Genomic DNA, 137,537 nt, shown 5'->3' with positions numbered 1-137,537 from the left:
CAGAGACCCTTCTAACCTCTGGATCCAGCAAGTGTTGAAGTGTAAGTAATGCTAGAGAAACAAAAGCCATAAAGAGAAACAAAAGCAAGTGGATCAGTGTGAGATGGTAAATTTGTGCCCCCCCCCAAAAAAAAACCCTGTATGGTAGTTAGAAAAATACAAAGGTGAGAATTGAAAGTGGGAGAGAGTCAGAGCAACATTTAAGAGAAATGTTTGATTTCTGTTTGGATTCAAAGCTGTGGGTATGGGAGAAACAAGACCCTCTTAGGGTGTGAATACTGTAAGCTCCTTCATCGTAGGCTCAGGCTGTATATATGTGTAAAGAAACCATATATCATAAAGATACCACAGTCCCCACTGTGCCTCATTTCCAAAAGGAAACACGAACCCTGGGTAAGCGTCTGGAACTCCTGGAATCCCACACCCTTGGATACTGGGGGGTGCCGTGCAACAGTTATGTGGTATCAGCAATATAAGCATTCAGGACACAATTCTTTGTTTTGTCTAAACTTCTCTTTATGGGTAGGAGTGTTGTGTCTATCACATTGCAGTGCACGTTAATCTCAAATAACACACTGTGACCTGTGATGGGAGTACTCTCTGTACAGCTATTAATAGGACAGAGGACTAGGAGCAGTCTATTCTCCCAGCACAACATCTGAAAGGCATTCTCTGGAGCAGGCTGTGAAAGAGGCAAAACCACCTGGAGAAGCTAGTCCATTGCACCTCAAAGCGTCTCTTCATGGTTGGACTGCAGCAGACCCAAAATATATTTTACTATACTCACCACATTTCTCCTGGTGAGAAGTTATAGGGGCATGGTGCTTACCCGAGTGTGATTTGCTTATGCAAGTCACTGGCCTTACTGGTAATTTGTAATGGTTGCATTTATTCTATGTATATGCAGGGTGAACATAGGCAGAGGCACAACTAAAACATTCTGACCAACAGGAGAAATCCACTGCTCCCACATCAGATCTTGTGAGAGGAAAGCAGCCAGCATCTTAAGATACTTCTGCAGATTCAGCTGTGTGTGTCCTTGTCTTTCTCATTCTCCATTGAACTGCAATCTCTTGTGCCTAGGACTATCAATGTCAATATCCCAAATCTCCCTAAGTACTTCTGTGGAAAGGAGAGAACAAATATATCAGTGTCAAAAGGGGGCGTGGTGGTGGCTAGAATTCCAGGCTTCTCTAAAAGTTGTCATTTCACTGAAACTTACATTTCCTGCCAGTACTGAAAATAAAATGTGGAGGTTTCCATAGTAACTTCATGCTTGTGAGTCAAGATCTTAAGCCCACATTGCATGTGATTGACTTTGAAACCCAAATATAAAATTGTAGATTGAGGCAGAATGATGGAGGAGATAATCTGGAGGAGACTAGAAGCTGGTCTGTAGGCCAGTCTTCAACCACTGTCACTTGATTATGCATGACCAGCTTCTGCTCTTCGGCAGCATATACTGTGTTTTTTTTCCAGCATGGCCTCACTGCCTTACACATTGACAAGCTTTATAATACAGTGGTACCTCAGGTTAAGAACTTAATTTGTTCTGGAGGTCCGTTCTTAACCTGAAACTATTCTTAACCTGAGGTACCACTTTAGCTAATGGGGCCTCCCGCTGCCGCCGCACAATTTCTGTTCTCATCCTGAAGCAAAGTTCTTAAACTGAGGTACAATTTCTGGGTTAGTGGAGTTTGTAACCTGAAGCGTCTGTAACCTGAGGTACCACTGTACTCTGCACAACCTGGGAATGATGACTTCACAGTATGGACCACATGTATCGGGGTGGTATTGTTTCCTATAGAATTGTGAGGGATTGAACCCTTGGTCCAATCAAAACACCAACCAAGTGTCAGGATCGCAACTGCCTATCAGATTCTTGAAGAATATAAACATAAACATTGCATTATTGTTTTCAGTCTCTGGGGTGCAGTGTTCAAACTTTTCAGAGTATTTTAAACGACTGTCTTCTTAACAGGTATGCAGTGGCTCTCATGTACCACGCACTTCTTCTGGTACGTTGTTAACATATAACGCATGAAGAATACTCAAGCAAACCAAAGACTGCTTAAGCAGTCATCTAATTCCTCGACTCTATTCCTATATTATGATTATTTACATCATGGCAGGAAGCAGCTTTGAAGTAACATCAGTGTGTTTTAAAACACACACAAAAGCAATGAAATAACAGCAAGTCATCAAGATCTTCCCCGAAGGATTTCCCTACCAAGCGGACATCCTCTTTGTTCCCTAGCTAGTGGCGCGTACTACTGATCAAGAGGCATTCTTCTCTGCGTCTGGGTCATTTTTATGACCCACCTTTCGGAGTTTCAGCGACCACAACCGCGCGCACGATTCGAGGGCAGCAAAGGGCCTCGTGCTTTGGGCACTTTGACTTTCGCGCCAGCCGGACTCGGCGGCGTCGCTTTGCCCCCCCTCCCGTCCCCCAGCAATGGCTGTGAGGTGGGCGGCGGCGCAACAATGGGGCGCAGAGGGTGTCCGGAGGCAGAAGGATGGCTGCCGCCTCCGCGGCCGCAGCAACCGGCGGCCCGGGGAAGCGAAAGAGCTCTTTCCCCGCCGGCGCGCCCGCGCTCTGCCTGGCGCTGGCTTTGGCTCTGGGCCACGGTGAGGGCTGCCGCTCTTCTCGGTCTCCGAAGGGGGCGCGCGGGAATGGCGAGAGGGCGGGGCGAACACGTGGCCTGGCCCCACCCCCTTTCCTGGGGTCCCTGGCGGGGAGCAAAAGTCGCTTTGGGTGGGAAAAGAGGGGTCGCTTCGACGGGGGGAGCAGAGGATGGATTGCGGGAAACCTTAGTACGAGGGGTTGCTTGGAAGGGGAAATCACTGGATGAGGAATTACGCTGGGAAGAAGGCGGCTTTATGAGCAGTGGCAAAGAGAGGAAGATTAACTAATGCTACGGAGGGATCTCACACTTGGTTGTGTGGTGTTGACGTTGCGGCCTTAGTACCCTCTCAGAAGCTTGTGATCCTAAACAGGGGTGCGGGGTCCATTGTTTCCAACAGGACCTACTTCAGAGAAACTGCTTTGGATTTCAGTCTACACCACTTTTTGTAAAAAGTAAAATATTGGGAACTGGTTACTTCAGCCTTCTGGTTTTCTGTTTTTACTTGTAGTGCTTTCTTCTAAGTTATTCCTGGAGCACGGCAAGGTGAATGACCCCAGAATTACTTTTTTAGATGCATTTGGTGGCTTTGCACCCCAGCGCCTCAGTGATACTGTATTTGTACTTGTAGATCAAGTCAAGGACCTAGGAATTGCAAAGATGGTACTGAGAACCATCTTCGGCCTCATACCTAACTTACCCCTTTTCCTTAAGTGTCTCTTCAGTTGGAGCAGTGAAGCTCTGAGGAGTACAGCTTAGCAGTTCTTATAAAGTCCCAAAGTTTGATCCACTGTTGATGGGCCGGGACATCAGAGGAGCCAGTCGCTCTAGAGAGGAAAGTTCCAACACGGGATTTCCCTGTCTGATGTCTGAGATGCCATTTCAGAGGAGATAATATTGCAGTTTAAATGTACTAGACAGAAAAGTCTACATGTACAGTAAGCTGGAATATGGTGTGGAGAGGACAAATCTGTTTAACATATATGCTGCCATGTTTTTTATACTCACTAATCTCCCAGAGTGTCGTATTTCAAGAGGCAGGAGACCTCATTACTCTGCACAGCTTTGTCTGGCTCTACAGTCTTATTTTATTGCTTTTAAAGGGGCCAGGATGGCATCTTGCTCTGCAGCACCCGAGAAGACAGCAGTTGCAGTAATTTCACCAACAGAAATCCATGTAGAGTCTGGGAAAATTGCAAGGCTTTCATGCTGGTTCAGAACATCATTTATGATTAGTGCTGCTACATCAGTTAGCTGGAGCTATCAAGCACTGGGATCAAACAGTCGTCCCATAACTGTAAGAGAAAATTTCTGCACAAGCATTTGTGGTGCAAGTGGGTTACATGTTTTGAAACTACCACCACCCTTTGTCAGTTGTATGAATGTCTTGTAGAAATTAATTGTATGTCGTGGAATGACAGCACTCAGTATGGACAAAGGGACAGGGGAGGCGTACCCCTTTTCACTGCTTGAGGAGAAATACCACCAGCAGGAAGGGACAACAGCAATGGCAAGTTCCGGTGAAATCTTGCAAGATCTCGTGAGATTTTTCTGGAAATCGGCACCAAGGCTGGTGCCACTTCTCCACCAGTGGTGGAAGTGGTGGGACAGACAGACTGCGCATGGGGCACCACCTTGTTCACACTGGATGGGTAGGCCAGCCCTGCCAAGGGCTTGTCCACAACCCAGAACCTGCCTGTCTCTCCACCACCCCACCTGTATCCCAGTGTTGTCTCAGACCTTTCAATGTGGACATTTTTTAACCCTGGCTGTTCAGGACTTTCCAAGGATAAAAAAAAATAATGCCACATTAAAACGGGAGGTTCCAAGACAACACTGGGAGCTCCTACATGAGCACAGAGACAGGCAGGTTGAAATCCACATTTTTCTCTAGTGTGGACAAGTCCTAGATTTTGCCCATTGGCATAGCCAGAGGGGGAGCAGGGGAAGTGCTGCTCTCCCCTAAACCAAGTAAATAAATAAATAAAACTTAACTAAAAGTAGAAATTGGTAGAAAGATCTTGACAGATTTTTCTGAGCCCTTGGGGGCTCAGAAAGTAATTTAAAACCACTGTTGAGACATTTCATTGCAAATCTGCTACTAAACAGAGCCAGACAAGAGGATGGTGACAGGTGGGTGTCATGTCCCCACAGCACAAATCCTGGCTACGCCCATGATTTTGCCTGTCCTCAGATATCATAAAGTACAGCCTTTCATATGTTTTAGAAGACAACTGAAAGCAGCCCTCTTTAGGGAAGCTTTTAATGTTTAACAGACTACTGTATTTTAATACTTTGTTGGAAGCTGCCCAGAGTGGCTGGGGAAACCCAGCCAAATGGGCGGGGTATGAATGAATGAATGAATAAATAAATAAATAAATAAATAAATAAATATCATTATCATTATTAATCTCTCTTCTCTTGGGCTCTCTCCTTTACTTATCACAATTCTTTACTGTGTCTCTGTAGCCTCTTAATGAATTTGATCTTGCCCCATAAAGCATAAACCATAAACAAGCCCAATCCCATGTAAATTCAAGGGGACTTACTCCCAGGTAAGCATTCATAGGAGTGCAATCTCAGTCTCCAATTTTCCCCACCCACCCTTCCAGTTGTGTTTCTGCTTTGCCTCCTTTCCCTTTCAATTAAGCCTCCTGCAGAATCTTAGGGATGTTTGCTCATCATTTCCCCCCTTTCTCTTTTTAAAGGTGTTATTGGAAGATTTCTATCCCACTTGTAGCACCCGAGCTGGCTCTTCTCCTCCCGGGCATGTGGAATTACTGGATAAATGCAAACCTTTATGTCTTTGTATATGTGTCTGAGATGAGGGATGTTTCAGTCAAAACCAAATCTCTTCTTGAATCTACTGTCTTAGGCTGTGCATAGTACCTGAGAGTAAGCTCCTTTGAACCCCATGGGATTTGTAACGGAAAGGGGAGGCTAGGGGAACCTGCTTATACCCTTCCTTGCACAGCTGCCTTGCCAGGAAGACCTGTTGTGAATTAAACTATGCAGTAACAATGCCACCATACCCACAATTAATCCCAACAACCCCCAGGCAGGATGAAGTCTTGGAGGTCAAAGCAATTTCATCCAGTGTTCTGCTGAGATGATACACCTTGAACTTTTCAGCCAGATGCCTCTCAATATATCCAGAAAAAGCAGAAGTAGTGTCCAGCTGCCTTGGTCACTCATGGGTTTAGTGCAAACTGCTCTTTCTCTCATAAAATGCCACTCTTTCAAACCCAGACAAAAATAATGGCTTGCGTGTCAGGTGGCTACATCTGAGTGTTCTGCTCTCTGTAACTACTGGAAATCATGCGTAGTTCTCCATGGTGTTGGAAATATATCCACTCAATGATATGAAGGAGGATGAAAATTAAAGGTATAAATGCAAAGTTACATGTGTTTATTTCTGTTATTACAGTTTTTCTATTACTCAGATTGGAGGGCATATGATGGGAAGAACACACAATTCAGTGGCCGAAGCATTTGGGCTGGAAATCTTTTTAAGAATGATGCATCCATCAAGATAGCAAATATGCAACCAGCAGACAATGGCACTTATTTCTGTGATGTTAAGAACCCTCCAGATATAGTCACTACAGAAAGGGCAATTGTAGTTAAAGTTCTGGAGAAAGAGAAAATTCCTGCAAGCTCCGGAAATATTTCATCCTGCTGGCTACTTGTACTTCAGTTCTGCTGCGTTCTAGCCTCTTTGACAAACTACTTGTTCTGAAAATAAAACACACCTCTCGTGGCAATTGAAAATGTTCTCCACTATCTTATTTATCTGGACACTTAGCAATGGGGTTGAGAAGGAATTGGGATGAGTTGCAATATGGAAGGCAAATAATATCGGCCCACTGAAATAGCAACTAACTAAAACAGGCATAGGGAAACTCTGGACCTCCAAATGTTTGGGACTACATTTCCCATCATCCCTGACCACTGGTCCTGTTAGCTAGGGATTATGGGAATTGTAGTCCCAAACATCTGGAGGGCCGGAGTTTGCCTATGCTTGAACTAAAATGTACTAAAAGCTCATTCCCCCATGGCAACTTTAATCCTAGTAAGCAAATGAAAATTTTGCAGCACCTCCTTCTCTGCAGGATGGTTGTTTCTTAGTTATGAAGCAACCACTGAGATTGTGTTTGTGTGTGTGTGTGTGTGTGTGTGTGTGTGTGTGTGTTTATACATGACTTTGACAACTAGATGGATGGATAGAATAAAGAGAGCATTTCAAAAATGCCCAACCAATTGCAATGCTGTCCAGGGGCCATTTACCTTTTCCTAGATAAACATAACATCTCATACACTGTTTTCTGAAATCTATAGTTATGTGCAGTGCTCTTTTTTCTAGAAAAAGGGATGCCAAAACTCACCATGAATGGTTCCCTTTTTCTCTTATAATGGCAATAGCACCCACCTGAGAGGTGCCGGAACTGAGTTCCAGTGAAAAAAATGCCCTAATTATGTGGTATCAGCAACATAAGCATGCCAGACATAATTTCTGCATTGTTTCGGTCCAATCTTCTCTTTTGTTTGAAGTGTTGTGTCTTTCACATTGCAGTACATGCTAATCTCTCATAACACACTGTGACTTGTGAAGGGAGCTTTCTGTACAACTATTAATAGGACGGAGAACTAGGAGAGGCCTCTTTTCCCAGCATAACGTCTGAATGGTATTCCCTTCCCCACCCCTAAATTTGCAGTTGGCAAGACACTGCTTTCTGCTGCCACATCCACAGCCTCTCACACCCAGGAAGGGATGAGACAAACTGGCTATAAAGAAATTCTTGTGTTTATTTTCGCAGATGCTCAAAAAGCCAACAGTTGGTTTTTTCGTTGGAACATTGACAAAAAGGCACTTTCTTAAAGTAATACTAACATAGCGACATGATACTATACTAATTGACATTCAAATAATCCTCCCTCTAAACAAAATGCTTACAGTGGATACACAGCAAAGATAAAAGCATGACAGAGAAACCCATGGATTCAAGCTTCACACCACAGTATGGCGTTACACAGCATTAAAGTACAATCTTAAAAAAGAAGGAAATTAATTCAAAAGGCATCAGGTGAAAAACAACAGCAAGCATGGTGAAATGTATTAAGAATGGGGGGGGCGGGCATCAGGCTTGCTGCCACCATTCGTGCAAACCACTAAGCCGTGTTGCGTTCTGAAGGCAAAGGAAGGATTGGACCCTGCTTAATTCAATAGACGCAAGGCTTGACCAGCAAGACTCTGGGAGGAAGTGTGCAATAGCCACTCCCTTGTCTAGGCCGTTTTATTAACGAAAGAACTTTTACACAGCATTTGTAAGAACCAATCAGATTTCCTCTGAGCATTTCAAAAAAAATCCCCACGTTGGAACAAAGTTAGATCAGAGGAAGCCTCTTAACTACAAATAACTAATTTGAGCATGCATACATGTTTAGGCTAAATAAAACAGGAATCAAGGAGGAATGTATTTAGCAAACCTGATAAACAGGAAGTAAACAGGAAAGATAGGCATTTTTATCACCTCCATGTGAAACTCTGTTTCCTGGCCCTAAGATTAACAAAAACAAACAAAAGCTACAACAAAGCTACCTCCTTATCTTTGTGGCTCAGGATGCCTGGTGAAGCAACTGGTCTGTTTACGTGACTTTCAGGCAAGAGAAATGGGGCAGAGATGCAGAGGCTTGGATTGATCAGAAATCATGTCAAATGACCCAAACCCAGTCAAAACGATGCTTTCACCACTGACACAATGGCTTGATTAATTTTTCATAATTCCTCATAGCAATCCTACCCGACCACCACAAGCAGGAGTATAAAAAAAAATAAACCACAAAAGTATAAAAAACAGCAGGTGAACTTGCAAGGCAGGAAGGTAGAGGAGCATTACAAAAACCAAGGAAGGCTCAAAACAAAAGAACCGGGTGTCACGGCTGCATGGGGCGATGTTGCATGACCTGCTCCAGTGCTTCTATTCTGTGGGTGAGGTTGGTCACGCGTTCCTCCATCATGCGCTGTGCTGCACCTGCTGAGAGCTCCAGTGCCTGCAACCGCCGTGCCAGTTGCTCAACCTGCCCCTCAGCATGCTGCAGCCTCGGGACTACTAATGCAGAAGACAGACAAGGAGAGACCACAACATTTTATGAACCAACATGAAACATTTACTAAAAGGCTAACAAAGGTTGCTCTTTGAAGAAAGGTTTTATGTATGGGTAACGTGCATGCAAAGCAATCCCCAAAGGAGCAACTAGAGTATTGCAATATAAAAGAGGCTGAAGGTATCCCACTATCCCTAAACTAAATCAACCTGCTAACGGCTTACATAGGAACATTCGTCATTCTGAGACCCACCATGATCTAATATCTCTTTCAAATCACTCTTTTAGCTATACCTTTGGGCACAGCATGTCTTTCAAATCACTCTTTTAGCTATACCTTTGGGCTACAGCATGTCTCCTATCTGCAAACCCTATCTTCAAATGTTTATTTTATTTGTTTATTTCATTAAATTTATATACGGCTTGATTGCAAAAGAAAACCTTAAAGCGGTTTACAAAAAGATAAACAGAAATACCTGTTTAGCCATACTTTAAAACGTACACAAGTTAAAATACTAAAGCAGATGAACATTCACAACAACTTTCTAAGCTTCTGGGTATGCTTGCCTGAACAGAAATGTTTTTAGCAGGTGCCAAAAGAAGTACAGTGAAGGCACCTGCTTGATCTCAACAGGCAGAAAGTTCCACAGTATAAGTGCAGCCACACTAAAGGATCAGGTTCTTACAAATGGGGATACTGTAGCACATGCAGTAGTGCCCAAACCACTGACTGAAGCAATTGAGAGGGCACATCTAGGGTAAAGCGATCTCGTAAGTAAACTGGTCCCAGGTTGTTATGGGCTTTATATACTACCAATAGTATATAAACACCTTGAACCTGGCTTGGTAGCAAATCACGCAGCCCGTGCAGATCTCTTGAGCACAGGTGTTACACGCTGACAAGGTCTCACTCCTGTCAGCAATTGTGCTGCAGCATCCTGCAAACTCCGGATCAAGCAAAAAGAAATCCCCACATACAGTGCATTGCAGTAACCGAGTCTTGAAATAACCAACACATGAGCTACTGTGGCAAGGCTTTCCTAGTTAAGGAATGGTCATAGCTGTTGAACAGCTGGTGAAAAGCTTTTCTAGCCACTGAGACTAGCTGAGCCTCCAGGGACAGAGCTGGATCCAGAAGCATGCCTAAATTGTGGACCTGATCCTTCAGAGACATCCAATATTATTTCTACTTTTGTGTTCCTCCTGAACACAGTGCAGACTAATTTATTTTTAAAAATTAAATAAATTATTGCTCTCTTCCTCTCCAAAGAGCATCATAAAAGGTTCATCTGCCCACATAATTTTATCCTGACCGCCAACCTGTAAGATAAGAAAGGCTGAAAGATGGTGTCTAGTCAAGTTCCTTCATTAAACTTCATGACTGATCAGGCTTTAAATGCTGATCTCTTAATGTGACATTGTAATCATTGCAGTGATAGCTCTCTAAAAATATGTGGTCAATTTCGAGTATCTGACCTGCCAAATCGTGACCAAAGTTTTAAAAATAAAAACTGGGCTGGAGTCCTTAACAATAAAATTACATTCCAGGAAATCATGAGGTCAATACCCCAGTGAGCTTGCAACTCATCTTCTAATTTAATGATGGTTTATCGCCAACAGTTTGACTTCACTCCCGAGACAGATGAATGCCAACCTATCCATCACAACAAGGAGCCACACGAACACTTGAACAAGTATAAAGGTAAAGGGACCCCTGACCATTAGGTCCAGTCGTGACTGACTCTGGGGTTGTGGCGCTCATCTCGCTTTATTGGCCGAGGGAGCTGGTATACAGCTTCCGGGTCATGTGGCCAGCATGACTGAGCTGCTTCTGGCGAACCAAAGTAGCACACAGAAACGCTGTTTACCTTCCCGCCGGACCAGTACCTATTTATCTACTTGCACTTTGACATACTTCCGAACTGCTAGGTTGGCAGGAGCAGGGACTGAGCAACGGGAGCTCACCCCGTAGCGGGGATTCGAACCGCCGACCTTCTGATCAGCAAGTCCTAGGCTCTGTGGTTTAACCCACAGTGCCACCCGCGTCCCACTGAACAAGTATACATTCAAACAATTCAAGTTATTTTTCTCTTAGGGAGGTTAAGTCTGAAAATTTTGATCTGACTTTACCAAAATTCTAAGTGAAGAAAGGCAGCAGCAAATGAAAAAGTTTCCTAGTAAATTAACCTATTTTGCAGACTACTGAAACTAGCATGACTTACAAAACAAGGATATTTTTGTACACACCTTTTAAAAATTACCTTTCCTTTATTGTCTGTCCCTTGGCATAATATAGTAGCAGTCTGAAGGGTTTTTTTTTTTGGTTTTTTGAGGAAAATAACAGTAGAAAAATTATTTTATTTATTAGCTTTATACCCCAACACTGTCCTCCAAAGGAACCCAGATTTTATATAAATTCTGCCTAACTAAGAAAAAAACAGTTTCACTGCAACGAATTGTATTTTGTAATTAGTTAGTGATTCTTGTCAAGATCTGCATTTTTCTGCCAGAGGCGGACCTAGTATGGATGGAAGTGAGTCAAGAGCAGATTACCCTAACCTAACATGTTTACACCCTTCTGAGTCAAAGAAAAATTATTCCTTATTCAAATGCATAATCAAATACAGAATAATTTTATGTAACAGAGAAATTACTTCTACTTAATGGGATGCTAATGAAATGCAACAGGAAAAACCTTACAAGCATTCCATAGTCACAACTGATGTATGGTGTTGAGTCTTCCAAATAGATTATAAAACTTTTTGATCAAAAATCTTATTTCAAATATACTAATAATTAAAAATAATCAATTGGGAAAATTCATTACCAAAGGAAGACTCTCAATAAAAACCAGTCTCATTAGTTTAGGCAAAGATCCTTCCCTTCTGGATGTACCAATGCTAATATGAGCTCAACAATACAATACGGTCAGCAGTATACAAAGAATCATGTGTCGGACCCCTTCAGCTGTCGGACTACAACTTACATCATCCCTAACCATTGGCTATGTTTATTAAAGCTGATGGGAGACCAACATCTAGAGAGTCACAAATTCCCTATCCCAGACCTATGTGCTCCTAACAATGTCATCAACAAGATGGCATGATAACAAGTTAGAAGATGGATGGTGGTGGATGGTGGTAAATACTACCTATTGCTCTGCTGAGCTAGCATTGCAAAATTTTAGAAGATACCGATATAGACTAGCCTGATATGGCAAATGGAAACACAGAGCACTTTAGGTCATGAGAGTGATTTCCAACAGCTCCACATAAACAAAGTTCACTGACTTTCTTGCTTATGGGTAAATTGTCACCAATCAGCAGTGGCTTCCCCTAACAATTAAGGTGGGGTAAACAGGGAGCAAACAGTTATTTCAGTGGAGCTAAAAACCTCAACAGGTCTGGGGAAAAGCTTTTCCTAGATTAACATACTTTAGAAACAAATATTACCCTTAAAAAAATGCTACTTTCTCAGCCTCAAACTATAATTACTAACAACTACCCAACCAGAAAGTAAACTATCAATCAGTCTGCTTAAGCAAACAGCTCTACAAATGAAGGCAGGAAACCCAAGGCAACACCAATTTCAGACATACAAGGTCTTGGGCGCTTTATCCGGTAGCAGCAGAGAGGAAAGAGAGTGATTCAAGGACTCAGCAATCTCCCCTCTTGCCTGGCTTAACACTTACCCTTATTATTATCTGTGCAGAGCTCAACCTAAAGACCCAAAGAGCGGAGTAGCAGAAGGAGAGAGTTTGGATTTTATATCCCGCCTTTCACTCCCTTTAAGGAGTCTCAAAGCAGCTAACATTCTCCTTTCCCTTCCTCCCCCACAACAAACACTCTGTGAGGTGAGTGGGGCTGAGAGGCTTCACAGAAGTGTGACTGGCCCAAGGTCACCCAGCAGCTGCATGTGGAGGAGCGGAGACACGAACCCGGTTCCCCAGATTACGAGTCTACCGCTCTTAACCACTACACCACACTGGCTCTCCTGAGATCACCTGCTCTTCCTTGGTCTCTGTTCCGCCCTGGGCTCTTAATCACAATAATGATAAACTAGTAACTGTTGCCTCTTGGCAAGCCTGCACTTCAAAATATTGGAGCATACAACTATACTAAGACTCAGGATTCACAGAAGAACAAAAGCAAACTTGGCACATCTAAGAAATATACATACACACACACACACACACATACTCATGCCTAACTGTGGAAACAAGCCACTGCTATCTCTTTGAACTGCTAAGAACACTTTATTCTCTAACTGTGAATGCCATTTGTTTAAAAGTTCTTTTAGTGGCCTATTGAACTTTTAGTCATTTTGAAATCCACCCAGATCAAGTCAATTTCAAATCACTCTTTAGTTATACCCTTGGGCTACATTATCTCTTCTATCTCTAGCTACGAACAACTTCAACCGTAAAATAAGCATACGGTAGCTGACTTAATCCTATCAATAGACTACAATATAAACCAAACTTTTCTTATAAATTTGTAGCACCTTCCAAACTGTTTACCAGACAGCTGATGCTGGCTCTAAGAAGCAAATTAACGACATAATTCCAAAACCTAACTACATACAGGATTTTTAGTTCTTTTAAAACAGTTCAATTTCTTCACAGAAACACTCTGAATAAAATACAAGTTATGCAAGAACATCCAAAATAATACTCCTGTATGTGATGGATTTTTGTAGAGTAATTTAATCAAATATTTCACAAATGCATTCTATCAACCACCATTACTAGTACTTTTGTATCCAGAGACGGCGGTACCTTTTTCCACAACTCTGACTGAGATTTCACTAGGTGTGACAACTATATCTGGAGGGTTCTTGACATCGCAGATGAAAGTGCCATTGTCCCGGAATTGCATGTTGGATATACTGATAGATGCATCTTTCTTGTTAAGGTCACCCGCCCAGCTGCTTCTGTCCTTAAATTGTGTATCCCTCCCAGGATATGATTTGCCATGGGAATAATAGAAGAACTGTAATCAGGAACAGAAAACAGGATACAGTGTTAAAATCCTAGTTTTCTCCACAAAGGGAGGTCTGGGAGTAGATACAATTGCTCAGAGTGAGACCTTATTCTGACTCACTCGCCCCAATTTCCAGCTGCTGTTACAGGATCACTATTGAACCTATTATTGCCACCACCTCGTACACCTTTAAACTTGACATATCCTGCTAACAAAACAGGAACCCATGGTGAAGTGTGGGTAATAAAACAACTCACTAAACAAAATCAGAATACATAGGTAGCTAACAAATGTGTCACTAGTTCAAAACAATCCCTCGCCTTAATAAGACTTTTGCCACTGAAGTATTGTGGAGCAAGCACAGAAGGACAACTATCCATGATACCAAACATAATAGGACCAACTGGCATTCCAAGGCAGCCTAAATATGTACTCTTACCAGCGATAAAAGTGAGCAGGAGCAGACAGGTATGAAATAGCATTGTCGCAGGCTCTTGTTCAATTCTCATCTTACTTCAATCATCATTTCTTACCGGCACAGAAGTAGTTGATCCCTCTGGTTGAAAGCTCCAGCTAACAGTAGCGGCACTGCTGATCACCTCTGAGGATGAAAAGCTGCATGGAAGCTTCGTTTCTGTCCCATTCTCCACAGAGAGTTCTGCTGGTGTGTATACTTCCACAGCTGAAACCTGGGCTGTCAAAAACACCACAAAAATCAGGATGCAGGACCCATTGTAAGCAATGCAGAATGAAATGATAGCATTACACAAGAGAGCTACATTAGAAATCTTATAGCCCAGAATAAAAGCCCCATCAAATATCTGTTGAGTCGCACGTGGTCCATTTGCTCTGGAAACATCCCGCGTTATTTCTGCTTTTGTGTGAGATTGGTCACCGTATAAACTTCATCCTGAATGCAATGCATACCCTCTGAACTTGATCACTGAATATGTACCCAATTGTTGAGTGTTGGTCAAGGGCAACTAACAACAGCTCATCTAAGTAACCGTGCTAGTAAAAACTGGTAAGTTAAAACATCCTCCAATGACTGAAGAGGCATAGAAAGTTCTTGTGTATTGTTTGCTGATCCATCCTTTGGCAAAGGAGGAACTGTTATTTGAACTTGGGTAAGGTTTTGTACCTTTGCAAAGTCCTATTTTGCTCAATAAAATTCAGCATTTTTCCACTAGTGCTCTGTCTTTGCTTCAAGGGTCCTTTAAAAAGAAGCCTTTTGCCTTTGTCAAAACACCACCCAAGCCCTAAGGCCAGTTCACACAAACCTGGTCAACTCCATACCACATCTACCGAAATCTTAGCAGGTTCACTACCAGAATACACATGATGCAGCATGTAATAACAATAAGCAAAGAAGGTTATTTCATATGCTGCACTATCAATGCTGTCCTTCATAGGCTATGCTAAGGATTCCAGATTCCTGACAGTCCAACTCTGTTTTAACACAAAAATGCATTAAAAAAATTAAATAGGTAAATGTCTTTACTGAATGGAAAGAGAAAGGGAATCCTTGGGAAGGCGTCTGTGTGCTACACAGTTTGTCAGGGCTCCCCGTGAATTAAAGAAAAACACCTCAAGACTTACAACTTGTGAAAAGCCATTCAGCTGTTTGTTGGGAACAAGAATACAAATTGGGAGCTTTCCCAAGCTCAACCCACACCAGGTGTAGCTAGCAAGCAAACAAACCAGCAGGGATTGAGGAAACATCGCAATACCAAAACAGGAAATAAAACATTCTCGCAATGGGGAAATGCCTTGGCACTTCCACATTCACTGCATTGCCTTCACGTCCAGCATGCAGTAGAATAGAGCAGAATACCACTTAGGCAGGACACTCACCATTACACCATTGTGCAAGCAATGTCTCCCACCTCACTGCTGCTGTGCTATGATACTCAGACTTAAATGTTTAAATGTGCTTAAGAAAACCCACTCACGTTTCTATGATGCAAAAATCAAGATTTATAGAAGCCTGCATTTATAGAAACGTGCCATGATCTTATAGGCTTTCACCTACAAAGCCTTGTGTGGCTCAGAACTCCAATACCTTAAGGACCACCTCTTCCACACAAGCCAACCCACACCTCACATTCAGCATCTGAAGCCTTTCTCTATTTTCCCCCACCCAAAGAAGATGTGGAGGGTGGCAACATGAGAACAAGCAAGTAAATAAGAAAGTAAGTAAGTAAGTAAGTAAATCTATTTAGAAGAGACAATGGCAGCTGCTGCCCACTTGGCCTGGTAGTGCTAAGAGGCCACAGGTCATGGCCAAGTTGTCTTAGTTTTCTCCCTATCCTACTCCCATGCAAACATACTGTTGACACTTAAGCTTTGCTTTTTATTATTTATTTAGTCCCAACTGGAAATGTCTCAGTTTGGTACCAAAGGAATCTCTGCTGCCAGAGGAGGAGACTGATGGAAGAAACGTTTGTGTGGCTTCCACCTGTCCTGGTTCTCTCCCTATCCTCCTCCTTTGCAAAGAAACAGTGGATACTTAAACACTGTAGTCTTATTAATACATAGCCCCTAAGTGTCTTACCTTGGTTCAGAAGGGGCCCTTGCTGTCACAATTTCTAGTATGCATATTTCCAGACCTTATGGAGAAATATTATTCCTCTGCCCCCTGCAGCTCAGCGATGAAACATTTCCAGACTTCTAAAAACTGAAGGTTTGTTCAAAGTGAAACAATCTTCTACTCTTCCACATCTCAGTTTATTTCTTGATTTGGTGTACTGTGGTATCTCGGTTGTTGAACATAATCCATTCCAGAAGACCTTTAAACTTCCAAAACGTTCAACAACCAAGGTGCAATGAGTGGTCGGCAAATTCCATTCAGAAAATGGAGAAACACACCTCGGAAGCCATTTCACTTCCGAGGCACGTTCGAAAACGGAAACATTCACTTCTGTGTTTTCGACGTTCAGAAACCAAAACATTCGGCTTCCGTAATGTTCGACAACCAAGGTACCACTGTATTTCCAAATAGAGACCAGTCCCCACCCCCCAAATCCTACATGTGATGAAAGTACAGTTATACCCTGTGTTGCATTAGGTTCATGTTCTAACTTTTTGGCTTGTGAACGCAGCAAGCCCGGATGTGTATACTTCCAGGTTTCGCCACGCGCATGTGCGCAGAAGTGTTCTATTGCGCCGTGCGTGTGTCCAGAAGCAGCACTCTAGTTACAGACTTTTCCGGGTGCGAATGGCACCCCGGAATGGATCATGTCCGTAACTAGAGGTACCACTGTATCTGACGTGGCTAAGAAGCAGTTGGTGTCAGAGGCTGTGCTGTGCAAAGGCCTTGACACAATCTTGCAGTAGCGTACGCTTGGCAGAATCCCAGACTACATTCCCTGGCCAAACACCTGAATATGTTCTGTATGTTGCAACATTTAAAAGCACCTTTCCAACAGCAAACAAGCCCTAAGTATACTGCTTGTTTTGTAATCCTGTCCAATGCAGAAGCTGTGATTATATTTCCACCCTTGAATCTTGGATCCAACAGATTTGCAGCAGTGTGAATTGGAGGTAACAAAATTACACTTCTCTGTACTTTCTCCTACTCCCAGTCCTTTGAGGACTGGTCAAGAGGTCAGAAACAGATCCAACAACCATGCCAACAAATTTACGGCCACAAGCAAAGAAGGCATTCAATCCTCCTTCCTTCTCTTGCCTCCTTGGCAAGAGCGTTGCTCTATCTCTAACCTTTGAATCCTTGGCAGAAGCATTTCTAGAAATCCCAATTAATAGGAACATGACTGAAGGAATGACCGCCAGGTGTGGAGCACACTTCCACCCACAGTCAAGCCACAGCTGTCTGAACGCGTGACCTTCGGGTGTGGAGCACACTTCCATCCACAGTCAAGCCACAGCTGTCTGAACGCGTGACCTTCGGGTGTGGAGTACACTTCCACCCGCAGACAAGCCACAGCTGTCTGAACATCCTGCCCTCTATCTAACCTTTGGCTTTCTCAGTAGTCTGCTGTGCCCTGCCTGTGACCTTTGTTTCCTTTGTCATACATTGTTCAAAGGGAAAATGACGCTGTGGAAACAGGTGCCAAAATAACTTTGTACCACCCCCCGATCTCATGATTGGAAGATGTGTAAAGGGCACACTCCCAAATGTATCTGACTGGTTTTGCATATTGTGCTAATAAAAAGAGCCTCCGCAGAGCTAGCTGGCTAACTGTGCCTGTGCACAGCTCACCTGCCTTACCAACTCCTGCCTCATGTCCTTCACTTCACATGACGTGGTGGAATGGGGGGGCTTTGTCTGAATAAACAAGGAAACACCTGGGTCACATAGACAGTTCATGATGGGAAAGTACTGAAGCACAAAGTTTCTTATGTCTCTGAATGTTTTGCATATTGCTGATAAAAGGGCTTTGCGGGGCTTGTAAAGGCAGCTCTTTCCGCACAGCCCGCCTGCATCATCAGCTCTCGTCTCATTTCTTCACTATCTTCTAACAAATTTATTTACGCTATAAGGTTTTGTGGAGTACAAAAAAATGCCCTGAGCATGTGCAGTATTACAACCGTCAGCAAAACGTAACAAAAACATTTTGTAAAACCCGATAAGCAGAAAGCAAAGATAGAGACCTATGACCACAACTTCCTCCCCGCAGTAGGCAAACAAACTTGCAGAAAGTGTCTGGGTGGGACTGGAGGAGATGCACAGACCGCGACCTCCTCCAAACTTTCTAGAGGCCTTGGTGAGCAAACAAGCTTGCAGAAGAGGGGTTTTTAACTGAGCAAATCACCACCTTACACTGTAATCCTAATCTTCTCTACTTACAACCAAGACCTATTGAATTCAGTGGGCACTTCCATGTAAGTGGAGTTTGGGTTGCACCTTTAAGGCGGCAGTGAAAGCTGAGTTGAACAAATGACACGTCTCCTTCAAACTTTCTGACAGAAATCTCATGGGCTTATAAAATGAAAAGACAGATGGGACATTAAACAAGTAGACATTTTCTTCATGCTACCAACTTTCCAAAAGCCTTCGGGAGCAAATACACTTGCGGAACAGGGAAATAAGTACGGCATTGGACTTCATTCACAATGGCCAAGCACATGAAGGGAGGGTATGTGGGGATAAAGGTAAAGGTAAAGGTACCCCTGCCCGTATGGGTCAGTGTTGTCCGACTCTGGGGTTGCGCGCCCATCTCGCTTAAGAGGCCGGGGGCCAGCGCTGTCCAAGGACACTTCCGGGTCACGTGGGCAGCTTGACGAAGCTGCAGCTGGCGAGTCAGCACCAGCGCAGCACACGGAAATGCCGTTTACCTTCCTGCTAGAAAGCGGTACCTATATATCTACTTGCACTTAAGGGTGCTTTCGAACTGTTAGGTGGGCAGGAGCTGGGACCGAACAACGGGAGCTCACCCCACCGCAGGGATTCGAACCGCCGACCATGCAATCGGCAAGTCCTAGGCGCTGAGGTTTTACCCACAGCGCCACCCGCGATCCCGTGATGTGGGGATATTGGGTATTAATTTTCCTTCACCAGCTACCCCACTCCCAACAGTCCATCAAGTGCAGGGATACAGACCACAGTTCAGCATTTATTCTGTTCTTCTCTCTGTGTGTTAGCAGATAATTAAGTACATATCATGGAAGATCTCCCTGTCTTTATTTCGGCTTTGTTGATGTGTTGGTTAACTGTCATGCAGCAGGGTAGGAAAAGTCAGTTTCCCCTCTTGCCTGGCTGTCTTACCCTTATTATTATCTGTGCAGAGCTCAACCTAAAGACCCAAAAGGCGAAGTGGCAGAGGGAGAGAGAGAGGTCACCCGCTCTTCCTTGGTCTCTGTTCCGTCCTGGGCTCTTCTGCAAAGCGATTCACACGTACACCCGCCACCATCATGACACGTACGTTAGCTCACCCCCACCCATTCTTCCTTTTACCGGAGAGAGAGCAGGGAGGGGCTGCGAGGGGGGCTCCGGGAGACCTGGAATCCCCCGCCAACACCCAACAGCACCGAGGAAACAGCGCTCCGCTCCGCCGCAGCGTCGCGTTCACACGCCCCAGACGACTCGCCTCCCGCGCGCGCTCCGCTTCCCCCGCCGCCCGAGTTCTGGCGGAGACGGCGGGGCTCAGCGAAGAGAAAAGGCTTTTCTCCCGCCACGGTCGCCGCTGCCATTTTCCTGCCGGGAAGAGAACTGCGAGAACCAGGTCGAACCAACGTGCGAGTGTCGAGCTCTTTTGCCCGGCTCTGCCCTTCACTTCTCACGTCGCAGGGCGATTGGGAGCTCAGGTTGCCAGCCTCCCAATGGAGGGCCATTTAAAGAGAAATTGCCCGCCCCCTTTGGGGGCGTTCTGTGAGGGATGGGCACATTTGCAGAGCGACTCCATACATTACATGAAATATCAATTAGTCACTTGGGATCTGTGTCACCAGCTGATTGACAACTTTTTCCAGTGACCACAATAATAAATCTTTCCTGTTTCAGAAGTTGATGCATTTTCTGGCTTTACTGGCTGACTCTGTTGATCTGAAGAAGTGTGCATGCACACGAAAGCTCATACTAATAACAAACTTGTTCTCTAAGATGCTACTGAAAGGAATTTGTTTATCCTGTTGATAATGGTATTCTTGGAAATCTGTGTTTTTGGAGAAGCGCTGTCTGTGTTGCAATCTGCAGGACAGTTCTGGAAAACTGTCTTGAACATGTTTGGAACCAAACAAGCCATCTTTAAGTGAATGTTTTCAAATAACCTTTTTCCTATTGGAGCCAACTTGGCCTTTTTAAGCTCTGTGATCCTAATTCTTGGAGCCTGTACAGCTGCAATACGTATATTAGTGACAGATGATAAATCAAGCACAGCCACATTTTCTTCCCATTTTAGAAAGCTGCCATGGCGGCAAAATGTGTGGATACCCTAACACAGTACAGCCCCACTTCCCATTAGCCTTTTTAGTTTGGATCTCTTGTCAAATAAACAAGTTACAGTACAAGTTACAGTGTGGTGTAGTGGTTAAGAGTGGTAGTCTCGTAATCTGAGCAACCGGGTTTGTGTCTCTGCTCCTCCACATGCAGTTGCTGGGTGACCTTGGGCTAGTCACACTTCTTTGAAGTCTCTCAGCCCCACTCACCTCACAGTGTTTGTTGTGGGGGAGGAAGGGAAAGGAGAATGTTAGCCGCTTTGAGACTCCTTAAAGGGAGTGAAAGGCGGGATATCAAATCCAAACTCCTCTTCTTCTTCTTCTTCTATGATTTCCTCTTGTAGAACATTCCTGGGTAAATAAACTTAGAGGACAAATGCGATAACAGAATAGATAGTACTGGCTGGTGTTCAACCAGTAAGCTCAATGGGGACATGTAGAGGAGGCAAGTCTCCATTGCTCAGTTTAACCACTCCATGTGTTTTTGTGTGAAGGTGAGCACACAAAGTTTGTTGGGTTTCCCCCAATGTTGTTCTAGCCCAGTGTTTCCGAAACTTGAGTCGCCAGCTGGTTTTGGACTACAACTCCCATTGCTACCTAGCAGGACCAGTGGTCAGGGATGATGGGAAATGTAGTCCAAAAAGAGCTGGAGACCCAAGTTTGGGAAACACTGTTCTAAGCATTCCTCGTAGGGGAGTTTTATTCCCGCCACAAGGTCAGCTTCCTGAGCCCTTTCCCTGCTGTCTCCCTTCGGAGTGTCAGCGCCCACAACTGCGCGCACGATTCGAGGGCAGCTGCCCCCTTGGTTGGCGAAGGGCCTCGTGCTTTGGGCACTTTGACTTTCGCGCCAGCCGGACTCGGCGGCGTCGCTTTGCCCCCCCTCCCGTCCCCCAGCAATGGCTGTGAGGTGGGCGGCGGCGCAACAATGGGGCGCAGAGGGTGTCCGGAGGCAGAAGGATGGCTGCCGCCTCCGCGGCCGCAGCAACCGGCGGCCCGGGGAAGCGAAAGAGCTCTTTCCCCGCCGGCGCGCCCGCGCTCTGCCTGGCGCTGGCTTTGGCTCTGGGCCACGGTGAGGGCTGCCGCTCTTCTCGGTCTCCGAAGGGGGCGCACGGGAATGGCGAGAGGGCGGGGCGAACACGTGGCCTGGCCCCACCCCCTTTCCTGGGGTCCCTGGCGGGGAGCAAAAGTCGCTTTGGGTGGGAAAAGAGGGGTCGCTTCGAGGGCGGAGCAGAGGTTGGTCCTGTTAAGGTCGATCTCTGGGTCGCGGGCAGTCTTAGTTACTGCAGACCCTCGGCGTTTCCTCTCGGTGCAGTGTGTCCGGCTCACGCCGAGGACTTGTAAATGAAGCTTGCAATCCTGAATAGGTTTACGGAGTCCATTGTATTAATTGGGCCTTACTCCTGAGAAAGTGTGCTTTGGATTCCAAGTTTCTTTGACCATTCTCTAGTCTACGTATTTTTTATATGCAGTATATAATCACCAAAAAGAAAAATCTTGGGAACTTAAGTATAAATTGAGCAGCCAATTCCACAGCTATACTTGTATCTTAATAGTAAACAAAAGAATATGAGCAATGAAACATTTGTGAATGAAAATCCTTATAGTACAATGTGAAATTGGATGTGCTCTGCTTCTGATGGAATGAGCTAATATCAATTACTTTAAAATAAACTTGCTGCATGCTTTTAAAGTCCCAAAGTTTAATCCATCAAAGAAGCTCTCAGTACAGAATGAAAGTGCATCCAATTATCTCTGGAAACTCATATAAATTCATGTGTCCAATTGACAAATATCCCTTTTATTAGAAGTAAATATTTTGTTATGTGAGATTCAGAATCACAAAAGAAGGCTGTCTGTGGGTGAAGAGCCTTCTGGGTAGCTGCGAAATGTGTGTGTTTTTCTATGCACATTAGCTGCGGCAGGAACAGGTTCATTTGGGAACTGATTATACAGGCTAATTCCACTTCATAACAGGATTTGCTTTCCTTAGCTGTTAGAATTGCCATGAAGAAAGTACAAAGCTTTAAAGTGGGTTGCGGCTCAGTAACAAAATAAAACAGAGAGTTTAAAGGATGGTTCAAACCATTTCTTGGTTTGGCTCAGTTATGACCAAACACCTTCTGTTACCAGATACTCATGGGCAGATCATAATGGTTCCTGCCTGTAAGTGATTCTAGACTCTGCTCTTGGCCCCCCAAGATCCCACCAATGTTGGAAGTGTTAAGTTGTGGGTGAACATATCAGACGACACAGCAATTCTTCAAACAGCTCTTGATTATTCACAGGCCAGAACAGAACTGAACTGAAGGGTTCAGTCAGCCTGCTTATATAGGGCTCCAGTACAACGTAACTGTAACAATTTTCTAAAGCTATCCAATCACTGAATGTCACTTTCGACTCGTTATTTGCATACTATCTACAGTATCCCCCTGCTGGCCCAGGGTGAGAACTTCAGTACATAACAGGAAGCAGCAGCAAAAAATAAGGGGGAGGGATTAAAATATAGGTGGTTCTGGGGTGGAGAGGTTGAAATCTCTCTTCCCAGCCCAGTGACCTAATAGGGATGCAGATTGCCTGTTCCCCACTCATCAGATCAATCATTTGATGAGTAGGGAAAGGGTGATAATTCTGCTTCTCAGCTGATCTGCAGGCTGTCCAATATTGCATCTCTCCAATATTGTGGGATAGCTCCACCCACTTCTGGGTGGCTTGGGCCAAAGGCAATGGCACCCCTTTGGCCTAGCTAACCCTTACTCAAACCTTAAACCATTTTTTTCTATTCTAAGTCAATTTTTCCAGAAGTTGTGGTTGTGATCTTTCCAGGGATTTTCTCTCTCAGTTGGCATTTCTGCAGTGACTATGTCTGGAGGGTTCTTGAGATCATGGAAATAAGTGTCATAGTCTGTGGCACAAGAACTTGCAGCTGTGCAGTATGTGGAACTTCTCCTCAGTCCCCTCCCTCAAATCTTCTCCAGAATTTTAGGGGAACCCCCCAAGCAAGTTGCATGGGAAGAGGAGTGCAGCCAAAATCATTGTGCTAATGGAATGATGGTGTTAGATACCATCCATATGTTTTTCATGACTATTTTGTTCTGTCTGTAAATGCAGCTGCATTGATTTTTAGATGTTTTTAATCAATTTTATTATAAACCGCCTCGAAGTCCCCCCCCCATAATGGGCAATATACCAATATTTTAAGCAAAAATAAATAAATATTCAAAGTAGGCTAACTTATGCATGCCTTCGTCTAGCTTTACATTGCTCTAAAGTAAACTGTGTAATTCTGTTGCTTTAAAGGGACCTGGTTGGTATTTTGTTCTGCAACCGCCGATATTGCAGCTGTTATAGTGTCCACACCAGCAGAACTGATTGTGGAGATTGGGACAGTAGCGAAGCTTCCATGCAAGTTCACATCATCAGAGACGATTACTACTGGAGCCTCTGCTACCTGGAGCTATCGAAAACGGGGAACAGATGACCGTCCCATAACTGTAAGAGTTAATGCCTGAAGGAAAGCTAGATTTGCATTAGATTTTGTGGTGAAAGTGGATTACAGGTTTGGAAACCACTACTTTTCTTTTGTCAACTGAATGAATGCCTTATTGAAGCAATGTATTGTTGCACGCCACCCTAATCTCTGAGTGTTACAAGATTCCAGGGGTTCCAGGTGCTTACCATAGGTTTGGTTTCCTCAGAATGAGGGGCAGCAGAGACTGGGGGGTCTTTATGTTATATGGTTTATTTACACATATATGCAACCTGACCCTGTGGTGCAGGGGCTTACAGCATTAACACGCCAGCAGGTCTTGCTTCTCCCACAACCTTGGATTCCAACAGAAACCAAGCATGTCTCCCCCTCACAGGCTCCTGCCTGCAGCCTGCTTCTAGCATCTAGCTCTCACACATACCAACTCTGGCTTTTGTCCTTCTAACCACCAGCCAGTAGGGAGGCACTGGTGGGGAGACACACATTTGCTCAGAGCCATTTCCTTTGTTACCTTAAGGACCCATAATTAGGGGCAGTGTTTGAAACTCCCATTGTTCTAGGCACATTGTGCGCCCTGGAATTTCATTAGTGCAAGCAATTTCTGACCTCTGGGCCCAATACTGCACCTAAAATTTCAGTTTAAAACTGTAGAGTGGAAGGAAAGGAGGACCTTTTTCTGCCTCCCCACTTCCAGCTACTCTCTGAAGACTGGAGAAGACACCCTCTGAATAATATTAGAGGGGTGGGCAGGGGAAGGACTGGACCATGTGAAAAATGAACATAAAATTTTAGCTGAATTTCATTCATTTTCAGCTTTGTATTCTTGTCATTTAAAAATTGTGTCCAGAGATTCTATTGTTGTGCCCATAACCTAGGTTTAAGGTGCCATTTAACTCCTAGCTTTCATATCTCCATTTCTAGCATTGCTTAGGGGGCAATTACCTCACCAAAAAGCTGGTCTGGCTATTTCAGCAATCAAATCCTTGTTGGATCCTGGAATTAGAAGTCTAACCTCCCACCAAACTCACAACTGTATTGTCTGTTGTGTATTGACAGCACTCAATAAGAACCAAATGCGTTTTTTCCACACAGGAACAAAATGTGGATTTGTACCTCCCTGTCCTGCTATTAACATCCTCCCCATCCCAGTGATGTCTCAGACTTTCCTCACTTTCAGTTTGAGGTTTTTCAATCCTGGCTGTTGTAGACTTTCCAATAATTGCAAATCCCACATTAAAAGTACTGTACAAGACAACACTGGGATAGGGAGAGACTTGTTTGGATGCCCTTACATTGATGTGGAAACAGGCAAGTGCAAATCCACATTTTGCTCTAGTGTGGAAAAGCCCCATATTTTTGCCTGTCCTCAAATTGCAGTCTTTGAGATACTTTGCTCACATATTTCTTCTATTGATCTCTCCCCCTTTCATTTAACATAATTACTTATTTGTGTCTCTTTGTGGTCTTTTTATTAATGTGTTCCTGCAAAGTTAATCACGGTTTGATTTAAAATTTGTATCCTGCTTCTTCAACAACTATGTTAAACTCAAAGCAGCTATTAACAAAGTGATTGCGTTTGGTTTTATGCTTACAGTTTTTCTATTACTCAAATGAGAAAGCATATGATGGGAAGAATACACAATTCACTGGCCGCAGCACATGGGCTGGAGATTTTTTTAAGCAAGATGCATCCATCACGATAGAAAACATGCAACCAGCAGACAATGGCACTTATTTCTGTGATGTTAAGAACCCTCCAGATGTAGTCACTGAAGAAAGGCCAATTGAAGTTAAAGTTGTGGAGAAAGAGAATATTCCTCCAAGCTCCGGAAATATTTCATCCTGCTGGCTACTTGTACTTCAGTTCTGCTGCATTCTAGCCTCTTTGCCAAACTACTTGTTCTGAAAATAAAACACACCTCTCGTGGCAATTGAGAATGTTTCTCCAGTATCTTATTTATCTGGACACTTAGCAATGGGGTTGAGAAGGAATTGGGATGAGTTGCAATATGCAAGACAAATAATATTGCCCCGTTGAAATAGCAACTAACTAAAACGTACTAAAAGCTCATTCCCCCATGGCAACCTTAATCCTAGTCAGCAAAGGGAAATTTTGCAGCACCTCCTTCTCTGCAGGAAGGTTGTTTCTTAGTTATGAAACAACCACTGAGATTTTGTTTGTGTGTGTATGTTTTTATATACATGACTTGGATGACTAGATGGATGTTGGATGAATAGATTAAAAAGGGCATTTCAGAAATGTCTAATGAATTGCAATGCCACCTTGCTTTTGCTGTCAAGGTGATATGAATTCAGCTTTATGAAGCACTCAGGATGTTTTATTATGACACGATCAGCAGTTTGTGTTTTTTTGGTTTTACTATAACCTATTAAAAAATGAAATGCATTTGTACTTCCAGTTCTGTGCTTGGGAAGGTCTTGGATAACTTTTCCTAATTATTGGTGCCTGAAGTTCCTAATGTGGCACTCAAGAGGAACCATGGTATCCCGAGACACCAGCATTGTTAACCTTGAAATTCCACTGCTCCTTCCAAATGTTAATTGCTTTAAAAATTAGGGATCCAAGCCCAAAATCTACCGGGATGAGCAGAGTTTGGAATAGGTAGATCTCCAGCTAAGCTGGCTAATCCTGGGCACTGTCAGGGCTACATGTACTGAAGTCTCTCATTTCAACTCAGTGGGGGCTCAGCCAGGGTAACTCCCAGAAAATGAGTGTGGCATGGCAGGGAAGGAAACACTTACCCTTGCTCCAAACTCTGTTTAGTTTGGTCACATGGCTGAAGAACCCAGCAGAAGTTACACTGGCTAAAAGGGGTTTATGGGTTTACGAGACGACACCAGAGCTGAGGATACAGGTGGGCTCTGCGGGGAAAAGCTGCTTCTCCAAGCCCTACAGAGCCCTTTTATTAAAGGTAAAGGGACCCCTCACCGTTAGGTCTAGTCGTGGACAACTCTGGAGTTGCGGCGCTCATGTCACTTTACTGGACGAGGGAGCCAACGTTTGTCCGCAGACAGCTTCCGGGTCATGTGGCCAGCATGACTAAGCCGCTTCTGGCGAACCAGAGCAGCACACGGAAATGCCGTTTACCTTCCTGCCAGGGCAGCGCCTATTTATCTACTTGCACTTTGACATGCTTTCGAACTGCTAGGTTGGCAGGAGCTGGGACCAAGCAACAGGAGCTCACCCCGTCGCGGGGATTCGAACCACCAACCTTCTGATCGACAAGCCCTAGGTTCTGTGGTTTAACCCACAGCGCCACCTGCATCCCTTTTTTTATTGGCAATATGCAAAACCAGTCAGATACATTTGGGAGTGTACCCTTTACACATCTTCCAATCATGAGATCGGGGGGTGGTACAAAGTTATTTTGACACCTGTTTCCACAGCGTCATTTTCCCCTTGAACAATGTATGATGACAAAGGTCACAGACAGGGCACGGTAGACCACTGAGAAAGCCAAAGGTTAGATACAGGGCAGGATGTTCAGACAGCTGTGTCTTGACTGTGGGTGGAAGTGTGCTCCACACCTGGTGGTCATTCCTTCAGTCATGTTCCTATCAAAGGGGATTTTTAGCAATGCTTCTGCCAAGGATTCAAAGGTTAGAGATAGAGCAGGAGTTGGTAAGACTTACTGGGCATGGGCTGGATCACTCCTGTGGAGATCCTCCATGGGCCAGACCGGCGCGGCACCGGAAATCACGTTTGCGCATGTCCCCAGTGGCAGAAATCACTTCTGCGCATGCCCAGACACCGAAAATCGCGCCTGCATAGAAGCGATTTTCGGTGTCTGGGCATGCACAGAAGCAATTTCCAGAGCTGCGGAAGAGAGTCCCCACGCCGCACTACACCGGCTTAGCGCAGCATGCGGGGACTTGCCAAGCAGGCGGCTCAGGTTGGGGGCGGCTCATGGGCTAGTTAAGCAACCCTCATGGGCTGCTTCCAGCCCATGGGCCTTAGGTTGCTGACCTCTGAGATAGAGCAACACTCTTGCCAAGGAGGCAAAAGGGTCAGAGATATAATGTGGCATACTGGACAAGCTGTGGCGTGTCTGTGTCAGGCGAGGTGTGCCTCTCACCATGTGAATGCCATTCCTACAGAGTAGGGTCCTGATTACCTCCCTTCTGTAATCCCCACCCCATGTTTTGCTTTTGGATGTGGTTCTGAGGATCCCCTGGTTTTCTTCTGTGAAATGGTCGTTTCGTGGTGCCCATCACAGTGCCTTAAACCAGGGGTAGGCAACCTAAGGCCCGGGGGCCAGATGCGGCCCAATCCCCTTCTCAATCCAGTCCATGGACAGTCCAGGAATCAGCATGTTTTTACATGAGTAGAATGTGGCCTTTTATTTAAAATGCATCTCTGGGTTATTTGTGGGGCCTGCCTGGTGTTTTTACATGAGTAGAATGTGTTCTTTTATTTAAAATGCATCTCTGGGTTATTAGTGGGGCATAGGAATTCGTTCATTCCCCACCCCCCCAAAAAATAATCTGGCCCACCACATGGTCTGAGGGCTGGTTGACCGGCCCATGGCTGAAAAAGGTTGCTGACCCCTGCCTTAAACTTTTAAATGTGCTCTAGGGTCAGAAAGCTTGGGGTCTGTTTGCTTAAGCACAGTGAATCATATCCAGTAATAGTCATACTTAGAGTTAACCCTCCAAAGCCAGGTTAAAGTGGTTGGGAGCCCTGATGCTGTTCCTAAAATAGGACCCACGCCTTCATCCTGTTAGAGAAATCAGTTTGGGTAGTAGTCTGTGTTTCCATATTGTTTAGGTGCCATAAACTTCAGTATATCCATTTCTGCAATACTTCCTCTGGCATGCCTCACTACGCAGGAGTACAGCATGGGAGAGACAGTAAAAAAAATACTGGGGGAATAGGCAAGCTATCCTTTCATGGCAATTGCCTACATACTGAAAATGGCTGAAAAAGAAAAGACTAGAATGCATGAGGCAGGGACAGAATAATATTCTTCTCTCTGCTTGACCCTACTGATTGCCTTGGTGACCTGTACCAGGCCTTTGACCATCCTCTTCCATGTATGTTTTTTCCCTTGTCAACACAAGCGAGGTGAGGTGGGTGAGTGTTATTATTGAGGGGCTACAGTTCTCCGCAGAGCCAGACCAAAATTTCACCTCGGTTGTAGATAAACATAGCATCTCATACACCCAACTTCTAAAACTATAGTAATATGTGGTAATGGCAGCATAATCATTCAGGAAACAATTCTTGCATTGTTTTCATGCAAGCTTCTCTTTATAATAAGGAGTGTTGTGTCTATCACAACAGGCATGTTACTTTCACATAACACACTGTGACTTGTGAGGGGAGTACTCTGTACAACTATTAATAGGACAAAGGACTAGGAGAAATCTCTTCTCCCAGTACAACATCTGAATGGCATTCTCTGGAACAGACTGTAAAACAGGCAAAACAACTGAAAGAAGCTAGTTGTGACAGACATCTTCGCTTAGGATGGGTGCTGGATAACATAGCCACTATTGGTGTGCTATTGGTTATATCAGTATTAGTTATACTGTACAGTGGTACCTCGGGTTACAGACGCTTCAGGTTACAGACTCCGCTAACCCAGAAATAGTACCTTGGGTTAAGAACTTTGCTTCAGGATGAGAACAGAAATCACGTGGCGGCGCGGCGGCAGCAGGAGGCCCCATTAGCTAAAGTGATGCTTCAGGTTAAGAACAGTTTCAGGTTAAGGATGGACCTCTGGAATGAATTAAGTTCTTAACCCGAGGTACTACTGTATTGGTTATATAGCCAACCTAGCAGTTCGAAAGCATGTCAAAGTGCAAGTAGATAAATAGGTACTGCTCCAGCGGGAAGGTAATGGTGTTTCCGTGCGCTGCTCTGGTTTAGTCATGCTGGCCACATGACCCTGAAGCTGTACACCAGCTCCCTTGGCCAGTAAAGCAAGATGAGCACTGCAACCCCAGAGTCGTCCGTGACTGGACCTAACGGTCAGGGGCTCCTTTACCTTTTATTGGTTACATCCCCCCTTTATTTCTCCAGCAAAGGTTTTAGGATTAACTGTTTGTGGTAATGTGGTTATTTACCAGCAGCAAGATGTTACAAATCAGTAAAGAGTAATCTCTGACCACTCAACCATTACTCAGAAGAACTAGGTAAGGACTAGGCACTTTTAAAACAAAACAGGAATTTAATTTTTTACACTGAAGAAGTCGTTGCTTAGTGATTACTTTTGCAAGGCAAAATACTTTGTTACAAAGAGAACTTTATTAACTGTCTTATTGCTTTCAAACTGTCACTGGACAGAAATATTCTTTTTAGGATGTATATTCTTTTACCCTAGCCATAAAATACTTCCAAACCCTCTAACTTTCCCTCAGATAGATAGAAAAACCTTGTCCAGCCACAGATTAGACCTAACCCTAACTGAAAGCCATTTAGCAATCTGTACCCTCTAACACAGGGGTAGGCAACCTAAGGCCGGATGCGGCCCAATCACCTTCTCAATCCTGCCCACAGACGGTCCAGGAATCAGCATGTTTTTACATGAGTAGAATGTGTCCTTTTATTTGAAATGCAACTCTGTGTTATTTGTGGGCCATAGGAATTCGTTCATATTTTTTTTCAAAATATAGTCCGACCCACAACATGGTCAGAGGGATGGTGGAAACCCTGCTGAAAAAGGTTGCTGACCCCTGCTCTAACAGGTAGCTCCTCTTTGAGCCTATTCATAGAGCCAGAGAACCCTTCTCTCCAGACAAACAGACAGACAGACAGACAGACAGAAAGTCCCTAATTCTAAAATCCAGATCCCTGCCTACCCCACAGACAACCCCTGCCTGTGCTCTCTCAGACATCCCTATCTCTTGACTGTCAACCTCTAACTTAAATTCCATTCTCTCTTTGTCTCTCCTAATTCAGTGATCCACTTGCCAGCTCCCACTGGTTGTTGGGTCACAAAGACGCAGACCCAAAGCTTGTCTGTCACACTAGGCTATTGTACCTCAAAGTACAAGGCTCTCCATGTAAGTCTGGACTGCTGCAGACCCAAAATATATTTCATTACACACCACATTTTCCAAGAGAGAAGTTATAGGGACACAATGTGTAATACAGTGTGGAGGTATTTTATAGGGACACAGTGCGTATGGAAGGACATCACTGGAGGCTTACTGGAAATTTGTAATGATTGCATTTATTTTCCAAACATACAGGGGGAACAAAGGCAGAAACACAACTTAAACACTCTAACAAACAGGCAAAGTCCAACCTGCCACATCAGATATCTAGGAAGAAAGGCAATCAGCATTCTAAGATAGATTTACAGAGCCCCAACTCAGCTTTGTGTGACCCTGTCTTTCTCTTTTTTTCTAAAACTGTTTTGCATTGAGGTCTTGTTAGGACTATCAATATCCCAAAATGCCATAAGTACAGTGGTACCTCGGGTTAAGTACTTAATTCGTTCCGGAGGTCCGTACTTAACCTCAAACTGTTCTTAACCTGAAGCACCACTTTAGCTAATGGGGCCTCCTGTTGCCGCTGTGCTGCCGGAGCACAATTTCTGTTCTCATCCTGAAGCAAAGTTCTTAACCTGAAGCACTATTTCTGGGTTAGCGGAGCCTGTAACCTGAAGCGTATGTAACCTGAAGCATATGTAACCCAAGGTACCACTGTACTTATATGAGAAGGAGAGAACCAAGTTATCAGTGTCAAAAGGAGTGGGGGATGCCAAGTATTCTAGGAGTCACTAAGTGTTGCCTTTCACTGAAATTATGTTTCCTTCCAGTATTGAAAATAAAATGTGGGGGTTTCCATAGTAACTTGGTGCTCATGAATAGGCATTAAATGAATCAGGAACTTGAGCCCACAATGCATGTGTTTGAATTAGAAACCTAAATAGAAATTCGTAGGTTGAGGTAAACACCAATGACCTATAGGCTGGAGGAACATCAGAGCATTTTCAGTAGGCCGGTCCTCTGAACCATCGGTCCTCTGAACCATGAGGATTCGGCATGACCAACTTCCATTCTTCAGCAATGTAGCTCTGGAAGTGTGTTTTGCCATATGGACTAAGCTGTTATGCACTGACAGACATTATAACACTCTGCACAACCCAACAACTTCACTGAATCAAGTATATTTATTGTTTTCTTAGAATTGTGGGAAAGAGAACCATTGGTAGGTCACATTCTAACACAGGAACAACACTCCTACAAACCAAAATGCTTAACCAATACTTGATAATTCCTTAACCCTGTTTATTTATTACAGTAATTTATGCTATACCTTCCAGGACACCAAGGCAGCTTACATGTAACATAAATGACTACATATTGAAATAAACATGCACACAAGCAGTAACATATGGGAAATCATAAGACTCTTCCCACTGGATCTGCCTAGCATGCAAAGTCTCCAATCTGTTCCCCAGGAAGTTGCATGTACTGCCTGCTGCTGTGTCTCAGTGTAGAGATGTGAAAGTTTCTCATAATTATCTGCTGAATACAGTGTATTTTGGTTCCAGTCTGTCTGGGATGTGCGGATAAAATAACTAACAAATATTTCCCTTAGTGGGCTAGATGATTCCCTTTTTAATGCCTGTCATCTGATAGTCTTTATGTTCCTCTTTTTGTTAGTCAGACTGTCCCTGCTTATTGCCTAATGGGTATCAAGGGCAAAACAAGAGGGGAATCAGAATAGATTCTAAATCCTATTAAATAAACTAGGATATATGTCCTAATTTTACTATATTGCTGAAATATGAAGGGGGTCACAGCGTAATTGTGAACAAAAGGATGGGGTCAATGAAACAGGGATGTGTGCAGGAAGACCTATAGTTCAAAAAGACCCTGTAAAGAAAATGTTTTGGACCTGTCATTTGCCTTTCTGCAGTGCTCAGCAAAACACAGGAAATGCAGTGTCTGGATTGTGTGCATGCTTCTGTAGAAGCACAGAATAAGCACAGAATGTGGTAAAGGGTTAGTCAGCTCAGCTTCCTGATAATCTAAGCTTCCACTTAAAACATACAGACACACAATCAAGTTTCTAGCCTTTACACTGTGAAGATGATATGCTTGAAAATGTGGGTAATGCCTCCTGAGATTTCAAAAGCTGTCCAGGTAGTCAGGGACAGGACTGCACTGAACTACACATTGTTTTCTCCTCCCAGTAGCTTGTAAAATTGGAATGAATGATGCACAACAGTAACACTGCAAAATAAAGATATAGGCTGCATAATTAAGTTTTTCCTTATTTCCTTTGGTACAATATAATTAGTTTGCTAAACATATGCTTTCCTTAAGGAAATCAGAAAAAAACCAAGACACCCATAGTTCAGTATAAAGTATTTCAGCAACCAATGGAGACATAAGAAAAAATATTTCAAACAAAAGATCTTACTAAATTGTGTGTCTACCAATAGTCAATAATGACTTATACAAATATTTCTAGGTATTCAATAGTTATTCCTATTAAGTATGCACTCCTTTTGATTAATATGATTTTTATGTTAATAAACATTTAAGTAACTTGTTATAACACTGTACATTCTTTAAATCAGAATATTAGATTTACAAATTATGATTGTTTTAATTAGTTACTGGTGATCGATCTTGACAGCTTGCGCTCATCATTGTCCCTTTTTCTTAATTTAATTCATTTACTTCATTTACTTCATGTTTACTTTACTTCAAACTTTATGTTCCGGTATTATACAATGCAGACTCCTTTGTGTCTATTAATGTAGCTTACTGCTAGATCATATTAAGATAGTTTGCCAGATCTAGTAATAATAAGACAAAATATTGTCCTAGCTTTTTGAGCTTTTTAAATTGATTAATAATTGATATGAGAATGCTTGGTAATTACATAACACTTCATTTGCAGTGCTCAGTTCCTTCAGAAACATTTTATCAGTTAAATGGTTCCAACAACTTTGGAAGTTTTTTTACAGATAGGAAGGGTGTGTGTGAAAAATATTGGCTTGCCTGTGATATCCAGTGAGGCCACGGCAAAGCCCAGATCAGAATTTGATATGCATATCCTGATAGTGTCTGTCAGGATAAATTAACCATTCATTCTGCAGTGGCACTGAGATGCCACTGTCCTTGATATTAATTCTTATAGCTGGGATTATTGAAACACACACACACACACTTCTAGGCGTATTATTTATATATAATTTCCTGCTTGGCAGGGGGTTGGACTTGATGGCCCTTGTGGTCTCTTCCAACTCTATGATTCTATGATTATATATATATATATATATATAATATTATATATAATATTATATATATATATATATATATATTACTAAAAATGTGAATGTTTCATTAGTAACATGGTTTTTATAAATGATAATCAGAAACCTGTGTTGTAGGGTGTGTGCACCTTTTCCTTTCTATGCAGACATTAGGGAAGTGGGAGTTACGGTACTTGATATATTTCTATACAGTTTTGCTGGATACAGCAGTTTTTGCCTATGCTGCCTGCTCACTGCCCAAGCTGAAATGCACTGAAGCCACTGGTGCAGTGTCCCTGGGCTCAGTGGCTCCCTTGAGGACTTCTGGTGTCCACAAAGCCTCCTCCACTGCAACTTAGCGGGCAGAAAGAAAACAAATGGTTGTTTATAAAAGGGAAGTATTTAAGTGATAGAATTTTTTTCTAGAGAGGAGTTTTGGAATATTGAGAAAGATTTAGAGGGAACTGGAAAATCTTTAAAGAATACCTGGAAAACTATTGTAATAATAAACATCTCTTGGCAGAACTAGAATGATCCTTGTAAGATAAGAAACATAATGTTTTTGATATCCGATAAAAATAAAGAAAGTAATACAGTAATTTGGAACTGTGTGTGAAAGAACAATAGAAATATAATACAGTGAGTCTAATCGGAAGTTAAATGTATTTATTCTCCTTTTTATTTTTTTCTTTATTAATTTCTTTATACTTGCTCCCCCTTTTTCTTTTTCTTCCTTTCTTCCTCTTTTACATTTTTCTCTCTTCTCACCTTCTTCTTTTAGTCTCTTTTTTTCTGATCAGCTAAGAAAAAGATAAAGTTAAATATAAAAAGCTGACTAACCAGAAGTGATGTTTTGTAGTTTGTTAACTCTTGTTAAAGATGGTCAACTGCAATGAATTGATGTACTGTATTAGTTATTGTTGATTTATTGTTATTGTCGAATCTTAAATAAAATTTATTTCCTTAAAAAAAAAAAAAGGAAAGTGACCAGCTTCACTTGTCTGGAACAATAACCGAAGAGACCATCTACATCTGGGGAAACTCTGAAGCTATTCCATTGAGTTGCAGAGGAAGAAAAGGTCAGATTTCTCAGCTCTGACAGAAATGGAAGAGAAACTGGACTCGAGAGGAAAGGGTAAAATTAGAGAAGATGTTTAGTTCAAGACTTTGTGTGGATGCCCTGTACAAAGTGAGTGAAGGAAGTGTGGCTCTTCCACAGCCAGTGCCAAGAGTAACAGTAGCCCTAGGAAGCAAGCTGCTACCAATGTCTATCTTCACACTACCTCTTTTCAGAGACGCTGAGTATGTCAAATATGTCATAAAATTCCTTCCAGGGTTAGGAGTATGCATTGTGTCATGATGATGGACTTCCTGGGATTTCGCTTGACCCCCAAAGGGATGGAGATTGATCTTCCTAAGGTCAGCAGTGTGGCGTCTTGGCAGGCACCAAAGACTAAGAAGGGTTTGCAGAGGTTCTTGGAGTTTGCAAACTACTACTGGAAGTTCCTGCCTGCCTACTCAACAGTAACAGCTCCCCTCACTGACTGCTTCATGGAGGCAGGACCTACTGGAGATCAAGTTGCTATGCTCACTAGGCCTGACACTCTGTTTAGTCTGTGCAGATGTTTTTGCTAATAAAGAATTACGTAACTCTAACTGGCATAATGTGATTTACTGCAGGAATGCTCCTGACACATTTGCTTATAATATTTTTACTTGGTGTTTGTGTGTCTTTATCAGGAGGGGGGAAAGTGGGACCTGCAACAAAACGTTGCGGTGTGGAGTATTTGAACCCCTAACTCTCCCTCCAAGGCATAAATGGAATGTTAAAAGGAAACCTCTTTATGACTGCAACTGTCCTGCTTTGGTGTAGGAACTTTAAATACTGGTGGATATACGAGTTACCAAATTATACTATTTGCTAGCTGTAAATTGTAGCACAATGTTGACTTTCCCCATACTTAATATACACTTCCATATTTTCTATATAGGTAAATACTCCCAACATTATTTGGTTGACTGTACGTGATGCCAGACCCCAAACTTAGTGAAAGCAGCCTGTTAAACTCTGCTCGCAGTTTCATAGTAATTAATGGGGGAAACTGATAATTTTTCAACTAGTATTAAACGATGAATGCAGCGATATGGGCCATGAACAGAACCAAGAGGGCTTCCGCATGTCAGACTACGGAAATGTGAACAGATGTGAGTGGAGTGGCGTGGAGCAAGTCCCTAAAAACCGCCAGTAAGGACAAGATCCACGGTGACGCCTGACTACTACTACTGAGCCTGCGTCACCGCGTCCTTTCTGTCGGAAACAGGCCATGGCAAAGCGACCGCTCTGCAATTGCCCAGCCCTCACAATAAAGCCCCAAGGTAGCTTCCAGTCACGTGACAGGCGCCCAAAGTGGGCGGGCAGCTTCTCTTCTCAATGGCCCTCCCATGGCTGAGTGAAATACCGAGCTCCCAATCGCCCTGCGACGTGAGGAGTGAAGGGCAGAGCCTGGCCAGAAGGAAGACGCTGGATTCAGGAGGTGTGCGTGATTGACAGCGCTCCGGCTCAATACCGGCGTGGAGGTTCCCTTCGGCTCTCCCACCCCTCTTCCAACCATGGGCGGGGGTGGAACAATGAGAGGAAAAGGAGGTGGAGGCAGGAAAATGGCAGCGGCGACCGTGGCGGTGGCGGCGTTAACGGCGCCAGGAGGCGGCGGCGGCTGCAGTCCGAGGCAAGGCGCTGCTCCGCTCGCCGCCTGGCTCAGCTCGTTGCTGCTGGCGGCGGCTCTCGGCTTGTGTGAGTGGGTTTCCCGTGTCGGGGTCGGCGCGCCTGAAAGGGAAGGAGGGGAGCCAAGGAGGGAGAAGGCAGGGCGGGAGAAAAGCCTTTCCTCTTCGCTGAGCCCCGCCGTCTCCGCCTGAACTCGGGCGGCGGGGGAAGCGGAGCGCGCGCGGGAGGCGAGTCGTCTGGGGCGTGTGAACGCGACGCTGCGGCGGAGCGGAGCGCTGTTTCCTCGGTGCTGCTGTTGGGTGTTGGCGGGGGATTCCAGGTCTCCCGGAGCCCCCCTCGCAGCCCCTCCCTGGTCTCTCTCCGGTAAAAGGAAGAATGGGTGGGGGTGAGCTAACGTACGTGTCATGATGGTGGCGGGTGTACGTGTGAATCGCTTTGCAGAAGAGCCCAGGGCGGAACAGAGACCAAGGAAGAGTAGGTGACCTCTCTCTCCCTCTGCTACTCCGCCCTTTGGGTCTTTAGGTTGAGCTCTGCACAGATAATAATAAGGGTAAGTGCTGAGCCAGGCAAGAGGGGAAATTGCTGCGTCCACGAATCAATCTCTTTCCTTTCTGCTGGTACCGGATAAAGCGCCCAAGACCTCGTATGTCTAGGATTGGTGTTGCCATTGTTTGGCTTTGAGTTTCCTGCTTTCATTTGTAGCGCTGCTTTCTTAAAGCAGTGTACAGTTCTTACTAGTCGTAAAGCAATGGATGCGATGAGGTAGTCTGGTCACGGGAACAGCCCCGCAAACAGGTATGGCGATATACTGCTTCACTGCACATGCTCAAGAGTTAGCCTGGGTCAGTTCAAGTCAAATGTGTGTTAACGCAGAGTCAGTAATGAAAATCTATCCTAGGAGTTGTTGCACACAGTTTTTACACGTGCCTTTCAGAGAAATTGGCTTTTCACAACCTGGTCAAACTTACTTAGATCTGCCTGAGGGTGATCAGCTTACAGATTCCTTCTGAGGCACCAACATAATTATTAAACACAGTTTCCCATACTTCCGTTTCCTTTTCTTGGTTAAATTGCCTCATCTCACAAATGTACAATGTTGCCTTGGCCATTTCTCTGTTACGCTCTTTGAATATAAAATGTACTAGTATGCAAAATGGCTACTGGCTAGCTATATTAAGTAATGTCCTGTTATTCTGCAGCAATGAAATCAATCCATCTGTAAGCTGGGCAGGGTTTCCCCCCCTATGAACTAGCAGTGCTTTATTTTGTGAAAGGATAGTGGTTTGGACCTATGGAATATTATCTGTTTGAAACTCCCTTTTGTTCCTTATTGCTGAGCTATGTTAGAATGATGTTTTTTGTTTTAATCCCCAAGTAGCTGTTCTTTGGGCATTTCAGTTGCTTCCAGAAGTAACATATTAAATAGAATCAACATAAGCAATTTTTCATGTGCTGCTTAATACATGAGGTAATGAATAACCTGGCTTAAATCAGTGTTAGGAACTCCGATATATAAGCTAGGTGCCAAATGGCTCCTTAAAGCAAAGTTAGTCACCAAAATGGAATGTTTAGTTGCCATTTTGGGGCAAGACAGCTCTGAAGTCTGATTGTGATTCTCAGTTAAGCATCTGGCTAGTTCAGATAACAACCTTGAGCTTTGATAACTCAAGAAAGAAACGTCATTTGATCCAGGGACAGTCCACACATATATTGGTCTTTTTGAATCTCTCTTAATGGTGATTGCCCCTGCTCAGACTGCACAGAAGAAGCATTTTGGTTCCAGAAATTCATTCTGATTGTGCTGATAAAACATAACTGATAGAATTCTACAGGATGGAGTATTAGCAAGGCCTTTTTTCAGTCAGACTGGTGGAACTCTGTTCCGGCACCTCTTAGGAGGGCGCCATTGCCATTATAAGAGAAAAAAGGAGGCATTCATGGTGAGTTCCAGCATCCCTTTTTCTAGAAAAATACCACTGGGTATTAGTTTGTGAAAACAGTCCAGATCCAATGATCCCCAGGCATGCACCTGCAGATGATAGAAGTGTCAAGTGCCATCCTAGCAGCCAGGCATATTTACTTGGTTGCAAGTGGTTGAAAGCAAGGTGCAAAATGTGCCTGGCTAATTTCAAACACTGGTTTAAGTGTATTGGATATTAATCCAGCCGGTCACGGGAACAGTCCCACAAGCAGGTCTTGTGAATATGCCCGTACAGTGGTACCTTGGTTCTCAAACTTAATCTGTTCCGGGAGTCCGTTTGACTCCCAAAATGGTTCGAAAACCAAGGCGCGACTTCCAATTGGCTGCAGGAGCTTCCTGCAGTCAAGTGGAAGCTGCGTCAGACATTCGCCTTCCAAAAAATGTTCGCAACCTGGAATACTTACTTCTGGGTTTGCGGTGTTCGGGAGCCGATTTGTTCGGGAGCCAAGCTCTTTGAGAACCAAGCTACCACTGTACTAGCAAAAATATAGTGGTACCTCCGGTTGCGGATGGGATCCGTTCTGGAACTCCGGTCAGATTCCAAGGTTTCCGCAACCAGAGGGACTGCTTCTGCGCATGCACGCATGGCGGTAGACTGCTTCTGCACATGTGCACAGCACGGCAGATTGCTGCTGCACATGCACGCTTGACAAAACCCAGAAAAATACTTCTGGGTTTGCCACATTCGCATCCTGAAGGATATGCAATTGGAGGTGTGCGTATCCAGAGGTACCACTGTGGTGCTGTTTTATAATAATGAAAGAGTTACTTCAAATGGAAACAAAATATTGTTTCCTGTTGCTAACCTCATACTTCCTACTAATCAAGACAGGTATTGTAAGACTTTTTAATTTGATGTAGCATTTATTTGATTAGAATTTAAAACTTTTTGCACAACTGGCTCATAGGAGGAAAAAAACTGGCAGTGGTAGCACTAATTGGATTATTGGAAGTGGCAAAAAATGAAAACAATTTTGGTTGTGGTTTACTGAAATATTATGGGACAGTGAATTGTTCCCTTTTTGAACCCAAGTTTTTTGTGTGCCCAAATATATTTGACTTGCCTCTTCCAGAAAGTCCATTGAGATCACTTTCAGGATCAGCAAGCTTTAGTAATAGAAATAGGTCAGATTTTGTTTTTCCTTTCTACTTGGCAGTCTTCAAAAAATTCTATTTTTGTGTTGCATTGATGCCATGGATTGAAAATGGCACCACAGAAAATTAGTGATATTACTAAAGTAAATTGTGCATGTCGAATTTGGAACTTGTGGAGTCTGGAGTCTTTATTCTGAGAACCCACTACGTGCCTCCTAGACTTAACCAGTGTGCAGAAATGAACTAAAAGTGCTCCTTCTGGCCACAGTTTAGAAGCCATTATTTGTATGCTTCAGGATGAAAGGTTTTTCCCCTCCTCAGATTTAGTCATATACTTCCTTCCCACACTTTACAATTATTGAGCAAATCAAAACAAAGGCACTTGTATTTCTTTTCTTTCATTAAATGGAGCGCCTTAAGATACACCAGAGTGAGAATAATAGGACTCTCAACTGTTATCAACAGTAGTCCATTATGGCATGGTTGCAGAGCTCCAGTCAGATAAATGGCCATTTCAGAGTCTAATCCTATTTCTAACCTAGCTTCAGTTCAAAGGAACAATATTATAGACTGCTACTTTCACTCTTTGTTCAATAAATTCTAGGATAACTGACAGGGTTCCTGAATCTGTATTTGGTTTTTTTGCACCATGTCAAACTTTTCAGCTAAACATTCTGACTTCTCAGAAATGTAAGCAATACAGATAGCTCAAACACATGCTGAGACAGGAAAGGAAAATTATTCACAAAGCAACAATTAAGGTGTTTGTGCTTACATGCTTGTTCTGTATATGTATCTTTGCTAGTGTAAGTATATAGCTGGACTGGGGACGCAACTTACCGTATTTTCCTGTCTATAAATGCCCCCATGTATAAGACGACCCCTATTTTTTGAGCCCCAAATTAAGAAATAAATATTTTAAACATTCTGTGTATAAGACGACCCCCAATTTTAAACTTAAAAAAATTGGGGAAAAACATAGTCTTACACACTGAAAAATATTATATATATTTTTTAGTCTTGCGTGGATTCATTTTCAAATCTTAACATTTCAGTTCATTGATACAAAATATAGTTTCATTTCTGACTGGATAGTTGTTAATGGTTATACAGTGGTACCTCGGGTTAAGTACTTAATTCGTTCCGGAGGTCCGTTCTTAACCTGAAGCACCACTTTAGCTAATGGGGCCTCCTGCTGCTGCTGCGCCGCCAGAGCAAGATTTCTGTTCTCATCCTGAAGCAAAGTTCTGAACCTGAGGTACTATTTCTGGATTAGCAGAGTCTGTAACCTGAAGCGTATGTAACCTGAAGCGTATGTAACCCGAGGTACCACTGTAGTTTGTGGCTGTGGTTGTAGCATTGTTGTGAAACTACGTAATATTGTTCTCCTCAACAATAACTTAGAAGCTTTCCCTAGACCAAGTCAGTTTTTATAACTGGACTTAAGTATACATTCTTTCCTCCTTGCCCCACCTTAACTGCTACTGACTGGTGACTCTTTACCTATATGCGTGGAAGCCAGCAAATACTTGTTGCAAATTACAGTGATCTTTGCTTATGTGGAGCTGTTGAAAATAATCCCCATGACCTTCTTGTCGTTTTTTGTAATTTTCCATGCAAGACGGGGCTATTTCAGTATTGAAACATCTTCCAAAATTTTGCAATACCAGCTCAACAGAGCCGTAAGTAATGTTTAGCAAAGGTAGTGTAAAGAGCTCTCTGGTGACACATTTCCAACATCCATCTTCTAGCCTTTTTTAGTGCATTTCTTATTGAGTACACTGTTGGGAGGAAATAGGGCAGGGATGGGGAATTTGTGACCCTCCAGATGTTGTTGGTCTCCCATCAGCTTCAGTCAGCATAGCCAATGGTCAGGAATGATGTGAGTTGTAGTCCAACAACAGACCTACTATACAGGGTTCCTGGTATACTGCTGTCTGTGTTGTGCTTTTGGGTTCATATTAGCAACCATACAACTCAGAAGGCATGGTTTGTTGCCTAAACCAATGAGATACGTTTTTATTGAGAGCCTTCTGTTGGTACTTGAAATAGCACAACTAGCTAGTAGTCTTATAGATATTAGTTCAGCTGAAGTAAGACTTTTTCTTTAATATTTTTACACACACATGCACAGTATTTGCTGTATCTGAAGAAGTGTGCATGCACACGAAAGCTTATACCAAGAACTAACTTAGTTGGTCTTTAAGGTGCTACAGGAAGGAATTTTTTTAGTATTTGCTGTGTAATTGAGAAAACATCTTAGCGTGGACTCTTGCGGTCTATATGTGTACTTTGTTTATCTAGCTCTGTGTCCCTATAATTGGTGCTTATGGACTTTGCACAGGCTTCTTTTTGCTGGAAGGCATATGAACTCTGAAACAGACATTGAATTGCAATTTATTGTTGTTTACTCCTTTTAGCAGTTTCGTAACAGAAAGTATTGGCTTGGGTGTCCCTGAATAAGTGGTGGCAACAGTAATTCTATATCCCTTTTGTACCCATTATCTGTAGTTCTTGGTTGTGTTATGAGAAATAATTTCACAAGGGAATGTTCTTAAGAGAATCTCTAATCTGCAACCTGAGTGGCTTGCCAATTATCTCTTGATCAAAATCTAAAGCAGCTTTAGACTAATCGCAAATTGTTCTAATGTTGTAAGTATCTTGACTTTTCCTACCCTGCTGCATGACAGTTAACCAACATATCAACAAAGCCGAAATAGACAGGGAGATCTTCCATGATGTGTACTTAATTATCTGCTAATACAGAGAGAGAAGAACAGAATAAATGCTCAACTGTGGTCGGTATCCCTGCATTTGATGGACTGTTGGGAGTGGGGTAGCTGGTGAAGGAAAATTAATACCTAATATCCCCACATGCCCTCCCTGCAGCTTGGCCATTGTGGCTGCAGTCCAATGCCGTACTTATTTTCCTGTTCCCCAAGTGTATTTGCTCCCGAAGGCTTTTGGAAGGTTGGTAGCATGAAGAAAATGTCTTCAGTATATCCAGTATATCTGAAGGAGCGTCTCCACCCCAATCGTTCTACCCGGACACTGAGGTCCAGCACCAAGGGCCTTCTGGCGGTTCCCTCACTACGAGAAGCCAAGTTACAGGGAACCAGGCAGAGGGCCTTCTCGGTAGTGGCGCCCTCCCTGTGGAATGCCCTCCCACCAGATGTCAAGGAGAACAACAACTACCAGACTTTTAGAAGATATCTGAAGGCAGCCCTGTTTAGGGAAGCTTTTAATGTTTGATGTATTGCAGTGTTTTAATTTTTTTTTATTTTTTTTTTTTTTGGAAGCTGCCCAGAGTGGCTGGGGAAGCCCAGCCAGATGGGCGGGATATAAATAAATTATTATTATTATTATTATTATTATTATTATTATTATTATTATTATTACTTAATGTCCCATCTGCATTTCCATTTAATAAGCCCATGAGATTTCTGTCAGAAAGTTTGAAGGAGACGTCTCATTTGTTCAACTCAGCTTTCACTGCCTTCTTAAAGGTGCAATCCAAACTCCACTTACATGGAAGTACCCCACTGAATTCAATAGGTCTTGGTTGTAAGTAGAGAAGGTTAGGATTGCAGTGTTAAAAACCCCTCTTCTGCAAGCTTGTTTGCTCACCAAGGCCTCTAGAAAGTTCGGAGGAGGTCGTGGTCTGTGCATCTCCTCCAGTCCCACCCAGATACTTTCTGCAAGTTTGTTTGCCTACTGCGGGGAGGAAGTTGTGGTCATAGGTCTCTATCTTTGCTTTCTGCTTATCGGGTTTTACAAAATGTTTTTGTTACGTTTTGCTGAGGGTTGTAATACTTCACATGCTCAGGGCATTTTTTTGTACTCCACAAAACCGTATGCCATAAATAAATTTGTTAGAAGATAGCATGAGTCTTATTTTGTAATATCAGGTGTTCCTTTCTAGGAGAAGAGACCCCTGTTTTGGAAATTGTGAGCATCAAGCTGACAACCACTTTAACCCAGCCTTGATTATTGCATAAACTTAATGTATTACAAAGAATGATGCATCCAATTAAGTGGACTCTAGCCCACGAAAGCTTATGCCATAATACAATTTTTAGCCTTTAAGATGGCAGTGCTGTTTTGTTTGCTGTTCTGCTAAAATTGTACTGTGACCTACTTTACAGGGTTGATGTGAGGATAAAAGAGTATAAAACACTTTGGCAAATTTAACATGCTATTACAGAAAGCTGCAGGGGATGGTTCAGATGAGAATGCAGTGTGCAGAGCCTACATGTAATATGGGAGCATGGGTTACAACCTGCCTGCATACTCCATCCCAGGCAAGCCTGTTCTAGCAGGCAGCCACGCTGTCCAAAGTTTTTAGGTCTGAATATTCTGGTTGTTTCCCAGATTCTTTATTGTTTTAGTTTAGTTTTTTTCATGATTTCAGATCTTCCCCTCCTCCCATTCAAAACCAGGGACAGCAGGCTGGATATAGGTATGCGTATTCCAAGACTTTCAAGGTGGCATTCATAAGTCCCCAATGTGAGGTAGGTTAGGCTGAGAGATGGTAACTGGCCCAAGGTCACATGTTGAGCTTCACGGCTGAATGGTGATTTTTAACCCTGTTCCCCTAGGCCAGGGGTCGGCAACCCGCGGCTCCGGAGCCACATGCGGCTCTTTTACACCTTTGCCGCGGCTCCGCAGATCCTCGGGGACCCTGAGCAGAAAAGCAGAAGCGCCAGAAAGAGTAGGGGGATGGAGCTGGGCAGCCGAGCCGGGCAAAGCAAGGCAGCGGCGGCAGCGGAGCTTGAGAGGCGGCGGCTGCTGGGATGGAGGAGGAAGCCGCAGCGGCCGGAGAAGGGCTGCTGCTGCTGCTGCTTCCGCCGCCGGAGGGAAGTTCTGCCAGGCGGCTTCATGGCTCATAGCTTCCCCCAGGGTAGGGCGGGCGGTGGCGGCGAGGGGGACACCTCGTCTGGAGGACGGTGAGGAAGCAGCCGAGCAGCTCAGGGCGGCGCCTCTTCCCTCATGGTGCAGGGAGCGAGGAAGAAGAGGAGGAGGGCGGTGGCAAGAAGGCGCGCCAGGGCGCGCTCCCTTTTGCCGTCGCGCAGTCCGCCCGCCCTCAGGCCCCGCGCGCCGCGTGACGTCGAGAGCCGCCCACCCAGGCCACGCTCTCCTCAGCCCCGCGCGCGAGGCACCTGAGGCGAGGGAAAGAGCGCACGCGGGCGCTCGAGGGAACTGGTGGGGCGGGGGTTTTGTGGGGGGGTGGCGTGGTGCTTCGGGATCCTTTTCCGTGCCTTGCTTCTCAGTGGCCGCCGAGTTGAGGGAGAGCACCTGAGGGGAACCACAAAATGGGCCCGCCCTCCCTGTCTGGAAGGGGTGAATTATGAGAAATGATGAGAAAGTTGCACCAGCAGAAGGAATGGATATGTGCTGTTAGTAAAAAGAGAGGGAGTTGAACTGCAGGGAGTGACAGACACTTTTCTATGTATTAATTTGTATAATGCCCTCTATGCACATGGTGCTTTGCAAAAAAATGGATATGAGAGGTACCATACCCCTCTTTGCTATCTGAAATAGACTCAGGGAAAAGAGAGAGAATGGGAGAAGGGGAAGAATGTGTCGTTATTTACATTTGGCTTGTTTTGCGGCTCCCAGTTTTTTTTCCCCTTTGGAAATGGGTCCAAGTGGCTTTTTTGTCTTAAAGGTTGCAGACCCCTGCCCTAGGCCCTAATCCACTTAATTTCCCTGCATTTTATTCCACTTTCTTGAAAAAAGATGTAGAAATGAAAAAGCAGAGGTAGAGATGTGAAGGCAAAGAAAGAAAAGAACTGGAAAATTTAGGGGGGGAATGCTTTTTCCCTGTTTCTCCCTGTTGGATTGTATTGTATTGTTTGTTTGTTTATAAAACACTTTCTTTTAGAATGATGAACAAATGTTTGAGACAAGCTGTTCATATAATTAATCCCCCAAAATAATTTCTGAAGCTGCATAGCAGAAAGACTTTTATGCAAGACTAGGTACAGTTTCAGATCGTTACAATTCCTCTATATGGAGGCAAGTCCTGAGTTGTACATTGAGAGTACAATACTCAAGTGAAAGAGCAAGATGCATTTCTGCCTCTTGGAGGGCACTGCTGTTGCCTCAAGAGAAGGAAGGAGGATTGAATGCCTTCTTTGCTTGTGGCCTTTAATTTGTTGGCATGGTTGTTGGATCTGTTTCTGACCTCTTGACCAGTCCTCAAAGGACTGGGAGTGGGAGAAAGTACAGAGCAGTGCAATTTTGTTACCTCCAATACACTTCTGCAAATCTGTTGAATTCAAGATTCAAAGGTGGAAATGTAAGCACAGCTTCTGCATTGGTCAGGATTACAAAACAAGCAGTATGCTTAGGGCTTGCTTGCTTGTTGGAAAGGTGCTTTTAAATGTTGCAACGTACAGAACATATTCAGGTGTTTGGCCACGGAATGCAGTCTGGGATTCTGCCAAGCGTACGCTACTGCAAGATTGTGTCAAGGCCTTTGCACAGCACAACCTCTGACACCAACTGCTTCTTAGCCATGTCAGATACTTTCATCTCAAGTAGGATGTTTGTGTGTGTGCGGGGGAGTGGGGGGACCTGGTCTGTGTTTGGAAATACAGTGGTACCTCAGTTGTCAAACGTTTCCGAAGCCAAATGTTTCAAAAACCCGGAAGTGAATGCTTCCGCTTTCGAACGTGCCTCGGAAGTGAAATGGCTTCCAAGGCATGTTTCTCCACTTTCTGAATGGAATTTACCAACCACCCATTGCGCCTTAGTTGTCGAACATTTCGGAAGTTTAAAGGTCTTCTGGAATGGATTATGTTCGACAACCGAGATACCACTGTACACCAAATCAAGAAATAAACTGAGATGTGGAAGAGTAGGTTTCAGTTTGGATAAACCTTCAGTTTTTAGAAGTCTGCAAATGTTTCATCTCTGAGCTGCAGGGGGCAGAGGAATAATAAATTCTCCATAAGGCCTGGAAATATATGGGGTTCATGTTTAAGAGTCCAGTGTGGCACCTTTAAGACTAACAAATTCAGGCTGCAGTCATTTACATACTTATCACTTCTTATTCTATGTTATGTACACTAATCATGGCATGGGTGCATACTAGAAATTGTGACAGCAAGGGCCCCTTCTGAACCAAGGTAAGACACTTAGGGGCTATGTATTAATAAGACTACAGTGTTTAAGTATCCACTGTTTCTTTGCAAAGGAGGAGGATAGGGAGAGAACCAGGACAGGTGGAAGCCACACAAACGTTTCTTCCATCAGTCTCCTCCTCTGGCAGCAGAGATTCCTTTGGTACCAAATTGAGAAGTTTCCAGTTGGGAATAAATAAATAAATAAATAAATAAATAAATAAATAAATAAAAAAAAGCAAAGCTTGGGTGTCAACAGTTTGTTTGCAAGGGAGTAGGATAGGGAGAAAACTAGGACAACTTGGCCATGACCTGCGGCCTCTTAGCACTACCAGGCCAAGTGGGCACCAGCTGCCATTGTCTCTTCTAAACAGATTTATTTATTTATTTATTTTTGCAATTTATTATTTTAATAGCAACTTGAGAATTTGTCCGGTTATTATCATTTGAATTGCTGTTCTGGCTTAATGGGAATTCTAAACATAGATTCTAAAAAGTAAATAATTTTCTTCAGTGCCCCCATAGTAAAAAGAAACAACAACTTTTAAATTGATATGCTAGTAGCTTATGTGCATATGATCATTTTATTACAGTTTTAGGTGTCTTGTATGAAAGTATGTATTGTATTACCAAAAATTCACATTTAATATATATGAAGTCTTACATGTTGTAAATTTGACTTCAGCCTAGTAGATTTTAGATCTTGCTATACTTCTTCTCAATATCCATACATGCCGCTGCAAGGAGAAATTTTTAAAAGTACTCTATGAGGAATTGGCGGAGTAGACACATCCATTATTGCAACCAAAGGAAGCTGAGGAGAAGATTCTAACTTGATTTTATTTATTAAACAAAGTTCTTTAAAAATTGAGGTCTCAAAGGATTGAACAGCTTTGCAAAACCACCACATATGTATGAAGGAGCCAGTCTCCCCATATCTCCTTCAACAGGGAGGTGGTACACCTGGTATCATATAGGATATTTGCAAAGGAGAAAGATACCACCTAGGTAGGAGCTTCAATTATATTTCTCTCAACTGAGCTAAGACTGGTCTCAGAGGTTTCCCCTGCCCCCCCCCCCAAAGCTCGTTCCATTTTTCATTAGGCATTTCTATTTGAAGATCTGCTTCACATGGGATTTTTGTAGCCATAAGATGGCCAAATTTCATCTCAATTAACATTTTACATATAGATACAACACTTTTTGATGCAGCGAAAAGATTGACCACAAGTTGTTCTAAAGCAGACAACTTTCAGGCTACTCTGTTTTAACAAGGAAAAAAATTGATTAAAATTAAACCATGACCATGTTACACTAGGGACTTTAGACAGAATGTGTTCTTTACATAAAAGGACAACTGTTACTATAAACACCTCTGAGCCTATACAAACTGGCTTGTTCCCAGCCTTTGCAGTCTAGCATACCTCCTGCCTTGCAGAACATCTGGTGGTACCTGAGTGGGATCAGCGGAGAAATTAGGGGAGCAGTTTTTCTGCACACCATTTACTAATGAAGTATGTATTTTCGACTCTGTGGGTTAATTTTGGAGTGATAGTGTGAAGGGGGCCATGCCCTGAACTCCTGATCCCCCATATCTATGGCTTCCACAGTCTAGTCTTAAAAATTAAAACTGGATGCTTATTTAATCCAAATGTTGGATAATCTATGGAGAGACTCAGCACTATGCATCAGATGTAACTATGGAAAGCCCACAAGATTTCTCCTGTTTGACTTCATTAGCATCCCTTTAAGTAGAAGTAAATTCTGTGTTACGTAATCAAGTACAGAATAATTTCATGTAATCGAATACAGAAGAATTGTTCTTTGACTAAAAAAGTTGTAGATGTTTTCAGGAAGTCTGGTTATGACTCATTTCTATCCATAAACCAGCTCTTATAGAACAGTTCATATGCTGGTAATCTATTCATTTGGAAACCATTAACTAATTATATAAGATAATTCATTTCAATGTGAACTGCTTTTCCTAGTTGTTACACAGAATTTATAACATTTCTTGTCTCCTTTGGAGAATGATGCAGGTTAATCTAATAAAATAAAATGTATATTGTGATTTTTCCCTACAGAAACAAACTTCAAACTACTATTTTATTTTGAGGGACAGGGATTAAACACACATTTCCTCTGTTTTCATTTAGGAGCAGGCTTATGACCTTCTCAATATGATCACAATCACATTTAGAAACCAGGTTAACAGGACTTATTGTCACCCATAATTCACCAATGGAAGAACATACTGTAAGCCACCTTACTTTGCAAATTCTTGATAGTTCCAGGAACACATAAGGAAACACTGCAACTATTTTTCTTGACAATGTCGGCTGCAGTCTGACAGTTTAGCAGTTTCTGTTTTAGACAAAATGAGGAACCAAAGGAGGGTTTTAAAGTCTTTAATGAAGAAATGTGAATGCTATGAAAAGAATACATTAGTTTGACTTCTTTCCACTTTAGTATGCTATGGTGAGGATAACTGGCATGTGTAATAATGAAATATCAATTATTCAGTTGGGAGCTGTGTTGCCAACTGGTTCTCACCTTTTCCTAATCACCACAGTATTAAGTCTGTCTCAGGATTTCATGCATTTTCTTTACGAGCTTACACTGCTGAGAGCTGTCTGCTTGCAAATATGTGCTTTTGGAGAAGCTGTCTTGTGTTGCAATCTTCCTTGGCCGATGTCCAACTTGGATAGGCCTCTTCTGGAAGATTGTCTTGAGCATCCCTCCAGCTCATTCTTTGTGGCCAAATCAACTCTCTTTAAGTGAATGTTTTTAAAGAGCCTTTTAATTCTTCAAATTAACTTGTTCCTTAGCTACGCAGAGTAAATTGAGTCTGAGATCCTACAACTTCTCGGAGCCTGCAGAGCTCTAGTCTGCATAGTAGTGATGTGAAGGAAGGCACAAGACTGGGGGTTGATCATCAGGTGAGCTGCGCACAGGTGAGCTGAAGCGAGCTGCTGGCCAGTCCTGTGGAGCCTCCTTTTATTGAGACAAATATGCAAGCTAGGCAGATACATTTTGGGCTGTGACCTTTACACATCTTCCGTCCCGAGATTGTGGGGTGGTACAAAGCTATTTTGGCACCCGTTTCCACAGCGTCATTTTCCCCTTGCACAGTGTATGACGAAGGAGACAAAAGGTCTCAGGGACAAAAGGTTACAGACAGGGCACTGCAGACTACTGAGACCACAAAAGGTCAGACAGAGGGGACGATGTTCCGACAGCCGTGGCTTGTCTGAGGGGGAGTTTGCCCTGCACCCCAAGGTCACGCGTGCAGGCAGACTGTGGCTGCCTGCTGGTGGGGAGTGTGCTCCTCCGGACCCCACTGCCCACTCTGCGATATCCCTACAGTGATGGTTGATAAATTAAGCACAGCTGCATTTTCATCATCTTTGTGTTAGTTGGTGGACCACAATCCCAAGGCTTCCTGTTTTAGAAAGCTGCTGTGATGGCAAACCATGTGGGTAGGCTAATATGGTACAGTATCTCTTTTCAGCCATAGCCTTTTAGTCTGGATCTCCTGGCAATTAAATAGCAGTTATGAATTCTCCTTGTATAATATTGGATAACAAAACTTGGAGAAGGACAAATGTGATACAGTGGAACTTCAGTTTTCAAACGTAGCCTGTTCCGGAAGGCTGTTCGAGTCCCGAAATGTTCGAAAATCTAGCATCAACGGGCGGTCTGCAAAATCCATTGAAAAAATTGGGAAACGTGCCTCAAAAGCTGTTTGGTTTCCGAGGCACATTCGAAAACGGAAGCAATTACTTCCGGGTTTTTGGCATTTGGGTTCCGAATTGTTCGGCTTCTGAGATGCTGGAAAACCGAGGTTCCACTGTAACAGAATACAAGCAGTACTGGTTGTGCTCAACCAGTAAACTCAGTGGGGACATGTAGGTGCATGAGTCTGTTTCTCAGCAAACTTGTGGCTATTTTGAGAAGGATATGCACAGAAAAAGACTGTTGGATTCCCAGGGCCTATCAAAGGCATACCTAGGGTCTCTTGTGCTCTTGGCAAGGAGTTATATTGGCGTGTGTGTGAGTGAGTGTGTGTGTGTGTGTGTGCGCGCGTGCACACACACACACACACACACACACACACACACAGAAATAAAATCCAAGAAGCAGGTGAACTTGTCTGGACAGGAGGGCTAGGCAGGGTGCCTGCACTGCTCTTTGCCTTGGAGCTGCTCTGAGGACCGCTTTCCATCCCCTCCAGCAGCGGCGGCGGCTTTTCCTGCTGCAGATACCAGAGGATTCCTTTTGTGGACAAAGCAGGTCCTGGAGTGCTGAGCTCCAGGTGTTGTGGAAGGACTCCAATGCCTGATAGGTTTTGCCAACACCAAGTTATGCTTCTGGGCCTATAGGGGTGGAAAGACATCAGCAGCTGTCTTTGCATTAATTCATGGATGCAGGGACTCTGTACTATACCCTCAGAATCCTTCTTCAAAACAAGTTGCTTTGTGACCTCTATCATGTCCCCTCTTGGTGTTGCTTTTCTACCTTAAAAGCCCCAAATGTTTTAACCTTTCCTCGTAGGGGAATTATTTCAGCCACGTGGTCAGTTTTGGTGCTCTTTTCTAAAACTTTCCACACTCTTTTGAGTTGCGGTGAGCAGAACTGTAAGTGAAAGATTTAAGTGCAGGCGCCCCATAGGTTTCTAAATGGCATCGTTATTTGGGCAATTTTATTTTCAGACCATTTCTTAACTGTCGTTAACATGGAATTTTTCAGAGTTGCAAAATGGGTTGACGGTTCATCAAGCTATCCACCATGAACCTAAGGTCCTTCCTAGCCAATTCAGACCCCATTAGTGTACATGTGACATTTTTTGGGGGGGGAGGGGGGAGGATGAGTTGCCCCTATGTTCATCACTTTACATTTGCTTACAGCGAATCACATTTGGCATTTTAGTGCCCGTTCACCAAGCTTTGAGTGACCCTTTTAGACCTCAGAATCCCTTTTTGTTTTAACCACTTTGAACGTTGGCAACTTTTGCCACTTCACTGCTTACCCCAAAATCCAGGTCATTCACAAATAAGTGTAAAACAGCTGTCCCAATACCGATCCTTGGAGAGATCCAACTTCATTAATTCCTGAATTGTGATCATTTATTCTGATTCTCTGATTCTTGTTCTTTAACCTCCTTCTGATCCCTAAGAGAACTTTTCTGTTTATCTTATGATTGCTAAACTCACTCAGGAGTCCTTCAAAATCTGACACAACATGTACTACATTGCTCCTGTCCATATGCTTGCCATATGCTTGAGTGGTCCATATGAGGACCACTCAAGAGCTATGTAATACACAGAAAACACCCTTACAGAAGCCATGCTTATTATTCAAGAAGTCTTGTTCTTATATACTTTTTGTAATTTTATATTTAATAATGCTTTCTAACAGTTTTATTAGAACAAGCATTAGTGTACAACAACTGCCTGTAATTTCTCAGATCTTCTCTGGATCCATTAAAAAAAAAGGCATTCAATTGGCCACTTTCCATTCTTCAGGTATGGAGATGGATCTTAGGGATAGCATACATAATTTTTATAGGCCAGCAATTTCACATTTGAGTTGTTTTTGAGGTTTTGAATATTGCCTGTCATCTTCTGTCTCTGCACCTCAGGCACCATCCCAGGAGAGCTTTTTCAGACATAGGGGCCTGTTCAAAAACTGCTGCAGTGAAGACAGATGTAATCTCACTTTGCTCCTTTAACACACATTTAACTCCCTTGATGTCTATAGGTCCAAGTATATCCAAAAAAGGGCACAAACATACCGTAGTACCCATCAAATAAAGAGCAAAAAGCAAGGGTAAATAATGTTTTTGCCTGGTCTCTTAAAACACACAGTGATGGTGCTAGGAATGCATTCCTAGGTGCAGGGGGTTGGACTAGATGACCCTCAGGGTCCCTTCCAACTCTACAGTGCTATGATTCTGCTATGCTATGTGCTAAGAGCATTCCAGAAATGGAGCCACCACTGAGAAGGCTTGTTCCTATGTTCCCAACCCTCCACATCTTCTTTGGGTGGGGGAAAATAGAGAAAGGCCTCAGATGTTGAATGTGAGGTGTGGGTTGGCTTGTGTGGGAAGAGGTGGTCCTTAAGGTATTAGAGTTCTGAGCCACACAAGGCTTTGTAGGTGAAAGCCTATAATATCATGGCACGTTTCTATAAATGCAGGCTTCTATAAATCTTGATTACTTGCATCATAGAAACGTGAGTGGGTTTTCTTAAGCACATTTAAGCATTTAAGTCTGAGTGTCGTAGCACAGCAGCAGTGAGGTGGGAGACATTGCTTGCACAGTGGTGTAATGGTGAGTGTCTACTGCATGCTGGATGTGAAGGCAGTGCAGTGAATGTAGAAGTGCCAAGGCATTTCCCCATTGTGAGAACGTTCTGTTTCCTGTTTCCTCAATCCCTGCTGGTTTGTTTGCTTGCTAGCTACACCTGGTGTGGGTTGAGCTTGGGAAAGCTCCCAATTTTCATTCTTGTTCCTAACAAACAGCTGAATGGCTTTTCACAAGTTGTAAGTCTTGAGGTGCTTTTTTAAAATTCACAGGGAGCCCTGACAAACTGTGTAGCACACAGAAGCCTTCCCAAGGATTCCCTTTCTCTTCTGTCCATTCAGTAAACACATTTGCCTGTTTAATTTTTTATGCGTTTTTGCGTTAAAACAGAATTGGACTGTCAGGAATCTGGAATCTTTAGCACAGCCTATGAAGGACAGCATTGATAGTGCAGCATGTGAAATAACCATGTCTCTGGCCATGAAACAGCTGCTGTCAATGTGCTCCTGCCAGGATTAATACAAAACCACCCCACTTTTGTGAGCTGTAGAAACTCTTAAGGACATGTTAGACTTTTCAGTGAAGGCAGAAAGAAAGCATTTGAGAACAATGTTGGCAGCAAATTAAATATATGCTTCAGGACAGGTATGTAAAGCGGGGACAGGCAGTCAGGCTGCACTGTGGCCTTCCAGATGTGTCTGGGTTAAAGTTTCCATCCGCCTCAGCCAGCCTCACCAGTGGTCAGGTAGGGTGGGAGCTATAGTCTAGCAACTTTTGGAGTGTCACAGCTTAGTCACAAGGACTACGTCTTACTTTTGGAGAACAACTCGTTGTTGTGACTGTCTACAGCTTGCATATGAGTTTAGTTCATGTTTGCTTATTGTAATTACATGGTGCATCATGTGTATTCTGGTAGTGAACCTGCCAAGATTTCGGTAGATGTGGTATGGAGTTGACCAGGTTTGTGTGAACTGGCTTTAGGGCTTGGATGGTGTTTTGACAAAGGCAAAAGGCTTCCTTTTAAAGGATCCTTGAAGCAAAGACAGAGCACTAGTGGAAAAACGCTGGATTTTATTGAGCATAATAGGACTTTACAAAGGTACAAAACCTTACCCAAGTTCAAATAACAGTTCCTCCTTTGTCAAAGGATGGATCGGCAAACAATACACAAGAACTTTCTATGCCTTCTTCAGTCATTGGAGGATGTTTTAACTTACCAGTCTTTTACTAGAACGGTTACTTAGATGAGCTGCTGTTAGTTGCCCTTGACCAACACTCAACAATTGGGTAAATATTCAGTGATCAAGTTCAGAGGGTATGCATTGCATTCAGGATGAAGTTTATATGGTGATTGATCTCACACAAAAGCAGAAATAATGCTGGATGTTTCCAGAGCAAATGGACTAAGTGCGACTCAATGAATATTTGATGGGGCATTTATTCTGGGCTATAAGATTTCTAATGTAGCTCTTCATCTAACTCTCTTGTGTAATGCTATCATTTCATTCTGCATTGCTTACAATGGGTCCTGCATCCTGATTTTTGTGGTGTTTTTGACAGCCCAGGTTTCAGCTGTGGAAGTATACACACCAGCAGAACTCTCTGTGGAGAATGGGACAGAAACGAAGCTTCCGTGCAGCTTTTCATCCTCAGAGGTGATCAGCAGTGCTGCTACTGTTACCTGGAGCTTTCAACCAGAGGGATCAACTACTACTGTGTCGGTAAGAGATGATGATTGAAGTAAGATGAGAATTGAACAAGAGCCTGCGACAATGCTATTTCATACCTGTCTGCTCCTGCTCACTTTTATCGCTGGTAAGAGTACATATTTAGGCCTCCTTGGAATGCCAGTTGATCCTATTATGTTTGGTATCATGGATAGTCGTCCTTCTGTGCTTGCTCCACAATACTTCAGTGGCAAAAGTCTTATTAAGGCGAGGGATTGTTTTGAACTAGTGACACATTTGTTAGCCACCTACCCACACTTCACCATAGATTCCTATTTTGTTAGCAGGATATGTCAAGTTTAAAGGTGTACGAGGTGGTGGCAATAATAGGTCCAATAGTGATCCTGTAACAGCAGCTGGAAATTGGGGCGAGTGAGTCAGAGTAAGGTCTCACTCTGAGCAATTGTAGCTACTCCCAGACCTCCCTTTGTGGGGAAAACTAGGATTTTAACATTGTATCCTGTTTTGTGTTCCCGACTACAGTTCTTCTATTATTCCCATGGCAAATCATATCCTGGGAAGGATACACAATTTAAGGACAGAAGCAGCTGGGCGGGTGACCTTAACAAGAAAGATGCATCTATCAGTATATCCAACATGCAATTCCGGGACAACGGCACTTTCATCTGCGATGTCAAGAACCCTCCAGATATTGTTGTCACACCTAGTGAAATCAAAGTCAGAGTTGTGGAAAAAGGTAACGCCGTCTCTGGATACAAAAGTACTAGTAATGATGGTTGATAGAATGCTTTTGTGAAATATTTGATTAAATTACTCTACAAAAATCCATCACGTACAGGAGTATTATTTTGGCTGTTCTTGCATAACTTGTATTTTATTTAGAGTGTTTCTGTGAAGAAATTGAACTGTTTTAAAAGAACTAAAAATCCTGTATGTAGTTAGGTTTTGGAATTATGTCGTTAATTTGCTTCTTAGAGCCAGCATCAGCTGTCTGGTAAACAGTTTGGAAGGTGCTACAAATTTATAAGAAAAGTTTGGTTTATATTGTAGTCTATTGATAGGATTAAGTCAGCTACCGTATGCTTATTTTACAGTTGAAGTTGTTCGTAGCTAGAGATAGAAGAGATAATGTAGCCCAAGGGTATAACTAAAGAGTGATTTGAAATAGACTTGATCTGGGTGGATTTCAAAATGACAAAAAGTTCAATAGACTGCTAAAATAACTTCTTTTAAACAAATGGCGTTCACAGCTAGAGAATAAGGTGTTCTCAGCAGTGGCTCTTTTCCATAGTTAGGCATGAGTATATATGTATATGTATGTTTCTTAGATGTGCCAAGTTCACTTTTGTACTTCTGTGAATCCTGTGTCTTAGTATATTTGTATCCCTTTGCTCCAATACAATACAATACAATACAATACAATACAATACAAGTGCAATCTTGCCAAGAGGCAACAGTTACTAGTTTATGATTATTGTGATTAATGTGTGAACTGCCTCTTGATTGTGGTGTTGAGGCAGCTTCTCAAATGTGATGGGTGTGCATCTAAAACATGGCAAGTTCTTCATGAAAATGCTTGGAAGCAGGGGTCAATTATTTCCTGATTGGCTCTTCTGAGCATTTTAAAGCATTGGCTCTTATGTAGATGCCTTTTACACTCAGCAGGAGGTTTGTGTGTTTTGTATGATGGTATGCATAGCAGACTACAAATTTTTGTAGTGAAATTGGCCTTCAGGGGAAGTCCACTTATTGTTCAACATCATCTTTCCCATGGGGCTACTGATGGGCTAAATGAGAGATTAATTATACTAGGTATGCTGTAAAAATGCTATTGAAATCTAATGAACCTAACACCACAGATCATGCTCATGAGTTTTACATGAGGTTTGGGATATAAAAAAGACCAAGGAACATGCCATTACTGAGACAGATGCACCCTTAACCTATGCATATAAAAGCCAACGCCAATGATATTTTGATAAATGTAAAAGCTAAGCAGACTGGACTGAAACTTTTCTTCTCTCCTCAGGTAACTTGCCTGTGTTTCCCATTACTCTAGTAGCAGGGGCATCCATTGGTGGAGTTCTGGGCTTAGTTTTGCTCATCGTTCTTGTTGTGTGTGTCGCATGCAGAAAGAAGAACTCTAAAAATCATTACTCTGGGTAAGATGCTCCCCTTGTTCATTTATTTAGGTGTTGTTGTTTTTTAATTAAGGCCGGGGTAGCTGAACCTGCAACAGGAATCAATCATACATGTTTTGTTCATAGTACTAAATTGACTGTGGCCACTGGGACACATTCCTCTAGTCCCAAACTATTAGTTGTTGACTTCATTGTGTATACACCTTTCAGGGTGTATAAGTCCTACTAGATATCCTTATACATGTTGGAAAGGAAGCGTGCATCATAAAGGTGTCCAGACCGGCAGCCCTACACTCTTGTCTTCTAAAAATAAAGGGGCTCTTGCAGCTCAGGATGAAGTGCAAGATAAAGGCTGAACAACTCTCTACATCTTGGATTGTACAACTCTATTTATGAGTTTGGAATGTGGCTCCTTTTACAACAGTCTGCTTGCCAGAGGTTTCCAAACCTAGCTTTGGGAAAACAGTTCCTCTACTATCTTCACTGGCTTCACCATCTGCATGACTTCCCTTTTCCCCCCTTTTTCCTTTTTTTGCACTTAAGGTACCTTTTTAATTTGCATTGAATAACTTCTGTTGGAAAGTATTTTCAGGGTAGAATCTAGAGCTTTAATCCAGAGCTTTTAGAATGCCACGAAATGTTTTGTTGGTGGGTTCCTTTGAGGTGGTGGTGGTGGGACTTTTATCTTGTTTGCTTTGCCACTTAACTCCAACAGAAATGCAGCCCTTGTACACAAAAACCTGAGCACACGTGTTCTGTGGGGATTGTCATTCCACTGCCCAACTCTTTCCTGCTTTTTGTAGATCCAGTGAATGCTATGAACAAAGCCTTCAAAAGTCTAGTTTCTGATGGGTGTGTTTAATTGGCAACTGATCCCACTATACCTTATTTTCAGCTGGAGATTTTAGAGAGGGGTTGCAGTAGGAGTCAGTGGTAAGATTGAGCAAGTGCAGTGAAATGTGCATTGTAAGCTCAGAGTTCAGTGTGGAAAGCACAGTTTCCTTTCTGCATGTGCTCTTTCAGTAACCACTTAAAGGCAGCTTACACTGATCTGCACTAAAGGATCCCAAAGCCCAATATGGGTATTTAACTCCCTGTCCAGTGTGTTATTGCTGAAAGCTACTTAAAGGTGCTGGATTTGGAACAGTAATATGTTTGCATTGTCTTCTACAACTAAAATCAACCCCCAGCAATGTAGAAATGGATAACGTTGCTTTCACTGACTACACCAGCTCTTTGTTCCTACTGATTACTAAGTGGCAGGGTGTGTTTGTGCTGTAATTGCTGAGCAGGGCCACATAATTTTGCAGGGGTCTAATTTCTAGATGAAACTAACACCAGCATTATAATGGATTGATTTGGGTGGTGGTGGAAACCCTTGCATGGCAGTGTCACAACTTCTGTTCTTATTCTGACATTTTGGTTTTTTCCTTCCTGCTTTGGTGTGCTGGGATCGGATCCTGCTCTTACCTTCCTCTGCTTACAGAGATCCTGATATAGACGCAAGATTGGGAATGTAACAGGGCTGGGTCTCCTCTTCCGGTCCCACTATATACCATGGTAACTAATCACATTGGTGGTTGCTCTTTGGTACTTCGTGTGTGTGCGTGTACACATTTCTGCCTCCTTTGCTGACTACCCGGCTAACATATCTCCATCACTTGTGCTGAAATTCTGTTTTGTAGACTGTTGGTGAAGGGGCAGCACATCTCATCTACTGCTTGAGTTTTATTGTCTCATTTCCTCAATTGTGACGGCAATGCTCATTACCTTCAGATTCAGTATTCCATCTCTTGCCAGCAAGCTCATGTGCATGAATGAGTGTGGGGGATCTGGACTCTGTACACTGTGAGAGGAGAAAATCATTCAGTAAATAACTGAATTTTCCATGCAAAGACCTTTAATTCAGTGTTATTTTTAGATCCAGGTTGCATGAATTCTTGGGATATACTCCAGACATTTTATTAGTCCCTTGGCCACCTTGTATGCTGTGATTCAATCCCAGTAAGAATGGAAGCCCATTTACTGGTACTGAAATGCCTTTCCCCCCTCAGTACTATATTTCCCTATGTACTGCTGCATAGCTCGTGTCTGCTTTTTTTAATGTTTAAATATTCCTGTTGGATAAGAGAAAATAATGGTTTGCAGGGAACTGCATTCTGCTTAATGTCATTGTCATATTGTCATGATCCATGTCTGCCTGTATACTCTGTGTGTGTGTGTGTTGTGTAAAGAAAACAAAATGATTGAGAGAAAGGGTGGTGAGTATTCCTCCTAGGCCAAGTTAGGTCCTATACACATTGCCCCAATGGCTGCTTTTTAAACAGGACAAGCCATTCTTAGAGGAAAGAGGAAGAAACCTTAACTCGTTTCCTGCCCAGTGATTTCTTCCCTCTCCAAATTATTCCCTGCTTGTTGGTGGAACACAACACATGTCGTGCTCCCACATCTTCGGTATCAGCCACTCATCTAGAATAGACTTTGTACCAACTTACATACAGATACATAACAGTATTGTTTGGTCCTCAGGTGTCTGTGAGCATGCGTGTTAGGAATTATTGAGATGCTTAGTCAATGTTCAGCTTAATTGATTTTGAAATGATTTCTAGTTTGTTTTTAAGCAGAAGTGAGAGCGCAGCAGTTCAAGGACATAGCTGACATATCAGTACCCCAAGCCCTTTCTAAATAGACGTTCCCCAAGTTTCCGAAGCTTTGTACATAGTAGTATCAGTATATTAACAGACAGTGTTCCAGTCAATGGATGCTTTCTTTGCTGCAGGCATTCCATTTACTAAAATGATTGGACTGAAAAATTTGGTGGTCAAGATCTATTCCTTGACTTCAGCTACTGTGAAGACATTGTTTAAGGCATTTATATACTGTCCTTAATAATATTTATTCCAGAGTGGTTTGTAATGCACATTAAAAAAGCCAACAGAAATAAAATATACAGTAAAACAAAACAAAACAAACAGGAGAAATTTAAATCTAAAACAGCAGTGTAAAATTTCAGTTCTAGTGACCTAAAATACTGCATCCCTTCAACACTGAAAATAGAAAATGTTAATATGCCCGAGAGAATGCAAATGTCTTAACTGGACAGCTAAAATATAATACAGTGGTCACCAGGCAAGCCTCCTTGGGGAGAGAGTGTGATAACCATTTGAGGACATGTCATTGCTGAGCACCTGTTCTGTTGTGGCACTTGCAAGATAGGGTGCAGTCACTAGAAAAGCAACAATTTTCCACCTAGTTAGAAAGGAATCAATCTTCAACTGTACACTTATGTGTAAGTGAATTCTGATGTCTTGGGCAGAGACAACAAGGAACTACTTCCCTGGATGCTGAGGCAGGGTCGCCCGTGTGACCCTGTTAACAAGAAACTGGTTCTTGTGGAAGCTGCTGGCCTCTATTGGGGTTGTTTTCTTCCATCCCAAGGCTGGGTTGGATGTACATCAGAGAGAAGAGGAGGTTTAGGAGTGATGGTACTGAGCCAGCACTAGGGAGAGGATGTATGTTGTGTTGTTCACCGAGTTCACCTTTTACTTTGGCATATGTTGCCACGTCATCTTGCCATCACTTGCCTTTGTTTTTGTTTTGTTTTTTTTGTTTGCCTCTTGAACATTGTCCTGCAAACTCTGCTCTGCCACCTCGTCAGCTGCAGTACCTCTGAGAGCTTGGTGTCTCCAGTTAAGCAGGCTCCACGGAAGACCCCCTCCGACACAGAGGGTCTGGTAAACAGCGTGCCCATCCGATCACACCAGGTAAATGGCATCATGATGCTTTGGGAACTCTTAACTTGGAGACCTTCGGTGATGGGAAAGGTGGTATTCTTGTTGAGGGGAGGGAGACTTAGAGCAAAGTTAAAAGTGTTACAAAGATAGACATGATGCTCCGGGATGGTTTCAAATTGGATGGGGGACCATGGGTTGAGATTCCTGCACTGCAGGCAGTTGGACTAGAGGACCCTCGGTTGGGTCCCTTCCAACTCTACAGTTCTATGATTCTTTTCGAAGATGAAGGATGTTGTTTACTACAGTCGTTTTTTGTACTTGACAACTTCAGTACTTCAAGGATAGTGAAAAGATTCAATAGGGCTAGTCTTTGTAAGTAAACAGTTGTTGCAGTGAAAGCAATTATTGTGCCACCATATCCTAGCTCTGAGGGAGCCATCTGACTCACATGAATTGATCTGTGTTAGGTTGAGTGAATTGTCCTTCTTTGTGATATAGGTTTTCACTAGGAAGCTCCTTTATTTGTAATTCTATGATCTTGGCAGTGCTGAGTATTTATTGTTCCTGGACTTTTCCAATTACCATTTATCAGAGCTAATAATATTTTAGCCCCTTTGCTTCATTGTTCTTTATATATCCTTATCCCCACAAAGTGTCAGGTAAACATATACAGCAGACCATTGCTCCCCACTTGGAAATACTCATTCTAGATAGAGTATTGCTCAACAGGAAATGAATAGTGCTTCTTTTCCTTTCTGTTTTTTTAAACATATAGACTGCTTTATGAGAAAGCTCTGTACATAATAAATGTATCAATAAAACAGATGAAATCAACCAAACCATTAAAAAAAAACCTATAGCAGATTCCATGGAAACATAGGTGAAAAACAGACATTTTGAGAGCAGGGATATATTAGTTAATGTTGACAAAGATGAGGAAGGAAATAGCCAGATTTCCTTTCTTTTGTATTCAGTTATTTGATGTGAAGTGTTGGGTGGAAAAATGGAAACTAGATAATGGAAACGACTAGCTCTCCAAATTGTATCAACTTGAACATCTTAGTCTGTCAAAATATGTTGAAAGCTACGGGTATCAGAATAGAGCTGTGGTGAGGCTGAGATGCTTCAGCAGGAAAGGATTTTGTTAAAAAATATATATTGAAAAGGTAGATTTTTATAAAATATTTATAAAACTATTTGAAAATGAAATGGCTAGATGACAATATAGACCTTTCCTTCTGTTAGTTTGAGACATTACTGTACAAATTAACATTTTAGTTTAATAAAGCAGGGTAAGAAACCTGCGACCCACCAGATGTTGTTGGACTCCAGCTCCCATCATTCTTGACTATTAGCTGTGTATGCTGGGAGTGATGGCAGTTGGAGTCCAACATCTAGAAGGCTGGAGGTTTTCCACCCCTGTAATAAGTTCTTAAGGCATAGTTCATTCCTGGCGATCCTCTTCACTTGGTTGAAGCTGGTGGTATTAGGTGCTCTTTGAAAGGGGCAACAATATTGATAGAAGTCACTGGTTTTTCCTTGTTGCTTCCAGGAAAAGCAAGTCTTGGCTGTTGGGTAAAGTTAGTTCTGGTTCAGAGACTGCTTTTGCCAGCTATCTACAATAGGGGAAGCTTAGGATTTTGAACACTGTAGGCCTGCTTCTTACAAACTTTAAAACAAAACAAAAACATTATTGTGTAGACTCTTACAAAGTCAATAGCGCCATGAAGACATGCATTTCAATAGTCTTATCTGGGGAGGTTGTGTGCACATGAAACTTGCACATAGCCATGCATCTTACAAGCTATTTCTAATGTTACTGTAATATGGATATGACAGGAGCCGCAATAAACAAAATCTGGCAAGTGGAAACACTTATTTTTATTCTAGCCTAAACAGTAATATAGAGAGGTTCACATGCCTTATTTATTAATGTGTGTGGGACTAGTAGATAATGTCTGGGGAACATGGAGATATATGGAAGTGCTTTTGTTTTTAAGTATACCAGAGTGAGTTGACTTTTATATGCAGACATCTGCTTCTTTTCACTGTGTGAAAGCACAGTGGTGGTATTGTGGAATATTTTTAATATATTGGAGCAAAATTAGAAGGCTGCTGTAAGAGGAGTGTCCTGTTTCCAGGAAGTACTCTTGGTTTGCAGCTTCTCTATAGGAATGGGATATTTACATTGTTGAGAAGATGAGAGGTTCTTTCTTTCTTATTTATTTATTTATTTAAGTAAGTAAGTAGTGGAGGAAAGGAGGGAGAAATTAACATTTCATTACAATGGTTTACTTTACAAACAGGGCAAAAGATACTATCCAGTCTATCTGTCTACCAGTTTGCTATTTCCTTTCTACATATTTTAAATCCTGAAGTTAATGTAATGGTTGTGAAAGCAGGAAGCTTATTGCCTGAGGTTGTGTTTCAAACAGCATGCATCAGAGTTGTCTTGTTTGGCTCACTGCATCTTGAGGCTGGCTGATTGCTCTTTGGGTTTGCTTTCACTCTTGTCCGTACCAGTAAATTCATTTGAGATGTCATCTATTTCTCACAACTTTGCATGTCTGTCTGGTACCAAATGTCCTAGTGGTTCTCATTCCTCTCTGTTGTTTGGCTGTACAGTGTTTGCTCATTTTGAATGTGATAATTGTCAATGTTTTCTTATTTCTAGATCTAATGCATAACTGGCTGGTTATCTAAGTTATCCCATATGTATAACTGATAAATTAGAAAGAAGACTGTATCCGTCTTGTGTCCTATTCCAAAGAGTGCTTTTGTACCTGACTTTATTAACCTGTGCTTCTCCTCTGATAGGCAGATGCAATTTCAGATGTAAAACTTTCTACTTCTAACTTCTAAGCCACACATCTGGTTCCTTTCTTCTGATACTTGGATAGCCTACACACCATTCAGTGCTTTTGTTGAATGGGACACATATGCCTAGTAAAATCTGCATATTGTCCTGTGTCTGATGCATAGGAGTAGACAGACATTAGAAAGCTATTGGAACAACTTAAAAAAAGAAAAGGTGTCATTCCCAGTGAGCAACTCTTCAGAGGAATACTTCCAGATGATGTTTTCCATCAACTAGCTACTATATATACTTAATTGAATTATTATTATAGTTAGGCTCACATATTTGTTCTGAATTCCTGCATATGGACAGCGATCTCTTGATATTTTCCAGGCAAATATGGCATTATCTGAATCCTCTCTTCCCCCATTATCTGAATCCTCTGTAGTTTTGTAGAAACTAGCAGACGGTCTCTAAACAAGGAACTTTGTATTATTCAAAGGAAAAGCTTTTTTTAAAAGGCCAGTACTTTGATATAGAAGAAAAGATGATTGTCCTTTGTCTTGGCTGAGTTCCAAGAACTCGGGGCATTAGCCTTTGGAGCAGCATCTGTTGACGTGAGAGAGTTGTGCTCTTATATGAAAGAACAACAAAATCATTTGCAAAGCAAACAGGAATAAAAACGTGCAGAGCATGACTCATTCATGTGGCTTCCACAATAAGCTGCCTTAGATCCAGTAATGGTGTTGAAAACCTTTGGTGAACTGTGTGGCTTATGGAAGAAGCTTGCTATACATACTACAGTTTTGTATGTTCAAAGAAACATACTTTTGGCCATAACTTCACTGTCTGCAGCTGAAGAATATGTGTCTTCCCAGCTAGCCATCCCCAACTACTTTCTTTCTCTTAACTGGTTCCTAAAGTGCTTTCTTACCGCACTATTGATCCTCTAGTCTTCCTTATAATTAAACTGTATTGACATTTTTAAAATGCACATTTCCAAAGAGAGTTGTTGTGGCTGATTGTGGGAAAGAATGGTAAGCCAATTAAACATTGGTGAATGTAATTTTAGATTTGAGTGTTGCCAAGATCATGCCTCCTTTAAAGCTTGATTCCTTGTGGGCTACACAGCCTTATTGAGCATAAAAAATTACGGATTATTTTTCCAACTCCCTGTTGGTTTCTCATTTGTTTGTTTTTAAATACTCCACGAGCATTGCTGCCATCTAGAGGTGTAAGAGTTGCTGGACAGTCTTTGCTTTTGGTTTTTGCTGACAAACTTCTTGTATTGCAGAGTCTTTGTGGACACTGCAGACAGATGCAGAAAAATACTGACTCACAAAAAGCCGATAGTATTTCTGAAAGACAATTTTTGGATGATCATGATGATAACCCAAGATGGGTGTGTAGACACAGATTCTTCACTCATCCTTATGCAAGTTGGCAGCCAGGAAGTCTTCCATTAAGTTTCCCATTTTGTCTGAACCAGAAATCTCTGGTTAACAGATGGAAAACTAGCCACAATTTGAAGTTGGCTAGTATCCTTCTTGTTCTGAAGCTGTTTCTTTTTTCATCTAAAACAGGATATTACTATTAACTGTAGTTAATGAAAGTCTTCCTGGTTTGTTTGCCAGCTTCTGCTAAAAGAAGAGGAAAGGAGTTTTGAGTGTGTATGCCCCCAAAGTTGATTCATTGTCGGTGTGAAGACAATCTGGATGAAGTGCAGTTTGAGGAGCACAATTTTCAGCCTTGTAGATGAAATTTAAAATTCCAACCTGTTGTATTAATTTAGTATATTGCAGCAGCTCCCAAGAAAAATACTGCTAAGGTGACATGTCCCTGTCTGATTCAGCACAAATGGAGCCTATTGAATGAGCTGATTTTAGCCGGACTGTGAATTCTTGATGTACTCTTTCAAAATATCAATCCATTCGCTGCTCTGTTGTTCAGTGAATTGTTCTGAAAGCTACAAGCAATTCCATCTACCTGAAGAATGAAGTGCCAGATTTCTATAAGAAAATATTTGTGGATTCTTTTGCAGGACTTTATCGCAGTAGATTAATTTCTTTAAAAAGTCAACTTGACTTGCATAGTTTATAGATAGACCCAAACAGACAAAAGAGGGGGGAAATGTGTGTCTTGTGTACATTTAATAGAGTTTTGTCTGCTTAATGCTCATTAACTTCCTAATCTATAGATTAATTTTGTCTTTACACTGCCTGCCAGTAATGTACTGAAGGAATCATGCTCTTTCACCAGTTTGCTTACTCTGTATTTCTTTTTTTTAGGGCCCAGTAATTTATGCGCAGTTAGATCACTCCGGAGGGCGTTACAGTGACAAGATCAACAAGTCGGAATCTGTCGTCTATGCTGACATTCGGAAGAACTGAGGAAATCCCAACCAACCCAAAGCTAAACAAAAATTCAAACTGGAATCGCTTGAAGAAGATTGACCCAGAGAACTCACATGTGGCCTTTGATGCCTAGGCTAGGACCAATGCATGTGCATACAGAGAGAAAGAGATTATATATGTATTGTGTGTAAATAGTCTATTTAAATCGTACAGAACTGAGACCAATGTTGCATGTTGAAATATGATATGAATTCTGCTTATAAATTGCTAAATTTTTTTTTGTATCTAGGATAAGAGGAAGAAAGCAAATATTCATATTACACCTTTAAGTGATTTCTCTGTTCTATGGAAAAACTGGAAAATTCCTGGATAGGCTAATGGATTTGATACTTTGTTTTTTACAAGATTGATTTCTTTTGATGAAATAGACTTGAGGATAAGTGTTTCTGCATGAGGATTCTCTTTTCCTATTCTGGTGCTTTCCACACAGTTTCATATAAATTCACTCCTGTCTTTCATTCCCAATTCCCACTTACCTCTTTCTACAGTAGGGTCGGAAAGCCCTCCCCTGCCTTCAGTTTCCAGCCTGGTCCTTGTATTGGCTGAAGCCAAAGTTCTATCTTCAGGGCATTAACTAACATTTGTCTCTTTTTGGTGCAACGCACTCCCCACCCCAATAGCTTTTAGACATTTTCATTTGGTCATTTCAATCACGAAGCATTAACAAGAAGTCCCTCTAATTTTTATTTCCCGCTGGTGATTTTTCTGCAATAAAAGTGGTATTCAGTTTTGTCTTTGAAGAAAATAGGGTAGTGAAGTGGTGCTGAATGAACTTAGTCTGATCCTAATATGGCTTTCTAGAATACCCTTACCTTGGGCTGCTTTTAGTAAGGCTTATTGGGATGTAGCTGTTGCAGAAAGAAAGTTAAAATTTACAAGTTACCTCTTACTGTTTTATCTAATTCCATGGAGGGGGAGTGCTTCATGGAAGCCATATATGATAGAATAGGCCAGTAGTACACTTCCTGTTTCAAGAGGTGAGGGCCAAGATTCTATTGTTACTCATTGCAGATTTACCTTCAAACAGAAAGGACTGTGGATTTCTCTACTGTGGGGTTAGCTCTGCTCTGTTGCCTCTCTGTTCTTATAAGGGCACACAACCTCCAAATCATCTGCTGTTCTCTCCTCCCTTCCTGCCTCAAACCATTGTTTCAGACAGGCTGACCGATTCTCTTCCTCCTCCTCCTCCTCTTCATTGTTTCAGACAGCCTGTCCAGTTCTCTTCCTCCTCCTCCTCCTCCTCCTCCTCCTCCTCCTCCTCCTCCTCCTCCTCTTCCCAAGGCCCTTGCATGTTTATCTGTGCAGTGGAGTTTTCTTAAAAGTATAAGAAAGTGTGAATGGTAGCAGATGAAACTTTATGATTGACCCAAAGGCTGGCCAGTTAGCACTCTGCAGAGCCAAACAAGCAGGCTTTCCCTAAAGCTTGGGCCAAGAGGAGGGGACATTGTACTTTTGCCCAAATGTGGTGAGTGCATTTCCACAGCAGGATCGCTGCTAAAATGAGGTATGCCTGTATGAGCATTAATCCCTTGTTCCTTAATGGATTTTTTTTTCCAAAATAGAAAAATTAGAAGGCTTCGATTACCGACTCTTCTGTGCTAAGGCCATCTTTACTGCTGTCTCCTGTGATCTCAGTAGACTTAGGCTGCAGTCCTAAATCCACTTACTAGGAAAGTAAGTTCCCTTGAACTTGGTGGCACTTGAGTCTAAGAAAACCTGAACAGGGCTGAAGTGCTGGTGTTCACTGAAGCTTTATTGGAGTTTTTCTCCTGTCTAAACAGTGAAATTATGCCATTGTACACATGCACCCATTCATCATAGATGCCTTGGGTACTGCTTGTCTTACTTTCTTTTACCATAAATGAAATTGGCCATGCCATTGTTAGTCTCACCTCCACCTACTGGTTTTTGCATGCAGTACATCATTTACTGGGGCTGGCAAGGGCTGGCAGGTTTCCTGCAGGCATCTCATTGGCCACTGTGAGATCAGGATGTTGGGCTACATGGGCCACTGGCCTGATCCAGTAGGTTCGTCATCTTATGCACGACCGCACATACTCATCCTAGAATTGCACCCTGCCCCCTACAAAACAAAAACGTTGCAGGAGTGTAGATGAATGAGCAACTTGTGAAGATTTGTCTTGAACAGTGAGGGACAAAAGTTAATGAAAGGTGACACTTAATGCTAATCTGAATACCCACGTGCCATTTTACAGGTTTATTTAATTTTATGAGGCTCCTCTTTTAATGCTCATTTAGTGTCACTGTTGAAAGGAGCCTGTTGAATTCCTTTTGACTTTTCAATCTTTATTCAGTTGGGGAGTGAGGGTGGGACTGAAAAAACTTAGGTGCTTTTTCAATTTTCTCCAGTACTGCACTGGTCTCCTTGCCCTCTTCAGAACAGGGGTTGGCAGAAGGTAGATTGACAGATTGCAGTCCCTTGGTGGTCTGCAAACTCCTGGTTGACCACCTAGCACCTGGTGGGTTACTGGGATGTTTTGTGTGCACAAAGAATGTTGGACTAGGTGGATTGTGGTATGATGGAGAACATCTTATGCTGTTAAACAGGAGGACCACATAATGCAGATAAGCTATGCCTTAACGGTTACGACACCCTGAATATGCATTCTTGCTTTATTAATGTAAAACACATCAGTGGATCATAAGGATTCTAGCTAAAAACAAATGTAGACCACACAAGGTAGAATTTGGGCCACTCTGCTTTGCAGCTACCTCTTGTAGTATATACAGCCCGATGGGAGTGTGCGTAGTTTGTCGCTAGGAGGAGCAATAAAAGCAGAAGGGTTTCCAGAGAGTTGTAGGTGATGTTTATCCCATGTTGATGGCCTTTCAGGTGATTCCCTGGTGGCCTGCTGGAATGCAGTTAACCAGGGCTATTGACTGACTGACTCCAAAGCGCCGTCTGTGATTGCATGGAGCCCGGACATCCCCGTGGTTTTCTCCAGGGCTGAGGGCGATGAAACAATAGCTGAGATGGCTGGAGTGCCAGTGGCAAAAAACTCATTCTGAATCAGACAGGATACATGTTAGAGCTCAGCGTCGAGCCTATCAAGTGGCGATAGTGACAGTGAAGAGGACCTTCTTCACTGCCTCTATTGCATCTGCAGAAAACAGCAGCAGGAGACTCTCTTAGGTGGTTCGCAATTTAACGGAACGACCTTTGCCATTGGGGCCCAGTAAGGACCCCAAGATCTCCTGCAATGATTTTGCAAAGTTTTTTGCAGATAAAGTCGCTCAGATTCGGAAAGAGGTAGACCACCGTGGGAGCAGGGTCAGGGCGGGAGAGAGCTAGAGTCCTGTCTAGTCAAGTTGCATGGGATCAATTCCAATCTGTTACCTCTGAGGACGTGGACAGGCTGCTTGGACGAGTGAAACCAACCAATTGTCTCCTTGATCCTTGCCCATCCTGGCTGATAAAAGCGAGCCGGGAAGGGCTGGACAAGGACTTGGTGGGATCATGAATGCTTTTCTCTGTGAGGGAGGCTTCCCAGACCAGTTGAAAGAGGTAGTCATGAAACCGTTTCTTTAAAAAAAAGCTCTTTAGACCTGGCCAATATGGCCAACTATTGCCCAGCTTCAAATCTTCCATTCTCGGGCAAGGTAACTGAGTGGGTGGCTGCTGAACAACTCCAGGCATGCCTGGAGGAGGCGGACCATTTGGATCCCTTCCAGTTGGGATTCAGGCCTCATCATGGGACTGAAACTGCCTTGGTCATGCAGGTTGATGATCTCCGGCGTGCTAGGGACAAGGGTGAAAGCTGTTTCCTAGTTCTGCTGGATCTCAGCGGCCTTTGATACCATCAACCATAACATGCTTCTGGACCGTCTAGAGGAGCTGGGGGCACTGTTATACAGTGGTTCTGCTCCTTCCTCCTGGACCATGTCCAGAAAGTGATGTTGAGGGATGAGTGTTCAGACCCCTGGGCTCTCACTTGTGGGGTGCCTCAGGGTTCTGTCCTCTCCCCCATCCTTTTTAACATCCATATGAAGGGCTGGGAGAAATCATCAGGGGGTTTGGGCTGAAAGTTGATCAGTATGCGGGTGATACCCAGCTCTACCTCTCTTTTAAATCAGAACCCGTGAAGGCGGTGAAGATCCTGTGTGAGTGTCCTGAGGTGGTTAGAGGATGGATGGCAGCTAACAGATTGAAGTTGAATCCTGACAAGACAGAAGTACTGTTTTGGGGGGACGGGACGGGCAAGTGTGGAGGACTCCCTGGTGCTGAATGGGGTAACTGTGCCCCTGAAGGACAAGGTGTGCAGCCTGGGAGTCATTTTGGACTCACAGCTGCCCATGGAGGCGCAGGTCAAATCTGTGTCCAGGGCAGCTGTCTACTAGCTCCATCTGGTACGCAGGCTGAGATCCTACCTGCCCGCAGACTGTCCCGCCAGAGTGGTGCATGCTCTAGTTATCTCTCGCTTAGACTACTGCAGTGTGCTCTATGTGGGGGCTACCTTTGAAGGTGACCCAGAAACTACAGCTAATCCAGAATGTGGCAGCTAGACTGGTGACTAGGAGTGGTTGCCAAGAGCATATAACACCAGTCCTGAAAGACCTTCAGTGACTCCCAGTACGTTTCTAAGTACAATTCAAAGTGTTGGTGCTGACCTTTAAAGCCCTAAACGGCCTCAGCCCAGTATTTTTGAAGGAGCATCTCCACCCCCATCATTCAGCCCAGACACTGAGGTCCAGCATTAAGGGCCTTCTGGCAATTCCCTCACTGTGAGAAGTGAGGTTACAAGGAACCATGCAGAGGGCCTTCTCGGCAGTGGCACGCGCCCTGTGGAATGCCCTCCCATCAGATGTCAAAGAAATAAACAACTACCTGGCTTTTAGAAAACATCTGAAGGCAGCCCTGTTTAGGGAAGTTGTTAATGTTTGATGTTTTATCGTGTTTTTAATATTCTGTTGGAAGACGCCTAGAGTGGCTGGGGAGGCCCGGCCAGATGGGTAGGGTATAAGTAATAAATGAGGAATGCCAGAAAAAATAACTTAATGGAAAGACTTGCTTCAATTATAACGATCAACTAATCACTACTCTGCATACTTTGATTTGATGCAAACTACAGTGACTTGTGAATGCTTGCAGCCAAATGAGCTGTGTAGGAGAAAACAATTTATTATTCAATGTTTTCAGAATATTATAGAACTTAACGTAATCTTTTAATTCTAGCACCTTATTACTAGAAAAGCAAGTCACTATTTTTTCTTTCTTCTTTCATCTTTGCCTGATACTCTTGACACTTTGCTTCATCATCAATTAGAGCTGCCAGCATGATGACCCTTTTTTGTGTGACATGCACCTGTTTTTCAGCATTTTGAAAGGATCCTGAATATGGTTTATAGTGCAGGAGAGAATTTGGGTTTGTTGTCCTCTCATTTGTTGCTCCTCTTCTGAGTTTAGTAGCAGACAACTTGGCAAGCACAAGAACCCTAAAGGGGCTACATTTCCCCTGACAGAAGTTATGTGGCTTGAACAGTAAAATTGGAACAAGTGTGACTTTTCCTAGTAGCCGTTCAAGCTGAAAACCTCTATTCATGAGAGATTGTGGCATCTTGGGGATTTACATCCTTTAACATGCCTGAAGCTATGATCCATGTTATAATCTTTTTTGTAAATAGTATATTTTCCTAAATTAAAAGTGTGGTCTAACCCTGTTAAAAACCAGTTTGCCATCAGTTTTAGTGGAGGTGCAGTGCCCTTTTTTTAGAGAGAGAGACAAGGCAAGTAGAGGCTAGTGTTGCTACTAGGTTTTGACTCAACAACTGTACCCCTCATGTTTCATCTCAGTAGCATATTGTTCAATAGAAGTTCTTCATGGCAGATAACCATGTTTGAATAGGTAGAGTGCTTTTATCCCAGTAGGGTTTGGGGAAGATCGTTCAGACTGTAGGAGTTCTATCTTATTTGTTCATGAAGCTTTGTCTCTTGCTAGAGTGCTTTGTGGGTCTGCAGTATCAACATTTCAGTGTGAATAGGGAAACTATAAAAAGTTTTGTCTTAATTATTTGAAGTAGTTGAGGTGATCATCTGTCTTGTAACTTGCTCTGTATTCACAAAACTCCAAAGGCTTTCCTTTTTGTGTACAGTCAGTTGTTCTGGTGAAGTGAGCAGGTGTTCAGTCATCAACAGATGAGCCTTGAAGTCTGTCAAGTCTCATTCAGAGTTTTACCTTATTCTTGTATCGACCAAGCCTTTTAAAACCACATTTTTCTATTTGTGTGTGATGGGTAGAAGTTTCATCCCCCCTTATTAAAACTGTTTCCTAGTTAAAATCTAGGAGACGCCTCAGTGAAAGGGCAATTTTCCTATGGTGCTCAATTTAGATGCCCTTTTCTGTGAAAGGCAATCAAGATCTAACAAAGGACTCCCACTTGTGAAACTTAGTTCCCCAACCCTTGGACCTTCTTCTCAAGATCTCCTTTGGCTCTATACAACTCCACAGAATGCAGCTACTGAGCCCTTTTCTACCTTGTTTCTGCACTTTTAAAAAACTGGAATTGCATTTTGTATTAAGTTGTTGTACAGTCTCCTTTCCTTCCTTCCCTGTTCTCAAATGCAGCTGCTGCACAGGCAGTTGGCTACCTTCTGGAAAGCACCACTAAGAGGGCACCACACTATGATGCTGCTAGATTGGCGGGGTGGGGCAAAAGGGGTAAACACCTATAAAATAGGTGTATAATTTTGGGCAAGGGATTGTTCTACAAGGTCTCTGTAAAGTTAAAGCAGGAACTAGTGGTAACATACTTGTTTTGACTTGCTTCTAAGTTGGACACACATCACATTGGATATTTACATGTTTTCTATTGTACTCTTGTGAATATTTTAATACACTTTTTCCATTAGTGGTCTGTTGTGTGTTTCATAATTTGTCAAGCATGAGATATTGAATTGCCTTTGCCTTTCACATACTTCTGCTACAAACCCAAGATTCAGCTTTGACTGCAAGTGCTCAATATAGCACAGTGCATAGTGCTCAGTATAGGAGAATATGCTTCAGGAGTAGCCCCTGACTACTCTCATGCTCTTCCATTAACCTAGCCATTACTAGTGATGGGCAAACTGACCCCATCCAAATTCACAATTTGCTTGCTAACTTACAAAATGAACATTATGGATTTGGTCAAAACATCTGTCACAAGATTTCCAAGTGTTTTCACATCTAAACTTACAGTAATATAGCATGGTCTGTGTATTATTATTTTTTAAAGTACCTTTTAAAAATTGGAGTTAAAGGCTAGTTTTGTGTACACCCCCTGGAAACAAAGCTACATAGTCATGCACCATCATTTCCAGGATGCTTCTCAGCCCCATATATTAAAGCACATGGTAGAAGCCACACTTCCTAGTCTCACAGAAAAGCTTTTACATTTGAGGAAGTTTTTATAAATCAGCTTCTCTCAACCATGGATCCCACAACTCTCATAATCCCCGACCGCTGGTCCTGCTAGTCTGGGATGGAGTTGGACTCAAAGGTTAAGATGTTGCTGGACTGCAACTCTTATCCTTGACTATGTTGGCTGAGGCTGATGGCAACTGGGATCCAACATCTGGAGCCAACAGCAATGGTTACCCTAAATTAGCTGAACAGGTCTGGTCAGTTATCAATACCTTTTAACTTTTGAAAGACTAGAGTACAAGTTGTCTTCAGCCTTTTTAGGACTGCAACCCACAGTGAGGCCAAACTGGTTTGGGATCCACAACATTTTATCCTACGCTTAGGTAGGTGGGGTGCTGCTGTGACATACCCAAGATTACTGTGACCCAGCAGTGGGCATTTAATAATGGTTAGGTCCCCCCACACAGTACAGAACTTAGTATAGCTCAGCACGGATTATACTTCAGAAAACTGGCCACTGCTCCAACAGTTCTGCCATGTGAAGATACTGATTTTAATCTAAAATGTTTACTGTCTGTATTTCAGGCAGAGGGGTCACACAAAGCATATTACGAATTAAAGTATTTTTCCATCTTCAACATCTTAGTCATGACTTAACTGTGGCATGAAAAATGTGTATCAAGTTGGTCCAGTAGCACCTTCATGCACATCTTGCCAAAAAGATGTGTGTGCCCAATTATCACCAAACCTACCCCCAACAGCTGCAACTCCATACACTGCATCAAATGCTGCCGAAAGGGCTGGTTCCCTTATCCTCAAGAGCAGTTTTGGAGGAAGGGGTATTCTGCAACCACAACCACTGCTCACAGCCCTTAAGATCATGAAAAACCTACTAAAGTTACGCAGCTTAAGGTTTTATTGTTTAGTAGAAGGTTTTATTTCCATGTAAAGAGACTGCTTTCTAAACTTATAGAAAAAAACATGCTCTACCAACTTTAGTAAAAATTCATACAGGGCAAAATGAACAAGATTAAATCTAGGTCCCTTGGGAAGTTGCTTTGCAGATGAGATCTGAGGAGCTGAGCTTGAATTTCTACTTCTCCAGTTCTTTGGCTTTTAGGTCTTGGTTATACCTGTCAGAAAAAGAATAGCCAATTATATTTTTGAAAATAAATGAACTACACAAAATCTCTCAGGAAAAACAGCTAATGTTGAACTACAAAATATCAGATCAGGAGGTGGAAGGGGCCATCCAGAACATGCAACTAGGTAAATCTCCAGGACCAGATGGTTTGACTTCAAGATATTACAGATCTTTGAAAGAATGGTTAATACAACCATTGAAGGAAGTTTGTAATGAAATATTGGAAGGGAGAAAGGCACCAGAGTCGTGGAAGGAAGCCTACATTACACTTATACCAAAAACAGAGACTGAAAAGACACAGCTCAAGAACTACCGCCCCATATCGTTGCTTAATGTGGATTACAAAATTTTCGCAGATATTTTGGCTAAAAGATTAAAAAAGGTGTTAGCAGAAGAAATTTATAAAGACCAAGCGGGCTTTCTCCCAGGCAGACATTTGTCTGACAATACGAGGAATATAATTAATATTCTAGAAAAACTACAAGTGAATATCAATACTAAGGCAGTTTTGATATTTGTGGATGCAGAGAAAGCCATTGACAACATTTCTTGGAGTTTTATGAAGAAGAATCTACAGGGGATGGGGGTAGGCCAAGGTTTTGAAAATGGTATAGGTACAATTTATTCTGAACAAAAGGCAAAATTAATTGTGAACAATGTAGTGACAGAAGAGTTTAAGATTGAGAAAGGGACACGACAAGGTTGCCCAATTTCTCCATTGCTTTTTATATCGGTCCTCAAGGTTTTGTTAAATATGATTAGAAAGGACCAAGAAGTTAAAGGTATACAAGTGGGAGCTAAACAGTACAAACTGAAAGCATTTGCTGATGACTTAGTATTGACTCTACAGGAGCCAGAATCTAGTACTAAAAGGGTATTGGAACTGATTCAAGAATTCGGACAGGTAGCAGGTTTTAAGTTGAACAAGATGAAAACTAAGGTTTTAGAGAAAAACTTAACTGTGAATGAGAGAGAGAAATTTCAGGAGGAGACAGGACTAACATTGGTTAAGAAAGTGAAATACTTAGGGGATAACATGACTGCAAAAAATGTGAATTTATGTAAGGATAATTATGAAAAATGTTGGACTGAAGTGAAAAATGATTTAGAAATATGGACAAATTTGAAGTTATCATTGTTAGGCCGAATCGCTGTGATAAAAATGAACGTGCTGCCAAGGATGTTGTTTTTGTTTCAAACATTGCAAATTTTGGATAAGATGGATTGTTTCAAGAAGTGGCAGAAAGATATTTCCAGATTTGTTTGGCAGGGCAAGAAGCCTCAAATAAAATTTAAGATATTAACCGATGCTAAAGAAAGAGGTGGATTTGCCCTGCCAGACCTTAAACTTTATTATGAATCAGCTGCTTTTTGCTGGCTGAGAGAATGGCTGCTTCTTGAAAACACAGATGTGTTGGATTTAGAAGGTTTTAACAATGCATTTGGCTGGCATGCATATTTGTGGTACGATAAGGTAAAAGCACATAAAGCGTTTAAAAACCATATTGTAAGAAAAGCACTGTTTAATGTTTGGATAAGATATAAGGATTTGTTAGAAAAGAGAACTCCAAGATGGCTGTCACCAATGGAAGCGAAGGCCCAGAAAAAACTCAATATGGAGGCCAAATGGCCGAAATATTGGGAAATTTTGGAACAAGATGGAGACATAATAAAATTGCAGAGCTTTGAAAAATTGAAAAACAAAGTGCGAGATTGGCTCCATTATTACCAAATAATGGAGGCTTACAATTTGGACAAAAAAGTTGGTTTCCAGGTGGAAAAATCAAAATTGGAAACAGAATTGTTGGATCCAAAAATTAAGAATTTGTCAAGAATGTATAACTTGCTGTTGAAATGGAATACTCAGGATGAAACGGTGAAATCAGCTATGATTAAATGGGCACAAGATGTTGGACATAACATAATGATAGCTGACTGGGAACAGTTATGGACCACAGATATGAAATTCACGGCATGTAATGCCTTAAGAGAAAATTTAATGAAAATGATTTATAGGTGGTACATGACACCAGTCAAGCTTGCAAAAATTTACCATTTGCCCGACAATAAATGTTGGAAATGTAATGAGACTGAAGGTACATTTTTTCACCTTTGGTGGACATGCCCAAGGATTAAGACATTCTGGGAGATGATTTATAATGAAATGAAAAAGATATTTAAATATACCTTCTTGAAGAAACCAGAGGCCTTTCTCCTGGGCATGGTCGGCCAATTGGTGCCAAAGAAGGATAGAACTTTTTTTAGGTATGCAACAACAGCAGCAAGAATATTGATTGCAAAGTATTGGAAGACACAAGATTTACCCACCCAGGAAGAATGGCAGATGAAGTTGATGGACTATATGGAACTGGCGGAAATGACTGGCAGAATCCGAGACCAGGGAGAAGAATCGGTGGAAGAAGACTGGAAAAGGTTTAAAGACTATTTACAGAAATACTGTAAAATTAATGAATGTTAGAAAAATGTTGGAATGAAGTTATATGGCTTTAGTAGAAATGTTATAAGGAATTAAGTATAGATAGTTTAATAGAGTATTAAAGGGAAAAATAAGGTTAGAATGTGTTAAGATAATTATAGGATAGAAAACAGAGGAAGATGGAAAGGAATTGCTGAAACAATTAATAGAAGTGGAATACAAAAAGGGAGGTGTGAGGAGGTCGTGGAAATAAGTGAATGAAAGATAAGATATTGAAATTGGATTGTGTTTTAAATGGTTTTTGTTTTGTTTTGTTAGTTGTTTGTGTTAGTGCTTTGTAGTGTTTTTTGTATTGTATTGTATTGTTGTATTTTTTTTTGTTTTCTGTAGTGTTGTGTTTAAACTGTTGAAAAATTAATATTTTTTTTTAAAAAAGAAAAAGAATAGCCAATTATGGTTACAATTCAAGGTTTAGGGTACATATTTTAGCTTTCCCAGACACGATCTGGGTGCATGTGCTTCCAAGGAGGGCTTGCTCTTTGCCAAGGTTAAGATATCATATGCTACTATTGACTGTGGCAGAGGAGGAGGCAGTGACAGAAGCAGCTTTTCCCTCCTCCCCTTACATGTTTTCTGATCATTGTTGACTTTTTTTTTGGGGGGGGGGGTATATTTCAAGGAAGCATTTGCTCTGTTTACAACCAGACACAAAGTGAGGGAGCACTTACTGTTGCAAGGTAGGATATCTGCTTTTGAAACCCTGCCTCTTTTACAACTTCACAAATATTTGAAAGTCACCTTTTAAGATGTAAATCCCCTTTAAGCACTATTTGAAAAGTAGCTTAATTATTCTATGTTAAAAGTTGGGAGAAGGCATATAGCTAATCTTTGGGAATATTACAGCTGATCTGCACTGGTTTTTAAAAGTGCCTGCAGTGCAACTCAAGGTGTTTGTTCATTTGGCATGGACCAAGTCTCCTCTACCCAAGGACTCCGCTCAATCAAGTAAAGATGCAAAAAATGCTCCTCCTTAACTGTCTTAGTGTCACCTAGAAGCTAGAGTAACAATCACTGTGTGCCAGGAGCAGCCAGGGGCACTTACCTGGCCACCCTGCACTGGCAACACTCTGGTTTTTGGGAAAGGGAGAAAGGATAAGGAAGGCATTTGGCATTCACACCGTTCCAACCTCCCCACCGCTACACCTTTCCTCTTCCCCTCCCAGTAATCTTCAGTGATGCTGGTGCCAGGAGGCCAAGTAAGCATTGCTGCCCATCCTCGCCAAACATTTTTGCTGTGTACACAAACTAGTCTTTCTAGAATGCTGAACCCTTAAGAATGGAAAATAAACTTAGGTAGGTTTATTCTAAATGCTACTAGGAAGCTTTAGATTAGGTCATATTTAAACTAGCCACAACTGATGCTTATTCTTTATATCTAACACTTTGCTATAGGGTGGCTTCTGCCTTTACAACTGTTGCAGTTCCAATACTCAAGACAGAATATAGACTAGCACAACACCTGATGCAAATGGACTGCTATACCCAATTGTGATCTATTTTACCAGGATATTAAATATAACCACTGGTGGTTTGGATCAGTGAGGGATAATGCTTAAGAAGCTTCTACAACTATGGTTTGGCAGGAGGGCCAGGGCAACAGTTGCATGGCTTCAAAACAGTTTCTCAAACTGTAGAGGCTTGGGAGGGGAGTCAGAGGGCTATCATGTTATATCTTACTGAGGCAGTCAGATCTAAGGATCTGACGGTTTGGATATGCCACAATTCCTAAAGGGAGGAGAGGGTTGCCAGCGCCCAACTTCATATAGGATAGTTACTGCAGATGCTGAAATGGAGCAGGAAGCAGGTGGAAGAAGAAGAATAGTGCAGAAGGATTTAAGAGCCTGGCAAGGATAGGCAGAGTGATTTCCACTGCACAAGCCAAATAAAGCCTGGATATTGATAAATACAGTGGTTTAGACTGGGGACTGAGAAGTCTCACAGGGAAAGGTGTGGGAACAAGCCACTTGGTTGCTATGCCTTGAGTAGCATGGCAGCAAATGAAGTTTCTCCGTCATCACTCCCCATGACAGAACATTGGATGTTTCATGTACTGTTAAAGCAAATGAGTCATGCCAGGAAAAAGGTTGAGAAGCCCTAAAGTGAAGAAAGCAGCTCAGCCAGTCTGAAGAACAGATCCTAGAATAGGCTACAACTTAAAGTCTTCTGACCTACTTGCCATACCTACCTCCATATACGGTATAGTTGAGAACCTCCAGCACAGCCAACAAAGAAGTTAACTGTAAAGAGACCCCAGTTTTTAGGAATAATAACTAGAGAATATCTCGACCAGATAAGACCTGTTGGATCATAAAGAAAGCAAAGGTTTAATATCAAGTAGATTTATTAGTACCAAAGGTCAACAATGATTGTAGTATCAGATATTCAGATTTGGAGCAAAGTGTTATCTAAACATGATAGAAAACTTCATGCTTATGCCATTCACGTTGAGTGTTCTCAGTTATTTATGAGCCAATTATCTCCCCCCCCCCCTTATAGAATGGAAGATGGCAGCACTAGGAACTGGCATCCCAATCCATAATGTGTTACATGGAAGCAATAACTGGTTCTTTCCTCCACAACTTCTATTATCAGCTGATGATTTTTTTAACATTTAATTAAAAAATAGTTAACAGCAAAGTGAGAATAAACATACCTGTGGCCGTTAGCACAGCAGATTGTGATGTGCTGAGTTTATCTGCTGGTCTGGTCATATCAGCCATTCCAGCACATACCAAGCCCTATAAAAGGAAGTAGCAGCCAGCTTTAGTGCAGTATTATAGCAGTGTGTCTTCATTAATTAGAACTTAGTCAATGGGAGTTATGGGGTGTTAGGGGAGCAGTAACACCTCTGGTGAGGAAGACATTGTGCTCATTCTGGGGTAGTTTGTTCATCTTTGGTCCCCACCCTGCACTCGACTCTCACTTGTGGCTCCTAGAAGCTATCAGCATGCAACAGTAGCCACACCCTAGGAATGGCTTCAGATGGCTGGCTAAACCAGGTGAAGGTAACCAATGAGTCTCAAACCCTCAGTGTGTTAGGAACGTCCCCTGCATGCAAAGCCAGGCTCTGGTAGATTGAGCGAATGAGACCAATAGTGGGTCCAACGGTCAAGAAGGTAGATTTTGCATGTACTGGAGCAGGAAGTGAGAGGGCAGATGGGGCTTGTCAGTCTGGGAAGGCAGCCCATCTAGGAGAAGGAAAACTCAGATCCTATACCTCTGCTGCTTTGTGGGATATCTTTGCGAGAAGAAAAGGTTAAGCAGTAAACCCTACACAAATTCAGAGTGGAGTCCCTAAGACGGTTGGATGGCATCTTGTATACCTCCTTCCGGCAATTCCTGCAGCCAAGCTGGTGCCAGACATATTGCTCTGCTTTCCTTTGGACCACATCAGCAAGGCCAAGAGGGAGGTCTTGTTGTCTGGGCAGCCCAGGACCCCCATACACACTGCCCAGGCTTATGCTCTAGGGAGGTCAGCTGGGTGCTGCTAACACAGCGGTTTGACTTCAGCCCCGGAGGCACACTCCAGTGTCTCTTGAGACAGACGGATTCCAACAACAACCGTTACTATAGTTCATGCACTTCATAATTTAAGAGCTAGAGTAACTCCCATGTTTAGGGGACATGTTACATGGGAGGAAAAGTTGGTGGAGACAAATAATAAATTTTAGCTGGTTTGGACAGCCAGCTGAATCTTGTGATCCTTAATCCTGTTGAGTGGATTAAGTAGGTGAGGTACAAATAGTGGCTTGTACTACTGCAACTGAAAGAGCAAGAGTTCTTGATACTTTCAGAAAGCCTCCAATGTGCTACTTCAGCGATTAGGGTTTTGCCTTTTTCCTGTGCTACACAGGTCAAAATATATGATTGCCACTGCTGAGTGTATCTGGTATTATTAGGCTTCAAACACACTATAACTGATTGATGAAGAAGCATTGCCCATTGTCCCAGACATTCCATACTTGTACAGATGAAGCAAAGAAGCTTGGCCTGTTTTAACCGAAAAAGTGCAAAGAGATTCGTCTCCACAGGAAAAAGATGGCAATTATACAAGGCTGGTCCCAGAGGAACTTGACACCCAGCTAAGAGTTGTTTGAGTTACCGTAATTAACATATTGGGCAGGAAATATTTTCTAAAAGCTTTGGGACTTCCTAGACAAGACAATACAGATTTCTTGTCACTTAAAGCATCAGTGAATACTTGGGAATTAATAAGGAGAGAGTGTTGCAGAATAAAGGTGCTACAGCTGAAAAGACCCTGCACTTCATGCTCACTCACCATGCCTCAAAATGTTAGGACACTGAGCAGAAGAAAGATCATACTATACAGGAAAGTTCACGTGGAAGCAAATGGCCCTTGAAAGATCAAGGCCTATGTATTTTAAGGGCTTTGTGCATCAAAACCAAATGCAGTATTTAAGAACTGGAAAGTTGTGTTTCTCAATTCCAATAAGCAGTCTTGGTGTATTTATATTAAATGTATGTCCTACTGATACTAGTGGCTTCCAACTAGTGACTATATAAAGTCACCAATGCCATGGTTGTAGGTGTAGGTGCAACAAAATAGCACTATCATAGTTCAGAGAGAAGACATGCAGTGTTAGTACCTAGTTTAGTAGAAATTTCTGCTAAACTGTCAGATAGCATTTCAACACAATTAAGGTGGGACTTATTTCTACATCTTTCTTCCAACATATCCAAATGCTTCTCGTGGACCAGCAGAATTCAGGCAAGAAGAAAGAGTTGTCTGTCTATATACACAAACAACATAATTATTTTTAGTCAGGTTCAGTTAAAATACATGCACCACAATTTAATTTATTCGTGTATAGCCTGCCCGTCTCCCACAAAGGGCTCCAGGGAGGAAACAGAGTGGAATACATTTTTTTGAGGGTGGGGAGTCTTGTGGCACCTTAAATACTGACCAATTTATTATGACATAGGCTTTTGTAGACTACAGTGCACTCTTTTCAGATGTATGAAGTGTTATCTTGAGCTACATGTATTGGGTGGGGGAGAAGTGTAAAACAGTGAGGTCAGAAGCAAATGAAATGCAGTACAATAGTGATAATTACCAGCAGTGGCCAGTCACAACAAAAAATTATCAATAGTACAAACCTCTTCTCAACTTACCCATTTCATAATAGGGGCCCAGAAAAACACTGTTTTAGGACCTGAAAGAGAAATATTTCATTAGCTACATGATTCTGCTGTGTGACAATTTGCACAAAACCACTGAATTGTGTGAATTATTAAAACAGAAAGTAGCCTTGATGCACATTCACCAACAGAATAGTTATGTTTTACACTACAGCACAGGGGAGAAGTGATAAAAGCTCTTCTGCTGAGGTGCAATCAAATATCTGAAAACAGGAAATGGGAGTTATGACACAAAGGACAGTTTTACCAAACTGGTGGAAGAAAATGCAGATGACACCCACACACATGAAGAAGTATTATCCCCTGCCCCAACACTGCTGCATTTGTCCAGAGGTACCAGGCACTACTTTCTGCCATGATTATCTGGGGCCCCCATCATGTGTAGGTCAGGAACAAAGGATTCTGTCTCTAGTACAGTACTTGTTAACAGTGCAAAAACTACAACAGATCCACAAAGTTGCTTTTCTCTTGCAACACAGGTTTTGCAATTGTCTGTTGATCCATTTTTCCTTATGTGCAATCATAATACTTATACAACTCTATTCAAAGCACTTCATGAGGAATCTGACACCAAGCTGAATGCATATTCTGCTTCCTACCTTCTGTTGTCTAACCTGTTCAAACTACTTTTGTACCTTTTTTGTAGTACCTGAAGGTTACAAACACTTCGAGGTGTAATTAAAAGAAATGCAGAAAACAATGTTGCTCCTATGGAAGTGATGGCCAATTTCACCATTCTCTGGAGCCATTCTTCTTCAGAGATTAAAACAAGGTCTTAAACAGTACTTTGCCGTACAGTGTGAACTTTTCACAGGTGGTGAGCTCTATAGCAGCTTCATTGTGAACCCCAAAATTGGGATTCCCTCCAATCCCGTGCCAATTTTTTTTCAGTCATTTTGCAGTGTGAACGCTGCATTACCAAGTAGTTGCTACATGAATTGGGGATCATAGGTATCATCCGGAAACCCAACGTTGTTTGATTCACTCCAACCCTTTTTGTAGCAAAACCCTCACATTTTGCAGCACCTCCAAAATTAGGTTACTGTCTTACTCATTGTGGGTCCATACTAGAGTTACTGTTCTTCACCTTTGTTTTTCAATGAATGTATGAGACTGGTGCACAACCACTAAACAACAAGACAACTGTCTGGCAAGTTCACATTGTTGGTAATACTCTGTTTTTAGTGTCTATTAAGTTTAAAACACACTTAGAAGATGCCCCAAAGAGCTCACTAGGATTGCCTTCTGGGAAGCAGAACTTAAAAGTCAACAGTTACTCACTTGTGAAGGTGCAGCAAGATGTGGGCATTTCACTACAAAACCATTGCAAAACTTTGGTATTGATTTGAAGAAGAACTTCTATAGAAGTTGTTCTAGAGTTAAGCTATGGAACTAGGAGAAACATTAAGTCAAGATGTTATGTAGGTAAATGAAGATGCTACTTTCAGTGATGGGATTATTCAGGTTGTTTTTTTTAAGAAATCATTATTTCTAAATATACTTAAATTTGTTGCAATCTGTACATTTCTTGCAAGACAGCAGCCCAGTTATTCTTGATGCATTTGAGGAATTCTAAAGAGCTTTCTATTCAGAGGAGCTACACAAAGAACAAATGGAAAGCTCCAAGTCATGTGGTACTGCTGCCAACACCAACTTTCTATTGCATAGCAACAGTCACGAAAAGCAGAGATGGCTACTTTTCAGAACTTTTCATGTCCTTTAGCAAAACTGACAAACTATTGTGAAAGACAGAAAAAGTACTGAAACAAGTATAGATAATTAGGGTGTTTCACAAACCAGATGTGACAGGATTTTCCTCAGCAGCTTGTATTCTAGGTAAAATGTCACTTATCAAATTAGGCCATCAAACTGACCTGCACCATGGACATGACGCAGATTTGGAAAATATGCCTGAATGCCAACAGAAGTTCAAACTTGGACACTCAATTCAACAGGTATGAAACTAAGCCACATCTTTAGTCAAAACCTTTCCTTTAAAAATGAGCCAACATTTGTCAGAAGCTCTTGAAGAAATGCTTTTTGGAATAAACCTTTTCCTACATGCGGACAGAAAACTATTATTCCATTAATCCCCTTTTCCAGAAAGTGAAGATGACATTGTGAGGAAAGGCATCTGCAACACCTGACTACAATTTAGTGTATTCCTTTCATTGCTTGACTTTACCTCAGAGCCTTAATAATACAGCAAATATATGAACTGCTCATAAGGTATATTTCACAAACATCATGTCAGTGATCTTCAGCACTATTGAGTAAATTAGAGCAACACTGTAATTTGCTACCTACAGAATCCAGAGCAAACGCTGAATCAGATAATCCTCAATCTAAAGTCAGGGACTATACCAAAGTCATGACATGCAAAATTAATTTTAAATTTGCATAAATGTGAAGTAGAGTCCCAACTTCAATTTTAAAGTACAATATGACAGGTTTTGCATTACTATAATTCAGTATTTGTATTCACACTTCCCTGACAGACAGTGGTTTATTCCTTCTGCAAACTTCTTTCACAAGAAATAAATGTTTCTGCCATCAGGCCTTTGGTATCAGTTGGATCACCTTTCATGCTCCTTGGCATTTTTCATTTGTGTAACAGGCATAGTACTTTGCTGAATCTAAGTTTCCCAATAAAAGCTGAGACTATAAAGTAGCATAATGCAGGAACATGTTATGATCTGCACAGAGAATTTACATCCACAATTAAGTAATGCAGTTACTGAAGTATAGATAAGATTAGCTTTTGCAACTACCAGAAAATCTTATGACAAGTGATTCCTCTGTCCAAACACCACAAACTGGTTTGCACTAAAGAGTGGCAAAGGAAGAAATAATCTTGTTAATTGATTTTTGTCTTTTTATAAAGCCCATCTACAAGTGACCTCTAAAGGATTCACACTGAAGAGATAGTGAAGCCAAAAAAGCCAGTTGCAGATAAAAAAAGGAAAGATAAAGAGCTGCATGTTTAAAAATGGATTATAAGTAATGATAAGAGAATACCAGTACTTTCCCCAGTAAGTAAATCAAAGGGTGATTATGGTTAAATTCAGTCTAGAGGAAAAGTCAACAACAGAGTAGGAATTTGTAATCAAGTCTACCAGTTTCCTAATTTTTAGACTATTCTGTTATCCAGTTATGTTGTTGTATGGTTGCTGACAGCCACCAAGAATACAATGTTTTAGGAAGTTTTGAGAAAGAAAAACCTAATGGCAGTTTCCACTGAAAACCTATATTTCAAAAGCCCTTTGAATGAACAGAAGAGAATCTCCTAACAATATGATAAATGAGGGATGGTGTGTGGGGAGGGGGAGGGATTACTTCCTATAACTCACTGCTTTTCTTTCAACATGCGTGGAAGTAAAGTAGTCAGCTACCTTTCTAGGACCTACTGTATAATTTCTGCGGTTAGGCAACCATTAAGGCCACCTCTGGATTTTAGTGGGCCCTAAGCAACAGAACTGCAGGGAATCCTTTCTGAACATGCAAGTTTTTGAGGAGCTGGTGTAATCTGACTAAGCAGCATCCCTTCACAATAAAATAATCTTTTAAAAGAGCAGACAGTTGCAAGATTGACCCATGCCATGTAGGAAAGCCCCAAATTTATCCTCTAAGCTAACCTGCTTCAATGAAGGACAGGCCTCTTGAATTTTAAATAGCAGCACAGAAAGAGGACTTTCAGCAGGTGCAGCTTCTCTTACCCCTACATGACAATTTCTCTTTGCATCTGGTCACCATAATAAATCTCTCACCATTCCTAGTGAAAGGAAAGTTTATTTTCCCAGAAGCATCTGTGTCAAAGAGGACAAACAGAACTTTGACTTCTATGCAGCCTTTGTTAACGACAATAACAATTAACCTGCAGGAAGCAGAAGCATAGAAGGGCTAGTCTCAGGCTGCACTAAGAAGGCCAAAAAACTGCAACTCAGACCTCCACAAAGCCCGCCCGCCCATCACCATGGAAGAAATGCTACCCACCTTGCAGGAGTTCTCAAGGACAGAGATTAAACCATCTACTTTGCCATGTCTCCAAGTACTAACCAACTCTGACCTGGGGCGTTTAAATTTTATTTCTACCCCACTCTTTTGCCAAAGAATTCTGTCCCCACCCTGGCCTTTTCCTACTCCCCATAATGCTGTGAGGTAGGCCAGTATGAGAGATGGCAACTGGTCCAAGGCCGATGGCCATGGGGAGATGAACTCCAGTCCCTGGTCTGGAGCGAGCAGAATGACCAGATACAACACAAGCACACATTTTTCACTACCAGGTTTATAAGCGGGGAACTGAGGCACTGGAGGGTGGGAGGGGGGCTTTGTTTTGTTTCCAGACATATATTATTTGTTTTTACAAATAAGGGTTCTCTCTCTCTCTCAAACACACGCACATACTTTCACATACACCATTTCACGAGTTATCCCCAGCTGGCGAGCAAGGAAACGACCTCCCCCATCTCCTCCTCCCCCCCTCAAATACCTGCCGGGTGGTTGTACAAGGGACGCAGCCGGGGCGGCAACATGAGCTCGATTCGGTCCAGGAACCGGTGGTAAGAGGCACGGAACCCTGCGGCGGCGGCCGCCATTCTGTGTGCGGGTGACAGCGGCTGATGCAACGAAGCCCCCGCTCGACCTGTCGTCGTCCTCCTTCTCCTCCGTCTGAGCAGAGGAGGGGGGGAAACACAAAAACCCACAACCCCTCCTCACGAACAGAAGCAGGTGGTGGGGCGAGCCGCTGTTCCTGATTCTGATTTGTCCACGGACGGAGCAAGAGGCGGGGCTTAAACAGCTGGCTTTCGCGTTATTGGCTAGCTACGCCATTACCGGCTTTGCCACCCGACGTTGATGACATTCTTGCGGTCAATTGGCGTCCTCTTTTTATGACGGTATGAGCGGCGGACGATGACTGATGACGATTCAAGCAAAGCTTTCGGGGACCTGGCTCCCAAAACAAACATGTCCGCCTTCAATGTTCCTTTGCCCTCACCCAGGATGAGTTTTGTTTTGAAAAAGCTCGTTAAGGGTGGTGGTTGTTGCCCTTTTAACTCCCCTGCTTAGACATCTTTGAGCAGCCCGTGTACAGAAAGCGTAAGAAAAGCCGATAAGGCGGCTTTCTCCCGGTGTCCAGACCCGTACTGAGGGATGACCGCTAAACGGCGACACGAACGTCTCAATGGCCATTTTTGTGACCGTGAGCGGCGGTAGGACGAGGGGCCGGGTGAATTCTCGCGATATCCTTTGCGAGCGGATCCCTGGATGTGGGAGGAGCAGAGGAGCAGCGAGGGGAGGGGCTTAGGCTGCCGTTGCTGGCGCCCGACAGGGGTGATATTGTTGTTGAGCGGCGGGGTGGTGGTGGTGGTGGTGGTTACGCGCGCGTAAAGCGCGCACGCGGGTCTCCATGGTGAAGGCGGGGGAGGGGGCGGCCTCAGCAAGTGGCAGCGACTGATGTCGCTGGCGGCGGTGGCGGCGAGTCGGATCCCCCTGGTCAGCGCGCGGTGCCATGTCCCGGGGCTGCTGTACCCACCTCCTGTGGGATGTGAGGCAGCGGAGTTTGGGGCTGGAGGAGCCCGGCCTGTTGAGGAGGCGATACCTAGGTGAGGAAGGAGAAGGGCGAGAGGGCGGGGTCTGAGGCGCTGGGGGAAAACTGAGGTGGTGGTGGGTCGCCCTTGGCCCCCCCCTTTCTCCGGCTGAGGGGAAGGGCGGGCGGGGTTGTTGCGCGCTGTGGTGGGGCTGCTTCGCTGACCCCCAGCCCCCTCCTCGGGTCATCGCTCGGGGCGGGGTGGGGAGAAGAGGCGGCCCTTCAGCTATGGTGGTCGGCTCAATAGCTGACCCCATTCCGTCCTTCTTCTCCCTTCTCTTGTATGTACAGCAAGTTTCCACGACGGTTTCGTGAGGGGGTGGGGGTGGGAATGAGCGTCGGGTCCTTTTTGGAAAAGCAAAACCGAACTGCGACGGCACGAAACGTTCAGAAGTATTTCTAGTGTGCTTGTCTCTCTTCACGGATAACTCCCCCCCTCCCGCGTTTGCACTACGCTCGGAGATTTTTCTGAAATAATTTGGGGAGTGGCGTTTCACTCCCTCTTTCCGCAACTTCCCCCTCATCTTTGGATGCTGAGTTGCAACGCGATAGTACTTATTCTATGATATATAAATTTTCTCACACACTTGCACCCCCAGCTCGTGCAAGAAGTCTCAAAGAGAAATCAGAACGGCTTAGTGTCTCTGCTTGCCATTGCCATGAACTAAACAGGTTGTGGATGTATTTAACTGTTGAAGGCATTTTTAAGTGTCATAAAACTGTACCTCCCATAGATTCCCCCCCCCCACAACTCCCTGCAAAGAAGAATGTAGCACGTGATTGCTTGTAGTATATTGATTCATAGAAAAGTTTGGCTGTTTTTGCTTGTGTTAACAAATCTGCATACATAAATAACTATCATTTATGGATTCTGGGTAAAGTTTGTCTTGGGCAGTGATAGCTAGTTAAATGTTGCACTTTTTCTATTAGACACATACTAATTTCGCTGCGTTTTCTGAAAGCATTACAATATTGCTACAAAAAAATGGATTTTTCTGATTTTAATTTGATTTTTGATATACAAACATAAATATTCTTTGGATTCAAGGACAGCTTACTTTTTTACCCAATACGGGAGATCTTCAATCTGTTCTTTAAGATATTGCTGAATAAAAGTAGATGAAAATTTATATGATGACATATATTCGATAGTTTAAAAGCAAATGCACCAATCTACAAGGGATATTTGCTCTCATGACTTTCATTGATCTGCTTCCTGCTGAACTTGTGTTTGATATGGATGGAAGTGAGGCATTCATCAGTGATACGCACCAGAGCACAACTAGATTTGGACTTGTGCCACAATCTTTCCCCCACATGTTTTATTACCTCCCTTCCTCTGGGAATTGGCTTCAAAGTGAAATTTAAGACTATTTAAAGGCGTTATCAAGTAGCTTTCCCCACTCTGTTCTTTATCTATGGTCTGATTGACATCATTGTCATTAGGTATAGAATCACAGATCTAATTGGCTACAGTTATCTTATGATGATAAGTTAAGTGCTATAACTAAGTGTAAGTTACTAATAACCATGTGTTAAGTGTAGGAATGAATTGGGGAGGCTAATGCTCAAAGAAGTATTTTATTACTGCAGAAATATTGACTATGTATTTCAATTATTATTTAATTAGAAGAAAGGGGTCTTCATAGATTTTACTGCGTAGACCACCAAAAAGAGCTCACTTGAAAAATATTGTTTACATCACTGCTCTTGCTTTCTTTTCTTACAGCAAGGGCACAGGAGCAGAGTGATGACCATGGTTTTTTTTTAAAAGTGATCTTTTGGAGAGGGTCATGGCATGTTACCTTTTTTTACTGTTTGAAAGTTTAGTTTAATTTAGAAATGAGTGCTTAAGATGAGAGAACTCCTTTGTGTATTTTGATCCACTATAACTTTTAGATGTGTATGGCATAAAGTTTCAACGTATTCTTTGTTATATTTTATTTACACCTTCATGTTTTTCATTACAGTAATAAATAGTACAGCTGAGCTCCATTCTCTTACTGATTTGCATCAAATGGTTGCTTATACAGTCATTTTATGTTACCTTGTTGCAGATTTAGAGTCAAAATATGTTAAAATGCTATACTTGTATATCTTGAAACATACCTAAAGAGAAGCACATATTTACAAGTTAATTCAGTAACAGTTTTGAAATTCCTCAGTCATTGTGGCTGAGAAATCTGTTAAAATGTACTTTATATTGACATTTTGAAGGAATTGCCCTTTCCCCCAGAGAACATCAAATCCTAGAGACATGTAGAATTATATAAGTTTCATAGGCCACTCTTTACTGAAGTAATCACCTAAAGTGTTTGAGAATCTGTAAAGAAAGTAGCTAAATCTATAAGCCTTCTTGTCCTCTCTTTTGTTCTTAAAGTGGCGAGTGGACTCATTCACCTATGGTGTCCCCAACCATGTAGATGAAGGCAACAAAATTTGCTATTGGATAAAGGAACCGAAATAAACACAGTTTTGAAAAATATGTTTGTCACAGCCTTTGTCAAATAAATTGTTTCTAATTGTAGGTTATGTGTTTGGGATATAAAATAATAATTGTAGGTAATGTTTGGCTATGTGATGCTATATATTTGGAATTTAAAAGCATATTTAGATTGTGTTCACAGTAACTGATTCTGAATTAAAATAGCCACCTGTAGCCTGAGTTAAATCAGCAACCAATATCCAAGTCTGAAATTACCTATTTTATTCCTATTGTACTTATTTTCTAATAAACCTGCATTTGTAGTAGTGTGGGTATTCATAGCTTTATTTAATTGCCACACTTTCAGTGCCACACTGAGCAATGAGAAAGTATGAAGCAGCTTTCTAAACTCAATCTGTGTGGGAGGAAAGAGCAGTGACATATTAAAGCACCTTGGGAATACTCTAGGATCCAACTTTGTCACTGATGCCCATGTGGTTCAGAGTGCTTTCTACCAGCTGAGGCCTATTGTGGATAGAAGTGCAGTAGAAAGTTATCAGTATTTTGGTATAATCCAGATTACACTGCAGCAATGTGTTTTGTCTAGGACTGCCTTTGAATACTGTTAAGTAATGAGCTAGTACAAAATACAGCTGCAGATTTCTGATAGGGACCAGCCAGTTGGACCATACCTCATAATTTCTTAGATATCTTTACTGATTATTGGTTACACAGCTTTGGACAAGGGCATTTGGAGGTATGCCTGCTACACAGCTAGTAGGCCAGTGCATCTAGATCATTGTGGGATTTGCACCTCGCTGTGTTCCCATCTTCTGAGGTGAGGGAGTGACAAGTGGGGAGAATAGGCTGTTTCACTTGTGATGTCCTGCCTTTGGAATTCTCTTCTCAGCAAGATTTGCCTGGTGCCGCCTTTGATACCTTTTTTGCTGCCACAATAATACGTTTTCTGGGCTTTCAGTTACTTTTCTTTTGGTTTCAACTCTTTAACTATGATTTTTATTGTTGCTGCTTTTAGTGTTTTACCATTGAGTTGTTTACAACCTTTTTGCTGTTTTAAATATTTAAATATTTTGTACTGGCTTTGTTGTATGAGCATATTTATATTGAAGGGCAGCATATAAAATTACCAGAAGAAAGTTTTGTCATACCCGTTTACAGACATACAGACAAATTAAGCAGGTGTGGAAAAAGGCAGCAACAGTCCTAAAGCAACATCAGTGTAGTGGACTCAACTCTGGAATTTCCTCCCACTAGAAATCAGACAGGCACTGTCCCTATTAAGTTTCAGACAACAGCTTAAAACATGGTTCTAATGCTCTACACTGATGTTTTTATTTATGTTTCAAGTTTTGTGCATTGTACATTTTTTTTATCTGTAAGTCTCTGAGATGTGGTGAAAAGCAGTGCATTTTTTTTTAAAAAAGAAACCATCACCACCTGTGGTATGAAGTCTGTTTCTGACAGTCTGTTCCAAAAATGTAAAATAGCATTCTCATTATTTGGCCACATTGTCCTGTTAGCAATCCTGATGGGCTGATATGAAGGTGGTTGCACCAAGTTTCTTCAGAGAGATACTTTTGCATTAAACAGCAAATCTATAGCAATATCTATACATTGCAATTGCTTGTGTGTTAATTACTTGGGCTATATCTAATGCTGTAGCTCTGCTGGTGCAAGGGACTTGCATGTGTACATTGGGACTTCCATTTCTTCTCTTCCATCCTGTGCCCTCCCATCAAGCTCCAGACGGTTGGGGGATTCTGCTGGTGGGTTTCTGCTGGCATAACATTGTCTACAACCCAATGCAATTAAATATTGGATCACAACTAAAAGCTTTAAAAAAATAAAGTCAAGAGTTGTTTAATATTAAAATATTTTATTTCAAAATACAGCTTTATTAGGAAATACATATTTTTTTAAAAAATGTAACACACTAGTGGGAGCAGGGAGAATGAAGAGACTGTAAGATAGACTGAAGAAGAGTAAACTAAATTTTAGAGAATATGTGGCATATTGCAAAATATTTACCATAAGCAACAGTAGTTAGAAGTATAATTGTTTAAGAACGATCTTAGATTGCCTACCTTCTTATAGCATAATCTTTAGTTCATAGCACTGCAGCTTTTAGTTGTGCTATCAAGTTCATTATTAATACAGTGGCATTAGTTTGAAAAAGTTTATAGGTCTTGTGAGAGTTGTTTGCTTAGCATTGCATTTCATGTAGGATGCCACAACTTCAGCATGCTTGGGAACAAGACTAGAGATACTTTTAGAATATAGCCTTGCTGGTCTCACATCTGCAGATATGTTAATTTTAGAGGTTTGTAAAGTGAATGAAGTATCATTTAGGTCATTTGCTACAATTTAAGTACAGTATAGTAGTTTACCTAGCAATCTTGACAATGACCAAGTAATATTTTTTGTTTGGAAAAAGTTCAGTGTAGTAATTTTAGCAAATATTTAGTTATTTTAACACACGGTAATTTTAAAATAACTTTTAAATTCAATGCAGATGGCATTCCTGCTTGTATTCATGATTGATTGATGGTGAGGAGGGAAATACCGTATCATATGGGTGACTTATCTAGACATGTACCTGATATATAAAAAATGGTGTGTTGCTTTGCTGCCTAAAGGCCAGTGTTATACTAAATCTGCTATTTTAGCCGTGCCATACATACATGATAAAAATAATGTGTTTGGCATTCATTCCTCAACATTCTTGACAGGGCTATAGTGCAACCAAAGTAAGTGTGTTGGTAGTGTAGAGAGGTAAATATACCAGAAGGAGTGTCTCCACCCCCATCATTCAGCCTGAGGTTCAGTGCTGAGGGCCTTCTAGCGGGTCCCTCCCTGCCAGAAGTGAGGTTACAGGGAACCAGGCAGAGGGCCTTCTCAGTAGTGGCGTCTGCCCTGTGGAACACCCTCCCATCAGATGTCAAGGAAATAAACATCTGTCTGACTTTTAGAAGACATCTGAAGGCAGCCCTATTTAGGGAAGTTTTAAATGTTTGATGTTCTGTTGTGCTTTTAATTCTGTTGGGAGCCTCCCAGAGAGGCTGGGGAAACCCAGCCAGATGGGCAGGGTATAATTTTATGATTATGATTATGAGCCCCCACCTATTTGCAGTGCAGTCTGGACACAGTGAGAACTAGGCCTAAGTCCTTGGTTTGCTGTAGAGAGCGTGAGCTTGTGCTTCTGCTAATGTTTTCTACACAATATGAAACGTGCAAAATGCGATACCTTTTATGATCAATTAAACCTGTAAAAGCATATAGCATATTAAATTCCCTTTGTCATCAAAATTAACTTGCTTTTGTGAACTTAGTATTTTAAATGTTTGACTTAGTCTGTTGCTGTAACACTGTTTACCTCAGTTAAAAGCTCAAGTGATTGTAACATTATCAGTGACTTAAACAGGAAAGGTTATATTTAGCCATGCACTTATTTAAGATCTGTAGTATGTCTGAAAGTGTAATACAGCTATCAGGATTGCTACAAACAGAATTCTTTCTACTTGCACAATAGTTTTTCCCCTGTTCCTGGGTGAGAGAAAAATACATCCCAACTATTGAAATTAAAATGGGAAATTTATACTTAAATTTACTTATTGTAGAGTATTTTTAAAAGATGATACTTTAATTAAAGTATAATGTTTGTGGTACTCAGAATACTTAAAAGTTTCAGAATTATCACTTCCCAACATCACATAGAATACTAAAATCTGAATTTTCTCAGGGGTTTGTTTTTTATCCTGTTGGGGACAGATGTCCTCGGTGCTCTGAGCAACACTGAAATTAACAACATGTATATTGATCTGCAAAGAATAGCCAGCTGTGCTGCAGGAATCACTCAGTGATCCACAGTGTATCTGAAGCTGTCACAGCTCTGGAATCACTGTTAAGTAAAACAAACTGGGAGTGTAAAATTTTCTTCAGAGAACAGCTAACATGGTTTTTTTTGCTGATGACTGTATAATATTTGCTAATGATTCTGTGTAAGTGGAAAGGCAAATGCAGCAGCTGGTGAAAAAGATGACATAAAGTCAGACTGGAAAGGAAGATATTGAAAACAAAATCATGACAATTGCCTGAAAAGTCTTGTTAAAATCAGTGTTGAAGAAACTGAAAAAGCTAAAAGCTATATGTTGGCAAAAACAAACACATTTGACTGGAAGGGCAATAGCAGCATAAGAAAGATGGTATGGGCCAGCTTTAATAGATTTTCATTGCATGATCATGAGTTTCCAGTGAAGACTTATAAACATAATTTTACAACACAACTATCATGCCTAGTGTGTTAATTTTCTGGAATAGATGTTGTATAGGTTATCTATCCTATAGTACCTGTACAAGCATATATGGGTCAGTCATATGACTTATTTTCAAAAGAGCAAGTAGATTTCCTTGCCTTAATATATTTGATTTTGAGAGATCAAAAGCTTCTGCTTCGCAAACCTAAAATGCTTTGGGCCAATCCAGTGGCAAATAGAATATAACATTGATTGCATTAAGGGAAAAACAGGTGAGGATGAGTTGGATATGGGCAATTCCTCTGCTTACACTGCTCATCTGATGTTAAGTATTAATTTCATAAAATGAAGGTTTTATTACAGTCTCACAAGAAAATCTTTAGAGTGGAATTTGACGCTTTTATTCACACAAGTCTCCACCTTTCACTATTTCATTCTGCAGCCTCTATGTGCCCCAAAATCTGTTCCATAGTGTCCCGCAACTTCCAAAGCAGACTTTGAGGATGTGGGGGTTATAAGGGAGAGGAGTGGAATGCAAAGTCTTACTGTATAAATGGAATGGACTCGGGCCCTTCCAGCTCTACAATGTTATGATTCTGTGGAATCTGTTCTTCATGTTGGCTACAACCTTAAGTGCAACCTGTAATGCTTCTAAGACTGGTAGACTTGATTTATGTTTACATGGGTCTATTTGTAGAGAAAGCTTGTCCAAGCAGTACTAGTTTGCTTTTATATGATTGAAACTCATACTAATTTGTATGAGTGGAAAGACATATTAAACCTTTTAATTCCAGTGTATTCATTTACATGATTGTGCATGCTTCTTTTCCTCATGGTTTTCTTTGCAAAATGTACCAGTGACAATTCATATATTTAAGTGCTCTTGATTCTAGATTAGGGCATATGATTGTTTTCTCCCAAAAAATCACAGAACAGCTGAGCAGGCATATGAAGGAACTGATCTGTGAAAGGAAAATAACTATCTAGAACCCTTATTTGCCAACAGGTGGATACAAAGTAGCTAATATTTTACCTTAAAGTATAGGACGAGTGTCTTGCCATATCATACTGAATCTCGGTCACACAATGTTTTTGTTAAAGCAAAGACAACTTACTCATTTGGCAGTGTTCACTCTTGTCCTTGCAGATGAAACAACAGGAGGGATCAGGGGCATGTGGGATGTGCTATTCCTCAAGGAAGGGACACCAGGGAAAACCAGGACATTTTAAGTGCTGAGGCCTGTGGGGAAATCTGCTCAAGTTTGGGGGCGGGTACGTATTGCCTCTGACATTGTACTGATTGGGTGATGATGCATTATGGTTCTTCCACCTGGACCCATTTTAGGATGGGTCAATGCACGCATGGCTGGATGGAACTGAGAAGGAGCTCACCCATCACCCAGAAAATCCCATTACCTTTAGGAAGGTTCACATTGTGCTTTAAGAATCTTAGCTGTAGAGGCAATGCAATACCTTCCATAGAAAGAAAGAAGGCACCAATACACATATATTTATAAAACACACATATATTTATAAAGCATATTTTATAAAAATATAAAAAAATACTTTTGTAAGTATCTAAACCTTTTTGCTAATTTTGCATTTTCCCCTCCAGGAAGGAGAGAATTTATCCAAAGATTAAAACTTGAAGCAACGCTGAATGTGCATGATGGCTGTGTAAGTGATTTTTTTTGTTGTTGTTTAAAAAGAATGCATGCTTGAACAAGAAGTTCAGTAATGGTAACTGGCATTTCCATGACAAGATGAACATGAGCTTTTAGTATTCTTCCAAATATATCTACTTTATTTTATTTTATTTTTTTTCCCTACTGAAAATTTGTTGTTATAACACATTTTTAAAAACATGTTAGGACGTACAAGATTGTTCTTGTAAGTGTGGTAAGAATTTACTTCTACACCGCCTTATTTTTACTCAGGTGAGGGACCATCTTTAAATAAGTAAAGGAACTAAGGGAATTATTTATTATAGCTATTGCAATAGGGCAGAGCTCAACTTAATGTGATTGTTCTAGCCACTTAAGAAGAAGGTCTGACACGAGGAGCATCAGAACAAGGGATTTATAGGCACAGCACACAAAGAGTTATAAACATCAAAACATAACATTCTTAAGCATCCTTCTACATACATCATGAAAGGTTACAGGTAATAGGATGTTTAAAATGTAAGGATCCTCTGCAGTTACCTTGGGGTATCCCAAGTGCCCAGGTCATTTTGACCTCAAATGTTGCATTTATGTCACTGTTCCCCTGGCAACCAGACCTTTGGCTGTGTTCTCTTATCTCCCAGGAAGTTTCAAGGATAGCTGATTTTACACTCTACAGCAAACTTAAGATAGAATAACATCCTGGAGGGCTATTTGTGCCACTTTCAGGGTCAGATAGGAAAGGAATGCAGCATAGTAGTAATAAAATACAGGCACACAAAATAAAGCATAATACATTCTAGCCAAAGGTTCAAAACAATTAATATTGGAACATTTTTAAAATTAAAAAAAAATCTACATCCTGGGTCTCTAAATCTTATATCACAAGGAATTTGATTTTGTGGAATAAAGGTTTGTTGGGAACATGATAATTATTTTAATTTTCATACATATGTTTTAAAGAGTAATCAAAATATAAAAAAATAATTTTGATATTTTCTTTTATCTCTAAAATTAAATTCTCCCGTATGGTCTTTCTCCATAGACTTCATTATAGGAGAGTTTAGATACTCAGTTTTTTATTCCGGGGATAATTGATAAATGGCCCAGTGAAAATGAGCTAATTTAGGCTGCAACCCTATGCACACAGGGTGGATTCCAACATTATTTGAGTGGAAGTCTGTTCCATGGAAGAATTGGATACAATTCTTGCCCCATTTTTGTCCCTGGCCTTGCCTGCCGCTTTTATGTGGCCCCTGAAAGGTTGCCCAGAAGGGAATGTGGCTCTTGGGTTGAAAAGGTTTCCCCACCTCTGTCATATGTGATGTTCTGCGGTGGTATGAACCAAAGAGACTGCAAGTGTGAGAGAAGTACTGCTCATGCCACTGAATATACAGGTGTGCAAGTCCTTATACAAAGTATATGCATAATTAGCTGAGTTGTGTTGTTTTCTGGTAAAGTTAGATAGTTTGCATCTTAACATTGTTCGCCCCTTCTTTAGATATTAATTATTGTGTTAAATACTTGCTTACAGGTGAATACAATATGCTGGAATGATACAGGAGAATATATTTTATCTGGATCTGATGATACTAATCTTGTAATTACTAATCCATATAGTAGAAAGGTAAGATGATCTGCTGTCCCTTTATCCATTTTTCTGAATAGTCAAAATGTTATTAACCTTTTTTTGTAATTGAAAGCTCTGTTTTTTGTGACATTGCATATATCATGGATTGCTTGGTTATTCTTTCAAAACAGTACATCTGTCCTGTGTAAGAGAGTTGCCACAAAACATATTAAGTCCACCAGTTCTGCTCAAAAAGTTTTCAGTATTATCTTGTTACCATGATTTCTGCCTTATTACTCTTTATATTGTCTCACCACCCCTCACCACCTTGCACTGTACTATTGTGTTGTAGTGCAGTTGCTAGAGCTGTGCATTGGTCAAAGCCTTCAGTTATGAAATTACCTGGGTGGTGTAGAACCATCCAGAGTGTGGTGTACCTTTTTGGTCCAAAGGGCCAGATCCTCATCTGTCTCCATCCCTGCAGGCCAGCTTTGACAGATGGCCAGGATGACCCACATGTCCAAATCCTTTGTGCAGCACTTTCTGAGCATCTTACAGCCAGTGGGCTGTCTGGGCTTGGGAACCACAGTGCAAGGGGCTCTGTGCTCACTTCTTCCCACGTGCCAAGCAATAGGGCTGGCAAAGTTACTTTCTGCAAGGATTGACCGCACAATCAAGTTTCATATGGGGAACTCAGTTGCATAGCTGTGCCTCTATACCTGCCCCACATCTGGTGACAGGTGTGGGGCAGATGAGTATTATTTGGGGAAAACACTTTCAGGCCAGAGATTACTTATCCCTGGTGTAGAACAAGAGAGTGGATTATGAAGATAAAATAGTATGGTAGCCTGCTTTTTGGAATAAGGTGAGAAAGATAGATGTGATCAATATTACCGTAATTAAAATGTTAAGCTAATACAGTAATCCTTGTTTTCTAGGTTTTAACAACCATTCGCTCAGGACACAGGGCAAATATTTTTAGTGCAAAATTTTTGCCATGCACCAGTGATAAACAGATCGTGTCCTGTTCAGGAGATGGAGTCATTTTTTTTACCAATGTTGAGCAAGATGCTGAAACCAACAGACAGTGCCAATTCACATGCCATTATGGAACTACTTATGAGGTGCTGAAAATTAATATTTCTGTTGTATCTTATAACTATAAAGTCATGAGTGCTGACTATTGCTTATCTATTCTTTTTCACACTGCAGTTTAATAACCTAAAGTTTGGCCCAATTAGATAATATGGTCCAAATTTTCTTGTTTACATTCACCTCCCATTATTTAAGAAGATTGCCTGGGCATGATTTTTTTGTACCTTGCCTTTCAGTCTTCTAAAGAACACCCTCCCACCTCCAAAAAACTATTTGTATACTATAAGGCAGTCTTACATTATCACATTGCTTTTGTTACAACTGATTTGAAACACCTCTCTATTTCAAAATCAGCTTTCCATGAGGTGTGCAGGTGGGAGGATATTTTTCAAGGAAATAATCTCAAGCCTTGCATACACAACTTGTTCTATGGTACTTTGGATCCTGGCTTTTATTTTCAATTGTTTAAGGCTGTTGCCATTTTAAAGTATACAATTTGCTTACATTTCAGATCATGACAGTCCCCAATGATCCCTATACTTTTCTATCTTGTGGAGAAGATGGCACTGTGAGATGGTTTGATACTAGAATCAAGACAAGTTGCACAAAAGAAGATTGTAAAGATGTAAGAGACACTTTTATAAGAGGGTGTGAATAAAGAGCTATATTGTTTTCAGAACCTGAGATCTCATGATCCTGGCCTGTTTTGGTCCTGATGCTGTGAAATCTAGTGAGGTGACCATGAACTATATGAAGGAAAATATAATTTGTTATTTTTGAAATATGTATTACTTATCTGTCATATCATAATACTATAATATTGAACAGATATGAAAAACTTGATTTGGTTTGAATTCAGGCTTTTTATGAACTATTTGATGTTACAGCACTTTGTTATGGAGCATCCTTAAAGTCACTGATAATTAGATAACATAAGAATCAATCCAGCTGTGAAAATAATTTACCAAATTCTTTATGACTGCAATAGTAATAGGATTTATTTTTCTAATTTATACAGAGTTGCTTCCAAGTATGCATTTTACTTAACTATTTTACCTCATTTTTATAGGCTATACTCAGTATTGTTCCTTTTTATGTTGAAACTATTTGCAGTACTTAATCTCATTGCGTTGCTCTTTACATCCAATTATCTGTACATAAATCTATTCTAGCCCAATCCTTTTAAAGTAGCTTAGGCAATCCCTGCCCCTTGTGATTCACTTTCTGGCATCTTTTTATGAGAAAATCTTAGACAGATGAAAGCTTTGTGTTTACAGCTGCACGTTGATGTTACTAAACAATGCTTTTGTTTGCTTAGTCTTTTTGTTGTTGCCATACCCGTCTGTTGTCCAATAACATGCTTAAAATATATATTAACAAGGGCCAGAGTTGGCTTTTTCTAAAACACAACCATATTGATTTTTTTCTAGGATTATATTAGTTGGTGTGATTTAATGCCACTAGTTCTTGTACATTTTAAACAAGTGCAATATTTTCCTTTTGTTCTAGGATATTTTAATAAACTGTAGGAGGGCAGCCACCTCTGTAGCTATTTGCCCTCCAATACCATATTATCTTGCAGTTGGTTGCTCCGATAGTTCAGTAAGAATTTACGATCGACGAATGCTTGGCACAAGAGCAACAGGTAGGACAATACTTGCATGATACTGTAAAACAGCTGACTTTTGAGTACCATAGTTGAAGATTATAGGATGTGAACCTCTTAATGAGATGATTTAATGAAAAATATATTTTCTGCATAAACGCAGAACTTCTCATAATTTTTAAATTTATACTCATGAAAACTTGTATCACACTTTAGAAGGTCTTCTGTAATGTGGACTGAAAAGTATTGATGTCCTAAAGTGAAATTTTGACTATGATTCAGAGGCATGTATGCACACTGGCATTATTTTATGTCCCATAGAGCAATTCTTCTCTCTGACCTGCTCTTTAAAATTGACCTTCTAAGAACAGTTTTCAGGTTTGCTATAAGAGCTGCTGGAAATTCCAACTTAAGGGGGGGAAATGGATTCTCTCATTGAATAAATTTGAGTGAACTCCTTTGATTTGCAGCCATGGTAAATAAATGAAGAAATTCTGCTGTTCTTTCCATTTAGTGGTTTTGAGTATTAAGAAATGATGGTGGTCTCAGTGTTCGTGGTGCTTTTCAGAGAATATCAACAAAAGGGCAAGCCCTGGCCCTTCAAAGAACTGACAATCTAAAATTTGACTAGGGAGGAATATTGAGGCAAGGATAAATGGGAGAATATGAAAACATAGGCTTGATTTCAGTAAAGGATAAGAACTTGAGTTGTGCACTTAATGTAGCTAAAAATGCCTAGAAAAGGCTGCAGAATGTGATTTATTATTGCTCTACTCTTTGTTAGAAATTGTGAGGTGAGGAAAAAGCAGATGGATAGATGGATAGGATAGAAAGTTTCCATAGGGAGAGTGAGGTTAATGTAAGTACTGTGGAATTATTTTATAGTCTCATTGTGATATTAATACTTTGAATCTAAATTTCTGTTTAGATAAAATATTCTAACTAATATTAGTACAGTTTCTGTTTCCAAATACTGTACGTCATCCCAGTTGGAAATTATGTAGCCAACTTGGTAATGTACAACAATATTGTGTAACCAGTCACATTGGATACGTGGCCAGTTTGGAATGACAGTAGACAGCTTTTACTCTGAATTGGTGAATGCTTTCATTTCATTGTGCCCTCCAAAAATCGGCAAAGAGGAGGTACTGTGTATGTGGCTTTAAATTGTAGCAAAATGGCAAGTAACTGGGGCATAACTGAGGTTTATAAAAGAATGCAGTGTGTAAAAAAATAGACACATTTTCGGACTAATATACACAGTACGGGCATCCGTTGCGTGTAATTTACTTGCGCACCACCATGTATATGAGTGGTGCTAGGAAATAAAAAATTCAATTCAAACCTGGAAGTGGCTGGAGAAAGTTGAACAGTCCTTGCAAAGAGATCCTCCCCAGAGCCTGAAGAGGATATCAATGAGGACGGAAGCCCCGAAGAGACCTGAGGTGCAGCAGAGCTTTGTTTACACTGCTCATCCTCCCCGCCTAACAACTGATGGGGGTAGTGCAGCAGCAGTAGCTGCTTTCCCATGCATCCTCCAGCTTCCTGCTGGCCCCAGAGCTTCAGTTGTAGTTGTGGATGTTTTTGGATATGATATATTTAGTATGGATCGAAGAGAGAGTGGTAGAGAGGGTGTTTAGAGGGTGCTCTTGTCGTCTCTATGCAATTTCAGTTATGCACACGGGGTCTTGGATGGTAACTCCCCATGTAAGTTGGCTGATGCCTGTACTTCTTTAGACAATTCATAGTTAGCTTTCACTACCACAAAATGTGATGGATTAGACCGGGGTGGCCAACTTCCAAGAGACTGTGATCTACTCACAGTTACAAACTGGCAGTAATCTACCCCCTTTTGGGGGGTTCAGGTCAAAGTTGAGCTTTTTTTAGGAAGGAAAGATCATGTAGTAGAAGGCTCATTTGTAAATGAAGGCTCATGTGCAATGGAAAATTAATTCAATTATTTTTTAATGTAGGTAATTATGCAGGCCGGGGTACCACAGGATTAGTGGCGCGTTTTGTTCCTCCCCATCTGAACAACAAATCCTGTAGGGTAACATCTCTATGCTACAGTGAAGATGGCCAAGAAATTCTTGTGAGCTATTCTTCAGATTATATATACTTGTTTGATCCCAAGGATGACACAGCTAGAGAACTTAAAGTTCCGTCTTCAGATGAAAGAAGAGAAGAAGTAAGTGTTCCACAGTTACTGGTGTTAAAATGATTTTGAAGACAAAAGAGAGTTAATATGTAATGATAAGTCAAGCCATAGTTTAGCATAAAGACAGACCCCAGGAAAGGAGATCGTTGCCATTTTGCTTCTCCAGTTTATTATTGTTTATTGAGTTTATATACCGCCCTATACCCAGAGGACTCAGGGTGGTTCACAGAACAAAAAATAGCAGTTTCCCAGCTTTTGCAATGTTTTGAGCTAATCTGTGGTTTGGATTACTATGTTGTCCAAACTTGGGCTTGTGGTTTGTCTCACTCCAGATAAACCACCAACCAGTTTGAACAACATGCTAAGCCAAACTATGGCTTAGCTCACAGCACTGCAGCAGCAGGACTGGAGGAGCAAAACTCCCACTAAGCCATGATTTGGCTTAGAATTATGTGCAAATCATTTTATTAGCTGTACTGGAAAATGTTTATTATTTTAAAAGGTGCTGTGTCTTAGTGCCATTTTGAAACAAGACATCAGTATAATTTTAATGTTAGGTTATTAGATAGAGATTTCGCTTGTAGATTCAAATTCAGATCCTACTAAGCTGAGCAAATAATTAGAAATATCTTCTATAAGATTGATTTAGTGAGAGCCTATACAATTATCCTGACTGGAAAAATATTTAAATAACTGTATTAAATACACCGTTAGTTACTTATACTGTAGTTACATTGAAAATACACATTTTAGTTAGAGTGGATAGGTTTTCATGTAAATGACAGTAGTTGCTTGTGCACACGTTGCTTGCTGTGCACAAATTTGGCCCCTGTCAACCTGTAATATGACTGACCTTCCTTCCATTAAAACACCATAAAATTCACTAATTTTAGATGACTGCTTATATTGGACAAAGAAAATCTTTCAATTGTATAGTGTTAAATCATGAACAAATTACAAATAAACGTGGGAGGTTTCTCATTTGCCATGGTGTTTTGGTATTCTGAATATCTTCAGATGTAAACCTGCCAGTCTGTTCCAAGCTATGACTGCAAAAACTTTCTGGACCAGTTTACCAATATGTAATTCTACTCTAGATATAGAAGCAGCCATGTGTTGATAACAGAATGTTTCTTTGAAGACAAAAATAGCAACATGAAGAGTTCATCTGGCACTATATGTGAGAATCCATCAATAATATTACCCCTGCCCCCAAAACTGTCCTGTCCCACATATGAAAAAAGGAAGTCTGTGTTGTTAGCAAGCTATATGTAAACTCTGAAGTTTTTTTATATATAGAAATGTTGATATATATAAAAATAGTTTACTAAATGTCTCCTCCCCACCGCCAATAATATTGATTCAGTCATTTCAATAAATTCTACAAAATGTGATGGCTAGAATTCAAAAGAACCACACTAGTTTCACATGCCCTAGGGCTTACATTTATTCCAAAATTGCCACACCACATCCAAATACCAATACTTACTTTTGAAAGTAAGAGAAGTGGGATCCTGAGGATCATTTAGTCCAAGCTCCTGCATACAATGCAGGAATCTCAACTAAAGCATCCACAACAGATGGCCATTCAAGCTTTGCTTAAAAACCTCCAAGGAAGGAGAGCCCACAACCTCAGGAGGGAGATCATTCCACTGTCGAACAGCTCCTACTGTCAGAAAGTTTTTCTGATGTTTAGTCGGAATCTGCTTTCTTGTACCTTGAAGCCATTAGTTCAGGTCCTAGCCTTCAGAGCAGGAGAAAACAAGCTTAGCTCCATCTTCCATGCTACAGCCATTTAGATATTTGAAGATGGCTATCATATATCGTCTCAGTCTTCTTTATTCCAGGCTAAGCATACCCATCTCCCTCAACCATTCCTCATAAGGCTTGGCTTCCAGACCCTTGATCATCTTGGTTGCCCTCTGCACACGTAGCATGACAAGAATGTGACTTAGTGAGCCTTGAGCTTGAGTGTGCCCCCTTTCCCCGCTTACTGTGGTGTAGCTCTGAGGAGGAGTTTGGAAGCTTTCACTTCCATTTTTGCTTCGCTACAGCTTGTCATGTGGACTGAACTTCTGAAATATGGTTACTGTTTCTTTGAAACAAGCCAACTTTTAACCAATGATTTCAAGTTCCAGTGACATGTCAGGTGGTGGTTAAGGAAGAACAGGAGCAAAAGCTTCTGAACCCCTCACAGCAATACCAGAGGAATGGGGAGGAAGGGAGCTAGAGGCTCACTGCAGCTCATTCACATCATGCTAAACTGTGACTTAACAGATGGGTATCCAATGTGCTCTTCAACTCCCATCAGTCTCAGCCAGCACAGCTAGTGGTCAAGGATGATGGTAGCTAGCAATATCAGGAGGGCACCATGTTGGTTGTTAGCATGATACATGAACACTGCCAATATCTTTATTATGTATGACCAAGTAAAAACCACCCATTTCTTAGCTCCGCTTCAGTGTAACTATCATATGCTTACCTGATCACCTGAATATCCAAATGTTCCACCTGGCTGAATCTGGACTGAAAATTCCAGCAGTGTTGCAGGTGTAGCTGCTGAAAGCTATGTTAACTGATCTCTTGATTCAACTACTATTTAAATTTAGACTAGGACCCAGTGGGTTCTATCCAGGTGTCTAAAATGTCTGGTCTGCTCATGTGCTGCAGTCACTTCTGATGCTCTCCTCTGAGTGTCCCTGCTGCTAGAGTCCCTGGCTGTCAGCTGTGACATGGGCATCATTGGTTGCGGTCTTCTTTTGGTGCCAGGCAAATATTGTTTTTGTCTCCCAGCCCTTAAAAAAGGAAAGAACTAAATTATGTTGGTCCTTCTGCTGCTTTTGATTTATTATTGAGATCTGGTACACATGTGTTTCATGTTCAAACTTCTGCTCTACCTCTGAGGATAAGGAAAGATGCAAAATATGCTATAATGTGATATGTACCTTGAGCATAAGATTTGCATGTTCAGGACATAGTTCCAAACTTCTATAGTTTTATAGCTTCCCCAGATATATACAATTGTATTAAAAATATCTGAATATTTTGGAACATTAAAATATGTGTTCACTGTTGCCATACTACCTTAGTCATCTTCTTTTGATTATCATCTGTACCTAAAGAGACTTACAGTCATACCTCGGGTTACAGCCACTTCAGGATGTGTCTTTTTGGGTTGCGGACAGCTGAAACATGGAAGTACTGGAATGGGTTACTTCCGGGTTTCAGCGGTCGCGCATGCGCAGAAGCGCTAAATTGCAACCCATGCGTGCACAAAAAACGAGAATTTCAGCTTTGGTTTAATATTTTTACCTTTTCAGCTTATTACAGAAATAAAATGTTTACATTTTAAATGCCCCTCTTGTCATTATTTCTCTAGTTACGGCAGCCTCCTGTCAAACGACTCCGACTAAGAGGAGACTGGTCAGATACTGGACCAAGAGCAAGGCCTGAAAGTGAGAGAGAAAGAGATGGTAAAATCTTGTCTTTTGTAGCTTGATTTCAGTTCAAAATCTGAATCAGTGAATAGCAGATTGTTCTGTTATTCATTTCTGGGGTTTATGTTTTAAAAATGGTATTCCTAGCTGGTTAGTCAGATAGTGGCACCTTGTTTTACTTGAAGCAAATTCCAACTTTCTGGTTTTTCCAGTAACCGAGCCTTTTCTTACTGCTTTTATCAGCCTTAGTTCAAGTCAGCAAGGTCACTGGCCCTTAATAACATGTACAACATGAATATAGCAGCTCTTATCAAACAGACTACTCATGCTTGGTTGAATCTGGAGAGGGAAATTGTAGATGGATTGAAATCTCAAGCTGCCAGATCTTAACATGTAGGATTTTCCCTGTCCTAGTTCCTTGCTACTGAAATGAATTTGGTATTCTCTTGCCACCAACAGGAGGACAGAGGAATTGCCAGTTAAAAGTTTGTGTACAGGTCATTAAATTACTCAGCTGGGATCACTTTTCCCTGCAGACAGTGAGTCAAACACTACAACTCTTGGCTGAAGCAATTATAGCAGAGAAGGGTTTTTTTCTCACCCCTTTTTTTCTTTGTAATAGTGTAGTAATTAGGTATGATCAAACGGCTGAAAAAATGAAACCAGCAAAGCCACACAGACTGGGTGTCTTTAAAAAGCACTAAAAGCATTTTTAAAATTTTGTTTACAAAGTCTAACAGTTTCTGAACAATGAAGAATGAGAAAACCAATATGTTGAAAAAACATTGAGAAATATTTTCACCTTTCAGAGATGTAAATATGCAAAATTTCAAGTAGCAGAAGGAAAAATGTACTGTGCTACTTCACAGTAAAAGGATTGACACCTCTCTTTATATATAGGTGAACAGAGCCCTAATGTTTCATTAATGCAAAGAATGTCTGACATGTTGTCAAGATGGTTTGAAGAAGCAAGTGAAGTTGCACAGAGCAACAGAGGAAGAGGACGATCTCGGTCTAGAGGTGAATGTTCTTAACTGCCTTCAGCATGAAATGACAAGGGGATTTTTGAAATAAAAGATAGTAATCAACATTTTTAAAAATGGCACACTTGGCATAGGAACATGAGAAAAGCCATCTGAATCAGGCCAATGGCCCATTTAGTCCAGTATCCTGTTCTCAAGGTAGCCAACTAGATGCTTATGAAAAGACCAAAAGCAGCACTCTCACAACTTGTGATTCCCAGCAACTGGTATTCAGACACACTGCCTCTAACTTTGGAGGTAGAATCTAGCTATTGAAGCCTAGCCTAGTAGCCATTGATGGCCTTATTGTCTTTGGATTTCCTTTCTCCTCAGTCTTCCAGCTTCATCAGATATAAATTCTAGGGCTATGACGGAGGGGGAAAAACTTTTCTCTAAACCAAAAACCTCCAAATATTTCAACCTTCTTCACAGGAGACTTGCTCCACCCCCTTGATATTTTTTTCCAGCTGTACAACATTCTTCATGAAATGAAGTGACAAGAAGTGAGCACAATATTCTAAGCACAGTCATATGTAGGGTTGTAATCTGGATTTTCCCAAACATGTCCTCTTTTTCAGGTTTAAAATGTCAGGGAAGATTTTTGAAATTTGGCAAAATGTCTGGGTTGTTTTTTTTACTACAAATTGACTGCTCTTGTTCAGAGTAGACAGTCTTATATAATGCATGTATGCGTGCATGTGTCATACATACTGTATGTATGTATATATTTCATCCTCCATGGCACGCACAATTCAATAGCATCCACCGTCTGCAATCTTATTTTTTTGATGCGCATCCGGGCCCTGCTGGTGTGCTTGGTGCCCGTTGTATAGGAGCGGGCGGGTGGGCAACCCTATACCATATATTAGTATAATGGTATTCTGATATTAGCAGTTTTATTTTCAGTTCCTTTCCTAATGATCCCTAGCATGGAATTTGTCTTTTACAGCAGCAGCTTCACACTGGGTCAGCATCATAATTAAGCTATCCACTACAACCCCAAGGTCTTGTTTGTGGTCAGTCACTCCAACTCAGACTCCATGAGTGTATATGAAATTAAGATTTATTTTTTGATGCAGTGTGTATCACTTTACACTTGTTTATATTGAATTCCATTTGCCATTTTACTGCCCATTCACTTAATTTGAAGAGATCCTTTGGAGTTTATCATAATATTTTTGGTTTTAAACACTGAAGTATTGGGTACCATCAGCAAACTTTGTTATCTCACTGCTCACCCCTTATTCGAAGTAATTTATAAATAAGTTAAAAGGTGCAGGTCTGAAGTGGGAGGACTCTACTTTCTACATCATCCTTTGGGAGACTATCCTATTATTCCTGCTCTCTGCTTTGAGTGATTTGACCCTCCTGATGTTCCCTTTCAACTTTATTTTTTACCAATCTCCTAATTTTTGGGAAGTTTCCTCTTTTGAAGTCATGTGGTTTGTGTTGGATTTTCTTGGCAATTGTCCATTTACATATATGTAAGTTCAATAGCAGTATGCTCAGTGTTTCCAGTTGGTTTAATGTAGAGTTGAAAGTGTACTGTGCTGAAGATATTCTTTGTTTCAAATGTGACATGGTATGAGAGTCCTCTTTTGAAAAATAAAGTTGCTGTTTTTCTTTAAAGGTGGCAGCAGTAGATCAGATGTCTCTGCTGCTGGCAGTGTCTTAGCAAGTGCTGAAACAGAGGCCACAATGGAAGTAGATGGTCCTGAACAGCTGCAATCATCATCATCTACAGTGTCAGCTCAAGCTCCCTCAACATCTTCCTCAACTGAAAGCCCCCCATCTACTTCCTTGCTATCCTCTCCTGATAACGAACAAAGGCCATCTTTGGAGAACCCTGCACCTCCTACACTCCATCAGTCTGGTATGTTGGAATTAAAGTTTCCATCTTTGGGCACTTTAAGTATCTCATCTATATAGGTTTGTTGAATGTGTGGAATTATGGAATGTGGATTTATTATACCAATAATCAACTAAGTTGTGTATGTGGTAGTCAAGGAATATGTGCTTCCAGAAAGAAGACACTCAGGTGGATTGACTAATCATTTAGTGTATAAAGACTACTATTATTTTAAATAGCCCTTCACTCAAAGCTCTGTGATGTTGGAGTTTGGCTGTAACTTGCTACAACACAGTCAGTTATCTGTTGTGATCTGCCTCCCAAATGGCATGAAACAAAATACCTAGTTCTCTGTCATCTATCATCAGGGCTCTCCCCCAGCATTTTAACATTTTTGAATATTACAGGAACCTTTCCTGAATTGCATCCTATTTGGTTGACAGTTTCCCCGGCCATCTGGGACTTAACTATTAAATTATTCAGACTATAGTTGCTTTGACTAGAAATAAGACTTTTTTTTCACAGGTAATGTATTAAAGCTGAAGTAACTCCATTTTATAACTTAAACTAGCAAGACTAGAAACTTTGGGTGGGATCCAAAAATGTGCTCAAGAGCTTGGATTTGCCATATCACAAACTGCTTTTGAAAGATTCCTCTTTTTCAAAAGTTGCTTGCTTTGTAGCATTGGGTTTACTGTTGAAGAAACATGAGTACAGTTGAACCTCGGGTTACATACTGTCCTCCTTACGAACACTTCAGGTAACGAGCTCCGCTAACCTGGAAGTAGGTCTCCTGGTAGCGAACTTTGCCCTGGGATGTGAGCAGAAGTCGCGCGCCGGTGGCGCCCATTAGCAAAAGTGCGGCTCATGTTAAGAATGGTTTCGGGTTAAGAATGGACCTCCGGAATGAATTAAGTTCATAACCGGAGGTACCACTGTATAAAGTCTCCTTTGACACATGCAGCTAATTGTGCTGTTCTTTGGGTTCTTGATCACTGCAGTTTGCACAGTTATGTTAAGTAACCTTTCCAACAATTGTTATCTCTTTAATTGCGGTAAACACACCATAGGCAAAAATTAAACAACACGTAATCATAGTGATTTTGGTTATAATAGCACTTCATTTTGTACCACTTCTGCATCTGTGTTCATGCAGTTTGATACATTTGCTGCTGTGATATAAAGAGAAAGCACTGTCCAGGCCCCCTGCATCTCTTATACATACTTGAATTGGGCTTTTCTACCTATAGATGTGTGCCAACTTATCTGTGCTCCGATGGCCATATCCTTTAGCAGTAGGAGATACAGTTTCTCATTTATCAAAAAGCAAGAGCTCACAATAGACCTATTTCCCTTCGGAAATGGAGTGGCATTACAGAATTTGGTAGCTTTTCTATTTGGATTGTTGGGAACTTCTCCTTCCAACATATGCCTTGGCTTCCTTTCTCAGTCTCTCTGTGCTGTTGTCAGAATACACTTTTTTCAGACAAAAACCTGCAACTTTACCAAGTACAGTTATAGAGAATGGGAAAGAAATGAGGCTTCTAAAGTAAGTACTATAGGGAAATGGACTTCAGAACTGCAGGTTTTGCTTCGGAGGACGTACCAAGAGGAACAGTATTGGAATTATGCTTATTTTGTTAGGCTGCTTCACACTTTACATTCTGTTTTACAATGTCATTCCATTGTTTCATTATATGTTTTAGATTGGTTTAACTGTAAATTGTGTCAATTTGTTGGAAGCCGCTTTCAGGACAGAAAGATGATGTAGGCTTTTCTATCCTATATACAGTGCAGCACAGTATAAGGGAAGCTGTACAATTGTGTTTGAAAACTATTGTACATGGGGTATTTCTGTGCAGAAAAAAAAATGTCATGTAAGAAGATGCCATAAAAGTCATATATTGAAACCCTTCCACTGCCTGAAGCCCTGTAATTTTCAGGAATGAAACTGAGAGATCAAGTAAAATTTTTCATTTAATAAGGTGGGCAAAGGCTAATGAACATTAGGAGGCCTGTTAAGAGTCATGCTCCATTGTTCCCACATTCCTCAAATATATTGCATCCTTAGTCGCACTGGCATTTTCAAGTCGATCTAATTGCTGGCTGCTGCTCAACTGTGTGCCTCCTCCATGAGAGGTCTGGAGGGTGGCAACACAAAAATGGACCTTTTCTGCTCCCCGTTAGTGGAATTCTCTTCTCAGGGAGGCTTGCCTGGTGCCTTCATTAATATCTTCAGGCACCAGGTGAAAATGTTTTCTATAACCAGATCTTTGGCTGATTAATATTCTATGACCTTTTAAATGTGTTTGTGATATGGGGAAATAATGGTTTGTTTTTGTTTTATTATGTATTTTGTGTTCTCATTTTATATTTTTATGTTATGAACTGCCCCATGATTTTCAGATGAAGGGTAGCATGCAAATTTGATTACATAACAACAACAACAACAACAATGCTAGTTTTGTGGTTCTTTGAATCCTCACCCTAGGTCTTCGGATCATTCAGAGGAAAAATGTTTATAAATAAATATGTAAAAAATAATTGCTATAGCAAATGGATTATAGAATTGTTTTCTCTTATTTTTACTTTTCTCTCAAACTGCTGTGCATGCTCATGCATAGTAGTCCTTTATGACTTTAAAATAATGCTTGTTCAGCTATAATATGGAGTTACTCCAGATAGTTATCAGATTTGTAAATGTTGAGACTTTTACAAAGTTAAATTACTGTCTGTTGAGAAAGTAGCTATTATTCACCTAAGTGAATCTGGTTACAACTTTTGTGTTCCAGAGGAGTTAGTACCTTTGTGCTATACATTGTGTTTGCATGTAACATTGAACCATAGTATAATGCTGCATGGATGAGCAAAGGATTGAACACTCTCCACTTACTTCATCCTGCATAGACAAGAATGAATTATTGCAAGAGTTCAGTTTTAGGAAATCTCTGCATAGCATTATGTTTAAACCAGAGACATCAACCCTCACTTGTTTAGTAAGCCAGTTTCATAACCCATATCTTGAAGTTGGCTTACTATTGATGTAAGAATTACAGGGTGTAGATTTTGATTTTTAAAATGTTCCAATATTAATTTTATTGAACCTTTGGCTAAAATGTATTCGGCTTGATTTTGTGTGCTTCCATTTTATGACTCCTACTCTGCATTCCTTTCCTATCTGACCCTGAAAATGGCACAAATGATCACGAAGAATGTTTTGTTATATTTGTTTTGAGTTAGCACCAGGGTGAAATCTGGCAACCCCTTGAAAGGTTCTGAGGAAGAGATAGGGACAGGAATGTCGACAACCCTGTCTAGGCCTGATTGCTAAGGAAACAGTGATAATGTAGGACATTTGAGACCCAAATGGCCAGAGCAGTTAGGGACACCCCAAGGTAATTGTGGGGGTAAAGTTAACGGTATGGAGCCAATTCGTGTTTTACCTCTCATGACCTGTAACCTTTCTTGTTGTATGTAGAAGGTTGTTTTGGAATGTTTTGATGTTCATGACTCTTTGTGTGCTGTGGCTATAAAACCCTTGTTCCGATTCTCCTTGTGGCAGACCTTCTTCTTAAGTGGCTAGAACAACCATGTTAAGTTGAGCTCTGTCCTTTTGCAATAGTATCTAATAAAGTCCAGGTCCCTAACTGGATCTGCTGGAGCTTGCTGTAATTTACTTGGTTCCATGTTTTGTTTAAAAGCTGTTCCCTTACCTGGGTAATGAACAAGTGGTGTAGAAATAAATTGTTACCACACTGTGAAACTGACCAGAGTTTGGTTTAAAGCAGGACCTCTGGTTCAAATGAATTGCAGAGCAGAGATTCCTTAAAAGTAAAACTAAACTCTGACAATGTCCTCCTGTCAGACAAGAAGGGGTATGAGGGGAGCACAAAAATGTTTTCCTTAGGCTCATTCATGTAGTGCTGAACTACGTTTTATTGTTGCTTGTGAGCTAAGCTGCTGTCTCTGGCAGAGTTGCTATGTGAACCAGGTAATGCAACTCAACAGAGAGAATACAATTTCTACTTAGCTTATTCCATTTGCAGATGCATTACTGCCATTGGGGAACTTTCATGACTTTCCTTTTCCCATGCTATGCATTATGGGTGTGAGCATGCATGTTTCTTGAGATGCTTTATTCTCTCATGAAAAATCAAATCATCCAAACAATTAGATCACAATAATAGTAATATTGTATTTTACTGTGTTGTGGCTGTTACAGCCAAACTTTTCTTTAGGCTAAATAGTCCAAGTTAAGTATTAAAACCAGTTTAAAATTAATTTCCTATCATTACAGCTAAAATGATCTGTTACTCAGAGACCATTAGAGTTCTGTAAGCTTGGTTACGAAACAGACTGATCTAATTAATAGTAAATATGCAAAGATATCTATATGCCTACATTAAGTCAAATACCAGCTGATCTTCCCTACCTATGAAAATATTATTAAAATCAGTAATTTTAAAGGGGCACTCACTATTTTTTCTCTACCTGTGCTTGTAGTTCCTGTTCTTATCCATTTTTAATCTGTTGACCATTTCAGCAGAGTTATCCCTTTCAGCAAAAATGCTGCTGCTTCTTTTTAGTAGACTTTGGTAACCACAAGTTTCTCACTTCTCAAAGAATCATTTCGAAACATTGGGCTGCATCAAATAGTGCCTTTGCCTTATTGGAAAACACTTCTGCTTACATAAGTTAGGGCAACTGATTTTTGCTGACTGCTCCCTTGGTGAGGAGGACCCTTCTAAGTGCTGAGGGATCCTCCTGAACAGAATGGTGTATGTCTCAGAGGCATGCGTTAGTTGAAGGGAGGAGAATCTGCCAGAATCAAGTGCCCCAGCTTATGTGAGCAGAAGTGCTTTCCAATAATTTCTCCAATATTTGTCTGCCTTTGAAACACTTTATACATTATTTTCCCCCTATGCTGAGATAGTCTTCATGTATTTTTTAAAAATGTATTGTAACGTATAGAATAACACAAGGGGAGATTGGACTGCTGATCTATGCAGAGGTTGTCCATTCTGAGTATCTGTATTATGAAAAAAATGATGTCACTCTTTCCCTTATTACAATATACACAAATCTTTCTACATCAAGCTTCTCTCTCTGTATTGGGGAAAAAAAAGTATGAGATAAGTTTCTTATTTCAGTACTGTATTGGTCTTAAGGTTACTTCCCAGTCTTAACTGTGTTTTATCACATACCTTCTCTATTTACTACAAAAAAATTGCTCATAAATAGGGAACATGTGGCTGCATTACTTATGAAAATTTTGTATTAGGATTTAAAAACAGAATCTGGTGGGAAGAGTCACTTTTTAAGAACCGTGCTAGTCATGTTTCAGTTCTCTCTTCTTCCTAATACCATGATAATGCAAAAGAAAACTTTTAAGAGAAAGTATCATCTATTGCACAAAGGATACTCTAGGAAAGCTCCATATGTATGTGTTTCATATCATCATGCTTTTTTGGTACATTATTCTTTACTTAAATGGCTAAATAATTGGGTAACAGTTGGAGACAATGAAGCATGAATAATGAGCTTCATAATTCCTATAATTTAGAAAGGAAATAACCAATAAAACACATTTTATTTTCCTTCTGAATATTAGTAGTTTGCTTTTAAACAAAACGTTTGCTGCTTTTATTTCTCTACTCAATATCTATTACCTCGCTCTTTAGTCTTTATGTTCTTTTTATCCTATGTTCTATGCCTGTTTCTTTTTACACCCTTTTTTTCCTGTCTGTCAGAATTAATGGCGCCTGAGTTAGCTATACTCCGTAGGGGCCTGCAGCGGCTGAGGCTTAAGAAGGCTGAACAGCAGAGACAGCGAGAGCTAGCTGAGGGTTCAGCACAACAGTCCTCCAGCTCTGATCAGTCTTCCCCTAAGGGATCCCCACAGGACCCTCAGCCTACAGGTTGTCATTTGTCAAGGTTTATTAAGCAGCTGGTGTAGTTACATAGTTTGTGCTGCTATTGTTTGCTGAGATGCTTCCCCTCAAGAACAAGAGAGTGAATGCAGTTGCTTCTTGCGTGTTCTTGGCATTTGGTGGTGTTCATTCATCACAGTGCTCCAAAGTAACTAATACTTGGCTGAATATCTCCTTACTTCTGTAACAATTTTGTTAAGTATAGTTCCTGTTTGAATAATATCTGATCCATAAGATCGACTGCTTCACTATGCAAAGTTGTAGAGTTAAGGGCTTCCTATTCCAGCCTGATGCACTGAAAGAAAACTAACCCTAGCACTCACCAATGTTTAACTTTGGTTTCAAATCCCGTGCTTTGCCCTCCTCACAAGCCTGAAATGAAGTGGCATTTTAAGCAGCTCTTTCACATCAGCTAGGAGAAAGAGGCCCCTTATCAGATGAAGTTATTTTGATTTCTATAGACTCTTGTTTGGGCCTTTTTGAATTTTGCTTTGGGTGCTAAAATGACCTTAGCTGAAATTAATTTTGCCATATTTATTTGTGGGAATGATGCATCTTGGCTTCCTGTTACCCTTGGCTGTGACACATACCTCAGTTTAGGATAGATGACATTATTGTAGAACAGGGTGACTTCCATTTTGAGGGGCATCAACCATATTCCTGATCAAAGTTATCCTTCCCCCAGTCAAACTGCATTGCCACAATACTTGCCAATTGGTAAACTGATTCTATTGTGTTAAAATGCATGGCAAAGGGAAGTTTATCAGCTCTGTTCCTCATAATTTGTACTTTTTTTAGTAGCTGGTGGTAAACATTTTAAATAGACATATTAAGGGATCATGAGGCGTAATTGTTTGCAATGAACTTGAGAAGTAAAACTCCACTTGATCTTTATAAACGTTCACATCAAAAACAGAGAGATCTGGTTCATACTCTGCCTCTGCATGTAGATTTTATATGTGTAGAAGCAAGTTTTGGCTCTTCCTGTCTTATACCATGTGTAGAAGCTGAAGTTTAAAAGGCTAAATGCTTGAAATTGTAATATAAGCAGACCCACTTCATGCAACTGTGTGCTACAAAATGGCTATGGGCAGATTATGTAGATTTTTATGCAACATATGTAGATTTTTATGTAGCTCAAAGATTATAACACATTTAGGCTTGATGGTGAAACATTTGTGATCTTAAAGCTTGCTGCACACCTCACTGAGCCTTATACCTACACACTAGGAATATATGCAAGTAGTTAGGTGATATGTTTTTAAGTATATGTACTCAGAAGTAAGACACATTGAATTCTGGGGGATTGGCTTCCCTGAAAGTTCATACAGGATTGCTGCTTTATTGCCTTACATTGGAATTATTTTGAATAATTTGTTCTCAGTTCTTTGTATGTGTGATCTTAACTTTACCACTCCCTCACTTATACAGGTTTGTAGTTGAGGTTAATTTAATATATTTGACTAAAACTGATTGTAAATCACATTTTCTCTCTCAAATCACTGGTCTACCTGGGACTGGATTACTTGTGCAATGTCCTATTGTAGAAGAAATATAGATACATTTTGGATATGTTTGATTAGAGTAATTCATACTTGGATCCTATGATTTTGGAAATGGAAGTACAGTCATCAGTTTTCTCTCTATAGATTTGGGAGCTGATTAGTGCAGGTTGCAACTATGCAGGTTTTGCTGACTTGCAGATTGATAAGGTAGCAATGCAGTGTACATAAGTTACACTGCATTGCAATTCTGTGAACGGTATATACTCACCATCACTTACATGTATTCAGTATCAGGAGTGCCAACTTGGCCCCATGACCATTGGTGCCCGGGTCTGTGGATGCCATGCAGCGTGCATGGCCCTGGCACAAAAATTTGTGGGTGCCTGGCCCCTTCATGGGGATTTTTTTGGGTGCTTGGGCACCCAGGGCCCCAGGGAGTTGGCACCTGTGCTCAGTACTTTTGGTCTTATAGGACATGGTTTTGCAAAAAGAGAGACAAAGCTTCTGGTGCAAATCACAACCAGTGGACTAGAGCTACCATTGCAAAACTACTTGCAATTACATTACAAACAATGTACAGTCGTACCTTAGAAGTCGAACGGAATCCATTTCGGAAACCAAAGCACGGCTTCTGATTGGCTGCAGGAAGCTCCTGCAGCCAATTAGAAGTCCTGGAAGCCCCGTTGGACGTTTGGCTTCTAAAAATAGTTCGCAAACCAGAACAGTCACTTCCAGGTTTGCCACGTTTGGGAGCCAAAACGCTCAAGAACTAAGCTGTTCGAAAACCAAAGTATGACTGTATTGGTGGAGAAGATAAAGCCCAGCTTAGAGAATTGCCTTGGAGCAATGATACCAACAAGACTGGGTTCTGTGTGGCAACCTCAAGTCTTCTATTGGCATCATGTCAGGAGCTTTACTAAGACAGAAGAGGCTTCCTTTCTTTGCAGAGCTAAACGTCCTAAAATTATAGATTGGGTTGTGTTGTCCAGTGATAGTTACTGTGTGTGTGTGTTTGTGTGTGATCACTAAAACTTTCAGTTATGTTATATATGTGTTAGGAGTTGGTTGTGATTGCTTCTGGTGTCTTGTTTGTAATATTATGTACTATATAAGTTCAGGCATCTGTAGTCAACCATCTTCCACCCTACATAGTTTGCTCCTGTGCACCCCCCATTTTTTGGCCTTTTCATCATTTTTGCTTATCTTGCACCAGAGAAGAAAACTACTTATTGAAAATAGGTTATAAATTTGTCCCCAATTGCTCTTGAGCTTTAAAAATCTGTTTTTCCTCAGGGAAAACTGAAAGGTAACAACACACAGTTACTAACAATCTACTAATAAGAAAATGAAAACAGAGTCTATGCTTCTGCTATTATTCATGTAAAGGTTGTTAAGAATGTTTTAAGTTTACACACTTACATGAGATTAAGTTCCATTGAATTTACTACTGAATAGTGATGCCTTCGGTAGTGCTACAAAACTCTTGTTAAAAAAAATGCTTGTTTGGTTATTCAAAATTACACAAGGCTGAATGACACAGTTATAGGAAAACCTTTGTTGTGTTTTCTAGTTATAAGAACCAGCAAAATCAAGCAATTAAAAGAGTGGGAACATTGTGCTGAAATCTAATGTTTTAAGACTTCATAGAGAGACAAAGGCACAGGCAGGTTGTTCAGGCAGGCAGCAAGGTGCAGAAATACAGGGTGGAGCCTGACATGCACAGCAGCAACAATTTCTAATTAAAGAGCAATAGAAGGCAAGGTTACCAAAGCACTCAGGACCAAACTAGAAGTGTATTATTGAAGGGTTTTTTTCCAGCCAGAGTTCACTGGAGAGAAAACGTCATGTTCCAGAGTCCTATCCCATCTCCATTTCCATCTTGATTTCCCTTCCTATTTGGAAATCCCTTCCTTCCTTGCCTCATTTTCATCAATTCCTCTCTGGTTTGCCTAAAAAGTTTTATAATAATTATAATTAGTATTATTGGATTTCTATACCTCTCTTTATTTGAGGATCACAGGGTGGTTTACAATATAAAAACACAAAAATGTGTAACATAGTGACAAACAAAAACAATAACCCCATAGATTTGTAATTAGGGTCTGGGAGAAGAGGAATGTTTTTGTTACTTATCTTTAGGCACCAGGCAAAAACATTATATACAATATAATAAAAGCACATATAATATATATACGGTATATAATATAATAAAAACACATATAATAGGTAGCACAAGATCTCTTTGTTTTATATAATTTATATCCTGCATCTTTAGTTCAAACTAATTAATATATCGTAGGTGGCAAGTACAAATACATTAAAACTAATTTAACATTTCTAAAATCCAATGAAGCAGCATTAACAGTGGAAACAGCAACATCATAGGAAGCTATTTTAAAAGATTTAAAAAAATAAAAATGTCAGAAAGACATGAAAGTAAAAGAACCAGATGAGCCTCCTGGGGAGAGTATTTCACAATAGGGGCACTACGTATGAAAAGATAATTTCCACAATTGCCACATGATTAGCATGTAGAGCAGGGCCTCCAATGACAGTTTTAATGAAAAGGCAATCACATGTCCTTCACATACCTGGTCCTAAGACATGCTGTTCCTTTAAACAAATTGTTTTGTTGGCTGCAACTGTCTTTACGATAGATAAGGCTCTGCGTAGATGGCATATCTTTGAGGCAGCAGAAATGTTACATGCATTTCTAAATCTTTGTTTTCTACTTCCCCTTATTGCTGTTGTGTTTGGACCTTTCCCTAAGAGTTACAAGGTGATCATACCTAATACGTAAGCGTTTAATTTTGCACAAGCTCCAAAGCTCTACTTTTAATGAAGCTATTACTAAAATAAACAGAATTGCCCTCAGAATTATGATATCTTTACATATGTGGTATGTTCACACTTACTAACACTTTGTTTTCAGATGATGAAAAGGCAAGTCCACATCCTGGAACAAGTGAACCTGTTTTAAGTTTACATTATAGTACAGAAGGAACAACTACAAGCACAATAAAATTAGACTTCACTGATGAATGGTAAGATTGCACTACTTTTCCCAATTTTAGCTATGACTTCAGTTGTAGCATTTTGGGGTGATCAATGGGCTGTATTCAGTACTGTCCGTGTGCAAGTAGAACAGACTTCCACTTGTGGTGGGACTTTGCCTTCCTTGTCTTCACCGCACAAATCTGTTCTGGAATGGTGGGGGACCTTCTAGAGAAGATGGGGGAGTATAGGGGGCTATGTGGGGAGGGGAGGAAGGTGATGTGAAGTCTGCTTGCACAACACTGGATACTGCCCAATGGATTTAAGTTGTATTTTGGTTTACTCTGAGTATGGTTAACATTAGATCTCACACTTGAACTTTTTCATTTAATAGCTTTCATATGCTACACTGCCAGAATAACTTCATTAGGAAAAAGTGCTGAGTTAGACCAGAGAAATATTGTGTTAGGCTAGATGCAAGGTTTAGGAATTGTATGAAAAATACATTTATTTCATACACCGAAGCTTTACATGGTGCTTTCAGTATTTTAAAATCATTTTGAAAAGTATTTCAGGCATTATTTCATTACATTTACTGGGATAGTAAATCGTACTGGAGATCATTTCCGCCCCTGGGATTACAAATAAAACACTTTTCAGTCTTACTATATGAATTGAATATCAAATTTAGCAGAGTGGGGTACGATAATTGCAGTAATAAAACAAAAGCAGGTGAAACAATAAAAAAGAATATTAAAACACAGAGAGCAGCTTATTCTATTATTATAACAGAGCAGAGTTGAGAATTCAAAGATGCCTGAAAAATAGCAAAGTGTTAACCTGGTGGTGAAATTGATCTTAATTTGTCACCACATGGACCTCAGAGGGAGGGAATTCCATAGTCGGAGAACCACTGCAGAGAAGGTGCTCTCCTGTGTCATTGCATAATTTCCAAACGTGAGGTGCTGGGCAGGGCATCCCTGGAAGGGCTTAATGCCTGTGCAGGAAGACATTGAGAGAGTGGTACTGTCAAGTCAGGACAGTTACATGGCTCCAGTGAACTATTCCACTCAACAGGCTAGCAAGCAGCAATCTATAGTAGCTGCAGCTTCCAGGTAATCTTCAAGGGCAGCCCCAAGTATTACAGTTACCCAACTGGGAATCCAGATTTTATATTCTAGTACAGTGGTGCCTCGCAAGACGAAATTAATTCATTCCGCGAGTTTTTTCGTCTAGCGAATTTTTCGTCTTGCGAAGCACAAAATCCCATAGGAATGCATTGAAATCCAATTAATGCGTTCCTATGGTCAAAAAAAGTCCAAACAAAGCCAAATTTGGTACAACAAGAGTTTATTAAGTGCTCTTTAAAGTCACACATACTGTAAAGAGCATTTCAAAAATTGAAGGAACAATAAATTAAGTTTCTAAACATGACAGGAAAAACATTTAAAAATCAACAAAGTGTACATTACATTTTCTCAGACTCTGGGGGACCACTCGAAGAAGGTTCCTCTTCCACTCTTTGCTTCTTGCTGAAGAACCTGCCCATGGTCTGCTGCTTCATCCGCCTTTTCAGCACCTCCCTGAAAGGCGACATGACCATCGTATCAAAAGTGTTCGCAAGGTTATGTGCCACGTGCTTGTTAGGGTGGTTCCGCTCTGCAAAAGCCTGCACATCCTTCCACTTCATGCAAATGTCCCTCAGTTCTTTGGAGGACAGCCGTTCCTCAGTTGCTTCCTCCTCTTCCAGCGAGGCCTGCTCCTGCACAGCCTCTGCCTGCAGTTCGACCAGCTCCTGGGTGGTCAGCTTGTGGTCGTGCTCCTCCACCAGCTCGCAGACGTCCTCCTCTGTGACCTCTAGGCCCATGGTCCTCCCCAAGGCAACAATGTCCTGCACCACTGTTCACTCTGGTGCATCAGTCACTTGGTGCCACACAGTCTGGCCACAGGCTGCGCCAAGCACAATTCAAATTTCTCTGGCTGATCCCTTTCCAGGCCGTGGTGATCATCTTCAAGCAGGTGACAATGTCGAAGTGGTCCTTCCAGAATTCCCGCAGGGTGATGGTGGTGCAATCAGTCACCTCGAAGCATCACCTGGAAAGCTCCTTGGTGTAGAGTTTTTTGAAATTGGCGATGAGCTGCTGATCCATCAGCTGGAGCAGTGGCGTGTTGTTAGGCGGCAGGAACATGATGTTGATGAAGCTGAACTCCTCCAACAAGTCCTCCTCAAGGCCTTTAGGATGAGCAGGAGCATTGTCCATCAGAAGCAAAGCCTTCAGCGGCAGGTCGTTGTCCAGCAGGTACTGTTTGACAGCAGGGCCAAAAGCAAGATTGACCCAGTCCACAAACAACACACGTGTGACCCAAGACTTACTGTTGGATTGCCACATGACACCCAGCTGCTCATTGTCAACCTTGTGTTTCTTGAAGGCCCGTGGGTTCTCCGAGTGGTACACCAGCAGGGGCTTGATCTTCAGGTCGCCGCTTGTGTTGGCACAGAAGAGCAGGGTCAGACGGTCCTTCATGGGCTTGTGGCCAGGCAACTTGGCCTCCTCCTGAGTGATGAAAGTCCTTTTGGGCATCCTCTTCCAAAACAGCCCGGTCTCGTCGCAGTTGAAGACCTGCTGTGGAACGTAGCCCTCCGTCTTCACAGCCTCCAGGAACTCCAATGCAAAGTCTTCAGCCGCAGGAACATCAGAACTGGCAGCCTCTCCATGCCTGACCACGCTGTGGATTCCAGATCCTGTCTTGAACCGGTCAAACCAGCCTCTGCTTGCCTTGAAGACTTCTGGCTCACCTGAGGTTCCTGGCTGTTCCCGGACGAGGTCTGCGTGCAAGGTCTTGGCCTTCTCACAAATCACGGCCTCAGTCACTGTGTCCCCTGCACGCTGCTTCTCTTCTAACCAGATGAGCAGCAACTTCTCGACCTCCTCCGGAACAGCTGGGCGGTTCTTCACGATCCTGGTGACTCCCTTGGCTGCATCAGTCGCAAGGATCTTCTCCCTCATCTTCAGGATGGTGCCGATGGTCGATGGGTTCCTTCCATACTCCCTGGCGAGGTCTGTCACACGCATTCCACCGTCGTGCTTCCGGATGATCTCCTTCTTCATTTCCAGCATCACCTTCTCCTTCTTCTTCTCGCCGGCCTCTGTAGCAGCAGTCTTCTTGGGTCCCATGGCAGCACAGCTCCTAGCTTCGTAAACTCAGGAAAAAAATAATCAGTGCTTCACACCCAAAAAATTCAAAAGCACCCAGCCACCCACCACACAGGAATTCAAACCCAGAACCAAGTCCTTGAATTCCAAACACCCAACCCAAAATCCAAAAACCCCCCAAAAAGTTTAAAAGTTTAACTTACGAAGTGGCTGCAGATCACCAAAGTCTTCAAAATCCTCAAATGGCTGCAAAAGAAGTTTTGGAAAAGCTTTAAAAATCACCAAAGTCTTCAAAAACCTCAACTGTTCCCCCAGCCACCCACCACACAGAAATTCAAACTCAGATTTTAAAAAAAAAAAAAACAGCAGAGTACCCCAATGGTCACAAAAAATCATAAAAATGCAGGAAAAACCCACACAAGCTCCCAGATTCTTGCAAACCTCTCCCCAACACCAAGTCCTTGAATTCCAAACACCCCAACCCAAAATCCAAAAACCCCCCAAAAAGTTTTAAAAGTTTAACTTACCAAATGGCTGCAAAAGAAGTTTTGGAAAAGCTTCAAAAAACAGCAAAGTCCTCAAAAACCTCAAAAAAAGCTACCACACCACGTGCAATGTGTTGCTCCTCGAAGTCAAGTCGCAACTGCACCTCTTCAAGCAATGCACCCTGGGTATTAACGGTTTTACGAAAAAGGAAACAAACTTGCAAGACGTTTTCGTCTTGCGAAGCAAGCCCATAGGGAAATTCGTCTTGCGAAGCAGCTCAAAAAACGGAAAACCCTTTCGTCTAATGAGTTTTCCGTCTTGTGAGGCATTCGTCTTGCGGGGCACCACTGTATATGAAGAAGAAAGCATTATGCACCAGATAGTATAATGGTCACAACCCACACATCAATAATCAATACAATATTTTGTTACAGAGCAAAAACAAACACTATTTTGGTTTTAAATATTTATAATTGCTTTCGTACTAGTATGTATACACGAACTCTTGTTATTTCTGAACTACAATGAAAATTACAAGCAGCTTTTTCCAAATGAGAATTGAAAGAGCGTGTGTTTGTGTGTGTGTGTGTATATATATATATATATATATTTATGGGGAAGACATCTTAAAGCAGCATAGATTGCATACATATTTAGATTTCCTCTATTATAATTAATGGTATATAAAATATCAAACTAAATTGATGAAAATCAATATTGTATATTTAGATATATTGTACTGCTTCTACAATACTCAATATAAAGCATAAACTATCTCAATTAATGTTTTCTTATCTTTGCTTTTCGTTTCATTCTGATAGGTGTTAGTTTTTCCATGTCCACATTTTATTGTCATTCCTTCATGAAGCATATCTCCAGTTCTCCCCTCCCATATAATACTCTAACAGCCATAGCCATTCAATATGCTAGTTTTTAACGTCCTTTAGAAACAAACACATCCATATAATTTAAAGGTAATAAAGAGGATCTAGAGGGATTGCAAATCATAGTATGCTTTCTGTAATCCTCTTAATAATTTCCCAGTAATTTTTTCTCTGCAACATTCCCAGCAAAAGAAGTTTGCTTCCTTTTCACGCTGTCAATATTTTTTGGGGTTGTTCTTTTTACTATTACTATTATTATAACATGATTAATATACCATCTTGTCATTACCATATAACAGTTCTTTCTGATTGCTGTCTTTAGTAAAATTTTATGGTGCTTATTACAGAGTATTTCCCATATCTCCATAGCGATATATTTTTTGCCTACTTTGTAATATTATTTAACTAGCTCATACTTCAGTAATACTAGTAAATGGTTTTTATTCTGGGAATATATTTGAAGGGCAGCCTATAAATATCTAAAATAAATACATGCATCTGTTGAATGTTGTTGTTGCTAGGAGCAGTACAGCTTCAAGTTCCAGAGGGAGTGGAAATTACAGCAAACCTGAAGGTCAGGAAGAATCCCTGAGAACTCAGAGTTCAGAGACACCAATATTAGAGAGTTCAGAATCAAGTAAGATGTGAATTTGTTGCCTTTATAGCAATGATATAGCCACCATATATATACACATATACATACACTTTTTTGAAAGATAAAAAGTAATGTGTATATAATTGTAAGTGCACAGGATAAAATAACACTTGGAAAAAGCGGGGGGAGAAAATGGAAAGGGGCGCGCGCAAATAACACCTATATAAAAAAAACCAAAAACTAAAAAATAACTTATAAACATTACAAGATTGTTATTGTAGTTAGCCTGCATTTAACCTAATGCAGTGTTTATAGAAATGAATTCCAAATATCGTTAAATTTGTCCACGGCAATTCAACGGTTATATGTGATTTGTTTATGTGCTCCAAGTTTGTACATATTTTCTATCAATTTGTCAAGAGATGATATAGCTATCAAATCCACAACCAGCCTGATATTATCTGTGGCTTGTCTTCTCTTTATAGAGCCTATTTGGTCATTTTTAATAATAGTTGGTATTACTGTTTGTAGCCTACTTGCCAATATTGCCATTAAAATGTTAGTATCAATATTAATAAGAGAAATTGGGCATTGGTTGGTGCTTTGGAATAACAGTAATGTATGCCTGATTAGCTCAATAATGTTGAGCTAATTCCTTCTCTGAATATCTCATCATATAATTGAAATAACCTAGGTGCCTAGAGATCAATGTATGTTTTGTACCATTCCACCAGGAATCTGTCTAGGCCTGGTGCTTTACTGTTTTCCATGTTTGAGATTATTCTCAAACATAATCTCAGTTTCTGATATTAGGGACATTAATAATTGTTTCTGCATAGATTCTGAACCAGGTAATTTTATTTTTTAAAAAAAACTTCTCCATCACCTTTTCCAGTATGCCTCTTTCTGTTGGAGCTATATACACTTTGACCATTAAATCCTGCCGTCCAGTCAGCGCTTCCCTGCGTAGTTCTGCTTGGGGTTGACCTGGGCAGGAAAACAGAGTCGCAGCGGTCCTGCAGTCCGTGTGAGCTAGAGGGATAAATCAGTCCAGAGACAGTTGCTATCTCTAAAAGTGTTTATTCACACAGCAATAAATCCATCAGAACTTTCCGGCATCTCTCCGTGCTAAAAGCACATGCAGCTTCTTTTGCAGGTCTCTCAGTCTAAAGTGAAACCAACTTTCACAGACAAAGGCCCTGCGTCAGGCCCCTCCCAGATACAGGACACCAAGGAGTTTTAACCCTGTAAACTCCAAACTCCACATACACGTCATCTAATTCACCTCTAATTTGTGAGACTGTTAACCTTTCTTTCTTCTGCTTAAGTCAATTTGCTAGAATCCTACCCCCCTTTCACCTGTTTCCCAATACTTTCCCCCATATACATAAGTATTATATCTACTTGTTTTGATAATGCATTACATAGCTCAAATTTCTTTCTTATTTTACTACATAGATTATCAGTTGAGTTATTAACTATTAACGGCCACAAATCTTTTAATTCCTCTTTCACTTTTTTCCTTTACTATTTCTAAGGTTTTTTTATGCGATGCACATGCTATAATTCAGCCTCTAATACAAGCTTTGTATGCTTCCCATTCATATATCCTAGCGGTCAAAGTCTTGGCCTTTAAGACAAAGAATTGCTTAGTCTCAGTCTTTATTTGTTTTACAAAATCTGACTGGTCAAATTTATGGGTTTGACCTGAATATTCAATGCAGAACTTTGCCGGGAATTGAATATAGTGTTTCAAGCTTTTTGCCCTAGCAAGGGCTTTCACTTTAGCAGATTTAGAGCATGCCTTAATCACTTCCTTAGAAAAATCTGGAAAAAGAGAAAGATTAAATAGCCACCTTTATATCATTGTATGCCTGTTTTTCAAATCATTACACTCTTGGTTTATTTGTACTATTTTTATGGATATATTGTTATTGCTTGTATTTTTATCCTTTTGTAAATCACTTTGGGATTTCCTTTGGCTATGGGTGATGAAAGCTATGAAAAATCTAAGTAAATTAAACATTTGTACATATACTATGAACAAAACAAGGTTTTCAATCTGATTTTGGGGGAGTTTGAAGCACAGGAGGTAAGTGTAACATCCATGCTGTGATTCACAGAGCTCTGTGGGATGCTTCTGTTAGCCCACATATCACAATATGATACTTAAACTATGCTCAGTTTCAGAAGTAGTGTGCGGTGTGGCATGTCAGGGTTGCTGTTTGAGAAAAACAACACAAACACATCATTAGGCTCATGAAAGAAGTTTCACAGTTCTTTGTACATTGACTTTAGTATTCTGTTGTAAATCCAGAGCCCTGCATAAAACAATACAGTTATTGTTTAAAATATAAAATTAACCTAATATTAAACTATTTATATGAATATATATTTTATATGAATTGTTAAATTCTTAATGTCTGTGATAAGTATTCAATATTAGTAAGATAAAAGAATCTCAAAAATAAACAAGCCTTGTAAAATGGGTTGCTGCAAAAGATTATGGAGTCATCTGTAAGAAGCTTGTGAATGTTAGATATTAGTAAGTGATTCTTGAGTCACTTTTATTGTTCCAGTTGAACATAAATAATACTCATTCACAAAACATTCTAATCTATTTCGATTAACATAAGTATGTAGAATCTACAGCTAGAGATATAGATGGAATCAGAAAGCCAGTTTATTTTTTCATTAGTGCCTGACTTACTGTATATTTTTAATATTTTTTCAGTGCATCATTTTTGTCAGTCTTCATTACTTTCTATGCAAGCTATACAATACTTTAGAAGGCTTATGATAGTGACAACAGTATATAATAGCTAATTTCAGAAATTGCTAGTAGCCCATTTGCACTATTTATATAATTTAACTACTGAATTCCAGGAATTCCTGAAGACTCACATGGGGAAAGTACAAATGTTGAAGAATTGACACCTACAAGTGAAAATGTTGGAACACCACATTCAGGTATGTAAAATGGTAACATATGCATACTTTACTCAAAAGCTGTAAATTGTTAAAGCAAACTCAGACTCTCTTCTCCCCGCCCCCCTGAAATACTTATATCTCCAAGGCAGGTTATAGCTATTTATTTTTTCTACTTTAGGTTTTAATAATGTTGTCAAAGATAATTCAAAATGTTTTTAGTGTGGTAACTGATTAAATGTCATTGTTTGTTCTATCAGATAATGATGTGTCTGACCAACTGGAAAGTAGTATGGAACTAGAAAACGATCCTCATCTTGACATAACCTGCCAGACACCACGTGAAGGTTTATCAAGAAAAGACACAGAAGAGCAAGGAAGCGTGAGTCAACAAAGTACAGAGTCCACTGCCAACTCAAATAATACAAATCATGAACCTCAATCCCAACCAGATTCCTCAGGGCTTGCTTCTCATGAAGAATCATCTATGAGAAGTTCTGCTTTCCAAGAAACTGATGATAGTGATGATGACCCTGTTCTGATACCAGGAGCTCGGTTTCGTGGAGGAGTAGGCCATAGGTTAGTATTGTGGTGCGCTCTCCCCTCCTAAAGACAGTTCTGTTGAAGTAAAAAATGGGAAATCATGCAGCAGAATCATTCAGACCTCTTAAAAGTTATGCTGTCAACATGTATTCATGATAGGCATGAAGGATTAGCCCTCATTTCACCACGAGATTCTACTTGCTCTACTTGGATATTAAAATTCTACCTCAGTGCATTGTCTTTTTATATTTTCAGTTGGATTTGCATAATTGTCTATGTATTGTAGCACATTGTGTGATCCTTCAATGACCTGGACTCTCATACTGAAGGCAACTATCCTATACACATTTACCTGGGGTTAAATTTCAGTGGACTCAGCAGGACTTACTTCTCAGTACACATATATGATTGCGCTGCAGGAGTACATGGTCCCATATGTTTATTTATATGCCATGTCTGCATAACAGGCATATATAAAGAGGTTCACTTGGTCGCTTTTTCATGCACATGGAATTCTCTTTCCTTGTACTTAAAAGAGCTTGATTGTCTTCCAGGAACTTGGAAAACATTCTGGTTGTATTTGTTTTTAGTGACTAGTAGAAAATTGATATAGAATTGTTTGCTTTTTCTCTGAAGAGCTTGACACAGTGTTTATGGTGTCTTCACCATTTTATCTTCACAACAACCTTGTGAGGGTGGGCTGAGTTTGTGTAACTGCCCGAGGTCACTTAGCGTGCTTCATGAGTGAATGGGGATCGTTAAATTGGACGTGGAGCACTGTACAGTTTCTTAACAATATTATATACATTATTTTTATTTGAATGACTTCAGCTGTTATTCCTTTCACTAGATATATAAGAGGAACAGCAGTAGGTGGTAGAATATTGAGGTAATTCAGAATTACCATCCCATGCAGAATTATGATTACTTCCTTCATTGGTATGGTATCTAACCACCTTTTGTACTGGTTACTATACAAGTTTTAAATCTATTGGACTTCATATAGAGAGGGTGACAGTGGAGAGTAATTTTAGTTGTATGTTGTGCCCCCCCCCAATAAAGGTAATTGCTGTGTGAAAGGTTTAACAAGTCTATTAACCTCTTTAGTGTGTTCATTAAAGATGAATGCAGTGTAAAAATATACAGTGGAAGTAAAGCCCAGGTAGTTCTCTTTTGTTAAACACATATTGTATTTTTCATGTGTCACGGCTTATGTGATTTGTTGATTAACATAATATCTAGTTACTGTAAACCATGGGAGGGGAGCTCATGTTCTGCTTGCTGGTTTCCCATAGGCATCTGGTTGGCCAGTGTGAGTACAGGATGCTTAACTAGATGGGCATTGGCCTGATCCAGCAGGCTATTCTTGTGTTCTTACGTTAAAATGATTATATTGCTTGAATGCATCCATTGGCTAATTGACAGCTTCTGCTTCAAATGCTGTCAATGGGTGACCTGCTGGTGGTGGCTTATAAAATCCTCAATTTCATTATTGCCACTGAGTATAATACTCAAAAGAAAACTTGCACAGGCTGTATTTGCATGCTCAAGCTCTGCTGTCCTCCCTCTTTTTGTTGTTTGAGAGTAAAAGCAAATGTTTAATAATGTATCAAAAGGCAAAGGTTGTTTTATATGGGCTAGTGGTCTAACGCTCTAGGCACAATTAGCCTGCTTAAATCCCATTGAGGTTACTGGGATCTAAACAACCAAACTCTGAACAGGACTGCAAACCAGGTTATTAAGTAGCTTTCTGACAATGATGGCCTTCTGTTCATAATCCATAGACGATCTGCTGTAGCTCGCATTCAGGAGCTCTTCAGAAGAAGGAAAGAGAGAAAAGAGATGGAGGAATTGGAAACACTGAATATTAGACGCCCATTAATAAAAATGGTTTACAAAGGTCATCGAAACTCCCGGACAATGGTACGTAGTTTATTGCTAAATTTATAATTTGGTTTGCTCTAGATATGTGTTATACTAATTATTTTAGAAGAGAGCTTATAAGAAAAATTAAGATATATGCACATCATAATACAGTTATGGTTACTCAAGAACCTTTGCAAAGTCTTAGTCCGGAGCACTGTATGCCTGGTCAACATTATGAAATAACTTTGAATTCAAAAGAAAAGTAACACTCTCCCCTGGTGTTATAATGGACTTGCATGGGTTTGGCTTCTTCATCCACTCGAAGGCAGGAACAAAATCGCTTTGAAGAAACCTCAGACAAACTATTTTGCCTCTGTTCTCCTGAACAGAAGTTCTCCTGAACTGAAGTTACATTTTTGCCCTTGCTGGGGGCAGTTGCCTAAGACATATTTTCTCTCTCCTTTTTGCTTCTCCATATCTCAGGCTTGGATTTTGAATCTGTGTTGTATTTCTGTGTGTTTAAGGTATCTAGGACTCTTGTCTGTTCCCTTGGTGCCCTGGACTGTTTGAGTGTGTGAAGCTTCATTTCCCTGTGTTTCTCATGGGTGTTTCCTTGCAATTGATTTTGTGATTATTTTTACTGCAATTTATTTGTTCAGTGATTTCCCCCGACATGTAATTTTCTCAGTAATGACCATCATTCTTGAGGAGGGCCAAGTAATAAATGTGACATTATTGGCAGTGTGAACCACCAGAGGGCGCCCAGTAACCTTCCAACTTCTTTCATGGATTAGGAGAGCTAGGAAGGATCTGTCAGAGGAGGAAGGCACCTTGTTGTTAGCATCTGTCTGTCTTGAGAAACAATGGAGTGTGCCTCCAACGGTGATGTCAAACTGTTCCGTTAAGCTGGGCAGTGTCCTGGGCTGCCCAGACAACAGGACCCCCTCTTGGCCTCACTGGTCCAAAGGAAAGGAAAGCAATACATTTTGCACAAGCTTGGCTTCAGGAGTTGCTGGAAGGAGGCATACAAGGTGCCATCCAACCGTCTTAGGGACACCATTCCGGATTTGTGGAGGGTTTTCTCCTTTGCCTTTTCTTCTCCCAAAGATATCTCACAAGGCAGCAGAGGTTTAAGATCAGAGTTTTCCTTCTCCTTGATGGGCTACCTTCCCAGATTGACAGGCCCCATATTCCCCTCACTTCCCTCTACAACACATGCAGAATCTGCCTTCTTTACCATTAGACCCACTATTGGTCTCATCTGCTCAGTCAGTTGGAGCCTGTCTTTGCATGCAGGGGAGGTCCCTAACTCACTGAGGGTGCAAGACCTATTGGCTACCCTCTTCTAGGGTACCCTCAGGTGACCACTCGAAGCCGTTCCCAATGTGTGACTGCTGTTGCATGCTGGCAGCTTCTTGGAGCCACAGGTGAGAGCTGAGTGCAGGGTGGGGACCAAAGGAGGAGCATGGCATTTCCTCCACTCCCTGGAGAATCAACATTGTCAACTGTGATTCAAGTCTGGGAATGAGTTTGTAGGGCTCGAGCCCTCCCCACCACAATCGATGCAATCAGTCTTTAGTACTGCTCCTCAGCAGTCAGCCCCTGTGCAGCTGTGGATAAAAATCAGCAGTGATTCTTTAATGATCTAGCAAAATAATAACAGGGAAGCTGATTCAGCAGCTCTTATTAATCTTTCTTCTGAAACTTTTGTTAGGTGGAAAGCTATTTAGTCATGAAGCTTTAAACGGTGTGTTAGTGGAGTTCAAAGAAAAAGGCCATGCCTTTGAAGGCTATTTTTACCCAATTACCACCACTGCCAATATTTTTGTTCCACAAGGTCTTCTGAAAACGGTAGGGATTTTCAGTCTGCCCCTGCTGCCTAGAACAGATCCAGGTTCTAGTCCTGAGGTCAGTGGCAGCAATCTCATGCATTTATGTCAGGTTGCTGCCCTGCCACGTTTAGAGAATTTGGAGAAGTTGTTGTTCTGTTGGTGTTTTGTATAGGGGTATGGTACCTCGGGTTACGAATGGTACCTCGGGTTCCGGAGGTCCGTTCTTAACCCGAAACCATTCTTAACTTGAGGCGTGCTTTTGCTAATGGGGCCTCCCGCTGCCGTCGCACCACCGGCGTACGATTTCCATTCTCATCCTGGGGCAAAGTTCTCAACCCGATGTACTACTTCTGGGTTAGTGGAGTTTGTAACCCGAAGTGTTTGTAACCCAAGGTACCACTGTACTTTGTTTCTATGTCTCTGTACTCTTTAGCTTGGCAAGAATGTAATTGGTCACTTCAGGGTAACAGAGACAAAAGACTTCCTTTGAGGCAACTGTATTCCTGCCTTGAGTGTTTGGGGAGGCAATCTTAATTGAGTCCACTATAACATCACATAGAAATATGTTTCCAGCTAAACCAACAGTCCTTTCTATTTAGTGCTGCTTAGGGTCTCTTCTAAATAGATGCTTTAAACATTGTATAGGTATATATATTGTATATAGTATGTATATTAGCTAAAGGTACTATGTAGGGCCTTGGGGCACTTTTTTAAATGGATAGTATCATTTGAAACAAACTATTTTTTAAAAAGTCTTTATTTAAAAGTAGTGGGCACAGTTCTGCCCTTGCTAAGGTTATGGATAAATCAAACCACTGTTTGAAGTTGGCTTATTTCAGCTTGCCTGCATTCAAACCTAATGCTAAATTGCTGTTTGTTAAAGATGGAAGCAATTGTGCATAGCCATGTCAGAGGATGGAAAGAGTTGTGAAGTCTGAGGCATGTTCATATGACACTGAACCATAGTTTAGTGTTGTGTATGAATACAGCCTGTGTACAACTTTGAAAGTGAATTAGAATGTCTCCCAGCTGTGCATACTAACCATAATGAAATGTTTTGTTCCCCCCAATTTATTTTCTGTATAGATAAAAGAAGCCAATTTTTGGGGTTCTAACTTTGTTATGAGTGGTTCAGATTGTGGCCATATCTTTATCTGGGATCGGCATACTGCTGAGCACTTGATGCTGCTGGAAGCAGATAACCACGTGGTGAACTGTCTGCAGCCACATCCATTTGACCCAAGTAAGATTGTTTTTCTCTCTATAATTTACAGGCATATGCATAGCTTGTAGGGAAGCCCTTGAAAACACTTGGCTTCATCCATGTTCTGCCAAAATGATGGGTTATTTTTAATAGTTTGCAGTCTGAAGGACCTTAGCTAATTTGTGAAGTGGATACTAATGAGAGATCTTGTCTTAAAGTTATCCTCATAGTCTGTTTCAGATCATTGCCTACATGTCGCAAATTATGCACATGTGAATGCTCCCTAGGGAATAGAAGTTCTAAGTGGAACATAAGAGTGAATTTAAAAGTGAAATTTTTCTAAGAAATTGGGGCCGGGGTGCGGGGTGCAACAAAGTGTGCCATCCACCAAATATTGTTTGTATTTGCAAATGTAAAATAATAATATATTAAATTGTTTTAGTTCTAGCCTCATCAGGTATTGATTATGATATTAAAATCTGGTCCCCACTAGAAGAATCCAAAATCTTTAATCGGAAACTTGCTGACGAGGTAAGATGATATTCTGTAGTAACACTCCTATTTCTATAATTTTCTTTCCTGACAATACAGTGGTGCCCCGCAAGACGAATGCCTCGCAAGACGGAAAACCCGCTAGACGAAAGAGTTTTCTGTTTTGGAGGTGCTTCGCAAAACTAATTTCCTATGGGCTTGCTTCGCAAGACGACAATGTCTTGCGAGTTCCTGCTGGGTTTTTTTCCTCCCCCCCTTTTTCTAAGCCGCTTATCAGCTGATCCGATCAGCAGATAAGCCGCTAAAAGCCGCTAATAGCGCTAATCCGCTAATCCATCAATGGGCTTGCTTCGCAAGACGAAAAAACCGCTAGATGAAGAGAATCACAGAACGGATTCTTTTCGTCTTGCGAGGCACCACTGTATTGAAGTTGCTTGTGTTTGAGGAAGTTAATACTTTCTGTGCATCACTAATACCAATTTGTAACTTAGAAGAAAACAATAATTTCATAGATGTATTGCCATAAAAAGACCAGTTCACAGTGTGAGATGTGTCACTGTTATTGGAGCATGGAACTAGATTCTATGGCACATGCAACATGGATTGAAATATAGTACAGTGGTACCTTGGGTTACAGACGCTTCGGGCTACAAACTCTACTAACCAGGAAGTGGTTGCTCCAGGTTAAGAACTTTGCCCCACGATAAGAATGGAAATTGTGCACCAGCGGCACAGCGGCAGCAGGAAGCCCCATTAAAGAAAGCACGCCTCACTCAGGTTAAGAACCGTTTCAGGTTAAGAATGGACGTCTGGAACGAATTCAGTTCTTAACCCGAGGTACTACTGTAAATTTTGTTATAGAAGTGAACTGATCATGAATAGCCTCAAATTGTTAAAGAGTTGTGCACACCAGTGAAACATGTATTGGGTAAAGAGAAGTCCTAGTGATACAGTGTTTATGTCAGATGCTCATATAATAGTGGCACATAAATATATACAACAAGCCTTATTTTCTAAATCTGCTCTGTTAAATTCTTGCTCAGTAACTATTTCACTTCCTCTCTACCCCTACCCCAGGTTATAACTCGAAATGAATTAATGCTGGAAGAAACCAGAAACACAATCACTGTTCCAGCATCTTTTATGCTAAGGATGTTGGCATCTTTGAACCATATAAGAGCGGGTAGGAAGATTCTACAGACACTTTTTACTGAATGAATTGATTTGTTACGGTCACAAACCAGAAATCACTTTTGACTAGATTTCTTGTGTGAGGTATTTCATTTCAACTAGTTGCCATTTTGGGGCCAGACTGCTCAAAAGTTGTATTTTTCAATACAACATTTTGGTTCCTGAAATTCGTTCTGATTGTGCAGATAAAATATCATGGATAGACTTTTAAAGGATGTGTTGTCAGTGTGTGAAAACAGGCAAGATCCAAGGATCCCTAGGCATCCCCAGGTGGTGGAGACATCAGGCGCCATCCTAATGCCTGGGCAAATTATCTGAATCAGAATTTTTAGCAGCTATTCATATTTTTTCCCCTACTGTGTTTCCATCATATTTGTAAAAGGGAGTATATATGTTCAGTATACCTTAAGCATTTCTACTTCATTCATCACTAGACCCTGGACAGTAGTTGAACAAAATGTCATTTTGTTTTCTGAATTGGAAAAATGGCTTTCAAATTGGTTCTGTCATTTAACAATTACTCCCATATTTTACAGACCGGCTGGAAGGAGACAGGTCTGAAGGATCTGGCCAAGAAAATGAAAACGAAGATGAAGAGTAATTGGCTCTTCTCTGAAAGCACCTAGACGTCATGAAATTTGTATAAGTCATGAATTATATTTTTCCTTACAAAGCTTTAGTGCAATTTTAAGGTTTTGCTTTTGAGTAACCTAACGTTTTGATTTTGAATGAATGTGTGCATGACTTGCAAAAGTGTGCAAGTAAAATAAGCAAAATATTTTTAAAATGTTTTGCAGTGTATGAGGGGTGCTAGAAAATGCGAAGTGCAATATTTTCCCTTAACTTGCAAACATGGGAGCTTGGATCAGTGTTTTAAAATAACTTACCTTATAGTGAAAACATTGGTTCAAATAAATTTCTATACCTGCTATTTGCATGTTTGTTGCTTTCTATTAAAAGATGTGGTTGTTTTACATTTGTGTTTGTCTTTTTCTGACCACTATGTGAGGAAATCAACACATCACATTCTCTACTGACTACAGAAATTTCAGTTTCCACCCTTCCCCACAGAAATCCTATTGGGGTTTGGAGACTTACATAACTTGTAAGTTGACTAGAAACTTATTCTGCCTTCTTAAAAGACATTTAAGTCAGAACTTTTATTTTATGTGCTAAAGTTAAATGTTTCATTTTAGGAATGTGTGACTATATAGTTTCTGAATTGCTTTGGAAGCTCTGATAAAAAGCAGCTTGTCATGCAGCACAGAAGACTGCTGTTGCAATACTCGACTGTGTGCACAGATCCAGCCATGTAGCCTTCTGGATCAAAGTCTGTTGGGAAAATGGGCTATATTGATGGTACTTAATGCTAATAATAAGGCAGTGGGTGATGATAAGAATAAGATGATGATGATAATAATAATAATAATAATAATAATAATAATAATAATAATAATAATAATAATAATAATAATAAATAAATATACCTCACCCATCTGGCTGGGTTTCCTCCTACCTAATTCCTAATTAAAACCACTTAAGTGTTTTTGCAAATTTTACTTATTTCTGAATAGTAGCTATTGGAAATGGAGACTACTGAAGATTACCTAAGAGTCACTATCCAGCCACCTTAATTCTGTACATCTACCATTAATTTGTTCAGTTTTCAGTCTAAAAAGTTGTCCTAAAATCCTACATCTTAGAGCAAGTTACCACAGGAACTTCTGTTCATCAGCTTAGAAAAACTTCATTTTCTGACTATGATGTTGCTAAAATTTTATAACAAGGGCTATCATCTGATTAATAGTAATACAGTGGTACTTGGTTATCAAACTTAATCCATTCCAGAATTTCGTTCCAAAACCAAAGCATTCCAAAACCAAGGCACGCTTTCCCCATAGAAAGGAATGCAAAATTGATTAATCTGTTCCAGACTTCTAAAAACAACCCCTAAAACAGCAATTTAACATGAATTTTATTATCTAACGAGACCATTGAGCCATAAAATGAAAGCAGTAATCAAGGTACTGTACTATAAAATAAATAAGACAGTATTGTAGATAATTAATTTTTTTTGTTACCTGCACTGATGATAGTCACTGTTTGGATTGGGGGAGAGGGGGCTTTTATCCATTTCCACAGTCGTACAATCGATCAATCAGTAGCTCAACTGGGTTCCACACAGTCACAAAAACAAATTAACTGAAAAAGCCCCAAAAACAAAAACACAAAATAAATAGCAAAAAAGAAAAGTGCCAAACTTAATCCCTTCCGGAAGTCCGTTTGACTTCCGAAATGTTTGAAAACCAAGTTGCAGCTTCTGATTGGTGCAGGTGCCCTGGAAACAATAGCTGACAGCCGCATTGGATGTCCGACTTCCAAAAAATGTTTGAAAACCGGAACAATTCTGGGTTTTCAGCGTTTGAGAATCAACCTGGGTACCACTGTAGATGAATCATATCAATTTTAGTCAATTGTGTTCAGGTAAAAAATAAGTAGCTCTGAAGAAGTATACTTTTAATGTATTTTTAATCTTTTGTTGGAAGCTGCCCAGAGTGGCTGGGTATAAATAATAAATTATTATTATAAATAATAATTATTACTTTGATTAGATATCTTACAACAGGCACCATCTTAGAATAGGTGTTCCTTCCTAGGGAAGAATAGGAAATTCCTTTTTTAAGATGGTGTTTGCCATCTACAGTTTTGTTAGTACTTTTATTAAATCAGGAGCATCAGA

The 137,537-nt window shown here is 41.1% G+C and overlaps 5 protein-coding genes and 1 long non-coding RNA gene across 11 annotated transcripts; 4 read left to right on the top strand and 2 right to left on the bottom strand.

Moving 5' to 3' along the window:
• The first annotated feature begins 2,794 nt into the window (after positions 1-2,794).
• LOC309531793 lies at positions 2,795-6,395 on the top strand. 2 transcript variants are annotated; one of them, XR_014219450.1, is made up of 3 exons: positions 2,795-2,814; positions 3,728-3,921; positions 6,052-6,395. It is a non-coding gene; the product is annotated as an uncharacterized lncRNA (long non-coding RNA). The 2 variants fall into 2 exon arrangements; XR_014219451.1 differs by lacking the exon at positions 2,795-2,814 and adding an exon at positions 2,837-3,562.
• Positions 6,396-7,410: 1,015 nt separating this feature from the next.
• On the bottom strand, positions 7,411-15,012 carry LOC309531612 (myelin protein zero-like protein 1; the record flags this gene model as incomplete). The annotated part of the gene is made up of 4 exons (XM_082221200.1): positions 7,411-8,734; positions 13,507-13,720; positions 14,245-14,499; positions 14,992-15,012. The coding sequence occupies 4 exons, from the start codon at positions 15,010-15,012 to the stop codon at positions 8,559-8,561; spliced, it is 666 nt and encodes a 221-aa protein (XP_082077326.1). The 3' UTR covers positions 7,411-8,558.
• Positions 15,013-21,518: 6,506 nt separating this feature from the next.
• Positions 21,519-26,033, top strand: LOC309531537 (myelin protein zero-like protein 1). The gene is made up of 3 exons (XM_082221128.1): positions 21,519-21,677; positions 23,906-24,099; positions 25,690-26,033. The coding sequence occupies exons 1-3, from the start codon at positions 21,566-21,568 to the stop codon at positions 25,999-26,001; spliced, it is 618 nt and encodes a 205-aa protein (XP_082077254.1). The 5' UTR covers positions 21,519-21,565; the 3' UTR covers positions 26,002-26,033.
• A 10,901-nt stretch (positions 26,034-36,934) lies between these two features.
• LOC309531651 (myelin protein zero-like protein 1) lies at positions 36,935-67,922 on the top strand. 2 transcript variants are annotated; one of them, XM_082221261.1, is made up of 6 exons: positions 36,935-37,130; positions 55,130-55,290; positions 55,780-55,993; positions 57,287-57,419; positions 61,057-61,162; positions 66,218-67,922. In XM_082221261.1, the coding sequence occupies exons 1-6, from the start codon at positions 36,950-36,952 to the stop codon at positions 66,317-66,319; spliced, it is 897 nt and encodes a 298-aa protein (XP_082077387.1). In that variant the 5' UTR covers positions 36,935-36,949; the 3' UTR covers positions 66,320-67,922. The 2 variants fall into 2 exon arrangements, with proteins under 2 accessions (XP_082077387.1, XP_082077388.1); XM_082221262.1 differs by lacking the exon at positions 61,057-61,162 and adding an exon at positions 58,885-58,958.
• A 6,680-nt stretch (positions 67,923-74,602) lies between these two features.
• Positions 74,603-87,327, bottom strand: MPC2 (mitochondrial pyruvate carrier 2). Its single transcript, XM_082221263.1, has 5 exons — positions 86,995-87,327; positions 82,479-82,519; positions 79,999-80,083; positions 79,531-79,642; positions 74,603-74,837 (listed from the first exon to the last, which is right to left on the bottom strand). Exons 1-5 carry the CDS (start codon positions 87,098-87,100, stop codon positions 74,798-74,800), a joined length of 384 nt encoding a protein of 127 aa, XP_082077389.1. The 5' UTR covers positions 87,101-87,327; the 3' UTR covers positions 74,603-74,797.
• Positions 87,328-87,852: 525 nt separating this feature from the next.
• Positions 87,853-135,771, top strand: DCAF6 (DDB1 and CUL4 associated factor 6). 4 transcript variants are annotated; one of them, XM_082221250.1, is made up of 20 exons: positions 87,853-88,108; positions 96,407-96,468; positions 97,990-98,082; positions 98,964-99,149; positions 99,632-99,745; positions 100,630-100,765; positions 102,700-102,914; positions 106,264-106,339; positions 107,222-107,341; positions 108,974-109,216; positions 114,943-115,110; positions 119,560-119,671; positions 124,668-124,783; positions 127,628-127,711; positions 127,930-128,248; positions 129,997-130,135; positions 132,997-133,153; positions 133,557-133,645; positions 134,684-134,789; positions 135,334-135,771. In XM_082221250.1, exons 1-20 carry the CDS (start codon positions 88,015-88,017, stop codon positions 135,396-135,398), a joined length of 2,694 nt encoding a protein of 897 aa, XP_082077376.1. In that variant the 5' UTR covers positions 87,853-88,014; the 3' UTR covers positions 135,399-135,771. The 4 variants fall into 4 exon arrangements, with proteins under 4 accessions (XP_082077376.1, XP_082077375.1, XP_082077377.1 ...); XM_082221249.1 differs by having other exon boundaries at positions 87,854-88,108; positions 106,264-106,357; XM_082221252.1 differs by lacking the exon at positions 87,853-88,108 and adding an exon at positions 95,957-96,063 and having other exon boundaries at positions 106,264-106,357.
• Positions 135,772-137,537: the final 1,766 nt, after the last annotated feature.

Source organism: Podarcis vaucheri, assembly GCF_965113315.1.
Source record: "Podarcis vaucheri genome assembly, chromosome: 4".
Classification (NCBI taxonomy): Eukaryota; Metazoa; Chordata; class Lepidosauria; order Squamata; family Lacertidae; genus Podarcis; species Podarcis vaucheri.
This window is presented reverse-complemented; position numbering and strand designations above follow the sequence as displayed.

What these genes read in the sequence shown, in the direction of transcription:
- LOC309531537 (XM_082221128.1), top strand. Translation starts at nt 21,566, where the DNA reads ATGGCTGCCGCCTCCGCGGCCGCAGCAACCGGCGGCCCGGGGAAGCGA. An exon ending in GGCTTTGGCTCTGGGCCACG is followed by an intron (nt 21,678 to 23,905) that starts GTGAGGGCTGCC and finishes GTTGCTTTAAAG; the next exon opens with GGACCTGGTTGGTATTTTGT. An exon ending in CAGATGACCGTCCCATAACT is followed by an intron (nt 24,100 to 25,689) that starts GTAAGAGTTAAT and finishes TTATGCTTACAG; the next exon opens with TTTTTCTATTACTCAAATGA.
- LOC309531651 (XM_082221261.1), top strand. Translation starts at nt 36,950, where the DNA reads ATGGGCGGGGGTGGAACAATGAGAGGAAAAGGAGGTGGAGGCAGGAAA. An exon ending in GGCGGCGGCTCTCGGCTTGT is followed by an intron (nt 37,131 to 55,129) that starts GTGAGTGGGTTT and finishes TGTTTTTGACAG; the next exon opens with CCCAGGTTTCAGCTGTGGAA. An exon ending in TCTAAAAATCATTACTCTGG is followed by an intron (nt 57,420 to 61,056) that starts GTAAGATGCTCC and finishes CCACCTCGTCAG; the next exon opens with CTGCAGTACCTCTGAGAGCT.
- MPC2 (XM_082221263.1), bottom strand. Translation starts at nt 87,100, where the DNA reads ATGGCGGCCGCCGCCGCAGGGTTCCGTGCCTCTTACCACCGGTTCCTG. An exon ending in GGGCCCCTATTATGAAATGG is followed by an intron (nt 80,084 to 82,478) that starts GTAAGTTGAGAA and finishes TTCCTTTTATAG; the next exon opens with GGCTTGGTATGTGCTGGAAT. An exon ending in CAACTATACCGTATATGGAG is followed by an intron (nt 74,838 to 79,530) that starts GTAGGTATGGCA and finishes TTTTTCTGACAG; the next exon opens with GTATAACCAAGACCTAAAAG.
- DCAF6 (XM_082221249.1), top strand. Translation starts at nt 88,015, where the DNA reads ATGTCCCGGGGCTGCTGTACCCACCTCCTGTGGGATGTGAGGCAGCGG. An exon ending in AGGACGATCTCGGTCTAGAG is followed by an intron (nt 107,342 to 108,973) that starts GTGAATGTTCTT and finishes TTTTCTTTAAAG; the next exon opens with GTGGCAGCAGTAGATCAGAT. An exon ending in TTTGAACCATATAAGAGCGG is followed by an intron (nt 134,790 to 135,333) that starts GTAGGAAGATTC and finishes CATATTTTACAG; the next exon opens with ACCGGCTGGAAGGAGACAGG.